Source organism: Lissotriton helveticus, chromosome 2_2 (assembly GCF_964261635.1).
Source record: "Lissotriton helveticus chromosome 2_2, aLisHel1.1, whole genome shotgun sequence".
NCBI classification, from domain to species: domain Eukaryota; kingdom Metazoa; phylum Chordata; class Amphibia; order Caudata; family Salamandridae; genus Lissotriton; species Lissotriton helveticus.
Window position 1 is genome coordinate 431,233,387 of NC_136060.1, and position 144,179 is coordinate 431,377,565.

Below are 144,179 nucleotides of genomic sequence, written 5' to 3' on the forward strand. Positions count from 1 at the left end.
TATTTTCACATTTTTCAATAATGTCACCTGTGTCTGCCCACAGTTTGCATCTCTTAGCTTAAAGAGTACTCTGTGCCTATGTCTCATCTCACTCTGTGCCTGTGTCTCATCTCACACTGTGCCTGTGTCTCATCTCACTCTGTGCCTGTGTCTCATCTCACTCTGTGCCTGTGTCTCATCTCACTCATTTTTGACAAGGATCACACTGAGTGTCTGTGTGAAATAAGGAATTATAGTTTCACATTTTTCAATAATGTCACCTGTGTCTGCTCACAGTTTGCATCTCTTAGCTTAAAGGGTACTCTGTGCCTGTGTCTCATCTCACTCTGTGCCTGTGTCTCATCTCACTCTGTACATGTGTCTCATCTCACTAATTTTTGACAAGGATCACATTGAGTGTCTGTGTGAATTAAGGAATTATATTTTCACCTTTTTCAATAATGTCACCTGTGTCTGCTCACAGTTTGCATCTCTTAGCTTAAAGGGTACTCTGTGCCTGTGTCTCATCTCACTCTGTGTCTGACCCATCTCTCTCTTTGTGTGTGTCATTTCTCTCTTTGCATGTCTCATCTCACTCTGTGCCTGTGTCTCATCTCACTCTATGCCTGTATCTCATCTCACTCTGTGCCTGTGTCTCATCTCACTCTGTGCCTGTGTCTCATCTCACTAATTTTTGACAAGGATCAAACTGAGAGTCTGTGTGAAATAAGGAATTATATTTTCCCATTTTTCAATAATGTCACCTGTGTCTGCTCACAGTTTGCATCTCTTATACTCTGTGCCTGTGTCTCATCTCACTCTGTGCCTATGTCTCATCTCACTCTGTGCCTGTGGCTCATCTCACTCTGTGCCTGTGTCTCATCTCACTCATTTTTGACAAGGATCACACTGAGTGTCTGTGTAAAATAAGGAATTATATTTTCACATTTTTCAATAATGTCACCTGTGTCTGCTCACAGTTTGCATCTCGTAGCTTAAAGGGTACTCTGTGCCTGTGTCTCATCTCACTCTGAGCCTGTGTCTCATCTCACTCTGTGTCTGCCCCGTCTCTCTCTTTGTGTGTGTCATTTCTCTCTTTGTGTGTCTCTTCTCACTCTGTGCCTGTGTCTCATCTCACTCTGTGCCTGTGTCTCATCTCACTCTGTGCCTGTGTCTCATCCCACTCAGTCCCTATGTCTCATCTCACTCATTTTTGACAAGGATCACACTGAGTGTCTGTGTGAAATAAGGAATTATATTTTCAAATTTTTCAATAATGTCACCTGTGTCTGCTCACAGTTTGTATCTCTTAGCTTAAAGAGTACTCTGTGCCTGTGTCTCATCTCACTCTGTGCCTATGTCTCATCTCACCCTGTGCCTGTGTCTCATCTCACTCTGTGCCTGTGTCTCATCTCACTCTGTGCCTGTGTCTCATCTCACTCATTTTTGACAAGGTGCTGCCTGGGATTCCTGACCCGACCTTGTGGAAGTGCTGCTTCCGTTATCTGCTTGCTTGCCGGCGCCTTATCCGGCCACTTCGCCACCACGCCTCGCGGCCCCCGCTCCGCGGGGGCCGCTCGAGGGCGAGAGACTTCTTCTGGGGATCCTTCCCTGGCCTCGGGACGTGCATTGGAGCACCAGTGTTGCACCAGGGACACCACAGCAGGTCATCCAGCACCGAGGCGGGACTGCGAGGACCAGCGTGCCCAGCGGCGCTGATTGGCCGCAGCTGGTCCTCTTCCCGCCCCCTCCACCGTAAAAACAGCGCGGTGTGAGTGTTGCCTGGGTGCTGCCTGGGATTCCTGACCCGACCTTGTGGAAGTGCTGCTTCCGTTATCTGCTTGCTTGCCGGCGCCTTATCCGGCCACTTCGCCACCACGCCTCGCGCCCCCGCTCCGCGGGAGCCGCTCGAGGGCGAGAGACTTCTTCTGGGGATCCTGCCCTGGCCTCGGGACGTGCATTGGAGCACCAGCGTTGCACCAGGGACACCACAGCAGGTCATCCAGCACCGAGGCGGGACTGCGAGGACCAGCGTGCCCAGCGGCGCTGATTGGCCGCAGCTGGTCCTCTTCCCGCCCCTTTCACCTACTCATTTCTCTGATAAGCCGCCATTTGAACGCGGACGCGGGACGCGCGCGGGGCGGAGCTCGGGGCGAAGACCGGGCAAAGAGCGGGCCGTTTAAGGCCGTTCAAGGACGGCAGAGGACGGCCCTGGCCCTGAACCCCTGTCTTATAGCCCTTATTTCATCAACAAGGTAGGCGGAACTGTGTTTTCTATCTCTTTTGCAAAAACTGGTGGCCGCCTTCCAGTTATATCATCATCCTCTACTGCCCTTGCGTCACAGATGTCAACCATGCGCAACAGAACTAGAAGCTGTACTAAAAGAGCCACGGCAGTAGCTCAGGTGACTGGACCTATAGATCTCTTTATTTCACGGGTGAACGAGACCATCGACAAAAGCATTGTTCTGCTGGAAAAAAGAGTTTCCTTGGATCTCGCGAACGCCAAGCGTTCGTCTTTGGGATCTCTTGCTAATGCCAAATCACCCTCCCAGCAGCCCTTGAATAACTGTTCCTTACCCTTATCCTTGCCTACTGCTGGCGCATTCACCGTACCGAATGCTGTCGATCTGTCAGTTACCCAATCTGACTCGGACCCGTCTTATGTCGATCTTGAGGCTACCCCTGACCTAGAAGCCTGTCAGTCTCCCGGCAAAGCGGAGCCGAGTCTAGATGGGCCAACTGATATGGAAACAGCTCCTGTACTTATTGATTCTGGGGGAAGGGTTATTATCCCTCCAAAGGTTACGTCCAAGAGCAAGAATAAGGAAAAACCTAAAGTTAAAGTCAGGAATCATAACCTGATATCACCTACCCCGCAATTGGCGCCAGGTATACCCTGCTGGGTTCAAAATATGGTAACAGATCTTAAACTGGACCTTGAGGCCACAATAGCAGCACAAATTAAGCCTTTGATTTCAAAACTTGACAGACTCACGTCTTTAATGCACTCGAAATGGCCTAATAAGACGATTGGGCCAGGGTCTGTTCAGCCACAAGAGATCAAAGAAGCCAAATGCTTATCTTGTGTCCAGCTTTCCAAAGATGCATCAAATAACGCACAAACAACTATAGCTCCCAGGGGTCCAGCTACACTACATCTGTCCCAAACAGGGAATAACTCTGTCCAACCCTCACCCCTATCTACTCCGAAGGTGGTGGGTTCTACTTTGGCTTATCAACACCCTGTTGACGGTAATAAAACCACTACCTCACAAGCAAAAGATGTCGCAGGAAAGTCTATGAACCCTTCAGTTACTCTTCCTACAAACAAGCCTGAAGGCTTTAAGCCAAAGCAGGCACGCTTTAAGTCAATCAGCCTGCCACCAGAAGTCTCCCCTTTTGTGGTTGTGTTGACAGCTGTTCCCCCACTGAAGGAGGGAGCAAAAGAAACCTTTGTAGAGTTAAGAAATAAATGCGCCCAGTGGCTCCACTTACATAGACCTTTACCTAGTAATATGAGTGGTGAAATTCTTACTGTGCGTAGAGGGGATTGGGTGGGCAGGAGTAAGAAAACAATAGCAGGGGACGTAATTACAGTTAACTTTAGGGATATAGGGGCAGCCAGCTACATATGTAATGCACCCAATAGTGGTCCTGCTACCCAAATTAATCCACTCCCTTTGTCCTATTTCCTTCCCATACCACCAAGACCAAACCCTTCTCGCCCTACTTTCCCAAGTAATAGAGGGTCTGTGTATCCCCCGCAACATACCATCAAACCTTGGCAGCAACCACCACATCTTTCATCTTTTCTTCCACACCATGTTAGTCTGCAGCAACCACCACATCTCTCATCTTTTCTTCCACACCATGTTAGTCTTCAGTGGCAACAACCTCCTCATTATCCACCACCTTTATATCAGTCTGCTCATCAGTGGCAGCAACCTTTTCAGCCCCCACAATCTGTTAAACCCCAGTGGCAACAACCATGGCAGGACATGCATCCTCCGCCTGATCCCTCGTATTCGCAATTCGCTCACCCTAACAGATATGCTGTGTTAGATGAGGTAGACTGACTCAGCCTTATTAAAGTTTCAGATTTAAACCTCTCTACCTCCAAAAATGATATGGAGAGTGTTTTTCCAGCCATACCTTTCTCCATACTTCTTGAATCCCCATTAGTGGCATCGTCAATACCACTTTTGCATACACTAACTAGGGCTAGTCCTGATGCTTGTTCATCTACCGTCATCCCCAGTCCAGGCCCGGATACAAATCTCCAGAAAGATAGTCCTACCTCACCATGTGTAATTCAGCCAGAATCGGCTATTGTCGGCGACATTGGTAAGCCAGCGGGACTTTCTCTTATCTCCTGGAATATTGCTGGCCTTGCCAGTAAAATAGGTTCACCCTTCTGGACCAGGTTTATTGGGGAGGGATTAGATCTAATCCTCCTCCAGGAAACGTGGTGTTTGGACCATATCAATATTGAAGGGTACACATCTCACTGCCTCAAAGCTACTAAATCCAGCTCGGGCAGGGCCAAGGGGGGCCTTTTGATGCTTTTGTCCAACAAGCTGTGTAATTGTACAGTTAAAAGTAGTACGACAGTTGGGACCCACAGTCAGGTAGTAAGGGTGGAGTGCAGTAAGAGTATTGACCTAGTTGTAGTACATTTCTACAACAATATTTTTGATGCCACTAGAGGAGATATTTTACCACCCCTGGAAAAGGAAATTGCCAAGGCCATGGGCATTTCGAAAAGAAAGGCTGAGGTTGTTTGGGCAGGGGATTTTATTCTACAGCCCTGCCATTTGTCCAATGGGAATATCTGTGGTTTTGGAGCGGCTATGAGCAGTCATTGGGGGGGGTTGGGAGCGAGGGAGGATTCTCTCCACTTCCAACACTGCAGTTACGGTTCTACATTAAACAACATGCTAGTTACACTAGACTTGACCCTGTTAAACTGTAATACAAATAACCAGGCAATAACATGCCCTACATTTACAGGAAGGTACACAGGGTCATTTATAGATCATATTCTTTTGTCTAGCAGTGGAGACTTTACTAACTTGTATGTAAATGAAGAAAGTCTCAGTGACCATAACAGCATTTGTGTTACCCTCCTAGGGCATGGTACCCCACCAGTTTCAGGTGAAAAGTGTTCTACTGACCTAGTACCCATCAGACCGAAGGGTTTAAGGATTAGATGGACTGGAACTAACTCCAAGGCCAAGCAGAAGGAGGTTCTTACCAGCTGTAAATACCAAATTAGTTCCTGTTTAGATAACAAAAGTGACCCTAGTTGCTTATTACTACACTTTGTCTCCATTAATAGTATTATTGATGGTATTTTTACTAAGGCCCCGATATCCAATAGTGGTCCGAAGCAGGGGTGGTTCGATAAACCCTGTATACTTGCCTTGCGAGAACTCAAGAACGCTTTAGGTACTAAACCACGTGATAACGAGGGAATAAAACACCTTAGGTCTAGATATAAAGCAGCAATTAATAACAGGAAAAAGGTATTACAGACTGAGGCGTGGGATAAGTTGAAAGAAGCAGCCGAGACCAAAAACTGCAAACTTTACTGGGAAACAATTAATAGTCCTTTTCTCAATAAAGAAGATGTTCCAGAATTAACATCATATGTTGCGTGCAGCGATTGGGTCAGTCACTTTTCTAAAATCTTTAATCCAGAAGGGTTATCCCTTGAGTCACCGCCTCCTGAGTCTACCTCTTGGCTATCTCTCCCTTTGGGAATAACATTAGAAGAAAGTCATGAAGGAATTTCTAACAGCAAAGGAGGCAAGGCCCCTGGCCCTGATGGGGTCCCGCTGGATTTATACAAAGACGAACCAGATTTGTGGGCTCCCATCCTGTTGAGGATATTCAACTGTGCAGCAGAAACCAATTTTCCTTCTACTTGGGGTCAATCGGTCATTATTCCCTTACATAAGAAAGGTAACAAATCAGAGGCTTCCAATTATCGGCCAATTTCCTTGTTGGATGCCTCTGTAAAGGTAATGAGTAGGATTTTGCTCAAAAGGCTAGAAGATTGGGCAACTGATTCAAATATTTTAACTAGAGTCCAATATGGTTTCCGGAAAGGCTTGGGCACATTGGACCAATGTGTAAATTTGGACCTTTTAATTAACAAATATACTGTGGCTAAAAATGGCAACCTCTTTTTATGTTTTGCTGATTTGAGCAGCGCTTTTGATTTGGTTAACCATGCTATTCTCTGGGAGGTTTTGCTTGAAGCAGGGGCACCGAGGGAAATCGTCCATTTCTTAGCTAGACTTTATGAAAAACTTTCCTGTAAGGTCCGCTATGGTACCCTAGGCGAATGCACCCCTTTTTTTAAAGTCTCACGGGGCATACGCCAGGGATGTGTTTTGGCCCCTCTTTTATTTTCCCTCTTCATTAATGGTGTTGACCGTTCTTTGGTTGACATCCCAGCAGACGCTCCCTTGATTGGAGGAAAACCCGTCCCGCTATTACTTTATGCGGATGACGCTGTTCTTTTATCTCGTACACAGATTGGCCTCCAGCGTTTAATTGATAGTTTTATGCAGTTCATTCAAATTAGGAGGCTTCGAGTGAATAAATCTAAGACGTATGTTATGTCATGCGGTCAGGCAGCAAAACAGTCAAAGCATACCTTTTTTCTGGATAAAGATAAATTGACACATGTTAAATCCTTTTGTTATTTGGGAATTACATACAACAACAGTGGGACTTGGACCTCTGAATTTGACTCTATTAGATTAAAAATGCTGCGGTCCACCAGCAGTATTTTTCGATTTGCTTCCAAACTTGGCTCAAGGAGCATTCCAGACATGATGAATATATACAATGTTTGTTGTGTCTCTTCTGCTCTGTATGGGGCAGGGGTATGGGGCCATAGTGAGGGCACATCCTTACAAAAGGATGAAAACAAGTTTTTAAGGAGGTTGTTATGTGTCCCCCCCTCTGCCTCTGTCCAACTGATCCATGAAGAGGTTGGGGTCGAGTTTATTTCTGACTTAGCAGCAGTTCGGCCACTTTTACTGTGGCGTTCTATTTGGGCTAAGCCAGAGACTCGATTCACTCAAGATATTATTCTTGACTGTATAGGTTTGGACCACTCTTCACGCATACAGTGGTTGAGATACATTCACCGCTGGTATCTTCTTCTTTTTAACATCGATGTGTTTCTTGAGCCCGAAGAGGTTGTTTCTATTCCCAAAAAAGAAATTAAGACAACGTTTCTAAACTTTCAAAAGGCAGAGCGAGAAAAAATTCTTGGTAAGTTAACCACCGTGAAATTTTACAAGGACCTGAATTTAACCTCGGGGTTTCAACCTTACCTTGTGTACGTGACTCGTCCCTCTCACCAATATGTATTAACACGTGTCAGATTGGGTATTGTTCACCATCTGGTTGCATTTCCAAACCCGAAATCCAGATCAGAGACACTCTGCCCGTGCGACAGTACATCTCGTCAGAGTTGTTGCCATTTTCTACTTTTTTGTAAATTTTTTCATTTCCTTAGGATAAAATACCTTAAACCGATTTTTATAAAGTATAACATCCGTACCACAAAAACTGCATTGATACTTTTATCCTCACTGGAGAACGAGGATATTTGTTTCTTTTTGGCCACCTACATATTGAAGTGTACAGCTGCCAGGAAAAGTATTGTACTGTAAAATCTTTTATACTTACCTGTCTGTACCCAAGTTATACAGCTGCCAGGAATTGTATTATGCTGCTATTACCTATTACATCCCTGTCTGTATAAGTATGTTTTTAAGTTTTTATTAATCTTTGTAATTAAGGTATAATTCTACCCGTTGATGTCCACAGTATGTACTGTATGGTCTCCCCCTTTCTTTTACTGTTAAATCATTTTTATGCTAGTCTAAAAATTGTCCAGAATCATTTTACCGAAATTATTTTACTGAAATGTACAGCTGCCAGGAGATGGTCTATTAAGTATACCTTATCGATTTCCTGTCTGTACACTTATGAACGTTTTGTACTATCGTAACAGTTTGTTGATTTTAAAAGGAAAGAATAATTTTTAACTGTTGCACACTAGCCTTTTGCACATTTACCTACTCCTTTTTCTTATTTGTGTCCATGTGGTGATTTAGTATTTTAAATTATGTATCTTATTATGCTTGTATGATTTGTATGTACAAATCGAATAAAAGCTTTTGAATTTGAATTTGACAAGGATCCCACTGAGTGTCTGTGTGAAATAAGGAATTATATTTTCACATTTTTCAATAATGTCACCTGTGTCTGCTCACTGTTTGCATCTCTTAGCTTAAAGGGTACTTTGTGCCTGTGTCTCATCTCACTCTGTGCCCGTGTCTCATCTCACTCTGTGCCTGTGTCTCATCTCACTCTGTGCCTGTGTCTCATCTCACTCTGTGTCTGCCCCATCTCTCTCTTTGTGTGTGTCATTTCTCTCTTTGCGTGTCTCATCTCACTTTGTGCCTGTGTCTCATCTCACTCTGTGCCTGTATCTCTTCTCACTCTGTGCCCGGTGTAGAGTCAAAATATTGAGTTTTTTATTTCGACTAGACATAATATTTAGTAAAAAATATAGAATGGACATAATATCGACTAGACATAATATAGACTACCAAAATATCGACTAGAAAATTGTAATATCGAATAGAATGGACATAATATCGAATCAAAAATATAGAATGGACATAATACCGACTAGACATAATATAGACAACAAAAATATCGAATTTTGGGTAAGTTAATATTAATTTTTATTTTTTGTGTAATATAATTCTGTAGTGGGTTGTGGGTTTATAGGGGAATAGAGTGGGAAGTAATTTAATTATAATTAATTAAATATGTTAATGAATTAATTGGTATTTATTTTGAATTAATTGTTAATTAATTATTAATTGGTAATTAATTAAAATGTAATTGGTAATTAATTATAATTGATTAATTGTTAAATATTTTAATTTTAGTAATTTATTTTCTGTAGCGGGTTGTGGGTTTATAGGGGAATAGGGTGGGAAGTAATTTCATTATAATTAACTAAATATGTTAATTAATTAATTGGTATTTATTTTAAATAATGTGTTAATTAATTTTTAATTGGTAATTAATTAATTATTAAGTGGTAATTAAAATGTATTAACTGTTTAAGTTATAAATATGTGATTTATATTAATTTATTTTCACAAGAGTGGGGATATTAAAATTTACCCCTATGTTATCCAACGCTTTCCCTACTGTTGCACTCTCTGGAGTGGGAATAGTAATTTTTACCCCTATTCTATCCAACGCTTTCCCTACTGTTGCACTCGCTGGAGTGGGAATAGTAATTTTTAGCCCTACGCTATCCAACGCTTTCCCTACTATTGCACTCGCTGGAGTGGGAATAGTAATTTTTACCCCTACGCTATCCAACGCTTTCCCTACTGTTGCACTCGCTGGAGTTGGAATAGTAATTTTTACCCCTACGCTACCCAACGCATTCCCTACTGTTGCACTCTGTGTCTCATCTCACTCTGTGCCTGTGTCTCATCTCACTCTGTGCCTGTGTCTCATCTCACTCATTTTTGACAAGGATCACACTGAGGGGCCGATTCCGATCCTGGAAAAGCGCTGTACAAATCGTGGTATGGAGCGTTTTCCCCATACAACTCGTACTTGTAAGGAGGCCTCTACAACCTAGGAAGTACGATCCGTACAAATAGACGCACTCCATACAAATTGTAAAAAAGACCATACAACTCGTATATACAAGCAATTCCGATTCGGATTGCTTTGTACACAACGTTCCCATGTATTCCCGGTAGCAGTTTACAACCCGGCAAGTACAATTCGTACAAACGGCACTCCATACAGCTCTTTTTTTACAAGAGCCAAAAAGTGCCGGAAAAACCTTGTACACCCCGAAAACAGTACGAGACAGACCCCCTCATGTACGCGTCGTACACCCCATGAATACAGGGGTACGGTGCGTATGTACGGTGCGTACGGATGGCACGGAAAGTGGGGTATGGTGCGTACATACGCGATGAAGGGGTACTGGTTGTGTACGCACCGTAAAAGCACCGTACCCCAAAATCGCGTATGTATGCACCGTACCCCAAAATCGCGTACGTACGCAGTGTACCCCAAAATCGTGTACGTACGCACCGTACCCCAAAAACGTGATTTTGGGGTACGGTGCGTACATACGCGATTTTGGGGTACGGTGCGTACACACGCGATTTTGGGGTATGCTGCGTATGTACGCGATTTTGGGGTACGGTGCGTACATACACGATTTTCGGTTACGGTGCTTGTACGGTGCGTACACGACCAGTACCCCAAAATCACGTATGTACTTTGCGTACATGCGCGATGTTGGGGTACGCACCATACACACGCCTCGCATGTGGGGGGACCCCTGTACGTCTCATACCCCTATACGACCCATACCCCGGTATGAGTCGTACCCCCAGAATGAGTCATACCAGGGTACAAGGCGTATAGGGGTTCGCTTCGTTGCCCGGTACAAATCATTCCCGGTATACAGGCCATTTTCCATACAAATCGTATGCTGACAACCCGGTACGAATCGTACTTGACGGGTTGGACAGCCTTTTTACAAATTGTATGGTCTTTTTTACAAGTCCGGGTCGTACAGCTTTTCCCGATCCGATTTGTAAGGATCGGGCCGACATTTATGTATTTTTCCCGTACGAATCGTACTGCACGGGTTGGAAGGGACTTTTACAATTTGTATGGAAAAAAATACAAATCCTATTTGTATGGAAAATAAAAATCCAGGATCAGAATCGGCCCCCGAGTGTCTGTGTGAAATAAGGAATTATATTTTCACATTTTTCAATAATGTCACCTGTGTCTGCTAAATCTACGTCTAACTCTGCAATACAGTTTTAATGTTGTTTTCTCTCTCTTGCTCTCTCTCACAGTCTGTAACAACATTTCTCTTTCTCTCTTAAACTTATAGACACTGCTGTCTGCTTGGACGTGTAGAAGAATTGTTCAAAAGAAGTTTTGAACTCGACTTTCTTATGTGCTTGGCCACTAGGTTTATACAACGGTAAGCACAGAGGCCTAGATCTACAAATTCTTCATAGCAATGCATTAGAAATAAGTCGGCATAACGGGCATCAGTAACGCAGTAGGCACTACCATATAGACACCACTTGAATGCGGCACTATAACAAGTGAAATGTACCAGGTACACTGCACTCGTAAAACTGTAGTGTAACCTTTATTGGTGAAGGGAGAGAGGGCCATATTATCAAGCCTTGGCAACAAAATTATCGCCACTTTATCGGCAGCAAAGTGCCGCTAAAGTGGCGATAATGGGTTTGATAATATGCTCTATGCAATTCCAATCGAAGCTCATGTTAGATGTGAAGGACATCTAACATGAGCTCCGATTGTAATTCCATAGAGCATATTATCAAATCCATTATCACCACTTTAGCGACACTTTCCTTCCGATAAAGTGGCGATAATTTGGTCTCCCAGGCTTGATATTATGGCCCAGAGTGCGTAGTGTACAGCAGCTTCTCTGTAAAATCTATAATTACCTCCGAGCAGTGACAACAGATAGGTTTCAACAGTCTGACAAACAGATCCACAACCTTATTACTCCACTTTTGAGTCACTTTTAAAATGGGCAAAGTGATGCAAGGAGCTAGTAAATCTACGTCTGACTTTTCAAGAAAAAATCTCAAATCCAGACTCTGCGACACAGTTTTAATGTTGTTTTCTTTCTCTTGCTCTCTCTCACTCTCTGTGACATAATTTCTCTTTCTCTCTTAAACTTAGACACTGCTGTCTGCTTGGACGTGGATAAGAATTGTTGAAAACAAGTTGTGACACCAACTGCCTGAAATGTTTAGCCGCAAGGTTTATACAACGGTAAGCACAGAGGCCTAGATCTACAAAGCCTTCATAGCAATGCATTAGAAATAAGTCGGCATAACGTGCGTCAGTAACGCAATAGGCACTTCCATATAGACACCACTTGAACGCGGCACTATAACAGAACTGGAATTTACAAGTCACACTGCAAACGTAAAACCGTAGTTACCAAAACTTATAGGGGCATATTATCAAGAACGGCGATAAAATTATTGCCGTTTCAGCTGCAGGAAACTGCTGCTAAAGCGGCAATAATTGGCTTGATAATATGCCCTTGTGAATTCCCATAGTAGCCCAGGTTAACACCAGAACCTGGCCTGCTATGGGAATTCACAGGAGCATATTATCAAGCCCATTATCGCCGCTTTAGCTGCAGTTTCCTACCCCTAAAACAGCGATAATTTTATCACCGTCCTTGATAATATGCCCCGTAATGCTTCAGCTCATTTACTCACATCTACATAATTCTAAACTCTAATTTTCTTTTTTCTTTTGCAGATTACCTATCGGACACCTTTTGGAATCCATTTCACAATTTGTTTATAACATTGTTTGTTAAAGTTATTTTTCTAGTTCTAATATAGTTATAATTGAGTTTCATTTATATTTATTGTTTAATAAAAGTTAATAAAAAAAACTACATACTTCTTTTATTTTGTGGGGAAGGGGTATGACGGTCCACAATAAAAATAATGTTGAAATACTATAGTAAGATATTCAAGACTAGGATTGAAAACTACTGAGTTCTAACTAACAGATATAATAAAAACAACGGTGAAAAACTACTAAAATGGCGGTGGACGGAGTATCTAATCAACGTTTGACGCCTCGGCACTACCTTTCAAATAAATATAGAAAAAATATGATTATTAATACTGTACAAAAGTACAGCAGCGGATGACACACACGAACCGGGAAAATAAAGCAACATATTTACTACCTGAAATAAAGAAAGGTTTGCTTGTTGAACTTGAAGAAAAAGAAAACGTGGGCTTCGAAACGACGCTGCGCATGCGTAGACAGTACAACTGCTACACAAAAAAGGAAAGCTTTACATACCATCATAAAAATGTAGGAGCATATTATCAACAAAAGGCGATACATTATCGCCGCTTTTTTATCGACAGGAAACTGCCAATAAAGCGGCGATAATGTGCTTGATAATATGGCCTTGTAACTTCTCATAGCAGCCCAGGTTCTGGTGTTAACCTGGGCTGCTATGGTTATTCACAAGGGCATATTATCAAGCCCATTATCGCCGCTTTATCGGCAGTTTCCTGCCGATAAAAGCTACAATAATGTATCGCCTTTTGTTGATAATATGGCCCATTGCTCTTTTTTTGACCAGTAAACTTAGGTGCATATTATCGAGGACCGGTGTTAAAATTATCGCAGTTTTATAGGCAGGAAACTGCCGATAAAACGGCGATAATGAGCTTGATAATACTGCCTTGTTATTTCCCATAGAAGCCCATGTTAACACCAGAACATAGACTGCTATGGGAATTAACAAGGACGTATTATCAAGCCCACCCTCCCAACATTAATAAAAACCATAGGCCCTTGTAAATTCCCATAGGTGTCCAGGTTCTGATGTTAACCTGGGCTGCTATGGTTATTCACAAGGGCATATTATCAAGCCCATTATCGCTGCTTTATCTGCACTTTCCTGCCGATAAAAGCGACGATAATGTGTCGCCTTTTGTTGATAATATGGCCCATTGCTCTTTTTTTGACCAGTAAACTTAGGTGCATATTATCAAGGACCGGTGTTAAAATTATCGCAGTTTTATTGGCAGGAAACTGCAGATAAAACGGCGATAATGAGCTTGATAATACGGCCTTGTTATTTCCCATAGAAGCCCATGTTAACATCAGAACATAGACTGCTATGGGAATTAACAAGGACGTATTATCAAGCCCACCCTCCCAACATTAATAAAAAACTCCAGACAATGCAGGTACCCGGAGCTGGGAGGTCATTTCCCCAGAAAGGTGGCGCTCCCCGCGGCGTGTATGGGGAGAGATAGAGAGAGAGCTCAAAACATTATTTTTTTTAAAAGAGCCGAGGGGTGCCGCTCATCGAGACTGCGGGGAGTAGGACCATAACCCCCCCGCATACTAAAAAAGAAAAACAGAGGATTGCCGTTCCCCAGTGCTCGGGGCACCTTACAAGCCCCCATTATGCAAAATGTAAAAAAATTGCCCCGTAATTTGCCCCCCTGGAACCTAATGAATAAAACGGACTACTAGTTTTTTTTCCACCTTTTCCACCCCGTACAAGTACTGCACGAGTACCCCGCCATTTTTTATTTAAAAAAAAATAAAAATTGAGCCTAAAGATCCATGTACCACGCCCTGACCAAGACTATAGGGTCAGAATGTTTCTACCCTGTGCCCTTTCCTTATTTATCAACTTTGTTTTACTGTGACTCTGCTCTCCCGACAAACAAGATGGTTGCCAACACTTCCTGGTTTGGAGTATTTACAGCCAATCAGCATGCAGCTCTTGCTCGTAATTGTACGTATTTCCATACGCGTACGCCGCGATTTTCCTTTAAAAAAATAAAAATTAAAAATAGAACCTAAACATCCATGTACGACCCCCTGAGCAAGCCTAGAGGGTCAGAATGTTTCTAGCCTACCCCCTTCCCTTATTTCTCAACTTTGTTTTACTGTTTTCTTGTAACTCGGTTCTAGTGAGGCACAAGATGGCCACCAACACTTCCTGGTTTCGAGTGTTGAGAGACAGTTCACAGCCAATCAGCATGCAGCTCCCGCTCGTAATTGAACAGATTTCCGTATGCGTGCTGAACTCCGTCTCTAGATATCGCTATGATTTCACTTGCAATTTTCTCAGAAACTACTGAACAGATTTACACCATTTAACAAAAAGCACAATCTGCGAACAGAACTCTACCTCTCTGCCACATTTTGTGTAATTCCATTCAGCCGTTCGGGCTGTAGCCCTGGCTAAACGCCCCTATGGAAAATTGCATGGGGAAAACATGTTTTGGGACCCCCCTTTTTTCTTGGCCCCCACTTGACGAATCACCCCCAAACTTTCAGGGAAGGAGCGGAACCGAGCAGGTCATTTTCTTGGAGAAATACACGAAGATTCGTCTACCGGCACCAAAGTTATTCCAAATAGAATTTTGTTGATTTCCTATGGAAACTAGGTCCTAACTATAACTACCTACTGGCGACCGCCAGTAGGTAATATATATATACATATATATATATATATATATTCATTGAAAAAACCATAGGTTTCAGGCCTTATATAGTTAGGAATTAGCATTTAAAAAACCTTGCAAATTCACTGAAAAAAACATAGGTTTCAGGCCTTATATAGTTAGGAATTAGCATTTAAAAAACCTTTGAAATTCACTGAAAAAAACATAGGTTTAAGGAGTTATATAGTTAGGAATTAGCTTTTAAAAAACCTTTGAAATTCACTGAAAAAACCATAGGTTTCAGGCCTTATATAGTTAGGAATTAGCATTTAAAAAACCTTTGAAATTCACTGAAAAAACCATAGGTTTCAGGCCTTATATAGTTAGGAATTAGCATTTAAAAAAGCTTGCAAATTCACTGAAAAAACCATAGGTTTCAGGCCTTATATAGTTTCTGTTTTAGAGTGTTGACAGACAGCGGCAGCCAATCAGCATGCAGCTCCTGCACGTAGGGGTACGCGTACGTACGCCTACGGTATGCGTCCAGCTAAGCTTAGGGGTAAGCTTAGGGTGAGCTGCTATAGATATATATGTGTTTTTGAAGTTAATTTTCATAAAAACCACTGGAGCAATTTTCACCAAGCATAGCAAAGGCACATCTGCGTACCAGTCCCTACAATTTTGCCAAGTTTGGCGTAATTCCGTTCAGCGGTTCGGGCTGTAGACTTGTCAGACCGTCCTCTGGAAATTAACATGGGAAAAACACGTTTTGGGACCCCCCTTTTTTCTCAGCCCGCACTTCACGAATCCCCCCGAAACTTTCAGGGAAGGAGCGCAGTGGAGCTGGCCAAATTTTTCAAAAATTTCACACAGATTCCTCAACCGGCGCCAGAGTTATTCCCAATAGAATGTTGCAGATTTCCTATGGAAAACAATCCTAACTATATATACCTACTGGCGACCGCCAGTAGGTAATATATATATATATATATATATATATATATATAAGAGCGCCGTGGCCTGACCGAAATGGAACCATTGTTTTTTGACTGCGCGAGCAACAGGTCAGGCGGGTGCCGCCGGAGACTTCCTCTGGTATTGGTTCCCAGACAATTTTGAAAATGAATTGTCAAGGACACGATGGACTCGGCATGAAGTAAGGTATGAGCTACAAACCCATTGGAGGGTCCAATAACATTAAGAAAATAAGAGACTACATTGACCACAACACCAAGCGAGGGAGCGAAACGCCCACTGAACAATTTACGAATAAAATGAAGTGATGTAGTCTCTGGCCATACCTGATTCAAATGGCAGTAGCGTTAACCCTTTGATAAAGCTCAGGAAGACCGAGCGAAACATGTTAGGAGGACGGGGCTGCCCTTGAATAAATTGATGCAGGCTCCACCGAGGTGTGCGGCTACTTACTTTCCTGTTGTGGGAAGGTGTTGGGGAGAATGTTTAACGGCGTGGTTCAGCCGTATGCGACGCACCGCCACAAGAGCGCCGTGGCCTGACCGAAATGGAACCATTGTTTTTTGACTGCGTGAGCAACAGGTCAGGCAGGTGCCGCCGGAGACTTCCTCTGGTATTGGTTCCCAGACAATTTTGAAAATGAATTGTCAAGGACACGATGGACTCGGCATGAAGTAAGGTATGAGCTACAAACCCATTGGAGGGTCCAAAAACATTAAGAAAATAAGAGACTACATTGACCACAACACCAAGCGAGGGAGCGAAACGCCCACTGAACAATTTACGAATAAAATGAAGTGATGTAGTCTCTGGCCATACCTGATTCGAATGGCAGTAGCGTTAACCCTTTGATAAAGCTCAGGAAGACCGAGCGAAACATGTTAGGAGGACGGGGCTGCCCTTGAATAAATTGATGCAGGCTCCACCGAGGTGTGCGGCTACTTACTTTCCTGTTGTGGGAAGGTGTTGGGGAGAATGTTTAACGGCGTGGTTCAGCCGTATGCGACGCACCGCCACAAGAGCGCCGTGGCCTGACCGAAATGGAACCATTGTTTTTTGACTGCGCGAGCAACAGGTCAGGCGGGTGCCGCCGGAGACTTCCTCTGGTATTGGTTCCCAGACAATTTTGAAAATGAATTGTCAAGGACACGATGGACTCGGCATGAAGTAAGGTATGAGCTACAAACCCATTGGAGGGTCCAAAAACATTAAGAAAATAAGAGACTACATTGACCACAACACCAAGCGAGGGAGCGAAACGCCCACTGAACAATTTACGAATAAAATGAAGTGATGTAGTCTCTGGCCATACCTGATTCGAATGGCAGTAGCGTTAACCCTTTGATAAAGCTCAGGAAGACCGAGCGAAACATGTTAGGAGGACGGGGCTGCCCTTGAATAAATTGATGCAGGCTCCACCGAGGTGTGCGGCTACTTACTTTCCTGTTGTGGGAAGGTGTTGGGGAGAATGTTTAACGGCGTGGTTCAGCCGTATGCGACGGACCGCCACAAGAGCGCCGTGGCCTGACCGAAATGGAACCATTGTTTTTTGATTGCGCGAGCAACAGGTCAGGCGGGTGCCGCCGGAGACTTCCTCTGGTATTGGTTCCCAGACAATTTTGAAAATGAATTGTCAAGGACACGATGGACTCGGCATGAAGTAAGGTATGAGCTACAAACCCATTGGAGGGTCCAAAAACATTAAGAAAATAAGAGACTACATTGACCACAACACCAAGCGAGGGAGCGAAACGCCCACTGAACAATTTACGAATAAAATGAAGTGATGTAGTCTCTGGCCATACCTGATTCGAATGGCAGTAGCGTTAACCCTTTGATAAAGCTCAGGAAGACCGAGCGAAACATGTTAGGAGGACGGGGCTGCCCTTGAATAAATTGATGCAGGCTCCACCGAGGTGTGCGGCTACTTACTTTCCTGTTGTGGGAAGGTGTTGGGGAGAATGTTTAACGGCGTGGTTCAGCCGTATGCGACGCACCGCCACAAGAGCGCCGTGGCCTGACCGAAATGGAACCATTGTTTTTTGACTGCGCGAGCAACAGGTCAGGCGGGTGCCGCCGGAGACCTCCTCTGGTATTGGTTCCCAGACAATTTTGAAAATGAATTGTCAAGGACACGATGGACTCGGCATGAACTAAGGTATGAGCTACAAACCCATTGGAGGGTCCAAAAACATTAAGACAATAAGAGACTACATTGACCACAACACCAAGCGAGGGAGCGAAACGCCCACTGAACAATTTACGAATAAAATGAAGTGATGTAGTCTCTGGCCATACCTGATTCGAATGGCAGTAGCGTTAACTCTTTGATAAAGCTCAGGAAGACCGAGCGAAACATGTTAGGAGGACGGGGCTGCCCTTGAATAAATTGATGCAGGCTCCACCGAGGTGTGCGGCTACTTACTTTCCTGTTGTGGGAAGGTGTTGGGGAGAATATATATATATATATATATATATATATATATATTCACTGAAAAAACCATAGGTTATAGACCATATATAGTTAGGAATTAGCATTTAAAAAACCTTATTTTACTCACACAAAACCATTGAAATTCCATATATAGTTAGTTGCACTAACTATATATCGCGCACCCGCAATCCACTGCTGATCATGTCACATATTACATCATTCATGACATGGTCAGTGACATCACTGATGACATCACTGATGACATCTCAAATGACATCACTGATGATATCACTGATGACAACATCCAGTGACTGTATGTTTCTGTAAAGTTAAAATATGTCTTACATATTGAAGAATGAGTGGATGTATAAGTGTCTGGATGAAGGATTTAGTAGGTGCGTGACTGACTGTATGAGTGAGTGATTAAATGTGTCTCACTGAATGCATGGGTTAGTGACTAAACTGTCTTAATTTGTGCATCATTATGTCTGTTGTTCTGTAAACTGCTGCATGTGTTGATCATTAGCTATACGAGAGGCTATATGTGTTATTAATTGGTTGCCCAAGTATTTCTATGGGAGATTGAGTTTGTGTGGGGGTGGCTGGAAGGTGTGTGACTCTATGCATAGATGTGTGAGCAGTTTATTCACTAGGTGTATGAGTTCAAGAGTGCATGTGGAAACAGCTACATGGGCAGTTGACTGTGTGCATGAGTGTATTGATGAGTGAATGGATATCTCAATGCTACATGTCATAGTAAGTACATATGTAAAACACAGTACATGTGAGAGTTGGCATATATAAATAACTGTGCATGAGAGCCACTGAATGAGTGAGTGGTTGTATCGATCATTGTGAACTTGTATCAGGGATTGTATAAGAGAGTAAATATGTGTTAGTATATGTTTCAATAAGTAAGGTGTTTTTAACTGTATAGTTGAAGAAATGGAGGTGAGATTGTTTCTTTGCATGACTGACTGGGTGTGTGAGTAACTCCATGGATGAGTGGCAGTGTGTGAGTGTCTGTATACACTGAGTGTATCTAAGGTTATATTAGAGTCTGAAGAGGTTTATCGTATTAGCACAAGAATGATGTCAAATGAGATGTCATCAGTGATGTCATCAGTGATGTCATTTGAGATGTCATCAGTGATGTCATCAGTGATGTCACTGACCATGTCATGAATGATGTAATATGTGACATGATCAGCAGTGGATTGCGGGTGCGCGATATATAGTTAGTGCAACTAACTATATATGGAATTTCAATGGTTTTGTGTGAGTAAAATAAGGTTTTTTAAATGCTAATTCCTAACTATATATGGTCTATAACCTATGGTTTTTTCAGTGAATTTTCAAGGTTTTGTAAATGCTAATTCCTAACTATATATGGTCTATAACCTATGGTTTTTTCAGTGAATTTCAATGGTTTTTTAATAGCAAATATCATAAGCTGTCGAATGTCAAGTACGTGGTAAGTGAAAACATTTTCGTGTTTATGCACACTGATCTGCTTTGAATGGTGCCCCCCCCCATCATTTCTATTAGGAGTACTCTCTCTTTGCAGATAGTGAAAGGTAGTTAACGCAGGCCTTTGCCCCCGTTGTAATCCGTCGTGCCTGCTTCTCTCTCCATTTGATTGATTGTTATCCAAGTATTTACTGTTTTAGAATTAGTTCTCTTTGGTTCATTCTCTATTTACAAACAAACACAGAGTCGCAAAACTCTGTTTAGTCTTTGCAGATAACGAAAAATCGTGTAAAAAAAAAGAAAAGGAATCGAGCAAAATCAGTAGGCCACTAATGGGATCTCTTTTTGACCTCGCTAAAATAGAAACATTAGGAACAACCCCTCATGACAAATACAAAACTAGTGAGATGAACTGAACTCCACACAATGATGGCTGCAAAACAGCTCGGCTCCGCCACCCACCCCGCCCAAAATAACGATAAAGAACGGCTGCCATGATTGGTTGCGGAATGACCACGACGGAGCTACGAAATGGTGCTGCTCTCATGCTAACCCCAGCTTCAGTCTGAAACATCCAGAAACACTGTAGACTACCAATTCGATCAGTTCCGGTAGCGCCCCAATGTAACCCGGTAGAGAAGAACTAGCCCTCCCCTCTTTGACTGATGGTTCTTGTTGCCTGTCCCTTCTATTGTCATTTAACAGAACTATTTAGCCTGCTGAAAGGGGTTGTGTTCCGACCGCTGGTTGGTGGAGACATTTTGACTATATTCTGTACCTGCGTTGTCGCGTAATGCGTCATATGACGCGCCGCGTTAGCGCATCCGGAAGTCATCCGGGGCGCGCAGCGCGTAACGTAAGCATAACAAGTCATGTGACTTGTTAATAAAACTTTTCATTGGTTCATTTTACTTTTCTTATTGTAATGATGAAAGGCTTGGTCATATGACCTAAAAATTACGCTTTTCATTACTTCCGAACATTATTTTTTCTTAAATATATGTTATAATGTTCCAGGCTAATGTACTTTCCCGGAAATTTTACAACTGTCCTGCAAGTAAAATATATTCTTTTTTCGAGAAAAAGAGCGTTTCTTCGTCCCATGACGGAGCCGTTGAGCAAAAGATGGTCGACCTGCTGTCTTAGTCGCCGATACGCCTGAATATGAGATTCTTATCGATCACTTTATGTTGCAGGAATAGAAACAGTCACTATTATTAAAAACTTTACCAATGTATATACTACTACCATGTTTTCTTTTAAAAACCTTTATTGTGAAAATTTCATTATACAAATACGAGCCTATAACCACGTGGGCCTGCCACAGAGCAAACTGTAATCGTATATGATGAATAGACATTTACACTGTAGAGGAACGTAACGGGCGGGCCATTAGGTTGCAAGAACTAAGGTGTCTAACAGTTACGGAATCGGTGGACGTACATTTTATAATTAAAATACGACAGGGCCAGTTACAATAAAATTATCTAGATATACATTTGCGGGCAAGTACCATGGGTGACGTTAATTCGAACTTTCAACAGTACAGTAATCAATAACACATCAGAACTTAATATCAATAGGGATGTCGAAATAGTCAATCAATTCTCGTCCCCGCCCGCCATGTGCTTCAAAACTGCATACGTATCTCGTGATTTCAAGGTTCTGCAACCAGTACACAACAAGGAGTTACGAGTCCCATTTATTCCGGCGCCATTTTGGGCGAGGACGGGCAGGTCCAGGATATAGTCAAAATGTCTCTACCAACCATCGACTATGATGATGTTCATATGCTGTATTTATTAGAGTAACACTCATCTGTCCACATGAAATTAATTTGCCACAATCTAAACATGTCATTTTAATCTTTCCAAAGTTCTTCTAAATATTTGGGACCGTTTCCCTTGCCTCTGAAGCTCTCAGTGCCACTTCTTTGATGAATGTACTAGCAGGTCAGGGGTTCTCCTCCAAATCTCTCTTTTATGCAGCACTATAATTAATTGGTGCCACCTCTCCATATGACGATGCATGGTATAGTTACCACAACTATATTTTTTTTCGGTTCCTCTGGAGAGTTCATCGTGGCAGATGAAGCGTGTAACGTACCGGGCATTTACCTTTTTTTGCATGTACAGGAAAGGAAAAAAAAATCGAGCGTCCGAGTTCTAAGGTGTCCCAGGGCCATTTTAGTGGACCAGGCCCAAATCCAAAGAACAGGCCGCCATTTTGAGAGTCCTCTTGCAGCCGCCTGTCGCTGTAGCATCAAGAGCAGCCGAAACTCAGCTGAATGGCAACTGAAACGGTAAAGGGGCGCCCCACTACAGCAGACGAGCCTCCTCCTAGGAAGGCCCATTCACGCCGGCTACCCCCCCCTTCGGGCACCCCACGCCGTTATTCGGAGCAGTATTGTAGGATGGCCACACCAGTGCGGCAACTTGCTAGACATCACCTCGGTGGTAACCGAATCTCAACGCCTTGTGGTGTCTTCTATTCAAAAAACATTGTTATGCTGCCTTCGACCTATTCGCCGCAAGTGCGCACACAACTCAACTGCATAGCTTGCTAGACACCACCTCGGTGCCATCCGGATCTTGGAATGTCAGCACCTTTTGGTGTCTTCTCTTCAGAAAATATTGTTGCGCTGCCTTTGGCCCCATTCGCACATCAGTCCGCTACTGACGCCATCTCACAGGCTAATGGGGCGCCCCACGCCGACTTTCAGCATTGTAGAATGACCACACCAGTACAGCAACTTGCTAGACATCACCTCGGTGCCATCCGGATCTCGGCGCCCCACTGCAGATGAAGTGCCTCTCAACTATGAAACCACCACGGTGACATCCGGATCTTGGCGCGTTGTGCTGCCTTCGGCCTATTCGCACATCGGTCCGCTACTGACGCCATCTCACAGGCTAATGGGGCGACCCACGCCGAGTTTCAGCATTGTAGGATGACCACACCAGTACAGCAACTTGCTAGACATCACCTCGGTGCCATCCGAATCTTGGCATCTCAACGCCTAGTGGTATCTTCCATACAAAAAATATTGTTACGCTGCCTTTGGCCCCATTCGCACATCAGTCCGCAACTTAGACATCACCTCGGTGCCATCCGGATCTTGGCATCTCAGCGCCTTGTGGTGTCAGTCAGAAAATATTGTTGCGCTGCCTTTGGCCCCATTCGCACATCGGTCCGCTACTGACGCCATCTCACAGGCCAACGGGGCGCCCCACGCCGACTTTCAACATTGTAGGATGGCCACAGAAGTGCGACAACTTACTAGACACCACCTCGGTGCCATCCGGATCTTGGCGCGTTGTGCTGCCTTCGGCCTATTCGCACATCGGTCCGCTACTGACGCCATCTCACAGGCCAACGGGGCGCCCCACGCCGACTTTCAGCATTGTTGGATGGCCACACCAGTGCGGCAACTTACTAGACACCACCTCGGTGCCATCCGGATCTTGGCGCGTTGTGCTGCCTTCGGCCTATTCGCACATCGGTCCGCTACTGACGCAAACTCACAGGCCAACGGGGCGCCCCACGCCGACTTTCAGCATTGTAGGATGGCCACACCAGTGCTGCAACTTGCTGGACACCACCTCGGTGCCATCCGGATCTTGGCGCGTTGTATTGCCTTCGGCCTATTCGCACATCGGTCCGCTACTGACGCCGCCTCACGTGCCAACGTATTTTCTCCGCATTTTATACCCTATGCCGCATAACAGGTCATGTGACTTGTTTATAAAACTTTTCATTGGTTCATTTTACTTTTGGTTTCCTAATGATGGAAGGCTTGATCATATGACCTAAAAACAACACTTTTCATTGGATGAAAACTTTTTTTTTTTTCCCAAACGATGAAAGCCCCACCTTGTTTCTGGATGTTTCAGACTAAACTGGCGTCAGCATGAGAGCACCACCATCTCGTAGCTCCGTCGTGGTCATTCCGCGAGCAATCATGGCAGCCGCTCCCCACCAGAAGCCTGCAGGAGTCGGGGCCCCCAAAACTTTTGATGAATTCTCAAGGCGGAGGGGACGCTTTCGAGAATGGGGTCCAAGACCTAGCAGACAAGCGTCCGATTTCCAAGGTGTCCCAGGGCCATTTCAGTGGACCAGGCCCAAAAAGGAAAGAGCCTGCCGCCATTTTGAGAGTCCTGTGACAGCCGCCTATCGCTGCACCGCAAGAGTGGGCGCAACTCAGCTGAATTGCGGCTTTTGACACAGTGGACCAAAAACGGATGGAATGGCAACTGAAATGGTAAAGGGGCGCCCCACTACAACAGATGACACTCCACCTGGAGAGGCCCGTTCACGCCGCCTCCCCCGGGGCGCCCCACGCCGTTATTCGGAGCAGCATTGTAGGATACCAAAACCAGTGCGGCAACTTACTGGACATCACCTTGGTGCCATCGTTCTGCTGCCTTGGAACTATTCGCACAACAGTTTGCTACTGATGACCCACCCCCCGCGACGCCCCACGCCGTTATTTGCTGGGTGGCAACTTACTAGAGATCACTTTCGTGTCATCTAGATTTCGGCGCGTTCTGCTGCCTTGGAACTATTCGCACAACAGTTTGCTACTGATGACCCACCCCCCGCGACGCCCCACGCCGGAAATCTGGACGTTGTGCTGCGTTGGGACTATTCGCACAGCCGACCGCTACTTCGTTGTTTTTCCCTAAAAATGTTTATATGTTATTACTATTTTTGTTTTCTTGTATATATTTATAAATTATTAAAGTTTTATAATCTTACTACTTTGTCGGAGTGCTATATATTTTTAATGTGACACATAATTGTAAAAACTTTGATGTACAAAGAGTCATCCCTGGAATCTTCCGCTTCACGCTCGGTCCCCTCCCCAATCACAATACAGAATGGTTTTCAGATAATAGCAACGCTTCTGCTGTGACGGATCTCATCGAGTGTGGGCCTTGATCTACTATAACTCCTTTGAAGAGGGGTGATTCTTTACAGCTGTGGCCATAAACTACATCTGCAGGGCTAGCTGATAGCCTAGGACCGGCCTGGACAATCGGACACAGAGGAAAAGGAGTGTCAGAGGGTGAGGTAGTGAATAGGGCGAAAGGGAGGTGTCGGGCGGGCACAGGGTGTGATTCTCAGGGAAGAGCAGCGCAGATGGGGGGAGGTTTATTACCCATGCATAAGACAGAGAGCGGGGGTGACCACTGCCTGGGTGAGATGCTTGCGAGGGTGGGGAGCCATGCTAAGGATCGACAGCGTGCACAGAGTGGGTCTGGTCAAGGCATCTAAAATGGCTGCCGTGCACGACAAAAGTGTGGCATTTGAAAAAAGACAAGATGGCGCAGACAATGTTTTTCAACACTTCCTGATTTCCTTCGAATCGAACGTTAACAGACGTTGGGGCATATTACCAAAGTTAAGCGATATTTATCCCTAACGATGCATTGCAAAGATTTTTTTACCGTCAGAAATTATCGCAGATAAACCTTGCTATTATCAAGGTTTATCGCAAATACGATAAAAAACGACCGCAAGGCATTATTATCGCTGAAAACTCAGCGATATTCATGCATTACCGAGCTAATGCTCTTAGCCATGTTATCCACCTCCCATTGGATAACATGGCTAAGAACTGCTCAGGGCAGCTGTTACTTTTTGGAGATATTCGCGCTTATCTCGAATATTTCCAAAAGTTGATAATAGGAGATAGCGATGTTAGCGACTGTTTCCAGTCGCTAACATCTTGGCATGCCCACTTTGCATGTCATTAGTGATAAATATCACTCACATGCAAAGTGGGGCCCAAGATGGTCGCTATCTCCTACTAGCCGTCGCTAACTGGTGTTAGCAACAGCTAGGTAATACAGATATAATTTTATCTCCGCGAAGCGGAGCGCTGTTACAGATATATATCTTGTTTTTGAACGTTAATTTCTCAAAATGCACTGAAGCACATATATTGAGACCTAGCAAAGGCACATCGGGCTACCAGTCCCTAATATTTTACCAAGTTTCGTGCAAATCCATTCAGCCGTTCGATTATTATTATTATTTTTTTTTTTTGCCCCGCGGGGCCCTTTTAAAACCTCCACATCAAACCTAGGGGGTCAGCGAGGATCTACTATGCCCCCTTATGGTCATTTGCCCCTTCGCTTTGGCCTCCTCTTGTCTCTCGATCCTACCGAGAGACAAGATGGCGGCCGCTACGTACTGTTTGGAATGTTTACAGACACCGGAGAGCCAATCAGCTTCGCTTCGCAAAGCTCCGTAACGCGAAAAGTACGCGAAGCGGTGCGCTGTTACAGATATATATCTTTTTTTGAACGTTAATTTCTCAAAATCCACTGAAGCACATATATTGAGACCTAGCAAAGGCACATCGGGCTACCAGTCCCTACAATTTTGCCAAGTTTCGTGCAAATCCATTCAGCCGTTCGATTATTATTATTATTTTTTTTTTTTGCCCCGCGGGTAAGCATGAGCGCAAAATCCGCTCCGATCGCGGATTTTGCGGATTTTCGGTAAATCCGCGATCCGCGAACTCTCGCGAATTTACCGAGAATCCGCAATCCGCGATCGGAGCGGATTTTGCGGTCAAAAGTTCAAGCCTAATGCATTTACGATGGCGCCGGCAAGCTGCCAGCGCCATCCTCAAATGGTTACTTAATTAGCTTCGACAGGAAGCTCTAACAGATAAGATAAAGCAGGGGCTCGAGCGCCTGCTTTATTTTATCAGTTGGAGCTTCCTGTTGAAGCTAATTAAGTAACTTTTGCAGGATGGCGCTGGCAGCTTGCCGGCGCCATCGTAAATTATTTACAGTGTCTTCTTGCATAAATTTGAAGGGCAGGGTTCATTCTGGCACGACGGTCCTGGCACAAAAAATAAACCTCAACAGGAAACACTTGCAGGTGTGCCTTGTTCCCAAATATACCATCGGAAATCCGCTGTGATGCTGGTCTCTGACCTTTTATACACACAAGAGGCATGTGCGCTCGCATTGAAGCCCCGTCCGTTTGGCCCCGCCCACACACTCGAGGTGTGCACCGTCTTCCCGCCATTTACCCACTATGATGGACATTTCACTCAAGGGACCCCTGCGCACTTCGGCGCGATTGCATTAACACACACTTGGTCGCTGGAACTAGTTGAAGCGCAAATGCGGTGACTCATTCATCAGCCCAAAAAAAATCGTGAAATCGTGGCATTTGCATCTTTGACTTTTAAGAGCACAATCCCCGTGCTGTTCCTGTGACCAGGGGCTTCTGTCTCTTAATCTGCTGCTCTGATCGGTCTCTGACGTTTTATACACACAAGAGGCATGTGCGCTCGCATGGAAGCCCCGTCCGTTTGGCCCCGCCCACACACTCGAGGTGTGCACCGTCTTCCCGCCATTTACCCACTATGATGGACATTTCACTCAAGGGACCCCTGCGCACTTCGGCGCGATTGCATTAACACACACTTGGTCGCTGGAACTAGTTGAAGCGCAAATGCGGTGACTCATTCATCAGCCCAAAAAAAATCGTGGCATTTGCATCTTTGACTTCTAAGAGCACAATCCCCGTGCTGTTCCTGTGACCAGGGGCTTCTGTCTCTTAATCTGCTGCTCTGATCGGTCTCTGACCTTTTATACACACAAGAGGCATGTGCGCTCGCATGGAAGCCCCGTCCGTTTGGCCCCGCCCACACACTCGAGGAAGCCCCGCCCCCAAATCCGCAGATCCGCAAAATCCGCGGATTTTGCGGATCCACGATCCGTGAATCCGCAAATTCGTGAATCGTGGATCCGCAAAATCCGCCCATGGCCCTTTTAAAACCTCCACATCAAACCTAGGGGGTCAGCGAGGATCTACTATTCCCCCTTATGGTCATTTGCCCCTTCGCTTTGGCCTCCTCTTGTCTCTCGATCCTACCGAGAGACAAGATGGCGGCCGCTACGGACTGTTTGGAATGTTGACAGACGCCGGAGAACCAATCAGCTTCGCTTCACAAAGCTCCGTTGCGCGAAAAGTACGCGTCCTGGAGCGCTGCCCGGTCCGCTGTTACAGATATATATCTTTTTTTAAACGTTAATTTCTCAAAATCCACTGTAGCACATATATTGAGACCTACAAAAGGCACATCGGGCTACCAGTCCCTACAATTTTGCCAAGTTTCGTGCAAATCCATTCAGCCGTTCGGGCTAAAAGTGAGGCCAACCGCCCTATGGAAAACTCAATGTTAAAAACACGTTTTGGGACCCCCCTTTTTTCTCGACCCCCCCTGGACGAACCCCCCCCCAATTTTCAGGGGCTGCTCAGAAACAAAATGTGCCATTTTCCTGAAAATTTCAGCCAATTCCGTCCACAAACGCCAAAGTTATTAGACATAGAATTTTCAAAAAACCCATAGAGAAAAAATCCTAATTATATATACCTACTGGCGACCGCCAGTAGGTAATATATATATATATATATATATATATATATATATATATATATATATATATACTTAACGCTCCTTTCTGTCCCCTTCTTCGAGCCTCCCAGGGGTGCTGTTGGAGAGAAAATGATTCTAAAGTGTAGGAAGAAAAGAAGGGAAGGAGACCTTAAAAGCTTGTTGTTGCCTTTTGGTTTCCTGAAGATACATTAAACCTTTACCATTATGAAGTACAGTTAACCTCCGCGTCTGTGTATCCGGAATACCTGTTGATGTGGTGTTTCTGTTTTCTGGGTCACTATTAATGCAATGGTAATTCAAACCCTATTTCGTTCTTTAGAATAGGACACTCAAGCACTGCACTAAGAAATGACTCTATATATGTTTAGAAGTGTTTTATTTCAACAGCCTCATCTTGCTGCTTAGTACATAAGTAATAACCACACAGAATATAATTAAAACAGAACTACTACATGTTGCTGTCAGAGATAACGAAATGAATAGTTTTAACATAATTCAAATATTTCTAGCACCCTGATACCCTAAAGACTACTTTTATGTGCTACAGAATGAGAACTTGGAGTAGCTAACATGCCTCTAGAGTACCTTGGAGTACAGCGCACTGCATACATGTTCGCAGTGAATCTGCTGTGGTTATTAGATGTCTGCTGGGATAGAATTTTCCCTTTAAAGTAAAACACGTAGGAGCATATTATCAAGGGCTGGCGATACAATTATCGCTGCTATAGAGTCCGTTTTCGGGCGAAAAGCAGCGGATAATTTTATCGCATTATTAATAAGGACACGCTAGCGTGTGTTTCCTTGATTTAGCTCCTGTTTTTGTTACCACTCGCATCTCTGTGGCTGTCAAAACAACACGGGAAAATATCGCTAAGGCAGCTTCGCTATATTAACAATGAGGCGTAGCGATATTCATAATTGCACTAACTCTGCCTTAACACAGGAGTTTAACATCTACTAAATTCCTGATTAGGGGATACCTAACATGGGAGGTGGATTATGGGGTTACGGCCACAGGGCCTAATCACCAAGCTTATCGCCATTTTAAAAGGGTTGTCACTGGTTTTTCAGCGATGTTTGGCCATTTTCCCGCTATCGCTGGAATATTTATCGCCATAGCACTAAGCGTTGATAATACAGCGCTAGCTTGACGATATATTCCAGCGATTATAAAAAGCGCGCTAAGCGTGCTCAGCGATAATTATTGCTGGGGCTTGGTAATATACCCCATAATTAGCTGGGCTCAGCTCCTCTTATTTCTGTATCGATGCTTGGCATAATTGTGGATTCTGTGGCAGTCTGGCAGGAGCTCTTGGGATAACCTGGAGTAAAGGCCTCTCAATTTCAATGTTTTTTAATACGTTTGGCCACTGACTTTTAGCCTCATTTGTGTGCCTTTCTACTAATCCAAGATGTAATGTTCTGTACCAGCATATTGAAAGTAGGTCAACTCACAATGTGTGTTTATTTTACAGTTTTACTGTCAGACCTTCAGGTGTGAATATTGAGTAGCTTGTAACAGACTTGTGCTGACTTATTCTGTTAACAAAGTCATTGTTTAGATCAATTGACATGCACAAATTCTGTGAAAGATAATGAGATGCTGAATGTGGGCCAAAGGCAGACAGGCTAACTTACCATGCTGGAATCGTCTGGAGTTTTATGACATTCCTTGCTTGTATGTCTGTGTAGGACATCATTGAATACATAAATAATGATGGTATTTTTTGCATTCTGTCATGTATGAATAGACTAGATGAAAACTAGGTAAAGTCCACACTCTTAAAAGAAGGATATATAATTCCTCATCAAAAATAAACAACCAGTAAAAATCAGCATAAACTAATAAATGTATAACAGTATAAAATAATGCATCTACCTTAGCATGAATACTGTTCTTTCAAGCCTTGTATGTTTCAAGTAGTAATATGAAAACTTTGCTTACATATAAAAGACATTTTCATAATGGTACATCAATTTAAGAAGAGATGTGTTTTGATAATTAAGAAGGCCAGGCGTAGTTTAGAAAAGTGGCAAATTAAAAAAAGATGTGGCTTGCTAAAAAGTGAAAATAAAATGAAAAAGAGTTTGGGTGATAGCCCTTTTTTCAAGGGGATCCATAACACTGTATTTTTCACTCAATATTACATTCTGTCAATTTTTTGGGTCGGATTGTGGGACAACCACCTTTTGTCATTGACTAAAGATGTTTCCACAGCAATGGGATCTCAGGTAGCATATGAATAATTGAAGAGTTGAACTGGCACCGTAGACCTGGAGTGCCTCGATCGGTGGTTCAAGTGACATCAGTGGTACACGCTGATGCTCTGGAAGTATTTCAAAGGATGAAGTCACTTCATCATAGGGAGTATAACCTTGATCCGAAAGGAGCACTTTAGCTCCAGAAGAGACTCCAGCGGATCCAGAACGCCTCAGCCAGACTCATCCTCGACATCCCACGAACCAGCCACATCTCCGGACATCTGAGAGACCTTCACTGGCTCCCCGTCAACAAAAGAATCACCTTCCGCCTCCTCACCCACGCACACAAAGCCCTACACGACCGAGGCCCGAGTTACCTCAACAGCCGAGTCAACTTCTACGCTCCCAAACGCCACCTCCGATCAGCCAACCACGCCCTCGCCGCCGTCCCCCGCATCCGAAGAGCGACTACAGGAGGAAGGTCCTTCTCCTACCTGGCCGCCAAGACCAGGAACTCCCTCCCGACCGACCTGCGCCTGACCCAAGACCACCTCTCCTTCAGGAAGAAGCTGAAGACCTGGCTGTTCGAGCAGTAGCGGCACCCCCCCCCCCCCCCCCCCCCAGCGCCTTGAGACCCTACGGGTATGTAGCGCGCTCTACAAGTGTCACTGATTGATTGATTGATTGATTGATAAAAAATTCCAAGTTAATTACTCAGGTTCTAAGGTTCAAAGACACTTTATTTGGATAACGTCTTATCCATAAAAGCACAAATACACAACAGCAAATTAAAAATTTACAAATTAGAAAATGACAATAAAACCATAGCAGCATACAGTGTACAATAATCTTTACATTCATAAAAATTCATTATTAGGTAATGTAAAAGCTCAAGGATTAGATACCATTTGACGTGCTCTAACTACAATTCTCAAGAAAGTGCCTGTGCGAAAGACCAACTCATCATACTCTGAGGTGAGTAATCTTAAATAAGTGTTTTCCAAGCTGATGGGCATGTGCTTTTTAAAATACGAAGTTAAAAGCACTTAATATACTTTAGATAATATTTATAGAAAAACAAGAAGTGCAAAATAGATTGGTCACTCTGGCTGTCACACGGACAAGGAATACAATCAAGGTCAGAGTGGTAACCAATGGGAAAACATAATACAAACTTAATAGTACCTGCCCTTAGATGAAACAAAAGGCTTCTCTCCCAGTGGCAGGGTGATATAATTAGCCAGTGGGTGTGCAGAATTTTCAATAGCTATGAACAAGAAATTTTTAAGTTCCTTTTCAAACCTTTCCCCTCTATATAGCGAATTGAGCACACTCCTGAGCTCACATTTGTTCGCGGCCATTGCTGTGCTAGGATCTGAATACATTCTTCCCCTATTGATGCTACAAAGGCTCCAATGCACCTCCGACAGCCATGGTATGTCTTTCCCTTTTGCACATCCTATACAGTAAACCCAAAGTACCCCTTGCGTTGAAATCTAGTACTGAGCAGGGAAACGTACAGGACCCATATGAGGAGCCTATCACGAGAACCATGGGCTTATGCAGCAGTCAGCCTGAATGTTCAATTACTGACAACAGTTAAATACTCTTTAAGTAGCTCAATTCACAAAAAGTCCTTAGGCAGTTTTATATGTATCCAATTAATGCATTTTATTTCACATTGTGCTCTTCATAACTCCAGTACGCCATTGAATGAAACGTCGTACCAATCGGTTTGTCCTAACAGTGGTGCTCAGAAGTTCTCCCCGAGTGCCCGCATCTACATATCGTCAAAAGGAGACATTGAAAATAAACAAGTCTCCGGCATTATTTAGAGCCCCAGAAGTGTGTGCATGGGTTTGCTTGATTGTTGAGCGTCGGTTTAAAAAAAGCCAGGCTTTCATTATTAAAGCTTTTTGGGTCTTGATGAGAACTCCACAGCAAGTAGGAGTTCGAAACGTGTAGACCATTGTTTGTTGAGCCATAAGAACTTGAAATCTAAAAAATACTGCTCCAAATTTATGTGAATAGACAACCTTATTGTCAAAGTGGTTTCTATGGTTGTTGTAAAATATTGTAAAAAGTATTGATTTGTAAATAACGTGTTGTTGCTGTGATTGTGAGAGTGATGTGTTTGAATGTTTGATAGGTTGAGTGACTGTGTGCATGGAATGATTATGAATATGTAAAGCTGATTGTTTTATTAAAATAATTTTTGTATTTGTGATGTATATGTTAAAAATGCAAATTTGGTGAAATTTAACCAACGCATGGATTGAGAAATAGAAATAAACAAAAAGATTAATTCAGACTGAATTATAAGTCTTGTACCCACATTTTCTTTAATTCCAACGTGCTGTGGCGAAAAGAGAAGTATTTAAGGTAACAGTATTGGCAGTTGTTCAGTTCTATATTGGTCAGTGGCTTGGCCTTACTGTTGGGAGCCCAAACCCAGTGCTGTTATTTGTCTTCATAACTCCGGATCACACCATATTAATCAATGTCAGCCAACGCGTTTCATCCAACAGGGACATCATCAGGGCTGTAAGTTAAAGAAACACTACTACTTATTTTCTGACTCTAGTGGTGCCCCAAGGAGGGGCAGGGGCACCACCACTGAGGTGCCCATGTATTGTGGGGGGCTGCATGATGTGCAGCAGCCTGCACAGCAATGTGTTTGGGATGTACCCTAACTCTCCCAGGCAGAAGCACACATAAGCCTGGGATATGTTTTTAGTAAACTTTACCCACTTCAAGAGCTGAAGCTTTTGTCCTTGGGTTTGAGTGTGGGGACCCCTGGTGGTTAGTCCTATGGCTGGCTACGTGGTGTGGCCTGTAACAAATAATGAAAGACTCAGACACTCATGTTGTTTTTAATTCAAATGCATACATACGCCCTTTACTGAAGAAAACAAACTTGGACCCGTTGAACCCTGACAACTACAGACCCATTACAAATGGACCATTCCTGGGCAAACTGATAGAAAGAGCAGCTTTCACCCAGATGTCACATTTCATTGAAGAGAATGACATACTTTTAGACTTCCAAACAGAATTCCGTCCGAAAAGAGGCACTGATTCTGCCCTCCTTGCCATCTGGGATGACCTAAAAAATACAGTTGACCGCAACGGGGTTGCTGCGCTACAACTCTTGAACCTCTCAGCTGCCTTTGACATGGTTGACCATGACACTCTGAAACAAAGACTCTGTGAAGCCAGCATAGAGGGAACTGCTTTAGACTGGCTAGAGTCCTACCTTCAAAACAGAACTAATGTCATCCATACCCCACCTTTCTCGTCCAAACCATACTCCACAAGAGCAGGGGTCCCTCAAGGTTCTATCATCTCGCCCATGCTTTTCAACATTTACATGAAGTCATTACCAGTACTGATCAATACATTTCACCTCACGTGCTATAACTATGCAAATGACACGCAAATACTCCTTCAACTGGAATGCCCCAAAGACATTGGAAAATCACCAATTTTCAGCTGTCTCAGAGCCTTGGATCAGTGGATGACCTGGAGCCATCTCAAATTGAATGCTTCAAAAACTGAAATACTCACATGTGGCGATTGGAAACATTAAAACCTGCTTGCCACATGGCCTGATGAACTGGGATCACTGCCTAAAGTATAGAAGGAAGTAAGACACCTCGGAATGACCATGGGCTCCAAGCTGTCGATGAATGCCCAAGTGGATAAACTAGCAAGATCAAGCTTTGTTACTATAAAAACGCTGCGACGAATTTTCCCTCATTTGGGATTTCCACACAAGGTCCAAGCTACCATCTCCCTTTTTCTGTCCAAACTTGATTATGCCAATAGCCTCTACAACGGATCACCTTTAACGACCATGAAAAGACTACAACGGATTCAGAACTCGGCTGCCAGACTACTCTTGCATATCAACCCATGAGACCACATCTCCCCTGCCTTGAATGCCCTGCATTGGTTACCGGTTGCCAGAAGATCCACGTTCTAGCTGCTTTGATTCACCCACAAAGCAATACATGGAATGGGACCGCTCTTCATCAGGAATAAAATCACCAAACACATTTAACAGAGGAACCTCTGCTCTAAAGGAGCTTCTTGCCTCAAATCCCACCATACAAGAAAAAAACCATGGGCGGCACATCCTTCTCTGTTCAAGCAGCCAAACTATGGAACTCTTTACCCTCCAACATAAGGTCCACTGACAACCACCTTATCTTCAGAAAACTACTCAAGATTTGGCTCTTCCCCACATAAGCAAAATACGCAAACAGAAATTTACAGCATATCCCTCTGTATACAAGCATTTTTTGTCCACTATAGATATGTACCTATCTTTGTGTATTACTATGTATAAACATGTAAAATGATTATGTTGTTGAGAGAAAAAATAACAATAATGAATAAATAAAAACCATCTTTGGTCTACATGTACATACTTCCATTGTGCATCTATGTACCTTCCATGTACTTGGATCTGTGTGTCTGTTACTTTTCTCCTGAAAAAGTATATCCAATGCACTACCCTATTTCTCATCCTGTGCCTCTATCAATATCTTTAATCTACATATAATTACCTCCTTTATGTATCTATATACTTTCAATGTAATTATGGATCTATTCATTTATCAATTTCTTCTAATTTAGCATTCCCAATGCACTAACTTATTTCTCAGCCTACTTCGCTCAATATATCTTCTAGCCCAACCTTTTGACTCATCTCAAACTTCTTCTACTACTCCTGCCAATGCACTACCCTATCTCTCATCCTATAGATCTATCAATATATCCTCTACATCCACTCTCTCATTTATCCCAAACTCCATGCCACTACTATGATTACCAAAATAACCCTTTCTAGACTCTCTCCTACTCTACCCCTCCTTGCATCATCTGACACCTCTTTTACTATACCGATCCTCTAAAACAACCCTTTTTAACTCTTTCCTGAGTCCTCCCCTCCAAAACTCCTTTTTACTCATCCAAAAGCCTCCTCCTATTGCTAAAACATAAAAAAACAAAAAACAATATTTCACTCTTTTATCCCTCCACTATCCTTTTCAATTGAAATTAACAGACTAACATGTTCACTTCTCAAATTCCATATTAAACTATACTAATATATAGTACCCAAATAACTGAATAACATATCCACTACTCAAATTACTTCATTTTTTTTACTATACTAATTTTCAACAATAATCCTTCATGGGTTCCGGAGTGGTGTGCTACTCGCCAGAAAAGCGATTCAACACCCATCAGAGGTAACAAGTGCTATATGAATGCACATCTTTCTTCCTCTTTTATCCCTCCGCTATCCTTCTCACTCTAAGTAACTGACTAGTATTCACCAGTGAAATTACTTCATATTTCACCATATTAATTCACCACTAATCCTTTGTAGGCTTCCTGAATAGCGTGCGTCAACAAGCGCTATATAACTACAAACCTTTGTCCTCCTCTATCCTTCTGCTATCATTCCAAATCCAAATAACTGACTAACCTATCCACCACTTAAAATGTACTTACATGTTTCACCATACTAATTCAACACTAAACCTCCATGGGTCCCGGAGTAGCGTGCTACTCGCCGAAAAAGTGCTTTGACGCCTCGTCAGGGGTAGTAAGCGCTATATAAATGCAATTACAATACAATACAACATTGACAACTCTTATAATGCGTTATATTAATAAATATGACATGGTTATTATTATTAATGTGGTGGCCATGTAACAAAGCCAATAGGGCGGTCCTATTTGATATGAGACTCCCATGTATATTTTGTGTTACATATGGTATAGATGGGAGGTATTGTGGCTATAGTGTGAAGGGCCCACTAAAAGTGCAATGCAATATTAGGGGAAAACCTTAGTTTCTTCCATCTACCTGAAGTTCATACTTGTAATTTACTTCAAGTGTTTAGTAATATGTGTAATAAAACTACTTTTCCATTTCATATAGCAAATGTATTTTTTGCTTTGCAAATAACTTTGATGCTGTTTAACGAATCTTCACTAAACACTCCATTTAAAAAGTTCCTTAACCTCAGCTCATTCCTGGAGAGTTTCTGGGTGAATCATCAATCAAGGGATGAGAAAAAGAGGGGCCCCAAAACGCCTTTTCCACATAGGAAATCTCAAACAGTGCCACAGCCTCAGAGGCTGAACAGAATTACACCAAATGTGTCAGTAAATAGATCTTCATTCAGAAAGCATGGCTTTTGTTATTTAGTATAAATTTGTTCGGTATTTTTTGAGAAATTAAAGTTCAAAATGTATAGCCATCTAGACCATTGGGCTCAAATTCTAAAATGTCAGCCTTCTGATTGGCTCAGTCACAAATGAGACCACTCTTCCATGGGATCAATGAGATGCTCATTCCAGTTGCCATTGCTCAATATTTTGTTGCAAACTTCAGCTTGCCATTTGCATTCTGGCACGGACCTTTCTCATTGCATTTTCTAGCAATTCTTCAGGTTTGTTCGATTGGCCGAAAATTGCACCATGCAAAATTTGTTTTTTCCATCAGTGCTTGACAGTCCTTTTCCAAAATTTGAACCAGTATCCCTTCTCTTCACAAACTAGGCATTATTCATACTTGTAATGATCATCATAGTTATCGCTTAGAAATGGTCTCTGTGTTAGTAGATAATACATTAATTAGAAAGTTGCTCATTCTTCCTCAATGGCAGTTGTCATAATATCATATAATCTATGCAGAATTACCTCTTTCTAAGCACTAGGTCATATATAACAAGTTTGGTGACCATGGGCCAAATCCAGTTGTGTAGCAAGGGTACTTTGGGGCCTAATGCAAGTCAAGAAAAAAGGTGCAAATCCTGTGCTCTGATGGTAAAAAAAATAGGGTGCTGAGAGCCTCTCAAAGCCATGTTCTCCGGTGCCACTGTATCTGCTGCACGTTTGATAGCTTTGTCTTAAGTAAAATCACATAAAAGACTTGGTCTGAGGTGTTTTTTCAGTAATAAATTGCGCATCACTTAATGTTAGCACCAAAATGTGCCATGTCATTTTCTGTTGGTTGCTTCTGGTGGTATTGAAATCATCATCATCGTTTATTTTGGATACTAGATCCATAAAACAAAAATAACACATATAAACTGTTTAGCCAAGTGACAGCGTGAATGCCATATACAATAAAGACATTTTAAAAAATATGTACTTCCTACATTAAAATATCTAAAAGTGCATTAGTGCAATTCATACAATTCAACATACATAGAACATAAACGTGAGATTAAAATATATCAGTAGTATATCTAATGTGGCTATAATATAAATTACCTAATTATAATCCTGGAAGCACACAATCAAATACCCAGGTCCCTCATATCAAAGTACAAGTGGCCTTTGTGAATAAGCCGGATAACATGGAGAAATTTCCACAGCAATAACAACCTCTTCACTTGTATCAGAACACAGAATTCTTAATGTATGTTCATATTGTCCAAAACCCAGTAGCTGACACACTGGTTTAATCCATTTCCTATGAGGAGATATATACAATTGAAAAAAATCCAAAGCAATGCAGGGTTTCAAGTTGTGATTTACAAGATGAACACAAGTTATTACTGCAGCTCAATGCACCACGTTTTAGACAAAAGCTAAGTACAGGTAAAATATCATACCTACGTTTGAGGTATAGCTGCTTAGCTTAGCGTCTAGCGATCAAGTCAAGACTACTTTGTGTGCAGGAATTATTTTGAGATCTAGAAAGTTACCAGTTAAGTTACCCGATGTAACCCTTTCTAGGTTCTCCTCCCAACCATATGCCTTAAATTGCTCTTTAATTTGTGTTTTAGAGACCTAGGCCCAGATTCACAAAGGTGTCACTCAATGCAGCACAGCATCCAAAGGTGTTAGTGCTGCATGTCATGACAGGGAGAGAGCAGCAGAGTGCCATATAGAGTCTCCCATGGTCTACTATAGGCTTTGTACATGAAGGGTACCCTTCCTGTATAAACTACTATGGCCCCTATTAGAATGTCATTCGGAGTTGCCTCTGAATCACACCGTCTTGGTGTGGGGACTGACCGACCGTAGATTTGCGGTTCCGAGCGCGGTATTTCGATGCGACCGCACATGGTGCGGTTGCAAACTCCCATTTCTCTATGGGAGCTTGCGCGGTGGGAGGAAACTGCCCATAAGCACAAATTCCCATAGAAATGGGTATTTATCTAAATCTCTGCCCCATGTGAGGAACCTTACGGTACCTGCCACATGGTGCAGGGATTTACAGGCCCCTAACCAGAGACCGCAGGAAGAAGGGGACCCTGTTAGAGGCCCTCACAAGTCGCTTTCCCACAGGCTTTGTATGCCAGAAAGCCTGATATGGAAAGCCTGTTGTAAACCAATATAATTATACTGACGGCGGAAAACCCGCACCGGATTATGATGGGTTTCCGCCTGGCCAACAGGCTCCATGAGCCAGTTGGAAGCCATCCGGAATGACCAGACGGTTTGAATTCCGACTGCCATAATCCTAATAAGGCGCTCGGAATTCAAACCAAAGATGTCGATCGGAAAGCCTTCGACCTGTGGTCGGAGGCTTCCGACTGACATCCTAATGAGGGTCTATGGCTATACAAGTTTAAGACCTTTTCCTACTTTGTATCTATGCTGTACATGCAAAGTCCGAAAAGCAAGGAGAAATTAAAACATTTCTCCTTTTAACATCAATTTTTCAGCAGCAATACTTTTTCGCACAAAATCCTGTCTACTAATGTTGATAGGGAACTAGATAGAATTTCGACTGGGAAATTCGAAAATGGTACAACTTCACAAACATCAAAGGCATATATAACAAATGTATTTTCATTGTGCTTCACAGTCCATACATTAACATAGCAATAAGTACTACAATGTAAAGAAAATAGGCGGTGGTAACACTTTCTAGGATTTAAATCGGTGACATATCGAGATTGCATGATGCGTCAAAATATTTACAAAATGCACAATATGTGATCCGGGAATATGATTTTTTTTGCTCGCACACCTTCTTTGAAAATAATAGATATGTTACTTGAAATCAGGTTTTGTTTTTCATCACGGATTTCCACATGCAGAGCGTCTGGTTAATGTCAGTGTTTCCAGAGTAGGCATCCACTCGGATCCGGCATAGGCGCGGGATTATTTTGATCTGTTTAAATATTTGTTGACACGTTCTAAGCCTTACTGTGTGTTTTGTTGACAAACTGAATCCCAAAAATCTTGACACATCTTGCAAACATTCTTTTGACAGGATTTACTGTACCAGAATCTTTCATATGTTGCCATGGAAACTGCACACTTTAGCTCCGTCAGAAGTAACTATTGTAGCAAAAAAAAATACGGCTCCTGAGGAGAGAGGCACGCTGGGTGAATCCGGGGGGCCGTCACTGGTTCAGTTTGACAGAGTGGGGCCCCTCTCAGAGGAAGACGCGGTGTCTGACCCACGAGCAGATGAGGGAAAGGGGGCTGCTGGGAGGCGGGGTCCTGAGATCCGCTGCAAGAAAAATACACACTGGGAGAAACGAGGCAGAGGCAAGGATTGAGAGCGAGGGCGTTAAGAATAAAATTCTGAATAAAATCGAAAAACAATACACCTAAAAAAATGAATGTGGAATTTTAGGACAATTGTTCTGGTTATCAAAAATCGTATTTTCCCGGAGCTTCATTGCAGCTCCTGGTTTCACGCAGAGGTGTGGAATCGGGTCGGATTGTTTGCAAATGGCACAGATTTAAAACTGCACAGAGAGAAGTCTGGCCATAATGTGAAAGGAAACACACTGCTTAAAAGCGGCAAAACATGCATTAAACGCGCCACAAGCTCTGATGGCGCACACCGTGCCTCATTTCAAGCATGAAAGCTGCTAATGAATGACGGATACATTGTGCCCTTGGTGGATACAAAATATTAACTGGATGGAAATTGACTACAAAAGCCACTGGAATTATGGGACAGGGGTGGACCAAATCATGTGGCAATTTGGGGCCATATGTATCATCAACCTGATTTGCGATTCTGAAATAGCGATTTTTTAGAAATCGCTATTTCAGAATCGCAAATTGGGATGTATGTACAAATTCGCAATTTTTTTGCGAAATCTTAGTATTCCTTAATTGCAATTAGCAAATTGTGAATCGCAATTAAGGAATACTTTCCCATTCATTTCTATGGGCCAGGAGGCCCATAGGAATGAATGGGAAGTTATTCTCAATTTGCGATTCGCAATTTGAGAATCGCAAATTGAGAATAATTTCAAGGGTGCCGGGGTGTTTGCACCCCTGAAATAAGCATGGGTGCACATGTGGCACACATACATGCCCTAAGGGCATGTATGTGCATCACATGGCACTTTGAAAAATGCAAAAATGTGCATTTTTCAAGGAATTCGCAAATTACCACCAACTTGAAGTTGATGGTAATTTGCGATTCCTTAAGGACAATTTGCATTATTTTTTTGCTTCATACATTGCATTTAAGGAATCGCAAAATTTGCGATTCCGTAAATGCAATTGCAAAATAAGGAATCTCAAATTTTGTGATTCCTTGTTTTGCACCAGATTTTCATTTATACATACCAATTGGCAAATTTGTATTCGCAAACACCAAAATTCGCAGAATTTGGGCATTAGTGAATGCGAATTTGCTTCATACATATGGCCCATAATTTGAGAAGAAAAATCAAAATATGCAGTGTAATGTGGTACATTTGTCGTCAGTATTACTGCATCATTTTGGCTCTTTTAGATATTTCAACACTGTCTGGGCAAAGGTCTCACCTTATTAGTAATAGTTTGTCATACAAATGCAGTAATAGGCAATTGAAGGGTGACCCATTCGACTTTTCTGAAGGACCTTCCACTATGTGGTAACACAGGTTGCTGAGGTTGAAGTAGTTTTTGACCCACTTGTACTAGAAGCAAAATGTTTTTGGGGTAAAACCTTCAAATTATGCAGAAGACGATGCATTAAGTGGCAAGGGCAGCAAATTCATACTTATGCAGAAAAAGCCACAGCCACAAAATCGCATAATTTGCAGTAGTCATGCATAACCTAACCTGTGCAGCACTATATTTGATTGTGGCATCAATCACTTAGATGTTATTAAAAGAGGAGCGAGCACAGGATTAAGCTTAATGTCTCTATGAATAAAAGACAGGGGTATGTCCTTGCATTGCCCTTGATGTCTATTTTACTATTACGATGCCATTATGTTAGAACTTATCCATGGAAAGATTCAGGAACACCGCAGACTATTATTGCTAGCACTACTTGGAGTGAGTCAATCAATCAAACAAACAAACTTTATTCAGCCAATTATGGCTATACAAGACACAGATTAATACAATACAATCATAGCAGAGAATTTAAAAACAAAATCATGCATAATAGCAAAGCTCAGGTACTCGAAAGGTAACGCTAAAACCACTTTGGAAAACCAGATCGCCCACGCTCTAGGAAAAGAAACAAATGTATTTTGCAACACTCACATAAAGTGCAAAGTGCAGAATAAATGGATATGAATAAACATTTTTGCAATACAAAACAATACTTCAAATACATAAAATGCTAAAAAAATTTGTAATAGAAGCATCACACACCAAAAGGATCACAACGAAACAATAGTTCCTCATGAGTGATTATGCATGGGCAGTTACCCTTCCATGTTTTTCCTGGCTCAGACTATAGATTTGAGGAATGAGGTCACCCTGAAACAAATATTTGGAGTTCTGAGCTGCTGCAGATGACAGAGCTACTCTACATCTGCCATGGCCCAATGATTTTAAAAAAGATTTCAGGAAAACTGCCCAGGAATAATCAAAGAAATTACAAAAAAACATATAATGCAATATGACTGTGCAGAGACCCCATCACAAGGACAACAGACCAATGGTCTCCCCCAGGTGTCGGACTGTTTATCAATGCTCATGAGTAGCAAACCAGCAGAACTCCCAGAAGAGACTCCGAACCCTTGATTTGGCTGCTTTCTTAATACTCATCGCGGGCTTAAAAAATGAAGCCAGCTTGAGCACCTGAAAGGTTTTAGAGATGGAACTTAGCCAGGGAATGGCACATCCTTTATGTAGGCTACGACAATCCATAATCAAATCTCTACAAAGCTGCACAAGTAGGCTGGCCCAGAGCAATAACGGGGCCAATTGAACCCTGTCCTCAATGACGCGCTGGTTTAATTCAGCGTGTACCATATAGCTTGTGGCAGTCGATGGTAGGTGTAAAAGCCTCTGGCATATTTGATTGTCCTCCAACTGAAGAAAGGAAGCATATCCCCAAATCACCGCCCATACAGAGCAGCTGGGACACATTGTGCATTGCATACCTTTAAAGGAGGCAAAACAGTCCCCCTCCCCCTTGGCCTTGGGAGATTAAATATGGCTCCCACTGACTTTCTCAGCTTAAGACATGAGCTGCCAGGAGCCCTTGGCATTAAAGATTACTCCCAGATAACTAAAGTCTCTGACACTGCCCAATGTCTGACCCTTAACGATCAACCTTGCAGTATCAATACTAAATTGCCCACAGGCCATGATTTGAGATTTACCATAATTGGATGTGAGTCACTTTTAGGAGTAAAGGATTGAAAATAGTTGTATATTTACAGCCAATGTGAGGACTAAATAAATTAGTGTGGCCAAATGCTAAATCATTCAAATTTTCAGCTAATTCCTAATTTGAGTATAGCAACATTTTTTAAACCTGGACCCAAATTAACTAAATGTATCAGAGTGCATTTACTTGCATTTTTAGGCATTTTAAAGTAAGACAAAAAACAAGCTGTGGAGGTTGGAGTCATTTTAAAAGCATTCTGAAATTAAGGTGTCCATCCAGGATAGACGCACTACAATGCAGCGTGACCACTCTGTCAATTAGCTCCAGGCTGTGAAGGCTGCATTTGAAACTAGCATCTAAGCTTGCAGAATAGCGTGCTCCTATTATAAATCCAATGATTGCCATATCAGTCGGACCACAGCAGACCCCTTCAGTAATGATTCCACCTCGTTACATGGGCCAGAGATGCTGGCATGAAACCTGACTCAAGGTCCCTTAGACTGGGCCGTCTCATAGACATTCGGTTACAATTTTGTCATTGATACAGAAAGGATAGCTGCTCATGGACAACTGCAATTATTATTTCCCAACCATATTAGCCTCTCAGAAGTGAAGATGCTTCTTCTAGTTTTCATACCTCCACATCTATGTTTGGAATGTGTGCCTCTACTTGCATTGACAGAGAATTCATATTTTGGGGGCATGGGTTCGCACAAGTAGATTTCACACTGTATGGGTTTAATGGAAAGCAATACTCTCCTCACCTCAGTCATTCACACCATCTCACTCACCAGCTCACTCACCAACCCATTCACACACCCACTTACACCCTTAACTCACTCACTTGCTAATTTCCTCTTTACTCGCTTACTCAAGGATTTCTTTGTCCCCTTTAATATATTCTATGTAAACCCTATTGAGAGTGCCAGGAAAACTTTATACAACATTGTATTGCATGCCTCATTTTAAGTGCTGGCAGGTCTAGGTACAGAAATGTATAGGTCAAACCACTCATGTCCAACCTAAGAAGCATTGTGACAGAACTGCACTCCCCTGCTCCATCAGTTTGATTTGATTTTGAAACCTAACAATAGTTTCTGAAGCACTGGATTTGGAAGAACCTACGACTTGTAGAGGACAAATAAATGTACAAGCACTTAATAAAATTGAACTCAGTCCTCTGGAATGAAATTTCAGTCTTAGAGTAAATGAAAGTAACATAAAGGGAGAGAGAGAATATTCGTGTGGATTTGTTCTCCCTGACTTAATATCTATAAACAACAAGAATTCACCAGCAAATGCCAAGTGTTCCCTATAGTAGTGGGGAGCACATAGTGTTTTTAAAATACCCCTCACACACCAAAAGGACTCTTGGTGTCATGCTTCATCATTGGGGTCTTCGCACCCCTCTGCGGGGTGCGGCGTGCTACTACCTACGACTACGCGGGAGCACTTATTTCAATGACTATGCATGGTGCGTGTGAGGGTTGAATGTAAATGTGAGTGGGTAGTGGGGTTATAAGTGAGTGATTAATTAAAAAGTACCTGGCTCATGGGGTGAACTCAACATTTTTTTTAATGGGCCCCCGGGCTGATACTGTTAAAAAGGTGAATTTTGAGGTGTTTATATAACGTTATGTACATCACCTCTTGTGTGCATCAGAGATCAACTCCTTCTTCAGGACGGGGTGCACAAATCCCCACCCTACTCACGTTTCACTATGTAAACATTTGTGGTTTTATTTACAGAAAAGTGAAAATGTAATGCAGGCTAAAATGTACCTACAGCAAAAGTATCAAAGGTTTCTGCTATTTGCACAACTTGTTTCCTCTCTGCTGGGAATGCATTCCCAGCGGAGCCGCGTGTGGGGGAACAAGGAGAAATCCTCTCCTAGGAATCGTAGCAGATTGGCATGAGAACCCCCAACGTTAGGAGTCTCATGAAGCTCATAAGGTTGAAGAAAAAAGTTGTGTGTTGGACCCGGTCCTTTGGGCAGGTCTACCCCGTGACTTTTTTTTCTTTTTTCCTAGCCTGTTTTTGGAACCTGGATTGGTGATTGTAGGCCTCTGCACACTTTTTCACTGTGGTACAGTGTAAAGTGCGTGTGCTTTCTGTGTATGGATGGTGAGTGACCTGCCCTCCCATAGGAATGACTGGGAATATGTATGCCCATGGTAGATTCCTGATGCATGGGGAGTGCAGGGTCGAGTTTGATATGTATAAACTCGTGAGAATGAATGCTGCAGAATGGTATATGCGGCATGGCTGTGTGTAGTCTAGAAGCGCCACTTTTAGAAGTTGGCATAATTGTGTAGTGAGTCTGCTAGCACGTGATTGGCTGATGGGCCTGGCCCAGGCATGCCTGGGCCTGTTGGTAGATGGACTGTCTGGTTTGAGTAGAACAGGGTCTGCAGGGTCCGCAAGGCCCCGAAGGAGGGCGTAGATGAAAGGCCCCCCATCTGCTGTTAGGGAGGAGTGGAGAGAGCTCTGGTGGTGCCAGGCTGTGTCTGTCGGCCCACCCTGGATGACTCTCCCTCCCGATGGCCCCCTGTCACCTCTGACCTGAGGCTGACAGGGGAGGGAAACCAGATACTCCCAGAGCTTAGGGCTCGCCTTGCACGAAAGCTTCAAAGGCTTCAAAGCTTTTTCTGTGGATAAGAAGGGGCTCTGCCCCTTCCAAAAGGTTCTTGTCTTTGCTCTTGTGGCTGACTGGGATCTACCAGGGTTGGGCGCTGCCCAGCCCCTGGACACCTGGATTCCTGGACTCCTGGGGGACCCTTCTGCCTGCCTGGGCTGAAGGGGGGACTTGGCTCTGCCCCTGGGGAAGTTCTGGGACCATGGCAGCATGGAGAAGCTGCCCTTTTCCTGTGGAGAGCGCTGGAGTTGGTTTCTAGCGCCTAGAGGCGCTGGGCTTCGCCTTGAGCGCCTGGGAGCGCTCTGCCTGCTGTCTAGCGCTTTGGAGCGCTTCATTTCCCCCAAGCGCATGAGAGCGCTGTCGCTGGACTTTCTAGTGCTTAGGAGCGCTTTTGGTGCTCGCTTATAGCGCTGGAGGCGCTGAGGATTCCTGGCCGTAGTTACTTAATTAATTACGAGTGCCCACCTCGATCTGCCGCGGTGAAAACAAACCACGAAGGGGCCGCGACCGGATTGGCCGGTGGATAGTCGCGTCATCGGCGAGGCCGCACTGCCATTGGTTGGCGGCCTCGCGTCATGAGAGGCTCGTCGCAGGAGCCGCGACGCGATTGGCTGGGCCGCCCCTGAGTCCGTGGTGGAAGAAAGGGGAAGGCGAGAAAGGTGGCGGCCGGTTAACAGGGCTCCCGTGTGCCGAGGGAGCCCTGCAGCGAGAGGAGAGCGGCCGCGAGCGGCTGAGCGGCCCGGCGGGGCTCCGTGGTGGAAGAGGAGCCCCGCGCTGGCCAGACGAAGAGAGCCGCCGCCCGGAGGAGCCGCCCCTGAGGCCCGGTGAGTTGAAGGGCTGGGGGGCTCCGCGTGGACCGGGTGAGACGGGGGCTCCGTGATGCTGCTGCTCCGTGAGGGAGCAGATGGGTTCTCGTGGTGCCGGTAGAGGCACCAAGGAAGGGCGGCCCCGAATGGCAGTGGGTCGCCCCACCGTGAGCAAAGAGCCCGCGAGGGGCTCTTGAGGGCCCGCATTGCTTCGTGTTGGTGCCGGGTTAGAGGCACTGCTTCAGGGCGGCCCCAGATGGCAGCGGGCCGCCCCAACGGTGTGTAGAGCCCGTTTGGCTCCAGAGAGGGCCATATTCGAGAGGGGGGGGCTTCGGGGCATATTGTCGGTGCTCGTCCCCTCCTGCCCCCGAGTGTGAGGACTAGAGTCCGGTGAGGCTCCTGGGGGCATCATTGTTCTAAGAGTCTGTGTGGCTCCAACGGTTGGCATGGTGCTTTAGAGCCTTTGAGAATCCAACGTCTGGGGCATGTGTGATATGCCCAGAGCCTGTGTGGCTCCAGCAGTGGCGCAGTTGGCGCCTAAGGGCCAGTGAGGGCCCTAGCACAAGTTTGTTGTTCTCCAGGTGCCCAGCACTTTGTGGGCACCTGCCACGTTTAGGCTTTTTATACTTTGAGACTGGCGCTGCATGGCAGCGCACCCTGACACTGAGACTCAGGGCGTCTGAGCCCCAACAAGGCCGTTGGCCTAGGGACTGCCACAGGTAGTGGCTCATGTGATAGTATTTGCCTAATGTGAGTTCTGCGCATTGTGATGTGGTGCTAGGAAATGTAATGCATTTAGTATGATTACGCACCTTGATCTTACACCTCTGAATGTTTTTAGACATCATGTGATTCTTGCGCTATTGCTTTACTCTTGACCCCTCTGAATGTGTAGGTTTATGCAGCATGTGTCTTACTTTTCCTGCGCTGCACCTCTGAATGTTTAGTCATCATGTGTCTTCTTGCGCTGCACCCCTGAATGTATTTTATTGCATCATGTGCTTTATTCTTAACACCTCTGAATGCTTTAGGCATCCTGTGTTTCTCTTTATTACTCCTCTGAATGTAGGTTGCTGCATCATGGGTAATGTGTTCTTTTCTTAGACCCCTAAATGCTGTGTGATACTTAGGGGGTTGTTCTTTTAGTACAGGTGGTCCTAGTGAGGTCCTGGTCCCCTGCGTGACAGTCTCCCAAGGAGTTTAGGGTTGCGTAGGTGGTACTTACCTGTTCCCAGTAGTTACTGGATGTGATCTATAACTGTTACTTTGTGTTACAGTGAAGTTTATATACTTTTATTCTAATTTCTGACAAGTATTTCTATATCTGCAAAGTGTTGATTCAGACAGTGGCCCATGTGGCCCTGTCTTGTAAATAATCCCTTGTGAATATTGCCGTGCCAGTTGGCACAATGTACATGTGTGATTTCTATCTGATATGTTTTGACAATACAAAAGTTATTTTAATATAACCTTGTGTGGAGTCTCTTTTGTGGTGTGCCTAGTATGTTGTTGCTGTCGTGCGCTGATGCAAATGCTTTACACATCGCCTCCGAGTTTAGCCTAGACTGCCCGCGCCATGCTACCTAGAGGGCGAGCAGGGGTTATCTTGGCGTGTGACTTCCTTGCCCTGACTGGAATGGTGGTTTCTGCCTGGCTTTGGCATAAGCCTTAGCCTACCAGAAATAGCCGGTTTCCAACATTGTGCAAATAGCAGAAACCTTTGATACTTTCGCTGTAGGTACATTTCACAGAGCATGTCACCCACACTAGTACATGCTCTACATTTCAAATACACTGCACCCTGCCCAGGGGGGTACCTTGGACCTTCCATAGGGGTATCTAATGTGTACAGAAAGGGAAGGGCTAGGCCTGGCCAGTGGGGACACTGGTCAGGTCAGTATGGCAGTTAGCAACTGCACACAGGCACTGCAGTGGCAGGACTGAGACACCATTTTAGGGCTACTCATTTTGGTGGCACAATCAGTGCTGCAGGCCCACTAGTAGCCCAGGCAGACTCAGTGCACTTTACTAGGGACCTACTGATGAAACAGATCTGTCAGTCATGGATAACCAATCATAATAGCAATTTACCTAGGGAGCACTTGCACTTTGACACTGATCAGCAGTGGCAAAATGCCCAAAGCATCTAAGCCAGCAAAAACAAAATCCGGCACAGCGCCAAAAATACAGGAGGCAGAGGAGTCAGGGGAAACCACGCCAAAGATGCCAGGTCTTTCACGTGTCCCCTCCAGCTGAAAGTGGGGAGAACTACCCACCCTCTTGAGAGTTCTCATCACTAAGGTGGAAAAACCTGGACAGACCATCAGCTTTGGCGTGTTCTGTACCAGGGCGGTGTTCCACCATAAAGTCCATTCCCTGTATGGAGATGGCCCACCTCAATAGTTTTGGGTTCTCACTCCTCATTTGCATTAACCATCTGAGGGGCCTGTGGTATGTCTGAACCCAGAAGTGAATCCCAATCAAGTGGGGTCACAGCTTCTTCAGAGCCCAGACCACAGCAAAAGCTTCCCTTTCAATGACACTCCACATCTGTTCCCTGAAAGCTACAGGTTGGTCCAAACCCTCGTCGTTCAGTTGTGAGAGCACCGCTCCCACACCATGCTCTGAAGCATCTGTCTGCACTACAAGTTCACTGGAGAAATCAGGTGCCTTGAGCTCAGGTGCTGTGCATATGGCAGTCTCAGGGCATCAAAAGCAGTTTGACAGACATCGGTCCAGTTCACTCTCCTGGGCTGCTTCCTTGAAGTCAGCTCTGTCAAGGGGGCCACAATGGTGCCATATCCCTTGATAAATCTTCAGTAATACCTGGTGAGACCTAGGAAGGCTCTCACCTCTGTCTGGGTCTTGGGGCGCTCCCAAGCCAGAATAGTATCAATCTTTGCCTGCAGGGGCTCCACCTGGCCGATCCCTACCTGGTGTCCCAAGGACACCACAGATCCCTGGCACTTGCTGGCCTTGATAGTGAGGACTGCACTTCGCAGAGCCTTCAACACTTTGCAGTTGTGTTGCAAATGTTCCTCCCAAGTGGAGCGGAACACAGCAACATCATCCAGGTAAGCAGAACTGAATTCCTCCAGGCCGGACACTACCTGGTTGACCAGTCTCTGGAACGTGGCAGTGGCGTTCTTCAACCCAAAGGGCATGACATGGAACTGGAAGTGCCCCTCTGGTGTTAAAAACGCAGACCTCTCCTTGGATCCCTCAGTTAAGGCAATCTGCCATTATCCAGATGTTAAGTCAAACGTACTGAGGTACTCGGCAACGCCCAACCCATCCACAAGCTCATCAGCTCTGGGGATGGGGTGTGCGTCCGTTTTGGTGATCGCATTGAGCCCACAGTAGTCCACACAAAACCGGAGTTCTAGAGTGGCACCGGGTGCAGCAGCTTTTGGTACTAAGACCACTGGGCTAGCCCATGGGCTGCTGGAGGGCTTAATTACCCCTAGCGCCAACATCTTGGAAACCCCTTCCTCGATGCTGGCCCTGACCTTGTCAGCTACCCTGTAGAATTTCAGTTTCACAGGTAGGCTATCTCCAATGTCCACATCATGGATGCACCGATTGGTGACTCCTGGGGTCAGGGAGAACAGGGAGGCAAACTGACCAAACACCTGGCGACAATCCCTCTGCTGTTCTGGGGTCAGGGTGGGCGAGAGGACCACTCTATCCACTGACCCATCTTGCTCCTTGGCTGACAGGATGTCAGTAAGAGGGTCACTATCCTCTTCCATCCCAGCACCTGTAGCAAGGAGCATTGTCACATCAGACCCCTCAAAGTGGGGTTTGAGGCGATTCACATGTAGGACCCTCAAGGGGTGTCTGGGAATCTGCAAGTTAACCAGGTAGGTTACATCGCTCTTGCGCTCCACCACCTCGTATGTCCCAGTCCACTTGTCTTGGAGCGCACAACGCTCCACTGGCGCCATCACCCACACCTTCTGCCCAGGTTGAAATTCGACCACAGTGGAATTCTGGTCGTACCATCTTTTAATTTCTTCCTGGCTAGCTTCCAGGTTCCACTGAGCGAGTTTCCGGAAGCATTGTGTCTGGTTGCGGAAGGCCAGGATGTAGCTGAACACATCCCGGGGGTCTTACCAGGGGATTTCTCCCAACCCTCCTTCACTAGACTGAGAGGCCCTCTCATAGGGTGGCCGTACAGGAGTTCAAAGGGACTGAACCCTAAGGTCTTCTGGGGCACGTCCCTGTAGGCAAACAACAGGCATGGTAAAAGGCATCCCACTTCCATCTTATGGGCTCCGCAAGGATCATTATCAAACCTTTCAGAGTTCAGTTGAATTTCTCAACCAACCTGTTTCCTTGAGGATGGTAAGGAGTGGTGAACCTATAAGTTACCCCACAGCCCTCCCACAAAGACTTCATGTACCTAGTGATGACATTGGTACCCCGGTCGGAGACCACCTCTCTGGGAAACCCCACACGGGAAAAGATCTCCGTCAATGCGCAGCCCACCACTGGGGCAGTAATTGTCCGGAGAGGGACAGCTTCCGGGTACCGGGTGGTGTGGTCCACCAAGACCAGGATGAACCTGTTGCCTAAGGCTGTCTTGGGGTCCAGTGGCCCCACAATGTCGATGCCCACCCGCTCAAAAGGGGTGCCCATCACAGGAAAGGGTTGGAGGGGTGCCTTCCACTTCCCGCCACTCTTCTCACTTGCCTGACAAGTCTGGCAATTCCTACAAAATGTACCAATGTGCTGCTTCATCTGGGGCCAGAAAAAGTGGTTGACAAGCCTTTGCAAGGTATTGTCCTGCCCCAGATGTCCTGCGAGAGGCACCTCATGAGCCAGACCCATTAGGAAGGCCCTGAAGCTCTCGGGTGCCCCCAGCACACAGGCTGCATGGTGCTTAGGCACACTATAAAGTAACCCAGTAAATAAGATGATCATTGGACTGTCCACCTGCTGCCTGATCGGCACCCTGCTGCCTCACCCCAATGAGAGAAGGGCATTCCCTCTGGGCCTTTCAGAATTCCTCCCTGGAGGGGCCCCCTTCTTGCTGCCCATGGGTCATCATAGGTAGGTCCCCCAGTTCGGCCACCTGTTCCTCATGTAGGCTCCAGGGCATCCCCCTCAGGTGCCACTCGTTCCTGGACCTTGGGAATGGCTGGGGCTGGTTTCCCACACCAACTGCCCCTTCTCTTCCTGGCAAGCACCTGGGCCACTGTTTCTGGTTCCAGGTCTGCTGAATCACCCCTACTGTCTGCCATGGACCGAGTGATCACACAGACCCACTCAGGCAGACCCAACATCTCCAGATAAGCCTGGTGTACTACCTCCTTCCATGGGCATTGCCTAGCAGACAGTCTACATGCATGTACGGACTTACAACAACCTTCAACAGACTTAAGACCCCCCTCCACTCAAAGGGAATCTGCACCACTTTGCAGGGGTGCACTGAGTTGTCAGCTGACACTACTGGGTGAAGTGCATTGGGAATTACCTGCTCTTTAGACACCCACTGACACCTTACAGATGTCACACTGGCTCCTGTGTCTCTCAGAGCCTCCATCCTCCTCCCATTGATACTCACTCACTGCCCATATTTCTTAGTGTTCTCGGACAGGTAGGTTTCCTGGACCATCTCATAGATTTCAGTGCGTCACTTCTACGAGGTTTACTTGTGTCAGAACGCCCACCCTGCATACATTATACCTGGCGCAGGTATAATGTGGCGCAGGGGTTTACAAAGTGACTCATCTACCTAGATGTGTCACTTTGTAAATATGATGCAATATGGCGCATTTTTTACGCCACTGGTGTCTCACAAAAAGTGACGCACTGGTAGCGCAAAAGTGATGCAAGGACTCATAAAAGAGCCCCAGTGTGTTTTCCTTGGGTACCCGGCCACCGCTCTCCCACTAGGCCTCACATAGTTACACTCAAGTATTTGCTGTGGAAATGAAAGCATCTGTGCAATCTTCATTACTGGCCCATAATGTAGAGAATAAATACCCCTCCCAGCTGCATGGTGGGTTTGTTTAGGAAGCAGGGCAAGGCTCCCCCACTTCTAGATTGCTCATGATAAAAGCTGTTTGGTGGACACACAGCTCTGGAGTGTCTCTGGTGATTACCATGAGCTGGAGTGTCATTTGTGCTTAAAATGAACTGTTTGTGCAGTAATGCACATGGAAAATGCACTCATATCTTTGATCAAGGCTACGTTGCAGTTTATGCAATCCAAGTCTAGAGTCTTAAACGTGTTTTGCAGCACAATCAACATTGTGTGATCCTGGGCAAATCGTGTGTATTTCTCTATCTTGAGCCTACAAATTTCCAATGGGGAGCAGGTATTAAATACGAAGTATGTAAATGTAAATGTATTGCGACTTATATAGCGCACGTATCACCCGAAGGTATCAAGGCGCTTGCTTAGGGAACCCATCCTGGTATTCCCCTGTGAGATAGCCCGGCAGGGTATCCACAAGGTGAAAGCCAGGCATCCCGCCGCGAGGGGCCGTAGTGGAGATTAAGCAAGCCATTGCCCAGAGTCGCAGAGTGTGACTTGTGAGTCGAGTAGGCACCGGAACGAGAATTGTCGAGACTGTGGAATTTTTTGAGCCCGAGACCCGCCGAGGCGGGGAATCGAACCCTGGTCCACAGCCGATCTCAGCTTCCGGGTCTGCCGCCTCTAACCACTGAGCCACGCTTCTCCACTCCAAAAAGTATCCGGCGCTAAATACGAATTGAGTGCATTGCCTAGTTCATTTTTAGATGGACAATTGACTTTATTATGCAATTTTTTTTTAAATGTTTTGCCATTCTTTGAAATTATAATTAATGTGTTAAATGTAGCTATATAATTATTTTAATTGTTTAATTAAAGGGAAAACGCAAAAACAGATGTGAAGCATGCATGTTAAAAAGTAGTTGGTTTAAATGAGAAGTACACAGCTGTGCTATTTTGTTTCTTACATTGTGGAAGCCTATTTACTGGGGCAGCTGTCGCGCTTTACAAACCCATAACACACAAGGACATTTGAATCCAGGTGTTAAATGCTGGTTGCACACTTATGAAGTGTTTTCTCTGAAAGGGTTCTTTGATCCACTTGCTGGAGGAGGCGGATTTCAAGACATGAGGGTCATAAGTACTTGACTATTAGGTATATATATCCACCAAAAATAAAATATGTATTATGTAATGCTGACTAATCAATAATTAATTCATGGACAAAGTTTATGAAGTTTGACCACATCTGTTTCATGGGTGATGAATGGTGAAATGTCTGTGTAAATGGCACAAAATATCTGCCCTTTAAAAAAATATATATATTTTGTGGATTGGTTAGGAGCATTCCCCCTTGTAATTCTGGAACCATAAACACTGAATTGTGGTTTGCCTGTTAGGTTGCTTCCTGTGTTACGTGTAATTTGTAGTGACTGCAGTCAGCACTGCCTATGGGTTTCATGTGATAAGTGTCTGTAAAAATATGGATTGCCAAGCTACTTTGATTGGGTTTAAAGTCCTTAGATTCAACCAAACTATTTCCAAACTGTTTAGGGTTGTTTCTTTTACTGTTCAAGCTCTCATTATAACGTTATTGGTAATAGGGGGTTGTCATTCTGTTTTTGTGTCTCACCTTTTACAAGCTTCCTGGTCGCGCAAGACCTAGTGTGAATTTACCAGGAAACTGAGGTGCTTAACACACCACCCATTGCTTACCATTGATTGATTTACCACATACTTTAATATCCTTAATGGTTAATGTAATGTAATGGGTAATATACTGAATGGCTAAGCACTTATAAGGTCCCAAAGGAGAGTCCTATTGGCTATGCCAGAGCTTGTTCTTTAATGGACATGGGCTGCTCGTAAAAAGAAAATGTTTCATGTTTGATGAAGTCTATGCATGGACAGAGGTCTGCTGACTCGTGCATGCCTCCATCCGCATTAAAAGCCAGACTCAAGGAGGGGGTGGGGACTGAGGTGGGGAAATGGGGAGGCACATAATGCGAATTGTCTAAATAAAATTCTCTTAGGTCCTTTTGTGACTCAGTGGGATTGAACAATTTGCAATGTCATTTACTAGTATTACAATGCTATTGCAAAATGCATTCCCTTTCACAAACAAGTCTGGGGTATATTCTCAAGGACTTATTGCTGAGTTATCAGCACTTTCGTGCCACAAAAGTGGCGGATTATTCATTGTCCCATTCTCAAGCCGGTGCAAACGGCTGAAATCGCCAGTTTTCCAGCAATAGCTTTGGCAAAAAACATTGCCACGGATGAGAGCGACAACTAACGCTAATGGTATGCAGAGTAGGCGTTCCCATGCAAAAACACACAAAAACACCCCTTTGCGATATTCTCAACAATCAGCCTGATCGGCGAAGCAATCCAAAAACAGGTCCTAAGGCGCGTTAGCAGCAGGGAATGAACACCTGCCTTTTACTGGTGTTAAGCAGGACGACAACCTGCAGTTTGAAAGGGAACCTTGCCCAGACCCACATCGGCAGACCAACACGGAGCTGCTGATCCCATCGAGGCAAGATCTATCTACAAGACTGCCTGTATCACCCACAAAGCCTTGCACTCCTCCTCTCCTAGCTACCTGGCGAATAAACTGAAACTCTCTGGATGCTCTAGACCATCACGTAATGCGGAAAATCTACTGCTTGAACCTCCCACCTTCAAGAAGGAAAGATCGATGGCCCAATCCTTTTCAGGCAAAGCGGTGAGAATCTGGAACTCACTTCCACCTCAGCTCCAGACCATCACCTCCTTCCGGGCCTTCAAAACTGACCTCAAGGTTCTCCTCCTTCAAAGACACTTCCAAATATAATACTCGCCCTCTCTATTATCTGAAGGAGGACCTTCCATTATAGGAAATTCCATTCTCCGTGACTATGGAAGATCTTTCCCAGTGTGTTCTTGTGGTTTGAGTGGTGTTGAGTGGTCTGCCATTTATTGAAGTATTATCCTTCTACCTTTGCCTGGTACTCTTTTGTAACATGCACACCTCACTTTTCTCTTGTAACACACTGTTTGCTACCTCCTTCATTTTGTTTGCTTTTGATACTTGCTCAAGTGCCACCATTGCCTACGTAACATTTGTTCTTGTGTTTGAGTGTCTGTCATTTATTGCAGTACTATACCTCTACTTATACTTTGTACGCCTATGTAACTTACACACATGTCACTTTTTTCTCCTCCTGTAATGTACCGTTTGCTACCTCTTGTATTTTGTTTGCTCACAATTGTCACTTTTACCTCATGTAACTTAACTTTTCCTTTTGTAATTTGTTCACTTGTAATTTTCTCCTCATGTATCCTTAACGTTCCTATTGTGAAGCGCTCTGACACCTTTGGGTAAAGTCCGCGCTATATAAAAATGCATAAATAAATAAATCATGCAGCTCGGAGACCCAAGAGGCCCACAACACCCACCGTCACCACCCCCAGGTTCCCCCTGGGCCCCCCTTACTGGACCGCCCCCCCCCCCGGGCCATCCCCCTCCCGGACTACCACTGAGGCAGCGCAGAATAAGACAACGGTCCTTCTGAAAAAGCACCCGCCTCACAGACTTAACGCCAGAGGAAGTCATTGCCCAATGCTCAAAAGGACAATCATCCTCCGCATCCTGACTCACATTGCCCACAGGCTGACGGTACCAACACAGTGGACAACCAACATCCCTCCGCAGACAAAGCTGCTGGCTGTGTTGCACCTGTTTGTCTCTGCTACCTTCCAATCAACAACTGCCAGAGTCAGAGGAGTCTCACAGCCAACCCTATCAAAGTTCCTCACACCTGTCTTGAATTTCATCATCAGCTTGGTACCCCAGCTCCTTCACTTCCCCCACACTGCACGGGAACAGCTGGAGACCAAGCAAGGCTTCTACGCCATAGCTGGCTTCCTGCATGTGTTAGGGGCAATTGACTACTTACATGTCCTACTTGTGCCCCATGCTGACACTGCAGATAATTACCGCAACAGAAAGCACACGCATTCCATCAATGTGCAGGCAATAGTGTGAGGTTCTGTGATTTTCGACTTCGCTTCGTAGTCAGCCGCCATTTTGTGATAGCCACCATTGTGTGTTGCCCTCACTCAGGCGACGTGGCGAACATAGTGTTTTTGCCTTTCCAGCTGCTCGTCTCTCTTGTTATAAAGTAACCCTTTATCCTTGTTTGTGAAACCGATGTCAGGGTCTGGCCGAGCTAGTTAATCCATGTCTAGACTGGATGATCCTTGTCTTAGTTGACTGTTTGGGTCCCACCATTCTTCCTTTACTTTATCTTGTTTCACTGGCCTTCACTATTCTCTCCGTGTATTCTCCTATTACACAATCGTCCTTTGAGGCTCGCAATCATGCCCTGCCACCTGCAAATTGAATTACATGCACTAGCATTGATTAACTTGAGGCAGGAGAGAACACGGGGTCTGAAAGAAGGGCGTATACAAGACACTTGATAGCTTGTTTTCAAACTTTTCTCATTTGTCAGTTTCATATGTTTTGGGAGTGGGCATTGTAAATATGTATGGTATAAAAGACTGTGCACCACGGAATGAAGTGGCAGTCTCCTAAGAATCTACTCTCTGTTACTTCTTGGACAACTGTGCTTAGCTGCAGCTAATAAACCTGATTTTCTACGCCTAACGGAGTGTCTCGTGTCTCTGTTTGATAAGGCAGGTGAACCCGGAGATTTTAGGCGTGCCCTGCGCCGCTCGGCCCATAAGGCCCAGTTCTCCAATTGGCGTCCCAACGTGGGGCAACTTCAGTGGTAGCGGTTCAGCCCGAAAATCGTGAGGAGCCTCGCAAGAAAATTCTGGAGTATTCGCGAACCACGTCAAGCGACCCCTCTATGTCGAAAGTGGACCGAAGGTCTTTTGCAGCGCGGCTACTCCTTTCCGACGGCTGCAGACGGCTGCTGCCCTGACTGTCGCCCTGTCTTGGCCCTCTGGTGATGATTGGTATCGCGAGACGTTAGACGGACACCTGTTGGCGTGAGAAAATATTTAGTTAAGTATTCGTGGGTAGCGCCCACTCTTTTGTTTTGGCTTTTTGTTATTCGACTCATACATTAGTCGAAGCTGAGGGGTAAGTACGTTTGTGATGTGCTAATTGCCTTCAAACCCCTTGAAGTTTGTGAATAGTCCAGTTCGTTACGAAATGCCTGGACTTAGTAAGTTTAAGAAATGTTGCTGTTTTAGTTGTACTAGGGATTCCCGGCTAGAGGATTCTTGTCCAATTCCTCCGGTTGGAACTCCCACTTATGAGCTCTATTTGAAACATGGTCTTGGCCCTATTATTTTTAATAAAACATGGATTCGATATACAAAGAAAGATGGTGTTTTGCAGTGGCCACAAAATGGTAGCTTTGAGCCTGACATATTAGATAATTTTGAAGCAATTTTGTTTAAGAGAACATCCCGGCCGGCAATGTTTGACTCTTTCCGCCTATGGCGTAAGGAAGCCAAACAGAAATAAATTAAACAAGCAAAAAAAGATAAGAAAGCGCAGGATATGACGATTCTACAAGCTACCCAACAGTTTAAAAATAATGAAACTGATCAGATGATTGAAATATCAGAAAGACAGCATCATATGGCACTAGATAGATTCTATCCTGATTTGCCGCCTTCTACAAAGAGTAAAGATCTCGACGAAGATCCCTTAATGTCTCATTTATTGTGATTACCTCCACCTTATGTATTAGGTGCTAATGCACCCCCATTACCACCTGTTGTTCAGCAACCTGTTGCTCAACCAGTTGTTCCGGTTCTTCCACAATTGCATCTTCCAGTAATTCCAGCTCCACCTCCTTTGTCACCGACTTCTGTACCTCAGTCTCCTTCCCCGTCAGTTTCTTTTACTGATAGTTCTTCTCCTGCTGTGCTTAACACGCTGTCTCTTGTTTTACTGTCAAATTCTCCTACAGCTCGTCAACGATTAATTGATACTGTTTCCGGTATTTTGTTACCTTTCTTCGGGTCTCTTAATTTGACTCCTGCTTCGTCCCGAAGACAATCCCGTAGTCAAATTCCAGATACGGACAAGCGAATTAGGTTAGACTCTCTCGCTCACAATTGGATCATGAGTGGTCCACAGTATAACGTGCACGATATTGTGGATACTTTTCTTCAATGGAATGCACCTACACAAAGATATGTTTTCAATACTATGTGTAATATTCTTGTTAAAGGATGGGGTGATATGGATTTGGATTTACCTCCTCAGGGTTTATTTGATATACAGGCTAAATTTGATAAGGGACTTGTTGTGGGTTCTGATGTCGAGAATGCTGTTCGAACACTTATCACTTTTAGGTCTTCCCTTTTCTCTCAAGCTTCTCTTGAACCTGTTCCTGCAGTAAGGCATAAAGTAAAACACTATCCTATGCGAGAAGTACCTCCAGTATGGAGGGGGATCCAGCGGCTAATCCGCCTGTCCCTGCTCATTTTCAGCGTATATGTGTACATGTCCCTTGGAAAAGATCTGAAGTTCTGGCGCTTAAACAGTCTCTACCGGACCCTCGTAAAAATCCTGCTGGATATTACAAGGAGTTGTCCCAGACTGTTGACGCGTGTGTTATGAATTTGGCAGATATCGATTTGCTGATGGGAAATGTAGTCCCTCAAGCATTATGGGCTCGGATTCGTAAGGAGGACCATGATCAAGTTTTGGGTGGTAATTGGGCTGCTTTGCTTGCCGCAGATGCAGCACAAGTAGGTGGTGCTAAACCCGATGATTTGATCACAGAGTTGCCTGGCAGAATAATAGCTCTAATGAAAACGATGATGCCTGCTCTTCGAGTTAATTGGAATAAGTTAGCTGCGTATAAACAGAAGAAAGATGAGAGTGTTTCTGATTTCTTTACTCGTTTCGAAGAGACGTTCATCGACCATAGTGGTCAAGATATGAGTACGGAGGGTGGACAACGAATATTTGTGGATAAATTTGTATTTAATTTGCTTCCCAAATTATCGCATAAATTGAAAGATTCCGAGAGTTTGTGGGCTGTTTCTTCGTCTGCCCACATATTAGCTACTGCTCAGTATTACGAGAATAGGGATAAGGAAGAAAAGGATAAAGTAGAGAAAAAGACTAAAGAGTTGAAAACGAAGGTTCTTTTGCAACAAGCCTATCCCCCTCGTTCTGCTCAGAATCAATCGCAACAGCCTCCACAGTTTCAGAGATTGTTACAGAAACCTGCATCGTTTGTTCCACGAGCTTTGTTAGGTCCTAATCAATGTGCCTATTGTAAAGAGGAAGGTCATTTTAAGATTAATTGTCCGGTTTTACTGCAACGTACTGGTGGACAATCAGGGCCTCGAGGCTGTGGTGGTTTTCATTCGACACCTAGGGGTAGAGGGTGAGGTGCGCCGTCTCAAGGACAGCGTTCCTTACCCCCTCAGAATACTATGAATTATTTTGATCAGCAGAATTCTCAGTCTGCACAATATTACAATGACGATTATTGTATTGAGAACGATAATTCTGATTCTCACACCAGCTAGGACAGCCATCGACAAAGCAAGGGAGTGGTATCAGTTCCAGTGGATCAGGATGGGCCTTATGTTAATGTTGTTGCATTGGGTGTTTCAGAGCCATTTCTTTTGGATACTGGTGCAATAAGAAGTTCTATTATTCATTCCAAACTCCATGGGGCACCTTTGTCTGGCTTAACGAATGTTTCTGTAGGATTCTCTGGCGCCCCAGTTAGCAACCCAGTTTCGTGTCCTTTGCCCATCTCTATTGGTCCTTATGATTTGGAAGCCCCGCTTATTTTAACGACTGGTTGTGGTGAGAATTTGTTGGGTTTGGATTTATTGAAACGTCTACATGCAACATTGTATTGTTTCCCCTCTGGTGTGCATCTTACTTTGGGTGATAAATTGGTTTCCCTATATATTTGTCTAAAGATCAACTACCACTTGAATTGCATTCACTTCCTGCTGTGCTTTGGGCAACGGGTCCGAATGATGTTGGTTTGCTTAAGATTCCGCCTTACATGATTACTATCAAACCTGATGTTCAATTGCCACGTATTCCTCAGTATAAGATTTCTAACGATGGCGAAAGAGCTCTGTTGGCCATTGTTTATGATTTAGTTCAGAAGGGTGTTGTTCAAGAAACGAGAGGAAATGTTTGCAACAGTCCTGTTTTGCCTGTTCTTAAACGTACTGATCCTTCTAAGCCTCCTGTATACCGTTTTGTCATTGATCTTCGAGAGGTCAACAAAATTGTTGTCCCTCAGTTTCCTGTTGTTCCGGATATTACTGCTCTGCTCACAATGATACCTGCTTCAGCTGTTTGGTTCTCAGTTATTGATCTCAAGAATGCTTTCTTTAGCATTCCTATTGCTGAGGAAAGTAGAGATCTCTTTGGTTTCTCTCTTGGAGGCGGAAGTTTTAGATTTCAACGTGCACCTCAAGGCTACTGTGAGAGTCCCTCCATTTATAGCCAAGCTTTGAAGTCCCAGCTGGATACCTCTTCTTTGCCCCAAGGTGCTACTCTTATTCAGTATGTGGATGACTTGTTAGTGGCTGCCGATTCAGAGGATGTTTGTAAAAATGCAACTGTTTTGCTTTTACGTCATCTGTCTGACTTACATCATAAGGTGTCACCTTCTTAGTTACAATATTGCCGCCAAGAGGTTACCTATTTAGGTCATCTCTTGTCGAAGGAGGGAAGGCGATTGACCCCAGAACTTATTCATGCAATTTCACGAATGTCTGTACCATCCACACAAAAGGAAGTGCGTGCCTTTTTGGGCATTACGTCTTATTGTATTGGATTCCAAATTTTTCTCTATTGGCTAAACCCCTGTTGGCACTTACTTTGAAAGACACACCCCAACCTCTTCCCTGGACTGACGAATGTCAGAAGAGTTTTTCTGATTTACGTACTGCTTTGTGTTCTGCTCCTGTGTTGGGTACTCCAGATTATAGTAAGCCTTTCACACTCTATGTGCATGAACGAGAAGGTTGTGCATTGTCGGTTTTAACACAACAATTTGGAGACAAGCAAAGGCCATGTGCCTATTTTTCGGCTACATTGGATCCAGTAGCCAAGGCATTGCCTAGTTGTCTCAGAGCAACAGCAGCAGCGGCGATTTCCATTCGTCAATCTGCTGGATTGGTATTAGATCACACTCTTGTTGTTATGGTACCACATACAGTGGATACTCTCTCGAATAGAACAAAAACGCAACATCTTACGAGTGCTCGCTTGTCTGGGTATGAGTTAACGCTTCTGGCTAGTCACATACATATCAAGCGATGTAACGTTTTAAATCCAGCAACATTGTTACCTAAACCAGAAGAGAAAGATATACAAGATCAGCATGATTGTTTTCTTCGTACAGAGGAGGAAACGAAAGGCAGAATAGATTTAAAAGATACACCACTTGTGGATCCAGATGGGTTCCTATGGGTAGATGGGTCGTGTTTCAAGCTTCCTAATGGTGATACGACAGCCGCCTATGCTGTTACTACTTTGCATACAGTAGTGGAAACTGCACGCATTTCACATAATTCAGCACAAGCAGCTGAGTTGATTGCATTGACGAGAGCGTGTGTGTTGGCAAAGGGAAAGTTAGTGACTGTTTACACCGATAGCCAATACGCCTTTGGCGTGGCTCATAGTTTCAGTCGCTTGTGGAAGGAAAGAGGATTCTTTACTTCCCATGGGACTAAAATACAGCATGGTCAGTTGGTAACTGACCTTCTCGAATCACTTGCCTTGCCTATCCAAATAGCGATTGTGAAGTGCAGTGCACATAAAAAGATTACTGATGATGTGGGCCGTGGGAATGCGTTTGCAGACGAGGTAGCAAAAGAAACAGCGAAAGCTGTTAAGAGTCGTATGTATGTTGCAGGTCCTGCAAGATGGGTTGGAGAAGCAGGTATGTGTGAGGACACAGTGGAAAGTGTGAAGATGATTCAAGGAGAAGCAACTGAGAAGGAATTGAGTAAGTGGAGAGAGAGTACGGGAATGTTGGACACAACAGGGTGTTGGACGGAATTGTCGGAACACCAACGATGGTTGTTACCAGATGCCTATGTACTGCCTGTAGTTACTATGGCTCATGGTCCGGCTCATATCAGTGCGAAAGGAATATGTAAGCTTCTGGCTCCAGTATGGCAGAATGAAGGTATTCCTAAATGTGCGTAGAATGTGGTAAAGCATTGCATTGTTTGTTTGATGCATAATCCAGGAAAGGGAACACCAACTCCGGCAGGTCATTTTTCTCCCCCTACATATCCTTTTGAGGTTTTACAAATAGATTACATTCATATGGAACGTTCCAATAACCTCAAGTATGTCCTCGTGGTGGTTTGTGCCTTTTCCAGATGGATAGAGGCCTACCCCCTAAAGGATAATACTGCCTTGTCCACTGCCAAAGTCCTTTTGAAGGAATTCTTCCCGAGGTTTGGTTTGCCGCGCATTGTCTGGAGTGACAATGGAAGTGAATTTGTGGGTCAAATCATGCAGAAGGTGTGTGCGGGTATTGGAATTAGGCAGAAATTCCATGCGGCAAACCATCCTCAGTCAGCGGGTTTGGTAGAGTGCTATAATGGCACTCTCAAGCTCAAATTAGCGAAGATCCAGGCCAGCACGGGCCTTGCCTGGCCCGACGCCTTACCTTTGGCACTTCTCTCTACGAGAACAACTGTACATTCTCGTTTAGGACTCAGTCCTTATGAGGTCGTTTTTGGACGACCAGCCAATGTTTGGGGAGTCCCGCGACCTAAAAAGTACTCAGATATTTCATACCCATTGTTGGTTGATTACTTACATGACCTCACCACTAAATTACGTGTTATTCATCAACAGGTCCAAAACACTTTGCCGGGGGCTTCCTCAGATCCAGGTCATTCTATTCAATCTGGTGACTACGTCTGCCTCAAGAACTTCCAGAGGAAGAAGAATCTGGAACCTCGTTGGGGGCCGCCGCGACAAGTGCTTTTGACGACACGTACAGCTGTAAAAGTCGTTGGGAAAAAAAACTGGGTCCACGGCGTGCACTGTAAGAGGGTACCCTTGCCTTTACCTTATGATCAGTGGGTCCAAGAAGGCATTGGTGATAGCGAATATGAGAAAGTACCCCGATTTGTACCTTTCAGTAGTGCACGCCTGGACTGGGCAAGTTCTGAGAAAGAAGACGACGACGTGTTGCAAGAAGCTGTACCACCACATTTGAGATTGGACACGACTAACCCAGAGACTTTGTTTCGGGACCAAACGATACCTGGCAAGACGCGGTACAACCTAAGACCCAGGTTTCCGAAAGACAATTGAACTTTGTTTTCTTTTTCCTTGATTACCTTTTTGTTGAAAGACACTTTCCTTTCACTATCCATCAAGTTGCAGGGTCACGGTATGAGTCTTAGGCTGTGACCTGAATAGTGACTAGGTCAACAGGACTTGCAGTGTCATAGAACGGCTAATAATTACAGCTAAGTGATCCAGGAAGATTACCGTGAGCAACGCCTTTAGAGTAATGGATACTAAAGTGGAAGAGAATGATGTTAAGATTGTAAAAAGAAATACGTACAAGAAACTATTGTTTAGTCGATGTGGCGTAGCATTATGTATTCTAGTGTTTATGTAGTTTATTAGCTTGTGTGGGATGGATTGTCCACATTATGCAGCAAGCACCTGCTCCGACTTCTGTTCCTTTGCTTTCCTCTGCTAACTCTCCGCATAAGTTCTATACACTCCAAGACCATGAACAAGTTAGAAGAACGGAATACTTCAACAATTCATTCATTCAGTTGTTACATCAGCATCAATTAGTAGTTAACACTACTGACTGTTGGGTTTGTGGGCTTATGGCTCATAACGCCGAGTAAGGGATGCCATATTTAGTTCTCCCGTTTTCATATGAAGGTTCTGCTTGGGCTTATTTAGCTATGTTTTCTAACGCATATCAGAACCAACTTCGATATCCTCCTTGTGATATATATACTGGTGGATCAGATAATAGTCATAGTCCTTTGATAAAGGGAATAGAGACTATGGCTAAAATTGTCGACATTAGTAAAATTCCCGTTGATGAGAAACGAGCATATGACGGTTGGAATGTGACTCGTTACATTACTAGCCTCACTAACAAAGCTAGAGAAAGAAGATCTTTACCAATTTGGACCGTACCTCATAAAGGTAACTTTACAGATATTTATCTGTTTACAGATAAATGGTCAGACTAACAAGAATAAACAGGAAAAGAGTGTTTGTTCTCATACCTATGTCTATTCTCCCTTGATTTCTTCTCCGTTAGTACCATCTCAAGGTACATATTTTGTCTGTCACGATAGGGCCTATACATGGCTTCCCACCTATTTCTCGGGAACATGTTATATAGCTTTTCTTCTTCCCCCTACATACACTGCTTCTTCAGGATATCACAGCAAAAGATATAGTGGAGGGGTTATTGATTCTGGAGACACAGCTGGACAAGAGGTAGGAGACTTTATTAAAGGGTTTCTTCCCTTTTGGGGCCCAATGGCCAATAGCAGAAACATCAGACAGCTAGTTCGTGTTGTCGAGGCTACAATAAATGTGACTTCTGGAGCCTTGAGTAACTTGACGGCCGAACTTCAGGCGGATCGTCTTATGACTTTACAAAACCAAATGGTTTTAGACATCGTTATTGCTGATAGAGGAGGAGTCTGTAAATTTATTGGGTCTAGTTGCTGCATTTACATTCCTGATAAGGCTCCTACAGTATACCAAGCCATTTCTAAGTTACACGTGATTTCTGAGTCTATTCATCAGGACACAGGAGATTGGTCTGTGATGGGATGGTTTGGGGGACTATTGTCCACATGGTAATGGAAAGTGTTAACGTTCCTTGGAAGGATTTTAGCCATCATTTTCTCTTGTTGTCTCTGTTTGCAGTGTGGTCCCGCCATTTCTGGTCTTTGTGCCACCTTGTGTGTTCCAAAGCCTGCGTCACAGAAAACAGAGAACATTAGAATGATGTTGCAGCAACAGCTCAATGACCTCATGACCATTGACATTGACTCAGATTAACTTGAGTCCTTTGTGTTTTGCCTGAGTAATGGCAAAAGGAGGGTCTGAGGTTCTGTGATTTTCGACTTCGCTTCGTAGCCAGCCGCCATTTTGTGATAGCCGCCATTTTGTGTCGCCCTCACTCAGGCGACGTGGCGAACATAGTGTTTTTGCCTTTCCAGCTGCTCGTCTCTCTTGTTAAAAAGTAACCCTTTGTCCTTGTTTGTGAAACCGATGTCAGGGTCTGGCCGAGCTAGTTAATCCATGTCTAGACTGATTGATCCTTGTCTTAGTTGACTGTTTGGGTCCCACCATTCTTCCTTTACTTTATCTTGTTTGACTGGCCTTCACTATTCTCTCCGTGTATTCTCCTATTACGCAATCGTCCTTTGAGGCTCGCAATCATGTCTTGCCACCTGCAAATTGAATTACATGCACTAGCATTGATTAACTTGAGGGAGGGGTGAACACAGGGTCTGAAAGAAGGGTGTATACAAGACACTTGATAGCTTGTTTTCAAACTTTTCTCACTTGTCAGTTTCGTATGTTTTTGGGAGTGGGCTTTGTAAATATGTATGGTATAAAAGACTGTGCGCCACGGAATGAAGTGGCAGTCTCCTAAGAATCTACTCTCTGTAACTTCTTAGACAACTGTGCTTAGCTGTAGCTAATACACCTGATTTTATACGCCTAACGGAGTGTCTCGTGTCCCTGTTTGATAAGGCAGGTGAACCCGGAGATTTTAGGCGTGCTCTGCGCCGCTCGGCCCATAAGGCCCAGTTCTCCAAGTGGACCACCGGAGACTCTTCACCAATGTTGTCGCCAACTACCCAGGCAGTGTGCATGATTCCTACATCTTACGACAGTCCATCATCAACCCCACAGCTTCGAGGATGGCACCTACAGAAATGCACTGCTCATTGATAAGTACCAAATGAACACACCACACACCTCAACTCCACAATCATGCAACTCACAACTATAGGAATGCACATGTTACAACATGACATAAAACATGCCAAACAACATGCCCACCAACCAGACACGACAATACAAGGAACTGTGGTATCAGGGGCCAGCCATGTAGACAAACCATTCACCTCATTGCACCCCTGCCACACAATAGCGGGATGTGGTGAGAGGTGCAAACCGAGTATGTGCCAAGGATGCAATTGACCCATGAATCAGAATGAACACAATGCCAAGTGAGGCGGTGATGTGCTGAACAGACTCAAGTATGCAGAGCACCAACATGTCCATGTGGACATATACTGCTGGTGTATGTGGTGTCGTAGACAGTGGACGCAACCATGTTACCTCAGGCAGTGGGATAGGCCTTGGATATGTAGCTATGTCATCCCCCCTTTAAGCATAGAGTGGGCTGGGCCAGTGTAAGAGTGGAAATTAATAGCCCGGGGCTCGGGGCGTGGTTCACTTTCAAGATGACCACCAAAGCAACTACTGTGTGTGTCTCTGTGTCCACCTTATCCTTACCATAGGCTTCCACACACATGGCCGACCACCTTCAACAGCAAATATCACAGTGTAGTTGGCAGGCTTGTGGACATGCGCAGACAGTCATGACAATGGTGTGTTTTAGGAGTGCATGTGATGTAACCGCGCAGCACACACAAGTAAATAGGCTCAGGGGACTGAGGAGCAGCTGTGAGGCAACATAATACACATGGATGCTGCTCCTTTGCCACATGCAATACACATCAAACATGAATCCCGAAGTCCCACACATCACACACCAATATACTAATAAGCCTGCCAACACAGAATGCAGAACCACCGATTGATACATCTCTCTCCCCTGTCACAGGTGATCAAGGATATGCACTCTGCCCGTGGATGATGACACCCCTCCGAGCCCCGAACACCCAGGCCCAGAGGCAGTACAATGCGGTCCACAAACGCATCAGGGGCATTGTGGAGCGCTCATTTGGCATGTTGAAGTCATGTTTCATTTGCCTGGCCATCACAGGTGGAAGACTCCCGTACAGCCCGCAAATAGTGTGCAAGATGATCATTGCATGTTGTGTGTTGCACAACATATGTGTACGCACCAATGCCCCATGGATCCATGTGCCCGATGAACCGGACGATGATGATGAGGATGAGGCAGGTGGACCATACCCCAGTGCAGCAGCAGCAGGAATAGCTGGAAGGGACACTCTTATTAACAATTTCTTCACATGAGCACGTCACATTGGGACTGTCCTCAGCAGTCATGGGACAGGACAAAATGACCACAGGCACAGTATGTGCAAATAAATTCATTCCAAGACACATTCCCTGTGTGCATGGCACTCCTCTGCATTAGCACATCACTCTGACAAGTGTAAGTGCAACATTTAGTGCTGACAATTTCCCCAATGGCAATTTGATGGTGGCAGTATCACCTCCGTTATCAGGATACTGTTTTCCTGCAGGCTGAACTGTGTCTTCCCCTTCTTCTTCTCCTTGCCCTTCCCTGACCCCGAGGTCCCAGGCTGGTCCTCCCTGGGGCTTGTGGGGTTCTAGTTGTCCTCTGTACTTGCTCTGGCTAACTCCATGGTGCCTCACAGTTGTTTGTGTTTTTTATTGCTGCTTTTAAACTGATAGTTGCAGCCTGACTTGTGAGACTTGTAGGCCTGGCGCTGCTTATCGCTGACTTTTTTAACGCAGTTGGGCCCAACGCAACATTTTTCGCGTTCGGGTTTGTATTTGTATCGCCGTCCCGGTAATGTTATCGCGGACATTTGACGCCTTATGGGGGACACTATAGCATGTTACCACCGTGTTGAGAATGTGACGTTGACACTGAATTATTTTCCTGCGATTGACTGCAATATGTGTAATTGCATTAACCTATTTTGGCGATGATTATCGCGTGTTCTTGAGAATTTACCCTTCTTTCTGCAAATTGAAATGCCAGGTTTACGATTGGAAATAATACATTGGATCCACAGTTTCCAACCTGTTTGATTGGTCAAAAACCAAAGAAAAGCAGGCATCATTCGTACAGATGTAATCATGTTTTTGATTTCACAAATGAACCCACTTAAACTGGGCAACTTTACTCAGTCGTTCTGAACTACATTCGAATATTACATTTAGTGAATTTGTCTTTTTTGGTTGCCTCGCTTGTTGCAACAATGGCTGTACAAAAGTGCTGCAGAGAACAGGAACCGCAGAGACGAAAGAAATCTTACAGTCTAAATTACAGATAATTTTGAATTTAGCAAGTACATTACTATTGAATTGCATTGATACAAATACACTTTTGAAGCCAGGGCCTGTGGCAATTCAGGAGAAGGCCACATTTGGAGATAGAAAATTATAATCGACTGTAAAAAAGCCGAATATGTCAAGTCGAAATAAGAAAATAAATACTTTGGCTCTAGGAAAAACATTTACGTGGTTCAAAATTAGATTTTGCTTCCATTGTTTAAAATTCTATAATATAATTATCTCATTCTCTACTTACAATTGCATTTTCATTCCTATAGTGAAAGAAATTGCCTATATACAATGAAACAACACACACGATTCTGAGACAAATTAAAGAACATATGAATGGTGTATCACTTCTTGACATAAACAGCACTCTCTTTCTTATCACACAGTCATTTAAAATTAATGTCTGTTAGAAATGGTTAGAAATACATTATTGTTTCATAGAAAACTAATAAACTCACAAGCAAGACGTTTGGACGGAGGTGCCATTACGGAAGCTTTATTTAAAATTGCTGTTCCGGTGCCGGTAGCCTTGAATTAATCAGGACATTTCCATATCAAAGCACATGTTGGAGATAGCAGAAGGTGGGCAGTAACATTATCTGAAATGCAGAAGTATGCGAAAATTAACTGCAGCTGACTCTGTAACAGGACATGCATCGACACCAGGAACAACTACTACATCAACGCAGCATTCTAAAATTGGAATATAAATGATATACGTGGAATAACCTAAATACTTTTCAGTATTTAAGCAAACATTTTTTTACAGATTCTGATAAGCGTTAATTTTTATTATGGACATTTTCTCCTCAATTAGTATGCCTTTGTTAAATTGTACGCCTTTATTATTTGAATTGATTTGGGATTTTGTTTCTTATTTATTTTGACCGTGTGATAAATGTAAATTTGATTAGTCCAATGCTTTTTCACTGTAAAATAATGTAATTACAGGGTACCCAAATTAGACTAGGGCTAATTACAATATCACACTCCAAAAGGGACTGAGGCATTTTATTTAACTTTAAGGGGGCGCTGATAGACACAGTGGTCATGCAAAGTTTATTAAATACAAACCATGCTGTGCAAGGTTGGGCGTTTGTTTTAGGATTTCTGTACTTATTCAAGTATCAGGAGTGACTTCACAGCTAAAACTCAGTCTCTTCTGCAATGATTGGCAGGCACATGATTCCGTGCATTGATACATGGGACGGTTACTTGTCAGCAGCCGCGGCCGGTAGTGGGAGTACTGGCCGGGCGGTGACGTGGGGAGGGGGAGGGGCATGGTGGGGGGGAGTAATGTATGGATTACGGACTTTAAAAGGTAAGTAAACATAAAAATAAATAAAACTAATTTTGTTGCACGCACTGCATCACAAAATGCGATGCAGTTCGCGCAACAAAATTCGGCTTGTCAGTATTCTTTGACAATTTCTCCTACTGTGTAGGTATGCCTGCATAGGCATTTATATAATGCCAATTAACTGTGTTTGCAAAAGATTACTGTAACAAACGGGATATTAGTTGATGGGGTTAAGTACCAACCTCGAAAAAATAACCATAAGTCTTGTTAGGGCAAATCCTTAAAGTCACCAATTTAATCTGAGCTAAATATCTGGTAGCTTGACACATAGCAGGCGGGCTTAATTTAGAAGCAATAAGTTAAGTATTTTTGCAGATCTGAAACAATATTAAAAGTTAAAATACAACACAAGAAAAATCCCAAACTGTTTTAGAACATATAGTAAATCTTAATACATAAAATAACACCAAAATGCCAAAAATCCAATAAAGGAAACTGGAGTTTAAGGTTCAAAATAGTGACAAAAAGGATTAAGCTGCAATTACAGTCACTGGTTGCACTTGATCAGTACCTAGGTGCAAGGTAATGCTGGCCGTGATGGAGCACGGGTCGGATACAGAAACCATGTTCCACACGGTCCGAATTTTACCGTCAACCAAGTCTCTGGAATGGAAGTTAAAAATCATCAGCAGTGCAAAGCAGCAGACTGTGAAAAAATATGGCTCTACTCCATAAGATAGCCATTGGACACGTTCTTGATAAAGACATTGACTTTTGGCAAGAAAGGCCCCCTCGCCAGCTGGATAGTTTTTGTTGCCTTTGCCCACTGAAAATTTCTACCTTCGGACTTAGGGGCTAATTTAGAGTTGGGAGTATGAGCTGCCATTCCTCCATTACAAAGTAGTTTATCCACATGCCATGCTCACAGTATATCGACTTCTGTATTTAGAGTTTGAAAATAATTTCCATCAACCATCAACCTTCTTCTTTAATACATATAAGTCAACCCTAAGGTAGGCCCTAAAAGCTTATCAGGAAGGCTGCATTGAATTTAAAAGGTAAGACTTGTGGATTTAGGTTTTACATGTCCTGGTTGTGAAAAACTCCTAAAGTTGTTTTCATTACTGAAAGGACTATCTGGGTTCCCTTATTACATTTAATGAGTGCTAGCTTCGAATTGAGAGTAGGTAGAGATGGCATGTTTACACTCCAACACATTTTTAAGATTTTAGGTCACTGTTCTGAAAATTCAACTTCTCAAAAGTTGGCATTTTCCTGTTTGGGCCATTTCATGCCAGTGTCTTGTGTTACATGACTGTGAATGACTCTTCTGTTGGGCTTTGTATATTCCTCCTATACAGTGTCACGAAAGAGGGCTATGTGTGGGCAGGATGGGTGATCCTGCCTGAAAGGCTTAGGCAGCATTGGAAATGGAGTCCTTTAAAACCTATGGACTGGGATGAAAAGTTACCCCTGCATGGCTCTCTAGATTTCGCCTTACAACATGTCTGTGGATTTTGTATTTTGTTTCCGCCTCAGCACACGTCAGTCATGCATGTAACCAAGGAGATTACGGCGGCCTTCTGTGAAATGCCATGAGCCCCCCAGCTAGTCTCTGCAGTCTGAAAGTACACAGCCTTTCTGAGAGTGAATGTTTTATCTCCCAGGCTCTCCACACCACTGGAGTCAAGCTATCCAGGCTGATGAAGGCTGATAGCCAGAAACCGGTCCTTGGATGCTTGATTCCGGTCTGGGAAAGACATGGCTTGGTAGTTCGGACTGGACTGTTCCCATGAGGCACAGGGTCAGAGCTGATTTGCATATAGCCAGTGTCTAACCCAGGGTGGTGTGGAGTGCAAAGAAACGATGGATTTAGGCCCAGATCCTTGTACTGGGGTGAATGTATGACATTGTTTTACATTCTGTCCATCAACTGTGTTGTTTGAAATTTTCACCCCGAGTGGGCTGGGTATGCTCAGACGTGAGTCCAAGGCTCTCCACACCACTGGAGTCAAACTATCCATGCTGATGAAGGCTGATAGCCAGAAACCGGTCCTTGGATGCTTGATTCCGGTCTGGGAAAGACATGGCTTGGTAGTTCAGACTGGACTGTTCCCATGAGGCACAGGGTCAGAGCTGATTTGCATATAGCCAGTGTCTAACCAAGGGTGGTGTGGAGTGCAAAAAAAACGATGGATTTAGGCCCAGATCCTTGTACTGGGGTGAATGTATGACATTGTTCTACATTCTGTCCATCAACTGTGTTTTTTGCAATTTTCACCCCGAGTGGGCTGGGTATGCTCAGACGTGAGTCCCAGGCTCTCCACACCACTGGAGTCAAGCTGTCCAGGCTGATGAAGGCTGATAGCCAGAAACCGGTCCTTGGATGCTTGATTCCGGTCTGGGAAAGACATGGCTTGGTAGTTCGGACTGGACTGTTCCCATGAGGCACAGGGTCAGAGCTGATTTGCATATAGCCAGTGTCTAACCCAGGGTGGTGTGGAGTGCAAAAAAACGATGGATTTAGGCCCAGATCCTTGTACTGGGGTGAATGTATGACATTGTTCTACATTCTGTCCATCAACTGTGTTTTTTGCAGTTTTCACCCCAAGTGGGCTGGGTATGCTCAGACGTGAGTCCCAGGCTCTCCACACCACTGGAGTCAAGCTATCCAGGCTGATGAAGGCTGATAGCCAGATACCGGTCCTTGGATGCTTGATTCCGGTCTGGGAAAGACATGGTTTGGTAGTTCGGACTGGACTGTTCCCATGAGGCACAGGGTCAGAGCTGATTTGCATATAGCCAGTGTCTAACCCAGGGTGGTGTGGAGTGCAAAAAAACAATGGATTTAGGCCCAGATCCTTGTACTGGGGTGAATGTATGACATTGTTCTACATTCTGTCCATCAACTGTGTTTTTTGCAATTAGGCTCAGCCATTCCCTGCCCCACTAACACTTGTAACGGCTTGTCTTCCGCACACAAAGAAATATCAACCACCCTTTTTTCACCCCAGACTTCTTAGAGCCTTGACAGGGAAGGAGGGGAACTTTCCAGAATCAGATAAGGGGGTATACAAAGGCTGGCACCAGGTATACATATTGGACCCTCTGAGAAACTCTTTGATTCCCTCCTGGGCCTATGGAGGACTTCAGAAGTACCGTTCTACCACCAGAGGACTGCCCTGCACCTACCAGATGAATGCCCTTCTTCTTGAAGGACTACTTTTCTACTTGAGAGAGACCTGGACCATTGCCATGAAACCGGGAACACAATAAATGACTCCTACGTTAGTTGGCTGCTCCCCTGTGTTAGCTACAGTGACATAACAAGCTCTTGAGACATTGAACACTGCTGCTGTCCTCCAGTGGAAGTGAGCCTTAAATCCCAGTGGTGCCTCCCAGGTTCTGGACCCATGGTAGTGTTGCTGGTACTTTTCTAAAAGCTGGGACTTAGAACATTTTTCAACAAAAACTTTCTGGAGTTCTGGTTGAAGACTGGAACCTACCTACCAGCCAATCTAACAAAGGTGCATTGCCAGTTGCTCCTTCTACGTGCTTCTCCGCAGCAGTACATTCTGTAAGCAGGACCTCTCGGCAAATCAATCAGGCTCGAAGAGCTCACTTCGGCTACAGCCTGCACCTTTGTCCCCTGAAGATTTGCGACTTCAAAAAGTTGTGTAAGTCTGGGCTTCACTGCGATCAGCTACTACAACGACCACCTCTGCCTGGAAAACTAGCTTCTGCCGCTCTGTGTGATTTTTCCCACCATTGTCGTTGGCTTCACCAACACTTCATCCAGTGGCTCCCCGGTGTAGACGGCTCATTTTCACTCACAGCCTGCAGCCTTCACCTGCTTAACTCTACCTTCTCAGGAACTTTTCTTCAAGATTTATTTTTTTATTCAATGGTAAACTGAGACCTGGCTCAATTTACTCTGTATGTCCCACCCGCTCCATCGCCAATAAGTTCAACCTGATTGCTTTTGTGCCAAGCTACCAGAGGGTTAAGCACATGTTAATAATTGAGTGACTTTTGTGGTTGACATGGATTGTGGTAGTTGCTTGAATAGGGGTTTCAACCCCCCAAAATTAATAACCCAATTTCTTACAGATGGTTTGAATTCACACAACACTAAATATAAGAATGTCAAGAAGTTTCAAGTTTTTTCATAGCATATATTAAAATATATTCCACTTATTGTATCCCAGTGTACTTAGATCATAAAATATCCTTCATTATAGGAATGCATAAGGCAAGACAGACAAGAAGATATACTTATTATAAGAAAACTTTTTTTTCATGTGTCTCCCTGACTTTTTGCCCCCGTTTGAAATACTAACTACTGATGTACAACTTTGCAAGTACACTGGAGCCTGCTAACCAGTTCTCAATGCCAGTGCTCTCTCCCTAAAACTAATACATGCAAATTGACATCCTCAATTGCCAAGGACTTTAACCCCCTTATAAGTCCCTGGTAAATGGTACCGCGGTACCGAGGGCATGGGAGTTAAGGGGTTCACCAAGGCCTGAGGCACTAATTGTGTCCCACCTGAGTGACCCAGGTAAACATATAACAGCAGTCATACCATTGCAGAGTTCAAGAGTAGTGCAAACTTCTCAAATTCGACTTTGGAAATGTATATAGTCAGGAGGTGTATATCCCCAGAAGGGTAGCCACCCCCTATGGTGGTAGACCTGGTCAGTACAGCCAAGGAAGGTTTCTGCCATTTTTGAAAGTGATAGAATAGAGGTTTCTGGATGGCAAAGGTGGCACACACCCCCAGATGTTGTCACCTCAGGGATTTATTAACCGCTGGAGTTTTTGGCCCTATTCGCTACTTGCACTCACACCCTTACACCCCTAAATCTAGGAGTTAAGGTGCATCCTTGGCACCAGGACCTCAGTTCTGACAGGAATTTCAACAGACGAAGAAGAGACCAGACGCTGCAAATTCAGGACTTGCACAAAACACAGACAAGGTATTCTAAGCCTATGGCAACCACATGCAACTGCACAACTGAGACTCCTTCTGAACCAAAGACCAGCTCCCCCAGACAGAGGGACCCCTTTGAAAGCCAAATGCAGCTCCATACTCGCTTGGACTACTGGCACTAGTGCCCTGCAGCCTGCAGGTAAAAATAGTGTCCTAGACCCAAAGAATGAGGGGTCGCCAAAAAGTAGATGATCCAGTGAATTGTCAGAAATGTAGTCATGACCTCCAGCAGGTTTCAGGTGGCTACAGTTTCGTCCAGACCTCCGGGAATCAAAGTATCTTCAAGCTTACTTTACCATTGCCAAAGCTTGTGGGTGACCAGTCTGGCTACCACTACCTTCACACGATGCTGCACTTCAAGGGTACTCTGCAGCACTGTCAACTGACCACCTCAGTGGCTCTGTTGACTTTTTGTATCCGTTTCCTCACCAGCACCACCTGAGCGGTAAAACAAGCTTCCCCCCCGGCTCCCACTTCGTCACCAAGGACAGCCAGAGCAACTCTGCCACCTGGGCCCTACGAGCCAGGTAAAGTTCAACTGACTGTCATGGCCTGGTCCTGGGACATACATCACCTTAACCCCCAGTGGGTTCCACGCAACTCGACTTGCGATTGTCACTAGTGCTTTTTACCATTGACCACAGTGTTAAAATGCTGCAGTATTGAAATGCATTGATTTTACATTCTAAAATCCACAACTCCAGTTATACTAATCTGATTGTCTTCATTTTGGTGTCCAAATGAATATACAAATCTTCTTTATTTTTATAAATTGGTTGTGTCGATTACTTATCATCCATGTTAGTACTTTGAAATGTTTAACACGTTCTTCTTGTAAAGCCTGATTGCTCTGTGCCACACTACCAGGACTGAGCTAGGGATTTATTAGTGTAAACTCAAATTACTTTTTTGGAGTATTGTGAAAGTATTACATAGTGAAGCCTAAGCAGCCTCACTGCATAATACTCCACTTTCCTGCACTTACCAATTTGGCTATCATGTATATAACACATGCAAATACAGCATACATTAAGCTAACATTCCACTATATTTCATAACTATTCTCCTATTATTCAAAACAGAGAATTTCTATACCTCTGTAACTCGGAAATCCTTACAATAGGATTCCAAACACGTGTCAGATATATTTTATATTTCTTCATAAAATTAATACCAAGCCATGAATTCAAGGAATGTCAAGGATGACATGGCTTTTCACAGATTTTTAGGTGGTTATTTACAAGATGTAGATCAGATCAAGGGGCAGTAGTCTTCAATGTATCAACCAATGCCGTGCCAGTACTTTAACAGATGACTGGATGACATAACCTTAAAAAAATACAACTATATATTAGAGTTTTTTTTATAGAATATAGCCATACATATACATCTGATTGCTATATTTTCTCACCTGTGCATTCCTGATATATGCAACTAAGTGGTTGGTCAGAGCCTGGAATTCAAATGTCACTATTTTTATGGACCACCCATTGTGCCACATACTGCAGTTACCCAACAAACCTGTCTACATTCCTAGCATTGTACAGCGTCTGTGCATTTATACACGGAAATATGAACGTGTGAAAATGATCCCTTCTTGACAGGTATGTATGCTCATTTAAGATTCAGATTATTGGCTGCAATAAATCTGTCTAAATGGTAGTCACACAATTAATGGAGCTGTGCAACAATGTTAGGCATACAGAACCTGTTGTCTGTGACCTGTGGAAAAGCCAATAAGAAATGCACTGGTTAGCCCTGTAAATTTGGTAAACAAGTGATCATTTTATTGACCACCTGTTCTATGCTACAGGGACAGTAGATACAACTAATGTGTTTTCCTGTAACTGCACAGCTGCTGTTTACACACTGTATCTATGGGAAGCCTCTTAGTTAGGGGACTGAGCTCAGGTGAGTTGGTGAATTTACCCGCTCCAGGAATACTCCAATTGTGTACCTTTACAATATTATACATACATATGCATACTGATTCTGTTAATATTTAGAATAGTGACAAACAGTATTATCTAACTAGACATCATAAAGGCAATTTCTGAAAAAATAAAATGCATCTTATCACAAGCTGCATACCTTCAATGAAGACTGGAGTTAATATTTGTTGACATAAAAACTATCTAACATCTTTCATGTCTCCAAAAATAGATTAAAAAACATTCATCTCTTACATACCTACCATTAGGCAAACATGTTTTCAATTAGTTTGCATTGGAATGCACTGCCATCATCATCACTGTCATTCTGCTGATGAATGCCCACAGCATCACCATTTGATTTGGTATAAATGGAATTTGCCTATGCAGGGTATTGTTGTGCAACATTAATACCACAATTTTGCAGACCTTCTCTGGAGGACGGCCCCACCAGATTCACTAAAATAATGGAACTGTGCCTTCAGGAGCCCAAATGTCTGCTAGACTAATCCCCCAGTTTTGACGCATGTCTCCTTGAAGCAGACGTCGCGTTGTATTGTTGAGTTCTGAACAGGTATTAGCGTTGTACGGATTCTGCTGGAAAGGCAGAACTTTGTATTAGGATGACAGGATGTCAGAGTGTAGGGATTGAGGGCCTTATTATGAGTTTGGCGGTCCGACTGCCGTAGGACCACATTTGCCCTCATCAGCAGGCCATGTCGCTGACGGTCCTAAGACCGCCGTATTACGAGTTGACCATGGGGCTGGTGGTGTGGAGGCGGGGATATTACATAGGTGGCGAGTATTTGTCACAAGTATATTGATGCCTGTGTGTGCATTTCGACTGCAGATATGTCAGATGCACACATATGCATGATATATGTAGAAAAATACCATATACCCATCACCAGGGTTCGGCCCATATATGAGCAGTATAGACAATTGGTATATGGTTTGAAAAGGACTCACCAGAAGATCACCGCACAAAGGGTCATAATCCTCAAGGTGAAGATCCTACTGTGAATGGGGGAACTGATGAAAATGACTCACATCAGAATCTGCCTGGAAGAAGAAAGGGGTGAGTATGCAACCCAAATCTTTTGTCACCTCCACCTTGACACAGGCGGTCAGACCGCCACGGTCCGCTCATGGAACAAGCAACTCCTAATACAGATGGCAATGCAGATCCTCTCTACTGCCCTATGGAGGCTGCCTTTCCTCAACGGTGAACCTGGCAGTCGGTGGTCTGCTGGTGGTTCCAGAGGTCCAGCAGTGGTCTTTGCAAAGCCAATCCACCGAACTTTTAATACACCGGTTAGACCGTTGATCTCACCATACTCTGATTGCTGATACTGAGGTCAAAGACACCACCAAACTTGTAATAATACCCTGAATCTCTCTATAACATCATTACCTGTTGGCCCAAGCTGGCTAGCTCACAGTGCCTCACCTAAACTCCTAACCTTCCCAGAGTAACAGGGAATTTTGGCAACATCAAGCATGACCCCTAATCCCCAAGGGAACTGTTGAATCAGATCCTCCCCTTTCGTTACTTACAGACTCACTCCGCAATGCCCATAGTAAACATAAGAAGGACACAGAGGAAGTTTACAATACATTTGTTGAATCTATTGTAGTGTATTATGAAGTAAATGTGCTGTGGTCATTAGTCAGATGCAGCTAAGCTGAGAATTAAGAACTACTAACAAACTGTATAAGACAAACATCCCAACCATGGCAAATTATATATCTGTCTCATTCTATTCTTACTATATAACATATGTATTTGTTCAGTGCCAGTTCATCCAAGGGTATCTTGGCGCTGAATAAAAGCATTATATGAGTACAGGGATATATTTGCGTTCTCCTTTGCGATCTCTGGTTTTGGCCTAGGCCCTCATACCTGGTGTATTCACTTAGGTGGTCCGCATCATGAGCTTGGTTCATGCAGGGATGCATGTCAGGCACTGATGTCCTTCCAGAACAGGCACCTCTGCCAGAATTCTCCCCTCTGGCCCCCAAGGGTACAGGACATAGTTTATATGATAAAATTATTGTGCTAGAGATGCAGCTGTGTGACCGTGTTATGTCTAAACATTAGGAACTGTTGCTGTAAAAGCAAAGCAAACATAACACTATTTTATGTATTCCTGGCAACCTGTACAAAATGTGTAGAACAAATCCCAAGAAGAGTTCCTGAATAACAAACAACATGTACTGCGTTTTCTAAAACAACTCCAGCAAAACAAATGTGTTCTATGTTGCTATGAAAAGTGAGCAGAGGCAGCCCAAAAAGCTAAACTAAGGGAGAACTAAAGTGGGTCCGGAAGGGAAACCACTATTTCGGAAGCCATGCATGATTTGGATATGCAGAATCAACTGTAAAAGATTTATGAAAGAAGGTAAACGACCTAACTGTAATGTACACCTTTTTCATGCATGTTAACTGAAGTAGAGATATAGATTCACAATCGTACAAATAAATTAAACAATGGCATCATATGCCTGTAGACTGCTTCTGTAGTATAAGGAGAGTTACATTGTACAACAACCTACCTTTGGATGTTCCTATTAATATGACATTATTATTGTATTAAAACACGTTTCACCAAATATGAGAAGGTATCATACACACACACTCTCATATATACACTGTGTGTACATTTCTAGATAATTATGTTTTATAGTGATATTCATTAAACCACAATATTTAAAATTGCATACACTTTCACTACATTTTGTGCAAGTCTAGTGGTCTGGTTTGCATAAAGTAATGGCTACATTATGATTGATACTCTATTTCATCAATTTTGTCTGTCATACTGTCAGGCAGAATTTTGAGGCTAATGCAACACATTTATTACCTGCAGAATACCTGAAGTGTTCATAGTTGAAGATTAGCTATTAATCTCATTATAGTGTTAATGTTTAGTCCGTCAATAAGAACTTGTGTTCAACGTCCATGATGGAGGGTTTACACTGTGCATTTTTACTTTTACCTTGACATAACCATCAGTCATAAAGTCATAGAAGCCTCCTTGCAGCCATTTTATCCCTTGTCACCTAGACTTCAATGGCACCACATTTCCTCAAATGTTGCTGCTTTTGTGATACAGTAGGATCCTAAAATAGTAGAGTCATCTGGGGATAGTGCTCCCAGCTTCAAAGACGAAGAGATAAACAGAGTGCCCTGAAAAACTAGGGTTCTGAAAAAATATAAAGTAAAAAATATTGAGAGGCAGAAATATTGAATTTTTAATATCATGATCCACAAATATCTTGATGCAGGAATATCATTCACAAGAATATCTATTTTCTACGGTAAGTAATATAAATGTCAAGCATATCTCTTTTATTAAAATAGTTTACAAATATGTTGTTAATACCAATGTAATAAATATCTATGTGGCTAACATTGTTTGCAAACATATTGTTGTTAATTATATCGTTTTTAATTTATTTTTCTGTATTTTAGTACATGTTTTAATTGTATGTGTTATACATTTTTTGTATAATTATTGTTAATATTTTACAATATAGTTTGTGAAGTTTTAGTTGTTTTTAAATTTAATTCAATTGTTATTGTAATTGTATTTTGTAGCCAGTTGTGGCTTTATTTATAATACATGAATTTTTTGTTATTATTAATTATTTAATTGATAATTAATAATGCAAATGGTAGAATCAATTTAGTTTTTAAGTTATTTGTTAGGTGCTCGTAGTGGGGTTTCTAGGGGTACATGATGGGAAGTAAATTAATTGTATATAATGAATATTTAATTTGTAATTATTCATTATTTAATTGATAATTAATTATGCAAATGGTGTAAATAATTTAGTTTTTAAGTTATCGTTTAGGTGCAGGTAGTGGGATTTGTAGTGGTTCATGGTGGGAAGTAAATTAATTATGATTATTTATTAATGAATGTTAAATAATACTAATTATTTAATTGATAATTAATAATGTAAATTATGTAGGAAAGTTTATTTAAAGTTATATTTCAGATGCAGGTTGGCAGGTTGTTGTGTTTGTAGGACTAATGGGTTTGAAAGTTAATTAAAATAAACATTTATTAGGTAATTATTGTTAATTGTTTAATTTATATTTACCTAAATTGTTTAATTATTATAATTTTAAAAATATATTTTAGGTGTGGGTTGTTAGGTTTTTACAGGTAAAGGTGGTCAATTAATTAAGAAGTAATTTGTTGTTAATTATTTAATTGGTAATTATGTAAACTGTGAAATTACTGTATTTGTTAAGTTATATTCTAGGTATGTGTTTAGTTTGCAGAGGTATAGTGTGGAAAGTCATTTGAGTAATAACACATTTAAAATTATTTTTTAATAATTAAACATTGTGTTATTTATATTAAATGTGTTATGCTTTTTAATTTCAATTACATTTTAATTGTTGGTTGGTATGACTGTGATAATATAGTGTGGTATTATAATGAAATAAATTGTATTTGTTTTAATTGATACTAATTAATAAAAATGTAATAATTATACAATTTGTTAACATTTTGTTAAAATGTAGACAATTTTACAATGCAAATATAAATATTTTTTGTTATTTGATAGAGTTGTTAAAATATGTTATTTCATCTAAGTAAATGGCTCTCTCTCTACTGTTGCATGGTTGCTACAGGATTTGGAATAGTATATTTTACCCCTCCTTAGTCCAACGCTTTTCCTACTGTTGCACCAACTGGGGTGGGAATAGTAAATTTTACCCCCCTGTTTCAGCCAAAGAGTTGGAATAGTAACTGTAACCCCTCCTGAGTTTAACAATTTCTCCGTGTTGTTGTAAAAACTAGAGTGGGAATAAAAATGTTACCACTTCTGAATCTAGTGCTTTTCATACTGTTGCAGCGACTTAAGTGGGAATAGTAAATGTAACCCCTCCTAAGTTTAATGCTTTCTCTGTTGTTGCAAAGACTGGAGTGGGAATAGTAAATGTTACCCCTTCTGAGTCCAGCTCTTTCCCTACTGTTGCAGTAACTTGAGTGGAAATAGTAAATTGAACCCCTCCTCAGTTTATTGTTTTCCCTGTGGTTGCACAGACTGGAGTGGGAATAATAAATGTTACCCTTTCTGAGTCTAACGCTTTCCCTGCTCAGGGCTCGAAAAGTATTTTCACCTGCTCATATTTGCGAGCCAAATTTAATTAGGACAAGCTTTTTTAGGTGTTACACGCCCTTTCTGGCGAGTACGAAGACAAATTGACTTTTGACCCCTATCTCTGACAGCAGAACAAATGTGACAAAATAACAAGATTTGAAGGCGTCTTTATTGCTCATAAGTGAATGAGCAATAAAAATGTCCAATGCTGTCCGTGCTGTTGCACACATTGGAGTGCGAATAGTAACCCCTCCTGAGTTCAGTGCTGTCCCTACTGTTACACGACTGGAGTGGGAACAGTAAATGTAATTTCTAAGTTTAATGATTTCCCTGTTGTTGGACAGCCTGGAGAGGGACTAGTACATTTTACCCTTTTTAAGTCCAACACTTTCTCAACTGTTGCACAGACTGGAGTTGGAATAGTAAATGTAACCCCTCCTGAGTGCAACGCTTATACGACTGTTGCACAGACTGGAGTGGGAATAGTACATTTCCCCCTCCTGTGTCCAAAACTTTCCCTACTGTTGCACAAACTAGAGTGGGAATAGTAAATGTCATCCCTTGCGAGTCCAACGCTTTCCCTGCTGTTGCACAGACTGGAGTGGTAACAGTCAAATTAACCCCTCCTGCGTCCAGTGCTTTCCCCACTGTTCCATAGATTGGACTGGGAATAGTACATTTAACACCCTCCTGAGTTAAATGCTTTCTCTACTGTTGTATAAATTGGAGTGGGAATTGTATATTTATTATTTATATAGTTTGTTTTATTAATATTGTTTAAATATATGTTATTGTGTGTTTGTGTATTTAAATTTATATTTGTTATATAGAAATGGAGGTACATTTTATGATTTTTTGGTGAAACTTATTTTTATATATTGTATACATTTTAAGTAGAAATAAAATGTAAAACGTGTAAACAAAATTGCAGTTTCTTGTACTTTTTACCTTGCACCAGTCCAAACGACCCTTATTGATGGTAGGTTAAACCTTTATAGAAAGCAATCCTAGTGGTAGCTGTGGAGAGCAGCCTTCAGGCTAAGTCTTGGAAGAATGTAAAGCATAATTGTTTTACCAGTCTATAATCTGGTGAATGACCAAATAAAAGGAGAACCACACCATGTATTATATCTAAAATATATGTATTTTTTCTAGACACATCCCACTAGTCTCTTTATGAGGCTAGAGGCAAAAGTACGTACAGAAAACTCAATAGCACACAGTAAATTAGCAAAATATATGTTGAGCCCTAGGGGCGTACCAAACCATATTAAGAAAGTGGTATAAGAACCACGACTTGACCAGACACAAGGCCTAGAGCCTGTAGAAGTGCTGGGGTCACAAGGAACCACACAAGGTAGTGTCACAGGGGAACCACAGAGGATGCATGTAGTGTCTAAACACAACCGGAATCACCATTAAATTCAATGGGGAACGTCGTGGTTGGACATTTAAAGATAAAGGACACTTAGGAGAGGACTGTGAGCACACCCATTTAGACTTAAGCATTTCTAGGGCCAACACCCATGGGAGCACCGGAGTACTCAAGTTACCTCACCCAGGGAAGCCGGGTGCATAGATGTCTTTTGGTGTCGGGAATCGCTGTCGTTTCCAATGGCGATCTGCTGCAAAGTGCTGCTGCTGAAGAAGTGGAAAGTGTCCGGTGTGATCCAAGCCTGGATCTAAGATGAGAAGAACCTGAAAGAAGAGGGGACTGAGTCTGGGTCACTAGCCAGTGACCAGGGGCACAATATTCAAATGCCCACAGATGTCGGGTGATTTCAGGTGAAAGTCGTGAAGCTTGACTCTTCTGCAAGGAGGACCAGGAGGCATTGACGATGACCAGGAGCTGAATTCAAGCTGTCCCACAAAGGATGTTGAGTGCTGCAATGTCGGTACCCGGATTGGACCCAACAAGCCTTGGCAACAGCCACCCACACAGGCATCAAAGAAATACTTATGTGCAGACCAGAAAGGTCTGAGGGACTCACCACTTGGTGGGGAGTCAGGGCACGTCTGGAGAAACCATGGAGGCCCAAGGAAATCAGAGTTGCCTTTACTGGGACCCACCAGTTGACGGACCAGGGATCGCAAAGGAGACTCAAGCGGAAATGCAAGAAGCGGGCAAACGGAACACTCGCGGAGTGTAGGCCCACAATCTTCAGTGGAGATGGTGCTCGGGGATTGGGCTACAAGTAACTCAAAGCACAACTTCAGGAGACGTTGAGTAGTCAATGCACTAGCAAATGTGCACGGTTTCTAGGAGTTCCGGTTCCACGTCACTCACGAGGACTGCGGGTCTCAGCTTTGCTGGGGATACAAGTGGGCCTCTGAGAAGTCTGGAAATCCTCTTCTTCTGTTGCAAAAACTTCAGAGTCTGCAGGACCTTCGGAAATGCAGAAAGGCAAGATGCTTCATTGGTATCTGCCAAGCAGGAGAGTCACTCCTTGACTCCAAGGGAGATTCTGTCCTCTAGTCTTTGGTAGAGTGTCAAAGTTCCAGGATTCAGTTTCAGAGTTTCTTTCAGGTGTAATCTAAAGTCCTTTTGTCAGGGGTTCCTTACTTATGGAATGAACTCCCAGAGGAACTTAGGTAAACTACCAACTACAACATCTTTAGGAAAGAACTCAAAACACATCTCTTCCCCAAAGACTGATGCACGACATACGGCCAATCCAGCTCCCATCTGCTAATACAGTCCTTAGCGCCGTGACATCCCTCGGGATAAATGTTGCGCTCAATAAATAAATAAATAAATAAATAAATAAAATTTTACTAAAGAAAGGGGTTGGACATACTCTGGGGACTCACCTATGGGAGGGTCTGGAAAGAGGGGTGGCTACACCCATTTCCTTTGTCCAGTTTAGCACCAGAGCAGGGGCTGGTAGCCCCTGCAACCGGCTTGAACTGGATTATGCACAGGGACACCAAATGTGCCCCTAATGCTGACTTCAAAGCACTCTTTGAGTGCACCCACCCAGCCCCAATACACTAAAGCCTGTCTGGGAGGTTGTTACACCTCCCTGTGGCAGGAAACCTATTGTCCAGGCCTCCCCTGCTGGGGTTTCAGTCAGCAGCAGGAGGCGAGACTCGTGTCTGTGGCTGCTGCATCCATTTTGTGATGCCAGAGCTCTTTTAAACTATTACCGGTTAGACCAGTGTGTACATGTCTCTCCCTCTAGAAGGGTGGAATTCTATCCCTGCCACCAGGACTGGCGGGAGGGGGGGGGTAGGATTCCAAAGTGTCTGACACCAAACACAACGTGTTTCCATGCAGCCATTCCAAAGTTAGCATTTACCTCAAGGTTATAATGCACTTAAGAGTATATGGTCTGGCTGCATCATTGAACAGCCCCAGAGAATAGATTCTGAAGGCTACAGAGAGGTCCAGCACATGCATGGGCGCCCTCTCACATGAAACCAAGCACCCTGCCTTAACGATTGATAAGGCCTGCCACAGGGGTGACTGATAGGTTTCTATGTGCGGTGATTTAAAGGTTGATATAGGTAACCTATATCTTAGTAAGGGGTGCATGCACCACCTTACCCAGGCTGCTGTAGCAGTCCTGTTGTGTCATATTGGAAGGCTTCCCAGGGGTGGCATAATACATGGTGCAGCCCCTGGTAGGCCTCCGGGTAACCTATGCCCTGGGTACCTGGTGTACCATATACTAGGGACACACAAGGGTTCCCCAGTAACCAAACTGGAGTGTATCTAATGTACATGCAATCAATTTAGAGAGGAATCAGCTAGGCTGGGGCCCTGGATAGCAGGGCCCCAGCCAGACTAAAGTCGAAAAACTGAAATACCAGCAAAAAGTGGGGGTAACCATAGTAAGCAGATCCTACTCTCCTACACATACCCTGTGTGATTCTTAGACTAAGGTCAAGTGGAGTGGAGGCGACAATAGGGTTGTGCTTTTCGGAGGGATTTTGCCCTTTAGCTATCCACACAAGCCTCCTTTGGAGGAGCCTTACTGATCATTATCTCTGTGGACGCGGTGCCCTGAGGGTGTCAAGCAGGATCAGCCTTGCCCGTCTGGATTGGACGCTGTCTGTGGGGGTCATTCTGATTGGTGGACTTACCGCTGTTGAGCATTCTGCCAGCATGACGAGGGACAGGCCCGCGGGGGGTTCGGCCAAGCAGAGCATGCTGGATAGTTATATGGGGCCTAGCATGTCAGTAGTGGACCTGGGAGCTTGCAGGGTGGGCTCCCAGACAACGCTGCCCTTATGGCTGAGATCACGCAGTCTCGAACTGCACTGGAAACTAAATTGGAGAGGTGGGCTCCGAGGTCCTACTCCTTCGGCAAGACCAGCGGAATGCAACGGAATGCATCACAGTGGCCGATTCCAGGGTCTCAGAAGTAGAGGACTCTGTTACAACATTGTAGAAGAAGATGGCAACGTTGGAAACTATCACTAGGGGTCTGGCCTCTCGTGCTGAAGATGCTGAGTGAAGGGCCCGAAGGAGCAATCAACGTTTTGTGGGGTTCCTGGAGGGCTGGACATGGAACAGTTCCTGACCAAATGGCTGGTTAGTTGGTTTCCCCCGGAATCTATGTCCTGCTGCTTGTTATCGAACGGGCGCACAGAGCTCTGATGCAGAAGCCGCCTCCGGGAACTAGGCCACGACCGATTATTGGGGACATTTTAAATTACCATGATCGGGACACTATCCTGAAACAGGCTCAGCTTAAGGAACCCCAGCACTTTGATAATGCTCGCATCCTTGTGTTTCCGGACTATACCCGACTTGTGCAGCAGAAGCGGCAGTCTTTCATGGCAGCGAAGGCTCGTCTTCATGAATTGAAGCTACCATATGCTCTCTTGTACCCCACGAGCCTGCGGGTAGTCTACCAATCCCACACACTGATTTTTGAGTCACTTGAAGAAGTCTTCAACTCTACAGATGAGACGGTACGGGTGCGTCTGCATACGCCCAAGCTTGAATCAGACTCCTCGACCAGTGAAGCTGCTTTCAAACTGCCTAAGCCAAAATGTAAGGGTGCCTTTCGATCACGGTCCAAACGCAGCTCGCAATCTCACAGCGATGCCAGTAGATCTGCCTCGGAACGGCGGCAGGGGGAATTAGCCTCATGATTTACAAGGAACTCTATCAGTTGGCGAACTTTCGTACAAATCCGGTCTGCAGGACAAAGCAAATATAGGGGTTAACACCCCCTGTTGAGCCTTGTGGTCTGGGCGAAATTCCGTGGACAATGTGTGGCTTTCAGGAGATCCATTGGTGGAGGTGGGCGGGTGGCCCCCGTTGGGGTCTCCGTGCCGCCTTCGCCACAACAGATACTTCAGCTGTTTTGAGGTATTGGCGGGTAGGGGCTTTCAGTTTTTACTGTGTTACTACTAAGTGGGTTGCTTAGGTGCTCCTTCCATGCAATTTGTTTCAAGTACCACGATTTGGGATGCTGTCATCATTTCACTGTTCTGTCATACCGCTGCTGTATACGTCTGCCTCCCTTTGGGTTGTTACATGCCCTGCTAATTGATATTGCTGTATATGTAGATGCCAGGCCCCATGGCTAGTTTGCGGCTCCCTGGTGGCTCTCCAGATCGTGAGCTGGAATGTCAGGGGGGCACTAGACAAGGTAAATAGGGGGGCCAAACACTATGGGGCTGATGTTCTGATGTTGCAGAGGACGCATTTGTTGGGGACAAAGGCACTCTGTTTTTTGAGATATGGCTTCTCACGGGTCTTTCATTCTGGCTTTACGAGGAGATCACGGGGAGCTGCTATTCTGACCATCTGAGGATCCCGTATACACATTCCAAGGCATGGGTCGACAAGCAAGGGAGGTACGTCTTTATTGAGGTGTCCATCTATGGGGAACACAAAGTGCTAGGTAGTGTATGTGCCCTGCCCCCTCTGGTGGTTGGGGGAGATTGGAATGATGTAATGGATGTGGCACGGGACAGATGGTGATGGGGTGGACCACCCGTGGCCAGCCAACCCACTAAGTTATCGTCCTCGGTTTCGGGTCTGAGTTGGGTGGACTCTTGGTGACAGTTGCATGGAAAAGAACAGGGCTATACATATTTTTCAACTGTGCACGACACATTCTCAAGGCTTGACTATATATTTGGGCCTTCCGGTATGACGGGCAGAGTGCGAGATGCCGAAATTCTTCCGAGGGACCTCTCGGATCATTCCCCGGTTGCTATCCTATTGCTGCTAGGGCCCACAAGGCCGCCCTTTTGTTGGCACCTCTCCCCTTGGCACTTGCAAGATGAACAAAATAGGGACCACATAGGCCAGGCCATTGATCAGTATCTAGCTTTCAATGTCGGTTCTGTGACGGCCGCAGAGCCCTTATGGAAGGCTATGAAGTCGACCATAAGTGGTGTGGACATCTCCTATTGCTCCGCCGCACATCGGGCAAAGAAGGAGTCACTGTTGCATTCGGAGGCCCCTATTTTAGATCTGGTAGGGATGAGGGGGTTGCCCTGGCGTGTCAGCAGTTGGTGGTGGCGCGACAAGCAAATGCAGATTTGCTAATGGATGAGGCCCAATTGGCGTGGCTAGCATCCCTTAGCAGGATCTATCAATGGGGGGACAAGCCACAGCAAAATACTCCATCATCTGTGTCAGGGTGTCATGCGCCCCCATGTCCTCCCTGGGATTCTGGGGCCCAATGGAGGGACTCTTGCGGATCCCTCTGCCATAGCGGAGAGCTTTGCACTGCACTATGCAGATCTATATGCCCGGGGGAAGTCCTGTCGGAGGACTTGGTCTGCCGTTTTGTAGGGGATCTCCCACCCCGGATACTTTCAGGTGAGGCTTGTGCAGAGCTGGGTCTTCCGTTCACGGAGGAGGAGCTGGGCTCAGCTCTTGGTGATCTTAATTCAGGGAAGGACCCGGGTCCTAATGGATACCCATGCAAATTTTTCAAGAGGTACCTAACGACATTGTGACCTCATCTCCTGCGGGTGGTGGAGGAGGCTCGGGTAAGTGGATGCCTCCTGCGGTATTGGAGACATGCTAAGGTGGTTGTATTTCATAAGCCGGGCCGTCCCCGGAACATCACGCATCATTTTGCCTTATCTCCTTATTGAATGGGGAGGCTAAGATTTTGGGCAAGGCTTTGGCCAACCGCCTCAATTCCCATTTCGCCTCATTGGTCCACTTAGACCAAGCTGGCTTTATGCCTCAGAGGGTGACGTGACACAACACCAGACTGGCACACATCGCCATAGACACTATTCGGCCGCTGGGGGTGCCAGCCGCACTCCCTTAGCTGGACGTATCGCTTTGCTCTTCTGGATCACCTGAATATGGGTCCACGCTTTTTGTCCTACTTAAAACTGGTATATATGCACATTATGACTGCGGTCCCGGTTGTGGGGTCAGTTTCGCTTACTTTCCCGGTGGGACGGGGTCCCCGGCAAGGGTGCCACCTGTCGCCATTTCTCATTCGTCATTGTAATGGAGCCTTTGGCAGCATGGGTGCGAATGGATGCACAGGTGGCCGGCTTTGAATAGGCCCAGGGACTATCATATCGTATTGCTTTGTCCGCAGCGAAAAATTTATTCCTCTTGCGGAATTTGCGAATTTTTGGCAATTTCGCAATCCGTGAATCACGCGAATTTGCCCAAAAATCCGCAATTCGCGAGTTGGCGGATTTTTTTTTCTTGTTCAAGCTTCAAAAATACAATCTCGCGCGCACGTCATTGACTTACCATGATTATGCGTTAGCTGATGAGTTTTCCTCCCTGTTCGCATGCGCTGCGAGATTTTGGTAGCTGGCCAAGTGACGCCGCGATCGCGAACACGTCATTGCGATCCGAAACAGGAAATTGCAAACGCGAACACATCATTGCAACCCGAAACAGGAAATTGCGAATGCGTACACATCATTGCGACCCGAAACAGGAAAAAGGCAAACAACATGTTCGCGACCGTTGCGACCGCATGCGTAAGTTCTCGTTCCCGAACTGGTAAAAAAATCTCGCGAACTCGCAAAAAACAAATTCGCAAGCTCGCAGAATTTGGCGGACTTTTGCGAATTGCGATGACGAATTTGCGCAAATTTACGTATCGCGAATTCGCAAATTCCGCCCATGCTTAGTTTTTTTACGGATATTAATAGAACGGGACCACATCTGCTTCGCATTATGGAAATCTTTAGTGAGTCATCAGGCTTGTTTATGAACCCATCTTATGGACGCTGAGGAGTCGGGTGGTACTTGGAGCCTGGGCCTCAGCGGTGCAGGTTACTACAGTAGGTGTAAAGTATTTGGGTGTTTTTTTGTCGTACTCCTCGGATGCGTTCTGGGAACGTAACATTCTGCTGGTGTGGGCGCAGATGCAAGACAAGTTGACGGTCTGGTCAGATATGCCTCTTTCTCGCCCTGATCGGTCGGCCATTTTTAAGATGGTTTCGCTGCCGCGGCTCCTCTACCAATTAAGGAACTATCCCTTCCCCATCCCCTTTCCTTGTTTTGCCTGGTTAATTTGGCCCTGGGTTAATTTCTCTGGGTGGGTAGGGCACATAGGGTAGCGCTGTGGGCATGTTTTCAGTCCACCTATTGTGGAGGGTTGGCCACCTCAGATGTCCGCTCCTACTATATGGCCTCGCAGTTATTGATACTAAGCGACTGGTGAACGGGGATAGATCCGACCCAGCTTATGCGGTGAAGCTCTGGCACATGGGTACACACACTCTTCATACCATCCTATATTCGGGCCTCTACACATAAGGCCTTGCCATCTGCCCCCAGGGTGGTTGTTTAAGTGTGGAGACAGGCTCTGCAGGGGATGGGGTGGTGGGGCAGGCTGACAAGGAAGACTCCCCTTTGGTCCAATGGTAGACTGCCGCAACTTGCCAGCCTGCGGGCTTTCGAGACTGGGACAATATTGGGATTTCTACCCTTGGGGACTTTATGCGTGGCATAGTCCTTAAATATTTCCAGGATCTTCAGCGTGATTTTCAGATGCCAAAAACACTATTTTACAAACATGTGTAGTTCAGGACTTGGAGTCCCTTCCAGAATTTAGTTCCATTGAGGTTAAATTGCTTATGGTTGACCTACAGGACCATAAGATATCTAAGATCTATCAGTCCTTGTTGACAAACTGCCCCACTACACGGGATAAACTCAGGGAGACTTGGGAGGAAGATTTGGGTCCACTGGAAGGCGATGACTGTTCAGAGGCACTGACTTCCCCCCCTGGGGAGGGGCGGCAATAGCAATGCGCCTCCGACTGATCCAATTCAATTATCTGCACTGGGAATACTACATCCGGGTCAGACTGTGGATGGCGGTTATGATAGCGTCCCCACTTTGCTTGAGATGCGGTCAGGAGGATGGTACTCTGTTTCATACAGTCTAGCAATGCGTGCAACTAGCAAAGTTCTGGCGGGGGTGCGGTCATGCCTGGCTGAGGTTTTGGCGTGGGAGCTTCCATCTTCGCCTAAACTGGTATTGCTACATATAATGGAGGGGGTAGAGGGAAATATTTATAAGCGCCTTCTGATGTTATTGGGTTTTACACTTGCCAAATTGACATAGCACTGTACCGGAGGGCAGAGGCCCTGCCCTAGTTATCATCATGGAAAAATTGCCTTAATTTCAATATGGACCTGAAGGCACCTATTTTTAAACCCCGGGGGTGTCCAACAAAGCATTTTAAGATCTGGAAGAGATGGGCAGACTATAGAGAACTCTACATTGAGCCCATGTCTATGGGAGATGCAGTTATGGGTTTCAGTGGGATTAGTCAGTGGTGAAGTGAGTGGGTACTTAGTATATGGTGCATAGACAGTGGACTGGGGTGAGTTTTGTTTATCTCTTTAATGCGTTTTGCAAAATATGTATATTAAATGTCAAAAGATGTATTTTTTGTATTGTAAAGGGTGGCAATTAGACTCTGGGGTACAGAGCTCTGCATTGTATTTGTAATTTGAGGCAATAAAAATTGTTTTAAAAAAACTACATTCGAAGTAAAAAACAAAATGTTTGCATATATTTCTTGATAGTGTAAAATAATATTTTTTTTATATTTTGTACTGACCATTATATGTTTAAGAAAAATGATATTTTAGTGATTGTTATTTGTGACATAATATATTGGGATCACAATATTTGTGGTTTCAATATTGTGTCAGTGAACCAAAAAAATACGCACTGACGGGGCACTGAAAAACAACAGCCAGTCATGTGGTCAAGCCAGTTATGTGGTAAGTGAAAAATACTAAAATGTGTATTTGCTTGTTAATTTCTGAAAATGAAAGTGCTATGTTGTTTAGAAAGAGATTATATTAATTAATGTCAATGGACATGACTTCAAACTAACAAACGTTTGTTGACTTTGTCACGCATGCCACAAACAACAGGCCTCGAATTTCAGGAAATCATTCTGATACTCAATGGCAATGACTTACGCCAAGCAACTTAGAGAGCCTAAGTATCATTGTGTCGCTCTCCGCAAACAGTTTTGAACATTAATCCACAGTCCATCAGTAGCCTGAAAATGCAAAATGACCAAGGCAACAACATTTTTCTGGTGAATACTGCAATCCATGAACTCTACCTCAGACTCCAGTAAGCCCAAATTGTCACAAATATGCAAACAAATATATGTAAAGACCTCAGTGAAATACATGCAGAGTAGGATTGTGTATGAAATTGGTTTATGTTGGCGGAGGTGTAAACCCGTCTCATGCAATAACCATAATCCTTGTCAGAGTGAAACATAAAAGTCACTAAATTAACCTTTGCTTAAACCCTCTGGAAGCTTGGCACAAATCATTCAGGCTTAACTGAGCAGAACACAAACGGTAATAAAGTGGAAATATAGTGATTAGGTTAGTCAGGTAAAATAGCTACATTATCAAAGTCTGATGCAAAGAGCTCAGTTAGCGGTGCAGGAGGCTGTGAGGAGCAGGGAAAGCTTTGTGGATGGTCATCACAGTAGCACGGAGAGCAGCCTGGCCTTCGCAGATGGTTGTCTGTGTAGTTCAGTTGACATCGGGGATGATCATTGCTGGAGCTTCATGTTGGGGATCGCTATGGGCTGTCATCAATATAGTACAAAGTGCAAATCTCACGTTGCAAGTCATCACATGCAGCAAGACCTCAGAATGTACTGACCCATTCTAGGTCGCAAACAGCCCTTCACAATGTCTCCTTTCTTCACAGACAAGTGCACTCTGATGCCAGCCATTGGTCCTGGACCTGAGGAAGCACCTCTGGGGGTGAGGGACTCACTCTGTCAGAGGACAGTAGGGTTCGGGTAGGTCCAGTTGCAGGTCCAGGCGTAGTAGCGTGCGTAGATAGATGAAAGAGGGTGAGTGGGAATACAGGCCACAATTGGTACATCCACAAAGATCACTAGCTGAAATAAGTGCATTGTATAGACACTAAGCAAAGATTCTGTGCTAGTCAAGGAATTATAGTGGTGAATTGCTGAGTAATAATATCAAATTATTTATTTATTTATTTATTTATTATTTATTATGAAATTTTATATATCGCTTGCCAGACCCGCGGGTAGCAGAGCACTTTGCAACAGTCATATAGCAAAAGACCAAACATACAAGAACAGTAAATACAGTGAAATTATCAATACCAGTGACAAAAATAACGTGACAGTATCTGGCATGGACGGTGCGTTTCAGCAGGTTAAGGAGCCAGGGTCAATGAAGACTAGTAATGCCTTCGCTGGGTGTCATAGTCTAGGGTCATACACCTATCCAGGGAGTAATGTCATTGGCGCTTCTGCGTCTCATGTCCCTTCGCTAGGAACTGATCTAGGAAAAGATTTTTGAGTTGTCCTTTGAATTTTGTGAAGGAGGGGATAGTTCTTATCTGGAGGGGGGGGTAGTGTTCCGGATTTTGGGCGCATTGACCGCAAAGGACCAGGCTGCAGTTTTTTGTTTGCGTGCTTTCAGCGGGATGAATAGTAGAGTGTTTGAGCTCTGGAGGGTCCTGGTCTGACCAGCTTTTTTGAGTTTGGAGGCAAGGTATTCAGGTTTGCCTGTGTGAAGAGCCTTGTGGGTGAGGAAGGCTGTTCTGAAAGTGGCCCACAGTTCAACTGCAAGCTATTTTAGTTCTCTGAGTGTGGGTGAGATATGGTCAAATTTCTTCACTCCTTTGACCATTCTAGCTGCTGCGTTTAGCGCTGTTTTAAGGGGGCAAGGTGCCTGAGAGGGCTGCGATCTCATAGTCTAATCTAGATAACACCAGTGATTGGGTAGCTTGTTTAAGGTCCTTGGATGGGATGAAAGGCCTTATTTTGTTCAGTAGCCGCAGGTTGAGAAAGGTGCTCTTGGCGGAGTTCTTAATGGGATTGGTCATATTGAGCTTCGGGTCTAAAGTGATGCCTAATGATTTTACAGAATCTGCCAGGGTGATGTTTCCCATTCCATAATTTGTGGATTCTCTTCTTTGTTTGAGATGAGGATTATTTTAGTCTTGTCTTGATTACGTTTTAGGTGGTTACTTGACAGCCACTGTTGGACTTCTCTGAGCATGTCGTTGAGTCTCTGAATCTCATCAATGGAGGTGCTTTCCAGATTAAACCTGTGTGTCGTTGGCACACAGGTGGAAGGGGATGTTGGCTTTTCTGAGTAGGGTTGTGAGTGGTTCCATGTTAATATTGAAAAGTTGTGGGGAGAGCACTGACCCTTGGGGGACTCCCCCGCTGACATGGTTTTGATTTTTAGTCTTTGGGTGCGGTTGTGAGGGAAGGGGAACCAATGTAAGACTACCTCATCTAGACCTGCCCTTTCTTGAAGCACCTTAATGAAGAGGTTGTGATAAACTGTGTCGAAAGCTGCCAATAGATCTAGGAGAATGAAAAGGTAGCAATTGTTTGCATCCAGTGATTTGTGGATGCCGTCAATGACGTTGAGGATCGCAGTTTCTGTGCTGCAGCCCTTTCTAAAGCCTGATTGGTGGGCATCGAGGAGGTTGATGCAATCCTGGTGTTGAGTTAGTTGCAGGAGCACACATCTTTCTATGGTTTTGGATAAAAGAGGTAAGTTTGAGACTGGTCTGTAATTATTCAGATCTTTTTTCTCTAGGCCTGTTGTTTTTTAGCAATGTCATGACTTGCCTGACTTTGAGGCTGTCAGGGACGACTCTGGATCTCAGGGAACTGTTTATGATCTTGCACCAGAGCGGGGCAAGGGAGAGTTTAAGCTTTTTGGTCAGTTGTAGCGGAAGAGGATCTAGAGCATGTGAGGCGGGCTTGGATGTGGAGATCAGGTTGACTATCTCATCTTCATGTATACGGATGAAGGATTTCCAGGATTTTGAACGGTGCTTAGATATGGGGTACTTGGTCCCAGGCAAGAATATCTTGCTAAGGGGATTGATGTTGATGTCCAATGAGAGCTCGATCTTGTTGATCTTGTCCTCAAAGAAGTTTGCATAGTTATCACGAAGCTCTTTGGAGGCTTGCACTGAGGAGGTAGTGGGCTTGGAGACTTGTTGTCTTATGATGTTAAAGAGCACCCTAGGCCTGTTTTTTGTGTTGTCCAGCGCAGTGCAGAAAAATTAGGTTTTTTCATTCTGGATATGTTTTTTATACTAGCGAGCTGCTTTGAGTTGCTCGTAGCGAATGTCAGAAGGGTTGCTTCTCCATAGTCTCTCTGTGGCTCTTAGATGTCTCCTTTTGGAGTTAATGTCAGAGTTAAACCATGATCTTGATGGAGTTTTTTTAATTTCAGGGGGGATATTTGATCCAGAATGGATCTCATATTTGATATGTAATGCGAGGTGAGTTCCGTTGCGGAGAGGTGATCAGAGGAGCTGGGGGGAGCGAGCGTATCCTTTCCTCTAGGTCCGTTAGGGGAATATGTGTTATATTTCTAGACCATTTGGCGGGGTCTTGCGGGGGGGGGGGGGCTGGAGAAGAGCCTTTTCGTTGATATGGAATAGGATGTTGTGGTGGTTGTCCAGTCCACGGGGAGGACGTGGTCGATCGTAACAGTGTCATTTTGAGCGATAATGGCATCTAAGGTTTCTCCTTTATTGTGCATTTCTGCAAAGCAGAATTGGGTCAGATTGTTGTCCTGAAGAAGATTGTTAAGGGTCAGTATTAGTGGATTGTGTGCCTCATTCCAACGTAGGCTGAGGTCAACGAGAATTAGGTTATTTGAGTCACTGTGTGAGCAGTGGGCAATCAGACCCGACAGGTGTTCCCCGAATGTGGAAGTGTTGGCTGGGGGATGGTATAGGAGATGGCAGAGAATTGCTCTGTTGTCGTTTGTCCTGAAGTTGGCAGTGAGACATTCAATGGTGTGGTAATTGAAGGTGTCCATTTCTATAATGGCAATAGTGTTCTTATGTATGATTGCTATGTCTCCACCTCTTTGGTCTTTTCTGTCCTTGTTGATGATAGTGAAGCATGGGGGCATCAACAAATCTAGGCTTGGTGCGGAGAACTCATTTAGCCAAGTCTCAGTTATGAACGCAATGTCTATGTCATGGGAGAGGATGGTTTCTGCTAGTTCTGTTGCATATTTAGAGGCTGTTCTACAGTTTATGAGAATGCAGTTGGTAGTGGACTCCTCTTTGGTGTGTTTCTTTATGGGGGAGGCTCTGGGAATGGTAGTGAGGAGGGCCGGGGGTCTTGGTGAATTCAAAGAGCGGTGGTCCCTTCCGAAACCGGTGATCACTTGTATCTTGGCTTTAGGGGAGGCTAGGAGAGTCGTAGGTTAGAGATAGCTCTGTCGCCTCCTTAGAGAACATGGCTGCTTTGGTTCTTCTGGGTCTCTGATTTTGATTCTCTGTACCGGTTTCTCTGGGTCTTTGTGTCGAGGTCGCAGGGGTGGACAGGGGCTCACTGGGTCTTTGAGTTCGATACTCTGTGTCTGCTTCTCTGGATCTTTGTGTTTATAATTATTGATTTTAGGTATTGTGCATTGCTATTGTAAAGATTTATTATGCAATGTTGAATATCAGGGGAAATATGAATGAATTGTGTTGGGAATGTAGTTATTAGTAGAGGACGAACATGTATGTCTACGTTTATTTTTGTAGTAAGGCCTGATGAACAGCAGGAAAATAATGATATTCCATTTATATGCATGTTTTAAAAAAAAATTGGGATTGTCTGTAAAAATTTGAATTTGCACTAGATTTATGTTCTTTGAGCTTAGAATTCAGATAGGAAACTTTTTAGAAAGTATGATGTTGCTGAGGTACTGGTAAAGCTAGTGACATTGGCTTGAAAGCTTAGAGCGGGTAACTTTTGGATTTTGTGCTCAGAGAAGACCCCTCACCTGGTGAAGATTTCTGTCTTCGGACCTAATCACATTTTTGGTGATTGCATTCTTTCAATGGAGCAAGGCTGCATGCTGTGGCTGTAGAGGGATCCAGGAGGTCATATAATCCTGCATAACCAGATTTGCTGATGTGGAGAAGAATGGAGACGGAGCAACATGAATCTTTGGCTCAGCAACTCAGCATGGCTGGTGGGTCCCAGTCCCTTTCCCCCAGTTCTCAGAGCACAAAATGGGCAAAATGTTTCTAAGTCCCAAGTTTTAAGATTTATTTAGCTTCTGTCTGACAGCTGCAAGCTCCTGAACATTAAGAGATTGGCGCTTTAGGCAGGTCACATGCAATGATCTCAAAGTACCTGTTCTAACATATTCATTACAAATTTGACTTTACCAATGAAATGTGCATGAAAGCAATTCTTTACTTGTATGACTTCTGTAGCAAATCCAAATCTCTGATCTTGTAAAGCCTCTCAAAAAACAGGAATGAAGTTTCGCATAGGCAAGCTAAATACATGTCCATCTAGGCCTGATCTGCTTCTACTGATTTCCATCTAGGCAAATGCAGATTCTTCTGTCACCCGGACCTTCTGCACTCTTTCATTTCAGTGTAAATGTACCCACAGGCAAGTAAGCTTCACACGGTAGGACCTGACCCCTATCTTTTCGGGGGGGGGGTGTCTGAAAAACAGTATGTTCCTTAGTCTTAAAATACGTTTTCCAGTCTGAGAGATTCAGGATAGGGTTTTAGGACAGAAGTCTCTTCACAGTTGTCTGTTAAGCAAATAGGGAGTCTTCCTGCAGCACCTAAAAGTAGTCATACAGGATTATCTATGCAACTAAAATAGTCTGTGACTGGAAACAACCTCTAACCAAATCATACACATTTTCTCACTGGTTCTCACTGTTTATCCACCCAATATTTTCAATAGTGTAGGTTTTGACAGAAATATTCTTCACAGCAGCACCTAGCACTTTGCACAACAGAAATCTAAGATACTAGAAGGGGGAAACACTTCTGGTATTTTCTGTCTCTCCAAACCTCCCTGAAAACCTGCTTTAAGACCTGTCTGCCTGAGGGTGGTCTTCCCTCAAAACATTTGTATACTTACTTCAATATTTGTGTGGAAATGAATTGTTGCTGGCATTGATACTCTGTGTACTTTGCCTCTGCTAACCAGTGCTAAAGTGCGTGTGCTCACTCCCCTAAACATGGTTTGGTTGGCTAACAACTGATTGGCATATTTAATTCACTTGTAAGTCCCTTGTAGAAAGGAATCCTAATATACACAGGGACTGTAAGTTCAATGCTACTAGTGGGCCTGCAGCACTTATTGGGCCAACCACTTAAGTAATGCTTAAAAACAAGTCCCTGGCCTGCCATTGCATCCTGAATACAGTTTTAAACTACCAATTCGACTTGGCAATATATCCTCATTGCCAAGCCTTAAACTTCCATATACATCGCTCCAAAAATAGGCCCTTGGGAGCCCGTACGGCAGGGTGCATTGTAGTTAAAAGGTTGTACATATACTTTTAAGTTTTACATGTGCTGGTAGCGAAAAACTCCTAAATTTGTTTTCCACTACTGTAAAGCTTGCCTGTCCCTTTGATAACATGTGTGCTCATTTTTTACTCAGACCAGGCATCCAGTTAATGTTTATGTAATAAAGCTTCTCTGCCCTGTCCAAACCGTAACACCGCCTTCCCTCTGGCCACCCACACCCCATTACCCTTAGTGCTTTCCTTTTCCCTCCCCTCCTGATGCTGTGCTCCCTGCTCTCATCAGCATAGAGAGCCTGTGCTGCTCTGACAGGCTTTCAGTGCTCTCAGTGAATGAAATGGATTATGGGTTAATGGTCAATACAGCAATAGGTCTGGAAGCACAATATTGTTGAGCACAGTTTTGAAAACATTGCCCAGTGTACATGGATTTCTTTTGTGAGCTGGATGTGTTCATAGTATAACATGCAAACTAATCCAAAAAGGTAAAACAATTCTGGGAAGAATCCTTATCTCAACTTTGAAAGCTAGACACAAAGGTGCCGACTACGATCTCACTAGGAAAGCCCTCTGTACGATTCGGATCCGGAGGGCTTTCCTAGCAAGTTGTGCTTAGACCGAGCGACTGATTCGATGTACCCGTATGGTGACGGACTCGGTTTGCTTGAACTCCCATTGAACTCTATGGGAGCCTTATACCTAACTTGTACACAGGCTCCAATAGCAAAGAGGGGTGAGTGGGGAAAAGAGTACACCCCATGGTGCCTGACACACTGTGCATGCATGGAAAGGGGGGGCCCATGAACACCCCCTCAGGACTGATTCGGAAGTTCCTGGGTTAAGGGGGACCTGCTACAGCCCCCCGATGACCGATCCCCACAGCTGTTTCATCTTGCTGAATCGTGCATCGTACTCGCTTGGAAGCTGGCTCCATTGCGCGGCTCGATTTGACTGCGAATGAGTCGGACTGACAGGATCGGGTTCAGAAATGATTTGGTCAACACGGACAAGATCTTCGCATCGTATGTGGTCGTTCGGAACAGGGGAAAAGTCTGTTGCAAAGATAGGGTCTGAATCCGATTTGCTCATTCCAGAACCCATCTAGAGGCCTTCCTAATGAGATCATAGTCATCCCCAAAGAAGTAAGACTTTCTCCGAAAAAAATATGTATTTATGCAACAACTAGTCAACAATAGTACATGTAGGAATTAAAGAGCATATAATGTCTACAGTTAGTTTTAAAACAATAAGAATTAAAATATTAGAATGTCACTAAATTTAAGTCAATCAATTGTGTAGATTAAAAAAGCAAGAATGACCTTTTAGAAAAGCATTGTAAAAGGGCAGCCAATTTCATCTTGTAGGAAATGTGAACAAATTGCAGTGTCACCGTTGTAGGTGACCGGTGCCTAAACACTTCTGTTGACTGACTCATGTGTGAAGATGATTGGGTGCAAGATAGCGGTTGATCAAACTGAATGGAACATTGAAAGGTTTTACAAGAAAACAATATCTTCATAGGGGCAATTTGAAACCTGTGTTTGGGACAAGCACACAATTTTAGATCTCTTGATCAGATTATCCGGCTGTAACCTCAAAGTTTGTGCTGAAAATTCAAGAGGGTAAAAAACATCAAAGCTAAACATGCTAGGTTAACAACTATTTGATGAAGTTTTTCCCAGTCCCCAGTAGAAGATGCTCAGTAAATTTTAGGAGATACAATGAAAGTGGTTAGTGTTTGACTTAGACCGCACTCTTGATATTGAAGGTAAAAGTAATTTGAGGGAGAAGGGGATATCAAGGAAATACAGCAGGATTATCAGTTGGACACTGTGTCCCCTAAAACACGAGGGGACTAGGAAATTCTATACTTAATTCCCATGGTTACTTCCTATTTTTTCATTAAATTTCATTCATAAGTTGAATGTTTGATTTTGTTCGGATTTGCATCCCCAAATAATGAATCTATAACAGCAAATTGAAATTAGTCACAAAAAGAGAATGGCTAATTGTAAACTGCATTTGATGACCTCATAACCAGGAAGTGAATTACCTGCCTCACATTCCTTGTGTAGAACCTAGAAGACATGCATCTCTGAGGAGCAGAAGACGATTGGAGAGTGGTGAAAAAATCCAGCCTAGATAAAGGCAATGATGATAGCGGGCTCAAAAGAAAACAGTTTTTAGATATTGTGATAGAGATTTTGGTTGAAGAATGTGTCTCTAATAATGACATTTTGGAAAAATATCTTTGTGCCATGTTCCTACCCAAAATAATCTAGGTGACAATACAGGAACGAATAAATGCTGTTGGTGTCACCAAATGCATCATTGATGAAAAATGTAAGAGGTAGCATTACCTAGAGTCTTGCACAAAGGGTAAATTGGCACAAAGAATGTCTGATGCTCTGTGTACTGGAGGGAGCTCTTCCTTTCCCTCCCCTTGCACATCCAGAGGAAATTATAGAAATCACCTTTGCTCCAAAAGCAGTATCCGGAGTTACAGATGTTGAAACTTCAAATGTTCCTCCTTCGAACATAGGTAAGAAAGCAATTTAAAAAAACATATTTTATGACAGTTACATCTTAATAATGTTTGTTTAAATTAGCTAAACAGACAAGATGATGGATGGAATGTTGCACAATGGCAAAACACTCACCCCAGTCAAAGATCTGGGTTTAATCCATCATTATTTTGCTCATCAAGCCACCGCAGTTCAGAAATGGCCGTATGCAAATCAGTCTTGACCCTGTGCCTCATGGGAACAGTCCAGCCTGAACTGCCAAGCCATGTCTTCCATGAACCGGAATCAAGCATCCTAGGACCGGTTTCTGGCTATCAGCCATCTTCAGCCAGGATAGCTTGACTCCAGTAGCTTAGTGACCACGAGACCCACGTCTGGGCATACCCTTCCCATATGGGGTGAACAGCAAAACACACAAGATGATGGATGGAATGTTGCACAATGGCAAAACACTCACCCCCAGTCACAGATCTGGGTTTAATCCATTGTTATTTTGCTCACCAAGCCACCCCAGTTCAGACATGGCCATATGCAAATCAGTCTTGACCCCTGTGCCTCATGGGAACAGTCCAGCTCGAACTGCCAAGCCATGTCTTCCCTGAACGGCTGGCGGGGAGGGACATCTCAATTTCACGGTGGGCCAGGCAGGCACCATTGTAGAGATTATGGCTGCCTCCGAAGCAATGGCAAGCTCAAGGCGCCCGGCAGATGCGTGGTGTTTGGTCTTTCCAACCGCATACTAACCACCGCCTTTCCGCCCAGCTCATCCTCTCCCTCACTAGCAACCCCGAAGATACCAGAATGAGCTTCCAGAGGGAATGAGTGGAGTAGCCACCTGGATGAAGGACAGTTGCCTCAAACTCAACCCCGAAAAGACCAAGGTTCTCATCTTTGGACCCAGCCCCTCAGCCTGGGACGACTCCTGGTGGCCTCCCGCCCTCTGCCCCCCTCCGACCACAACAGACCACGCTCAGAACCTCGGCATAATCCTCGACTCCTCACACTCCATGAACCGACAAATCAACGCTATTGCTGCTAACAGTTTCAACTGCCTCTGAACCCTATGAAAGACGGATCACTGACATAATATCGACGACACAAATATCGAGATACACAAATATCGAGTCAAAAATATCGATTGACAAAATATCGACTCCCTATCTTCAAACAGGTAAGTACCAAAATATCGACTCCAAAATATCGACTTACAAAAATATAGACTGTCAAAATATCGATTTTTTAAAATGTCTTAAAAGTAAGTTAAAACTAATATAGTAATAAATATATTTAATATAAACTTAGAAATAATTATTAAAAAAATATAATTTTAATAAATAATTTATATAATTAAAAAAATTATATCACCAAAAATTACACACACACATATATATATATATATATATATATATATATATATATATATATATATATATATATATATATATATATATATTAAACATATTATTAAATAAACATATATAACATTTTAGAAAATGTTTAAAATTTATTGTTACAACTATAGTGAGTTCAACATTAGCAAAAGTGTTGGATAGCGTAGAGGTAAAATTTACTACTCCCACTCCAGTGGGTGCAACAGTAGGGAAAGCGCTGGATAGCGTAGAGGTTAAAATTACTATTCCCACTCCAGGGATGTATGACGTTACAACGCATACTTTTACAACGCCTACCATTACAACAAAACTTTTACAACGCAAAAACTTTTACAACGCATACATTTACAACGCAAGATTTTACAACGCATATACCTTTACAACGCATACCATTACAACATAAGTATTGGTAAGTATATAATAATTTTTTGAATATAAATTAATAAAAAATATTATAATATAATTTAATATAATTTAATTTTATTAAATAAATGTAATTTAAATGTAATTTTACTTTATTTTTACAAAGTACCCCTGTACCCCAAAAACCCAAAACTGACCCTGAACCCTAAAAATACCCCTTTACCCATAAACTGAAAACTGACCCTGAACCCTAAAAATACCCCTTTACCCGAAAACTGAAAACTGACCCTGAACCCTAAAAATACCCCTTTACCCAAAAACTGAAAACTGACCCTGAACCCTAAAAATACCCCTTTACCTACAAACTGAAAACTGACCCTGAACCCTAAAAATACCCCTTTACCCCAAAAACTGAAAACTGACCCTGAACCCTAAAAATACCCCTTTACCCAAAAACTGAAAACTGACCCTGAACCCTAAAAATACCCCTTTACCTACAAACTGAAAACTGACCCTGAACCCTAAAAATACCCCTTTACCCCAAAAACTGAAAACTGACCCTGAACCCTAAAAATACCCCTTTACCGAAAAACTGAAAACTGACCCTGAACCCTAAAAATACCCCTTTACCTACAAACTGAAAACTGACCCTGAACCCTAAAAATACCCCTTTACCCCAAAAACTGAAAACTGACCCTGAACCCTAAAAATACCCCTTTACCCAAAAACTGAAAACTGACCCTGAACCCTAAAAATACCCCTTTACCCAAAAACTGAAAACTGACCCTGAACCCTAAAAATACCCCTTTACCTACAAACTGAAAACTGACCCTGAACCCTAAAAATACCCCTTTACCCCAAAAACTGAAAACTGACCCTGAACCCTAAAAATACCCCTTTACCCAAAAACTGAAAACTGACCCTGAACCCTAAAAATACCCCTTTACCCAAAAACTGACAACTGACCCTGAACCCTAAAATTAAAATATTTATCAATTAATCAATTATAATTAATTACCAATAATATTTTAATTAATTACCAATTAATAATTAATTAACAATTAATTTTTTAAAAATATCAATAAATAAATTAACATATTTAATTAATTATAATTAAATTACTTCCCACCCTATTCCCCTATAAACCCACAACCCGCTACAGAAAATAAATTACTAAAATTAAAATATTTATCAATTAATCAATTATAATTAATTACCAATTATATTTTAATTAATTACCAATTAATAATTAATTAACAATTAATTCTAAATTATTATCAATAAATAAATTAACATATTTAATTAATTATAATTAAATTACTTCCCACCCTATTCCCCTATAAACCCACAACCCGCTACAGAAAATAAATTACTAAAATTAAAATATTTATCAATTAATCAATTATAATTAATTACCAATTATATTTTAATTAATTACCAATTAATAATTAATTAACAATTAATTCTAAATATATATCAATAAATAAATTAACATATTTAATTAATTAGAATTAAATTACTTCCCACCCTATTCCCCTATAAACCCACAACCCGCTACAGACTTATATTACACAAAAAATAAAAATTATTATTAACTTACCTTAAATTCGATATTTTTGTTGTCTATATTATGTCTAGTCGATATTATGTCCATTCTATATTTTTGATTCGATATTATGTCCATTCTATTCGATATTAATTTTCTCTAGTCGATATTTTTGTTGTCTATATTATGTCTAGTCGATATTATGTCCATTCTATATTTTTTACTCGATATTCTGTCCAGTCGAAATAATTGACTCGATATTATGACTGTACACCATGAAAGACTTTCAAATGGATCCCCTCAGACTGCCAAAAGAACGTCATACACACACTCACCACTTGCAGGCTCAACTATGGCAACTCGCTCTACGCCGGAATCAACAAATCACTACTTCCCAAACTTCAAACCATCCAAAACACCACCGCCAGGCTCGTCCTAGGACTACCACGCCGGGAACACATGATGCTGCACCTACGAGAACTCCACTGGCTCCCCATTGAGAAGAGGGTCACCTACAAACTACTGAGGCACGCATACAAATCCGTGAACAACATCGTACCCAAATACCTCAACGACCGAATAAGTTTCCACAAACCCAAGAGGAACCTTAGCCCTTCCGATCTCGCACTAGCAGAGGTCCCCCGCATCCACCGAAGCAGAGCCGAAGAGAGAGCTTTCTCCTACACCGCTGCCACAGCATGGACCACTCTCCCAGTTGAAATAAGACGCTCGACTACCCTACTCACCTTCAGACGGGCACTTAAGACCTGGTTTTTCAACTGATCGGAGCTGCTAGACCTACCCCTCCCTCAGCGCCTTGAGACCCTCGCGTGTGAGTAGCGCACTTCACCAACCCCATGTTGATTGATTGATTGGTTTCTAATATGGAAGGTGGGAAACTTGCCAACCATGAAAGTGAGACTTTCACCAATGGGCTGTATGTGGCAGTCTCAGCGCCATCGTAATCTGCCCTCAAGTCATTTTAGCAGGGAAATTACCAAAGGGCTATACAAAACAACAATGTGTTAGATGAGATAGAAAATACAAATGCAGAATGCTAAGGGAAGTAGTGTAGAAGTGAGTGAAGAAACATCAGTGCCACCGCTGGTTGTCTGTGCAAGAGCAGTGTATTTCAAGACACAGTACTAGACAAACTCCAGATGTGCATGCACCTTCTACACCTACATGTAGTGACAGAGTGACTGGAATAAAAGGTGAAACATGATTTTGAACATAAAGCCAACAATTTTGTTGTATTATTTAAAGGTTGATTGTTATTTCAATTGTAAGAATGACATATTTAACTCATATATGCATATTTACATTGTGATTTAAACAACATATTTGTAAAAAATAACAAATGTTTTCTTCTATGTTCTATGGATAAAGAGAAAAAATATATTGTTTACCATTATCTTACCACCTTTGAGCAAGTCAAACATGCTAAAAAAATAATAAAGGTCACATTACAAATGGTTGTTGGTAATTAGTGTTCTAACAGCCCTTATATCAAGGGCTCTGTTTGCGTCCTTATCTTCTTGTTGTAGGCATGGTGGAGGTATGTTTTTGTCATCACCGTTGTCCTCTAATATCATGGAAGGCCTCTTTGTGTAGCTGTATTAAGCAGCATAGCACAGCATGCCACTATTTTGCCTGTCACAGCTGAACTGATCTTTGTCAAAATATTTCCATGGGTGTGTTATGGCTATAATAGTGAATGAATGGGTGTGTTAGCAACCTTATGTGTGAGTGTGTGGCTGTTTGTGTGGCTGTATGAAGTGCGTGGTTGTGTGGGTGACTGCCTGTGTTAGTGGCTCTATGGGTGAGTGACTGGGTGTGTAAGTGGATGTATGGATGAGTTAGTGGTTGTTTTAGTTGATGTATACTTGCATGAGTGGGCTTGTGAGTGGCTGTATGGATGTGTGAATGGGCATGCAAGTGGTTTTGTGGATTAGTCAATGGATGTGTGAGTGCCTGCATAGGTGAGTCAGTAGGTTTGTTAGTATCTGTATGGGTGAGTGAGTGGCTATGTGAGTGGCTGTATGGGTGAGCGAGTGATTATGTGAGTGATTGTATGAGTGAGTGGGTATGTGGAAGTAGTTGAATGGGTCTGTGGATGGGTATGTAAGTGGTTGTGTGGATGTGTGAGTAGATGTGTGAGTAGATGCTTGAGAGGTTGTTTAAGTGGGTGTGTTCTATAGATGTTGATCTGTCTAATTACCGATGGATTCTCTGATGCGGACATTCTCTTTGTTCTGTGTATGTTATTAGGCTCCAATGATAGGATAGCCCTACTACTACGAATATTGGAACGAGCGCTGTCATATGGCCAACACGGTCTCGTTTAGGACTACAATTTGAGGTAATTGTCCCTTTATTTTGACCAGGAATGTCTGTTGGCACGGTGTGAACCGTTACACATTTGAATATCTTTTGCTTATTCAGGTTATACCTTAGATTGGGCGGGATACCACAATATGTATGTCATTACTATGACAGATCAGCATTACTTTTATAGCAGGTGCGTTCTTATCTTGAAGGCACAGGTTGCTTCATATTTTAATCCTTATATCAATTTTTCTGCTTGCAGATACGATTTACTATTATTGAGGCACTATATCTATGAACCTCATTTGAATTCGAACTCGGAGCCTACAACTAGGTGAGAGAATATGGGATTTGGATTTGCACTCCCCTATTTTCCTGTCTGATTCTAGATGCATACTTGCCCTATTTGGGACATGATAACCTGGTGCCCCTTTTTCATTATGCTATCCTTTTTAATTTGTAACCATGCTTAAAATTTGATTTATAGGAGGCCTACCTCTGTATGAAGAAATTATCCATTTATGAGCATCTTACAGTTGGATTATTCGCCGTTGACGACTTTGTGATTTGTTCAAGGTATACACATTTGGACTTTTTCTGATTCTCATTTTGATTCAATGTGGGTCCACGCCATTTGCAGGTCTTAAACAGACTTCAAAACCCTACTTTGGTTTTGGTTTTAATTTACACCTGATAGCTTTTGACTCCACCTTTTGATGATATGTTTGGCAGATAATGCCTTGATATTTCTTCATTATTAGAATGGGTACCTTCTGGACTTTTCTAATCCAGTGTTGCATTACAGCAAAGACACAGATCTATCTAAATCAGACCACCTCTAATAAGGTGCTCTTTACTTGAGGTGAGATGGCATTGGACATTCATTTTATACAAACATCAGGAAGTGGTCCCTATCTCCTCGCACTTTTCTTCTGCATTTCTTTCCCCTTCTTTCCCTTATTCTGTCGCTTTTTCTAATGTATCTATCTGTCCTTGAGGTATGATGTATTTACCTTTGGCTAGCAATCATTTTTATAGAAATAATATACCTTCCAAAGTAAATGTTATCTCAGGACTTTGTAAAAATTGATTAAATTCATGTGCTCCTTTTTGATATTCTTTGATAAAATCTGCTATTTTTACCATTATTTCCATGTAGAATCTTTTTTTCACAAGGATTTAATAATCCAAAATGCACTTTAAATGTACGGGTCTTGTATATGTGTATATATTTTCTCTTCTTTTGCTTTGGGTCTAAATATATGTAGTGTTAAGCTTAGTGCTAATTTTCTTTTGGTATTGTGAATTTATGTCTTTTATATGTATATTTATGTTTTTTGTATGTTATGATTATTACAGCCCTGACGAAGTTCCCATGGCACAAAGGGAACGAAACTGCGCCACTTTTATGAAATGAATGAATAAAGAGAAGATCTTTCAAAAAATCCTTCCACGCAAATGACTTTATTGGAGTGCACTGTCCTTTTTTCTATGAACATGTAAGTGGTTGTGTGGATGTGTGAGTAGATGTGTGAGTACATGTTTGAGAGGTTGTTTGAGTGGGTGTGTTCTATGGATGATGCTATAAATGATATCATCAGTGATGTCACTGACCATGTCATGAGTGATGCACTTAGTGAGGTCATAAGCAGTGTATTGTGGGGGTGCGAGTTATAGTTAGCTCAGTTAACTATAACTGCTGGATTTCTCTGGTTTTGTACGAGCGAAATATGAGACTAAGTATAATGTCTCTGTAACCCTTGTTTTTTTCATTGAATTTCTACTTTTTTTAATACTATTTCCTAACTATTCCGTCTCTAAAGCCTTTGTTTTTTCAGTGAATTTCTACGTTTTTTTTAAAGCTAATTTCTAACTTTAACATCCCTGAAACCATTGTTATTTTTCTACCAATTTCTATGTTTTTTTCACTAGTAGTCCTGTTTGCAGAGTGGTGGAGAATGGCGGCTGGGCTTTCGACCAGCTCTCTGGAATCGCGCTGTGTATGATTTACAGGAGATACCAGGAGGGTTTCTTGGCCCCCAAGGTCATTCAGCAGTAAAGTGGACTTCCCCCAACCAGTAGTGCACCACAAGCCACATTTGGAGAGTGGTGGATAAAGGAGGCGCCTCCTCCATAGACCACTGAGAAATTCCTCTGTGTGAGACTTATTGGAAATAACAGGAGGGGTAGTTGGCCAAAAGGACGTCCTTGGGGGCCAATTATCCCCCCTATTGCCACCAGTAAGCCATACACAGCAGGATTGTTGAGGCCGAATAGGAGGCCACGCCTCCTATCTCCACTACTCTGCAAACGTGCCTCCTGGTGCACTAGGGGCCAACAACCCCTCCTGTTACCTCCAGAACGTCCCACACAGTGGGTTTGCTGAGAGGTCGTCAGAGGACATGCCTTTTTCTCCACCACTCTGCAAATGCACCTCCTGGTGTACTGCTGGTTGGGGTAAGAAGTCCATTTTAGTCCTGAGGCCCACAGGAGAACAGGGTACCTCATTTCCCAACCAGCAGTGCACTGAGAGGCCTGTTTGCAGATGATAAATGAAATCACTAATGACATCACCAATTACGTCATCCAGTGATTATGAGTGTTTTTAAAAAGTGTATTAGTGTTAAACATATATACCAAGGTGCATTGGTGAATCAGTGGGTGTATGAGTGCCTGTATGAATAATTCAATGGGTGCTTCACTGTATAAGTAAGTGATTTGGTGTTTCATTAAATGTATGGGTGAGTGACTGTTTGTGTGATTGTCTCTATCAGTCTGTCAGTTGGTGTCTAAGTGGCTGTATGGGTGTCTGAGTGGGTATATTAGTGGATGTGGAGAAGTGTGGCTCAGGGGTTAGAGGCAGCAGACCCGGAAGCTGAGATCGGTCCTGGACCAGGGTTCAATTCCCCGCCTCGGCGGGGTCTTGGTCTAAAAATTCCACGGACTCGATAACATCGCTGACATTTGCCCAGCTTACATTTTGCGCCAGATTTTTTCAGATTGTCCTTCCCCTCCTCTTACCCTCTTGAACGATTCCCTCACTACGGGTGTTGTCCCTGTCCTCTTCAAAACCGCCACCATCATCCCCATCTTAAAAAAACCCGGGGCTGACCCAGCTTCCCCGGCAAACTATCGTCCCATCCCCCTTCTTCCTTTTTTGGGAAAGGTCCTTGAGTCGTACATCACTCAGGGACTCAGCTCCTTTGTGGAGGATAGCGGTTACCTTGCACCTTGCCAAGCGGGCTTTCGCCCTCGGCATTCCACCGAGAAGGTGGAGATTTCGGTCATGGATCCGCTTAGGGAGGGGCTGGATACCAACATTCCTCAGGCTCTTGTCCTCCTTGACTTGTCCGCGGCCTTTGACACGGTTGATCATTCTATTCTTCTTTCCCGTGTCAAGGCGGCGGGCATGGGAGGCCCAATATTGGCCTGGCTCAGCTCCTTCCTGAGTAACCGTACCCAGGCCGTCCATTTGGCCGACTTCTCTGCCCTCCCCCGCTAGGTGCAGTGTGGCGTCCCCCAGGGGTACTCCCTTTCCCCTTTATTGTTTAACCTTTATATTTTCCCTTTGGTTTTTGCCTTGCAGCAGATGGAGGTCATGGTGTATAACTACACCGATGACCTCCAACTCATTTTTAATTTGTCCCCTTCCACAGCAGGCATTCACAGCTTCCAATCGTTCATGCTGTTTATCCGGGATTGGATGAATTCCAACCAGAGTTGGTCCTGATTGGTGGCAGTCGCAACCCCTGGTCCCCTTCCTTTTGGCCCCCCTCCCTAGGCCCATCTCCCTCTCCTTCACACTCAGTCAAAACCTTGGGGATCACTCTTAACCAACATCTTACACTTCACTCCCACATTAGTTCTGTTGTCTCTTCTTGTTTTTTTACTTTGCGTATTGTCCGGAAAATCTCCCGTTTCTTTTCCCTCTCTGCACTTAAGCTGATTTTAAGGGCGATGGTCCTGTCTCGGATCGATTATGGGAACATCATATACAACGGGGTTCCCGCCTACGCCCTCCAGCTAGTGCAGAACCAGTCCGCCCGCCTTGTGGTGTTGGGTTCAAATCAGGCCTACATACTCTGCTAAACTTTCGAACACCTTAGTATAGAAGTTGGCACGGACACTGGAAAAGGCAAAAGACAAGTTTATTAAGACCCCATGGGATGGTGATACATTCCTACAGCACCCTTCGGCAATGTAAGAAGTAGCACACCGAACATCGGTGCGCGACCTCTTTTATACAGTTTAATAGCAATAAAAAGATAGGCGGTTACAAGTTACACATTTTAGGTACATATAAGGTCATTTTTGGAACACAGCCAGCATGTGGGAGGAGTTCAATAGCACTGGTCAGTTAGTGCTAACATTCCTAAAGAGTGACCAGTTGATGCATAGTGCGCATGTACGCTTGACCAGTACTAAAAATAGCCTGTTGCCGAGCAGAATAGGTGACCATGGGTATCGAGGAAGGACGAAAGGGCACACTGACCACGAGGCAGTGTGTTCATAGAAAATGGAAGCCAGAAGGATTCAAAATGGCCCCCGTTCGTTTTGGTCAAGTTAACGAAAAGACCGTGTAGCTGTGCTAAACGCTAACTCAGGAGCTGCCAAAACACGACAGACGGCCCTTTTAGCGTTTAGCAAAAGCTACCTCATAGTGAACGTAATCAGAATGTTCATCATCAATGTTAATAGCCATTATTTTCAATACTTCATCATTGATCAGTTTCTCTTGCTTAACAATAGCTCGTTTAGACGGAATACAGGCTGTGATGCATACAGAACATAATGTAGGGCCACATTGAATACATAGACAAAGGGAAAATAGTACTCCAATAAAAACACAGAGAATCGTTAATAATTTCCAACCCCAAGTACTAAGCAGGGTCCAGAACCAACCAGAAAAGGTCCATGTTCCATTTTCTGGGTGGATCTCAGCAGCTATCTTATGTAATTTCGTAATCGAATCATACACGGAAGGTGAGTTATCTGGCACGTACACGCAACAACTACTTCCGATGACGCGGCATGCTCCGCCCCTGTCAGCTAGTATCACATCTAGAACCATTCGGTTCTGGAGCGCTACAATTCTGGTAATTTGCAATTCCTCAGTAATATTCCCTAAAGCAGAGGCAGTTTCATTAGCGACAGCTTCCACCACACGTGTAAGCCGCCTTATCTTCCTGCTATTCAGTGCAGCTCCTACAAATGAAAATAAACCCAAGTTGAAATCTACATATTGTTGTAAAGTGGTATCAGTTTGGTCGATTTCATCAAGATCTAATGTTCGTTTAACTCTGTTCAGTACGAAATCATGGTACAGCACGTAATCATTGTGGTACATAGGAGGAGCAATAAATACAGGTGGTAATACAAAAGCTATGTAACATGTTCCCAACCATCCCAATGGTAGACGATGATATCCCTTATTTCCACAAATAAAATATGTGTTACGTGAAGCTACAAATGCAATTCCAGTTGGCGTATCAAAGGTAAGTGTAATATTACATTCACTGCGGCCTACAGGGATTGTACCTTTATTTCTAATACACAGATCTGCTTTTGTATCAATAACTGTTATCATATGCAAGCTCGTCACATTTATAAGTTTTTTGATTCGTATATACACGAGGCGCAGAGACATTGTCCGGACGGTACTCTTCCCATTCAAATTTAGTTCCTTCAGCGTGTGGATAACCATCTTTGTCGTTGTAGCATATTTTATTCAATCGAAAAAGTAGTCCACCTTTCGTTGGCCATTGCAGGGTGAAAAGAAGAGTGTACCAAGCATGACAAGAACCATTATGAGAAAACGGGAGAGGAATGAGTGGAGTTCCTCCCCTCTTCTGATGCCCGGGCAACATTCCACATACCCAACAATTGGACGTATTGGTCATATTATGAGTATAATGCAAAATCTGAATAAAACTGTTATTCAAATAAGTCTGCCTATGTCTTTCTTCGTGAAAAGGCAAAGTAAAATGAAAATGTTCAGATGGGCTTGGAGTGGTGGGCAGCAAATGTTCTCGTGCAGGAAACAATTGTTCTATAGTCCAAGCTAATACTGCGATCACCACTATGGTCAAGACAAACAAAACAACACCGAGAATTCTCCCTGTTCGTGTCGAAGGAGATGCCATAGTTCACAAAACAATACTCTTCAAAAACAACACTAAGCGAAAAAATAAAACGATGGTTCTGGACATAGGCTGCCGTTGATTTGTTCTCCGGGATTCAAGACGGGTGTCGCTACACTGGGCAGAACTGATCCCCCCCCCTTGATATTCCCGGCTTCCGTTTCACAAACCTCAGAGCGGTTACCAACCAGTTCAAAAATACAAAAAGGAATCTTATTTCCTGGGACGTAGATTGTACTTCACTTTATCAGAAACAACGTGGTCCGGGAAGGCTCCCTCCAATTCATCAGGCGTGACAGCGGGGCTCTTTTTTGCATCCAAAATCTTTCTGTAGTCGGATAGCACCACAGGGCTCACCAGATCCGGAGAGACACGTCGGCAGTGCGTTGAATGTATCCACCGCTTCTTATTGGTGACTCTCACAGCAGTCCGCATCGCCAGCAGCACTTGCTCAGGGCCATGCCATCTAGGTTCCAAGCTGCTGGAGCGCTCGAACACCCGGATCATAACATGGTCACCAGGACGAAGATCGTGAGCCTCACCAGTGGAGTTATCAGGGAGCTCTTCTCGAACCTGTTGATGAATAGAAAGCAAATCATTTGTTAATCGTGCCAAATAATCGTTCATCATTATACAAGGCACATCATGTATTAAACGAGGTTTTGGAACTCCCCAAATATTCATCGGCCTTCCAAACACCACTTCATAGGGTGTGAGGCCAGATCGAGAATGTGGCACTGATCGAATGGATAGCAATGCCAGAGGCAAAGCATCCGGCCATTTCAGAGATGTGGATGCCACTATCTTTGCTAGCTTCAGCTTCAGAGTTGCATTGTATCTTTCTACCAAACCTGCTGATTGCGGATGAAAGACAGCGTGGAATCGTTGCTTGATTCCCAATCCTTTCAGGACGTACTCCACTACTTTCCCGATGAAATGAGGACCATTATCACTCCACATAAATTTACAAACACCATAGCGCGGGAAGTACTCTTTGAGTAACACCTTAGCTGTTGTCAATGCTGTATTGTCTTTCGTAGGGTAAGCCTCAATCCATTTGCTGAAGGCACACACCACCACTAGGACATACTTGAGATTATTACAGCGTTCCAGCTGGATGTAATCCATTTGCAGTACTTCGAATGGTGCAGTAGGTGGAACAAACCCTCCTTTAGGAGTATGAGTCCCTTGTCCAGGATTGTGCTGTAAACATATCAGACAGGTCTGCACTACTCTCCTAGCCGTGCTAGCAATTTCAAGATTCTCCCAAACTCGTGTAAGCAATTTAGTAATTGCGAAAGCTCCAATGTGTGCCAGCCCATGTGTCATTTGCACCATTGTTTGTAAATAGGCCGTGGGTAGTTTCCATCTCTCCATATCTTTACTACGCCAGCAACCCTCATCATCCAATACTCCTTCAGTGGCCCATTTCGTAAGTTCTGCTTCAGATGCTGACTTCTGTATATCTAGTATTTCTTCTCTAGCATCATGCCACCGCTCGGCTTGTGATTTCACCACGTACATGGGGAAATTATTTTGTAGCATAGCGGTCTCTCTCGCAATGTGATCTGTGAAAGCATTGCCTTGTCCTATTTTGTCCGTCACCTTTTTGTGTGCACTACATTTGACTATTGCTACTTTCTTTGGACATAATAGTGCATTCAGGAGATCGCGTACCAATTCTCCATGCATGATGTGTACTCCGTGTGAAGTCAAGAATCCTCGTTCCTTCCAGAGTAGGCCAAAATCATGCACTACTCCAAAAGCGTAACGACTATCCGTGTAAATGTTCACACATAGTCCAGCACTTAACTCACATGCTTTCGTTAAGGCTATCAATTCAGCTGCTTGAGCCGATTTCTGGGGTATTCGTGCTGCTTCTACCACTGTCTTAAGTGTCGTGATCGCGTAGGCTGCAGAAGTCGTACCATCTGGTAACCTCACGCACGATCCGTCAACCCACAGTTCCCCATCTACATCTGGAAATGGTGTATCCTGTAAATCGATACGACCCTTTGTCTGTTCCTCAGTCAGAAAAACACAATCATGTTGTTCTTCCTTCTGGGTCTCAGCAACAGGATCCGGCAGTAAAGTAGCAGGATTCAGTGTCGCACATCGTTTTAGTGTGATGTGCGGCGCCAACAACGTTAGCTCATATCCTGTCAGACGGGCACTGGTTAGATGCTGTGTTTTCGTTTGATTCAATAACGCATCTACCGCATGGGGAACTAACACCAACAATTTGTGTGACAAAACTATTCCCTCACTTTGTCGTATCGCTACTGCTGTTGCTGCAACTGCTCGAAAACATCCAGGTAATCCTCGAGCCACAGGGTCGAGTACCGCCGAGAAGTATGCACAAGGCCTCTGTTTGTCTCCGTGTGTCTGCACTAACACTGACAATGCGCACCCATCCTTCTCGTGTACATACAATGTGAAAATCTTCATGTAATCAGGTGTACCTAACACTGGTGCAGAACAAAGAGCTTGTCTCAATTGTTCAAAAGCATTCTGACATTCGTCCGTCCATTCAATGGGGATCGGTGTATCTTTAGACAACAATGCCAACAATGGTTTAACAATGTGTGAAAACCCCAATATCCATTGCCTACAAAAAGACGTCAAACTTATAAAGGCACGAACATCCTTCTGAGTGCGAGGAACGGGTGTGTCTAAAACTGTTTGAATTCGATCTGGTGTCAATGCACGGCCCTCCTTAGACAAAAGATGACCAAGGTAGGTCACCTTGGGTCTACAATATTGCAGCTTTTTCTTCGAAACCTTATGATTATGCTTGGCTAGGAAGGAAAGCAAGGAAAAGGTACTCTTCTCACATTGTTCTGGTGTGTCTGCAGCAAGTAAGATATCATCTACATATTGAATAAGAGCCACTCCATCTTGTAATTCAAAGGAATCAAGCTGTCTTTTTAATGCCTGACTATAAATGCTAGGACTTTCGGTATAGCCTTGAGGAACTCGACAAAATCTGTACGATTTATTATTTAATGTAAAGCCGAATAGATATCGACTGTCAGGATGTACAGGGATCGAAAAGAAGGCATTCTTCAAATCGATGACTGTAAAAGTAGTTGCCGTCGATGGGACCAATGTAAGCAACGTGGTGATGTCAGACACCACCGGATACTGAGGCACTACTATCTTGTTTATTTCCCTCAAATCAATAATGAAACGGTAGACCTTAGCATCTGAATCTCTTTTAAGGATCGGTAAAATTGGGCTATTGCAAACATTGTAGGGGACTTCCTCAACTACTCCTGCCAAAATCAAATCGTTCACAATGTGTATCAAAGCAAGTTCACCTTCTCTCGAAATCTTATATTGTGGGACACGTGGTAGAGATACTCCCTCCTTTACAGTGATACGTACTGGAGGAATTATCATCTGCCCTACATCCGTGTCAGAAGTGGCCCACAATGTTTTTGGTAAGGAGGCCAATACTTCAGATTCATGGAGAAAACACACTCGCTCAAATTCCGGGTAATTCTCATTCAATACAACTCGCACTCCTTCTGGGGCACAGCGAATAGTAGCTCGAAAGTGTTTTAACATATCGAGTCCCATAATATTATCTGGTGTATTTGGAGACAACAAAAAGGGACAAGGGGCAGCAAATTTATCAACATGAAATGCAACTGGTTGAGACAGTGGGCTAGAAGTGGGTGTTCCATCGAACCCTATAGCTGTAATTACCTCGCCAGACAGGGGAGCCCTTGGAACCAAGTATTTGGACAAAGCGCTACGAGTAGCTCCTGTATCGACCAGAAATTGATCAGTAGAACCCAAAACATGTGCTTCTATATATGGACCCCTTTGATCAACTGGTACCTCAACCGATTCCACACCCCATCCTACGCAATCCTATGCATAGTGCTCATCCCGTGGCTCAGCAGAACCACCCTCATTTATCTGATATTGATTGCGATTATCAAACGTATTATAATCTGTTTGACCACGACCCCTTGCTCCATATCCTCCACGATCATTCGTGCCATAACCTCCTCGATCATGCGTTCCCCATCCTCTTGGCCCTCCATAATTATTCCTAGACCTTCCACTTCCTCGCCCCCTCAAATTACACTGCTCTCGAAACACCGGACAGTCTGCAATCCAATGCCCAAACTGTTTGCAGTATGCACATTGATTCACAGAAATGTCAGAACGAGGGGGAGGAGCATTATTGTACGATCCTCCCCCTCCTCTGTTGCTTCCTCTCGTAGCCTGAACCTGAGCTAACATTACCTTCGTCTTCAAATCCTTCGCTTTCTTTTCACTACTTTCTTTTGCCTCCAATTCCTGTCGTTCATAATATTGAGCCATAGTCAATAAAGAAGCAGGGGTTGCTGTGGTCCATGAACTTTCACTCGCTTTTAATCGTTTCGCAATCTCCGGTAGGAGATTAGCCACATACTTATCAACGAATAAATGCCTGCCTGTATCTTCTGTCAATGATTGACCACTGTAATCATGGAACGCTTCCTCAAAGCGAGAGAAAAAATCGGAAACCGATTCATCCGTCTTCTGCTTACAAGAGGCTAATATAGTCCAATCAATCTTTTTAGCGGGAGCAAGAGTCTTCAATTTTGTTAGTATGGCCCCTGGGAGGTCTAATATTAATTGACACGGCTTACATGCTGGTTCCCTATCCAAATCAGCTTGAACAAGATCTTTCCAAGTGGCCCCGAGAGTCGTGTGGTCATCAAACTTACGAATCGCTCTCCACATATCAGGGGGCAATATCAACCCGAAAAACAGATCAATATCAACTAACGTCATAATACACGAAGAAATTGCACTTTCAACACTTTCATAAAAAGCCGCAGGGTTTTTACGGGGATCAGGCAAAGCATTCTTCAGCGCCATAACATCTGCTCTATTCCAAGGCGTATAAACCCAGTTATATACAAAATACCCTTTCGCATCTTTAGAGCGTTTATCATCATCTGTGCCATCCCCTTTGTGGGGAACATATAAAGGCGCAGCTTCTCGCATAGGTCTAACATTAATCGCAGCAATCTTATCTGTTCCAAAGATAGGGCATTCTTTGGATATCCCCGTCGCTCCGGACGCAGGCGGATTCTTCGACTTTTCCAACTCCCGTAGTCGTGTCGCCTCATTTCGTAGATGAATCAAACGTTTGAAGAATTCATCCGCATCTGAAAGAACAAAAAGACCTTTACGAAAATTCTCACGACCCTTGGATATATCCTTGGGTTCTAACTCTAGAGAATATTTTCTGAACCGGTCAACACCTCATCTCCAAAATGATCTAAGAAATACAGTCGCTCCTGATCAGACCACTGTTCCATTTGTGCAGTAATTTCAGAAACAGTAACAGTATTAATATTTAGCTTTCGTGCAAACGAACGTAATTCCGCAGTTCGTTCCGCATGTAACCTTGTACGCTGTGTACGATCACTATCCTCATCTGATTCCTCGTTCGGAGCCGTAGGTGCGGCGTACGGAGGCGGACAGCGATCTAATAATGAAAAATCATCTGTTTCATTAGTAAGGACCGGATAAAGAGGACGCCTGATAGGGAATTGACCATTAACCTGTAAATTGTGTTCTCGCGTCTCTCTCTCTTTCTTTTCCTGTAATTCCTTCTCCTGTAGCTGTAAAGCTTTATCATGTGCAGCCTTCCGCTGTACCTTCTCCGCCAAGGCTTCCTCACGCTTCACTCGTTCACGCGCCTCTTTCTCCCACATACGTACGCAATCAAACATATCTTGTCTAGACCTTCGCTGAAACAAACACTGCTCCACATACTGAATCTTTCGAAGGCTAAATGACCCATGTAGTGGCCACTGTAATTCACGATCAGTTTTAGTATACTTATGCCATAACGTACTATACATTATTGGTGGAATACCGAATTTGACATACATCTCACGATTTGGAGTCCCCTCTGGGGGAGCCGTCTGTGATTCATTTAATCGATAATTGGTACCATTTTCAAAACAGCACATCCTTCGGAGCGTGCTAAAAACAGGCATGTTCAAAAAGTACCACGAAAACGCGATACTACACAAAAATGGCACTTAATGTGCTTCATACACGGTGTGCCGTTCAAATCAAATAAATCTGAGAAATATCCCTACATGCCTGCCTATGTGAGGTGCACTTCACATATTCAAATTCAAATTCAAAGATTCAAACGTTAGCTAACTTAAAACAAATTCAAATTCAAATTCAAAATTCAAAAAGCCACAGTAAGTGTCAGTAGACTACCTCACCAATCAAAGCTTACCAAATATTTTCAAACGTCCAAGGTCCAACTGTCAAGTTATGTGGTCGAATCAGCCAAAACGGCACATCACGACAATCCAAGATCAGAATCTCAGTCGAAGACCGGCGCCACCTGGAAGGTCAGATCGGAAGGAAGGAAAAACACACCGTGGGTGCCAAGACTCGGGTCACTCAGTGGCAGCGTACGCGTCCATGGCGAGTTTCCTGACCTTCGTCACGACCTCTCCTTCGGGCATCCGAGTCGCCGATGAGTCCCTTCGTGGTCGCCAATTGTGGTGTTGGGTTCAAATCAGGCCTACATACTCTGCTAAACTTTCGAACACCTTAGTATAGAAGTTGGCACGGACACTGGAAAAGGCAAAAGACAAGTTTATTAAGACCCCTCTCCATATCTTTACTACGCCAGCAACCCTCATCATCCAATACTCCTTCAGTGGCCCATTTCGTAAGTTCTGCTTCAGATGCTGACTTCTGTATATCTAGTATTTCTTCTCTAGCATCATGCCACCGCTCGGCTTGTGATTTCACCACGTACATGGGGAAATTATTTTGTAGCATAGCGGTCTCTCTCGCAATGTGATCTGCGAAAGCATTGCCTTGTCCTATTTTGTCCGTCACCTTTTTGTGTGCACTACATTTGACTATTGCTACTTTCTTTGGACATAATAGTGCATTCAGGAGATCGCGTACCAATTCTCCATGCATGATGTGTACTCCGTGTGAAGTCAAGAATCCTCGTTCCTTCCAGAGTAGGCCAAAATCATGCACTACTCCAAAAGCGTAACGACTATCCGTGTAAATGTTCACACATAGTCCAGCACTTAACTCACATGCTTTCGTTAAGGCTATCAATTCAGCTGCTTGAGCCGATTTATCTGGGGTATTCGTGCTGCTTCTACCACTGTCTTAAGTGTCGTGATCGCGTAGGCTGCGGAAGTCGTACCATCTGGTAACCTCACGCACGATCCGTCAACCCACAGTTCCCCATCTACATCTGGAAATGGTGTATCCTGTAAATCGATACGACCCTTTGTCTGTTCCTCAGTCAGAAAAACACAATCATGTTGTTCTTCCTTCTGGGTCTCAGCAACAGGATCCGGCAGTAAAGTAGCAGGATTCAGTGTCGCACATCGTTTTAGTGTGATGTGCGGCGCCAACAACGTTAGCTCATATCCTGTCAGACGGGCACTGGTTAGATGCTGTGTTTTCGTTTGATTCAATAACGCATCTACCGCATGGGGAACTAACACCAACAATTTGTGTGACAAAACTATTCCCTCACTTTGTCGTATCGCTACTGCTGTTGCTGCAACTGCTCGAAAACATCCAGGTAATCCTCGAGCCACAGGGTCGAGTACCGCCGAGAAGTATGCACAAGGCCTCTGTTTGTCTCCGTGTGTCTGCACTAACACTGACAATGCGCACCCATCCTTCTCGTGTACATACAATGTGAAAATCTTCGTGTAATCAGGTGTACCTAACACTGGTGCAGAACAAAGAGCTTGTCTCAATTGTTCAAAAGCATTCTGACATTCGTCCGTCCATTCAATGGGGATCGGTGTATCTTTAGACAACAATGCCAACAATGGTTTAACAATGTGTGAAAAACCCAATATCCATTGCCTACAAAAAGACGTCAAACCTATAAAGGCACGAACATCCTTCTGAGTGCGAGGAACGGGTGTGTCTAAAACTGTTTGAATTCGATCTGGTGTCAATGCACGGCCCTCCTTAGACAAAAGATGACCGAGGTAGGTCACCTTGGGTCTACAATATTGCAGCTTTTTCTTCGAAACCTTATGATTATGCTTGGCTAGGAAGGAAAGCAAGGAAAAGGTACTCTTCTCACATTGTTCTGGTGTGTCTGCAGCAAGTAAGATATCATCTACATATTGAATAAGAGCCACTCCATCTTGTAATTCAAAGGAATCAAGCTGTCTTTTTAATGCCTGACTATAAATGCTAGGACTTTCGGTATAGCCTTGAGGAACTCGACAAAATCTGTACGATTTATTATTTAATGTAAAGCCGAATAGATATCGACTGTCAGGATGTACAGGGATCGAAAAGAAGGCATTCTTCAAATCGATGACTGTAAAAGTAGTTGCCGTCGATGGGACCAACGTAAGCAACGTGGTGATGTCAGACACCACCGGATACTGAGGCACTACTATCTTGTTTATTTCCCTCAAATCAATAATGAAACGGTAGACCTTAGCATCTGAATCTCTTTTAAGGATCGGTAAAATTGGGCTATTGCAAACATTGTAGGGGACTTCCTCAACTACTCCTGCCAAAATCAAATCGTTCACAATGTGTATCAAAGCAAGTTCACCTTCTCTCGAAATCTTATATTGTGGGACACGTGGTAGAGATACTCCCTCCTTTACAGTGATACGTACTGGAGGAATTATCATCTGCCCTACATCCGTGTCAGAAGTGGCCCACAATGTTTTTGGTAAGGAGGCCAATACTTCAGATTCATGGAGAAAACACACTCGCTCAAATTCCGGGTAATTCTCATTCAATACAACTCGCACTCCTTCTGGGGCACAGCGAATAGTAGCTCGAAAGTGTTTTAACATATCGAGTCCCATAATATTATCTGGTGTATTTGGAGACAACAAAAAGGGACAAGGGGCAGCAAATTTATCAACATGAAATGCAACTGGTTGAGACAGTGGGCTAGAAGTGGGTGTTCCATCGAACCCTATAGCTGTAATTACCTCGCCAGACAGGGGAGCCCTTGGAACCAAGTATTTGGACAAAGCGCTACGAGTAGCTCCTGTATCGACTAGAAATTGATCAGTAGAACCCAAAACATGTGCTTCTATATATGGACCCCTTTGATCAACTGGTACCTCAACCGATTCCACACCCCATCCTACACAATCCTATGCATAGTGCTCATCCCGTGGCTCAGCAGAACCACCCTCATTTATCTGATATTGATTGCGATTATCAAACGTATTATAATCTGTTTGACCACAACCCCTTGCTCCATATCCTCCACGATCATTCGTGCCATAACCTCCTCGATCATGCGTTCCCCATCCTCTTGGCCCTCCATAATTATTCCTAGACCTTCCACTTCCTCGCCCCCTCAAATTACACTGCTCTCGAAACACCGGACAGTCTGCAATCCAATGCCCAAACTGTTTGCAGTATGCACATTGATTCACAGAAATGTCAGAACGAGGGGGAGGAGCATTATTGTACGATCCTCGCCCTCCTCTGTTGCTTCCTCTCGTAGCCTGAACCTGAGCTAACATTACCTTCGTCTTCAAATCCTTCGCTTTCTTTTCACTACTTTCTTTTGCCTCCAATTCCTGTCGTTCATAATATTGAGCCATAGTCAATAAAGAAGCAGGGGTTGCTGTGGTCCATGAACTTTCACTCGCTTTTAATCGTTTCGCAATCTCCGGTAGGAGATTAGCCACATACTTATCAACGAATAAATGCCTGCCTGTATCTTCTGTCAATGATTGACCACTGTAATCATGGAACGCTTCCTCAAAGCGAGAGAAAAAATCGGAAACCGATTCATCCGTCTTCTGCTTACAAGAGGCTAATATAGTCCAATCAATCCTTTTAGCGGGAGCAAGAGTCTTCAATTTTGTTAGTATGGCCCCTGGGAGGTCTAATATTAATTGACACGGCTTACATGCTGGTTCCCTATCCAAATCAGCTTGAACAAGATCTTTCCAAGTGGCCCCGAGAGTCGTGTGGTCATCAAACTTACGAATCGCTCTCCACATATCAGGGGGCAATATCAACCTGAAAAACAGATCAATATCAACTAACGTCATAATACACGAAGAAATTGCACTTTCAACACTTTCATAAAAAGCCGCAGGGTTTTTACGGGGATCAGGCAAAGCATTCTTCAGCGCCATGACATCTGCTCTATTCCAAGGCGTATAAACCCAGTTATATACAAAATACCCTTTCGCATCTTTAGAGCGTTTATCATCATCTGTGCCATCCCCTTTGTGGGGAACATATAAAGGCGCAGCTTCTCGCATAGGTCTAACATTAATCGCAGCAATCTTATCTGTTCCAAAGATAGGGCATTCTTTGGATATCCCCGTCGCTCCGGACGCAGGCGGATTCTTCGACTTTTCCAACTCCCGTAGTCGTGTCGCCTCATTTCGTAGATGAATCAAACGTTTGAAGAATTCATCCGCATCTGAAAGAACAAAAAGACCTTTACGAAAATTCTCACGACCCTTGGATATATCCTTGGGTTCTAACTCTAGAGAATATTTTCTGAACCGGTCAACAACCTCATCTCCAAAATGATCTAAGAAATACAGTCGCTCCTGATCAGACCACTGTTCCATTTGTGCAGTAATTTCAGAAACAGTAACAGTATTAATATTTAGCTTTCGTGCAAACGAACGTAATTCCGCAGTTCGTTCCGCATGTAACCTTGTACGCTGTGTACGATCACTATCCTCATCTGATTCCTCGTTCGGAGCCGTAGGTGCGGCGTACGGAGGCGGACAGCGATCTAATAATGAAAAATCATCTGTTTCATTAGTAAGGACCAGATAAAGAGGACGCCTGATAGGGAATTGACCATTAACCTGTAAATTGTGTTCTCGCGTCTCTCTCTCTTTCTTTTCCTGTAATTCCTTCTCCTGTAGCTGTAAAGCTTTATCATGTGCAGCCTTCCGCTGTACCTTCTCCGCCAAGGCTTCCTCACGCTTCACTCGTTCACGCGCCTCTTTCTCCCACATACGTACGCAATCAAACATATCTTGTCTAGACCTTCGCTGAAACAAACACTGCTCCACATACTGAATCTTTCGAAGGCTAAATGACCCATGTAGTGGCCACTGTAATTCACGATCAGTTTTAGTATACTTATGCCATAACGTACTATACATTATTGGTGGAATACCAAATTTGACATACATCTCACGATTTGGAGTCCCCTCTGGGGGAGCCGGCTGTGATTCATTTAATCGATAATTGGTACCATTTTCAAAACAGCACATCCTTCGGAGCGTGCTAAAAACAGGCATGTTCAAAAAGTACCACGAAAACGCGATACTACACAAAAATGGCACTTAATGTGCTTCATACACGGTGTGCCGTTCAAATCAAATAAATCAGAGAAATATCCCTACATGCCTGCCTATGTGAGGTGCACTTCACATATTCAAATTCAAATTCAAAGATTCAAACGTTAGCTAACTTAAAACAAATTCAAATTCAAATTCAAAATTCAAAAAGCCACAGTAAGTGTCAGTAGACTACCTCACCAATCAAAGCTTACCAAATATTTTCAAACGTCCAAGGTCCAACTGTCAAGTTCTGTGGTCGAATCAGCCAAAACGGCACATCACGACAATCCAAGATCAGAATCTCAGTCGAAGACCGGCGCCACCTGGAAGGTCAGATCGGAAGGAAGGAAAAACACACCGTGGGTGCCAAGACTCGGGTCACTCAGTGGCAGCGTACGCGTCCATGGCGAGTTTCCTGACCTTCGTCACGACCTCTCCTTCGGGCATCCGAGTCGCCGATGAGTCCCTTCGTGGTCGCCAATTGTGGTGTTGGGTTCAAATCAGGCCTACATACTCTGCTAAACTTTCGAACACCTTAGTATAGAAGTTGGCACGGACACTGGAAAAGGCAAAAGACAAGTTTATTAAGACCCCATGGGGTGGTGATACATTCCTACAGCACCCTTCGGCAATGTAAGAAGTAGCACACCGAACATCGGTGCGCGACCTCTTTTATACAGTTTAATAGCAATAAAAAGATAGGCGGTTACAAGTTACACATTTTAGGTACATATAAGGTCATTTTTGGAACACAGCCAGCATGTGGGAGGAGTTCAATAGCACTGGTCAGTTAGTGCTAACATTCCTAAAGAGTGACCAGTTGATGCATAGTGCGCATGTGCGCTTGACCAGTACTAAAAATAGCGTGTTGCCGAGCAGAATAGGTGACCATGGGTATCGAGGAAGGACGAAAGGGCACACTGACCACGAGGCAGTGTGTTCATAGAAAATGGAAGCCAGAAGGATTCAAAATGGCCCCCGTTCGTTTTGGTCAAGTTAACGAAAAGACCGTGTAGCTGTGCTAAACGCTAACTCAGGAGCTGCCAAAACACGACAGCCTGATATACAGCCTTCCCAAATTCCACCACTTCTCCCCCCTACTCAAATCACTACACTGGTTACCCATCAAAGAGCGGGCTCTTTTTAAGCTGGGTTGCCTGACTTTTCAGGCTCTTGCAGGCACGGCCCCTGTTTTTATCTCTTCTGCTATTAAAGCCTACTGCCCCACTAGAGACCTGCGTTCTTCCTCCAAATCCCTTCTTTCAATCCCCCGCTTCAAGAAAAGCAGATCCGGTGGTTTGAAATTTTCTGTTCTCGCCCCCACCTTCTGGAACACACTTCCGTCTCTTATTAGATCTTCCGACTCCTATATGGAGTTCCGTAGGGCTCTTAAAACCTTTCTGTTCCAGCAAGCCTTTTTTCCCTAGCACTCTGTACTCCCGGCACTAGCATCCCCCAGCGCCAAGAAACCGCCTGGTGAATGCGCGCTTTACACATTCTTTTAAATTCAAAATTTAAATTCAATTCAAATTTTAAATTCTTTTACAAATTCTTTTAAATTCAAATTATGAGATTCTATGGGGGTATGAGTGGGTATGTCAGTGATTCTGGGGATGATGTCATCAGTGATGTCATTTGGGATGTCATAAGTGATGTCACTGATCATATCATGAGTGATGTAATATGTGAGGTCATAAACTGTGCAATGCTGAATTTCACTGGTTTTGTTTAAGTCAAACCTGAGCCTAACTATAACATACCTGTAAACTTTGTTTTTTTTCAAATGAAGTATTAAGGCCTTTTTTATTTCATTTCCAAACTATAACATCCCTGTAACCTTTGATTTTTCAGTGAAAGTCTATGGTTTTTTAACTAGTAGTAACATTTGCAGTGTACCAGGGGGCACGTTTGCAGAGTGGTGGAAAAACGGGGCAAGGCCTCTACCAACCTCTGAGCAATCCTGCTGTCTGGGAGTTACTGGAGGTCACATGAGAGGTAGTTGGCCCCCAAGGACCCTCTGGAGCCAAGGGGACTCCTTTCCCTAACCAGCTGTGCTCCAGGAGGTGCGTTTGCAGAGAGGTGGAGAAAGAGCGTATGACGTTTGAAGTCCGCTCAGCACTTCAGCTGTCTGGGACTTCCTTGAGGTAACAGAAGGGGTTTCTGGCCTCCAAGTGCCTTCAGCATCCACAGTGACTTTATCTCCCAGCCATCAGTGCGCCAGGAGGTGCGTTTGCAGAGTAGTGGAGAAAGGAGGCTTAGCCTCCGGCAACTTTCTGGGCTGCATTTTTTTTAACAGGAGGGTGGCTCTGTGGCTCCCCTTCCCTGGGTCAATCAGGCCCGGGTACCCCATTCCCCAGGGCCAGGCATTTTTTTAATGGGTGAAAACCATAGAAATTCGGCAGTTATAGTTGTACTTTGTTAAGAGACTAATACTAAAACTCACGGTCTAAAGTTACATTAAAGGCATGAATATAGTTTCTTCAGATGTGTATAACTATATCTGCTGAATTTCTATGGTTTTGTGTGGGTATAACGTGAACCTAAATATAACGTCCCAGAGATCTTTTTTTTCCAGGGAATTTCTATTTTTTTTACGTAATGTAATATAGAATAACTGTACATTAATACAACCACTGCCATGCAGGGCCTTCAGCTTTGTTTGAGGGGTTGACCAGAGGACCTAACTTGTGTCCAGGCCCTGTGGCTAACCCCCCCCTGCATTCACCCAACCTTACTCTACGTATGGCCTTTGGGTATGTGTGGGAGGGATATGGAGTGGGTGACGTTTTTTTTCCATTGGGTGAGTACCCATGAATCCACGCTTCCTATTTTGTTTTTTTTTCAATAATGGCTCCAAAACTACTGAACACATGTAATCCAATTGTAATAAACTCTGTGTCTTGACCAAGATCTAGCTTTCTGCTGAATCGAGTGTAATTCCTTTTAGCGGTTAGGGCTGTGGTCATGTTCCAGAACTGCAAAATACCCATCGACATTGCATGGGGAAAAAGCATTTAGTGGTCCTCCATTTTTCTAGACTCCCACTTAATGAATCACATCAAAACTTTCCACACAACAGCTGAACGAACTTGTGACCTAGTTGTGAACCTTTTGCAAAGGTTTGTAGAATGGTGCCGAAGTTATTAGCATAGACATACAGACAGACAGACAGACAGACAGACGGATAGATAGATAGATAGATAGATAGATAGATAGATAGATAGATAGATAGATAGATAGATAGATAGATAGATAGATAGATAGATAGATAGATAGATAGATAGATAGATAGATAGATAGATAGATAGATAGATAGATAGATAGATAGATAGATAGATAGATAGATAGATAGATAGATAGATAGATAGATAGATAGATAGGTAGATAGATAGGTAGATAGATAGAGAGGTAGAGAGAAGAGATAGATAGATAGATAGATAGATAGATAGATAGATAGATAGATAGATAGATAGATAGATAGATAGATAGATAGATAGATAGATAGAAACATAGATAGATAGATAGATAGATAGATAGATAGACAGACAGACAGACAGACAGACAGACAGACAGACAGACAGACAGACAGACAGACAGACAGACAGATAGATAGATAGATAGATAGATAGACAGACAGACAGACAGACAGACAGACAGACAGACAGACAGACAGACAGACAGACAGACAGACAGACAGATAGATAGATAGATAGATAGATAGATAGATAGATAGATAGATAGATAGATAGATAGATAGATAGATAGATAGATAGATAGATAGATAGATAGATAGATAGATAGATAGATAGATAGATAGATAGATAGATAGATAGATAGGTAGATAGATAGGTAGATAGATAGAGAGATAGAGAGAAGAGATAGATAGATAGATAGATAGATAGATAGATAGATAGATAGATAGATAGATAGATAGATAGATAGATAGATAGAAACATAGATAGATAGATAGATAGATAGATAGATAGATAGATAGACAGACAGACAGACAGACAGACAGACAGACAGACAGACAGACAGACAGACAGACAGATAGATAGATAGATAGACAGACAGACAGACAGACAGACAGACAGACAGACAGACAGACAGACAGACAGACAGACAGACAGACAGACAGATAGATAGATAGATAGATAGATAGATAGAGAGAGAGATAGATAGATAGATAGATAGATAGATAGATAGATAGATAGATAGATAGATACCCACTCACATACCCACAACGCTACTCTACACAGCCACTGACATACCTACTCACACGCTTGCACAGCTATTCCCACTTACACACCCACACAACTATTCACACACCCACATAGCCACTCACACACCTGCATAGTCACTCACACAGCCAATGACACACCTAGACACAGACAGTGATACCCTTATAGAAATTGTAATAGCATATATTTGTATTAAATATGTTATTGTTTTAGTATTAAATGTGTGCTTTAGGTTGGGAATAGATAAGCAGATCTATAAAATGAATTTAAAAAATGACTTAGTGCACTGCATTTATAGAAAAACTTCATAAGTTAGCTTTCCTTCAATTTAAAAATTCAGTTTCAAAGTATAACATCAGAGCAGCACAAAGCACCTCTTGCAGTCATATGGTTGTGCAAGACTGAATGAAGGTCACAAAACCAGTCTGACTACAATGGAGCGCAGACAGTCTAAAGTCTAACGATGCCTCTGGTCTGATTCTCAAAATCTATTTATGAAAGAGCAATATAAATTATCTCCTTCAGCATGCCTTTAATCATTTCCAAGAAACTGAATTTTGCCTCATTTATATACCCATACCCAGTTCCAACGCAAAACACCAATTTCCAACTTATGCTTTATTTTTTGTATGATTTGAAAAATTTGAACAATTATGTACCACAATGACTTATTAATTTTCCAAACAATATTTAGGTACAATCACAATGGAGCGCAGGCCAGACACAGGGACCAGGGTAGCACCACCGAAAAAGTTGCCTACTCAAAGTCTTCCTGAAGTGTCTCATTTTGTGGTGGAGGATGCCGTGAGGAGCAGGGAGAGTGTTGCAAATATTCGTCGCTGTAGCACAAAGAGCAGGATGTGCATCATGGATGGTCATCTCTGTAGTGCAAAGATCCTGTCGGGCTGCATGGACAGTGATTGCTGGAGTTTTGTGTTGGAGGTCACTATCGGCTGTCAATGCTGTAGCAAAAAGTGCAGATCTTGTGTTGCCAGTAGTTGCTGGTGGCTGATGTAGCAGGGAGAGTAAGTTTTACCAGAGCTTCACATTGGCGGTAAGCACAGGAGGCAAGATCTTGGAACAAGCAGGCCCATTCATGGTCACAGTGAGCTCAAAACTTCTGTATTTCTCCTTTTCCTCCAGAAGGAACTCAACCGATGCCACACCAAGGGGCCAGGACCGGGAAGGTATCTCTTTGGGATCTGACACTCAATCAAGCAGAGGACAGCAGGACTCAGGCAGATCCAGTTGCAGGTCCAGTCCAGTGCAGCACATCAGCTGGGCAGTTGCAGAGAGGCCACTGGAGCTTGTGGTGTCCCTGTGGCTCATAACTAGTCCTTGAAGTCCCTCTGCGTAGCCTGTGATGCTTTGAAGTGGATCAGAATTCTGTGGATTCCCTCCACAGAAGTATCTGGAACTCCCTACCCTTCTACTTGAATGCCAGGGGGCACAATACTCAAGTGTACATTTCTTTGTATGTTGTCATGAGGCCTTTGAAGTGCACGTGTGACTGGTCACAGCTTTGCCCCACATATTAAGTCAGGATGGGCCATCCTGCCAACACCTAGAGCTTCTATTGTGTGGCTGTCTGGAAAGAATACACAACAGCAACCTGCCCACTACTCATAGTCAATTGACTCAGTAACAGGTAGTAGGACAAGAAAATGTAATCTTTCTAAAAGTAGTATTTTCAGAATTGTGCCTTAGAATCCAACTTTACCATTAAAGAGGATTATAAATTACAATTTCCTAGACACCAAACATGACCTTTCTACCTGCTTCAAGGTTATCACATATTAACTGTAGAATGGCAACCAAATGTTATCCCATGGAAGAGGTAGGTCTTAGAGTAGTGAAAATGAATTTATGAGTTTTTCAATACTAGGACAGGTAAGACCTAAAGGTACATGTCCAACTGTTTAAATACATTGCACCCTGCCCTGTGGGCTGTTTAGGACATACCCTAGGGGTGACATTTGTAATAAAAAGGGAGTTTAGGCCTGGCAATGAATTTATTTAGCTAGGTCAAAGTTGCAGTTCAAGAATGCATACAGGATTGCAATGGCAGAGCTGAGACATGTTTAAAAGGGCAACTTAAGAGGGTGGCACAATAAATGCTGCAGTTCCACTTGTAGCATTTAAATTACAGGGACTTGGTGCATGTAGTACTATCTTTACTAGGCCCTTATAAGGAAATTAAATGTGTCAATTAAGCAGAAGCCAACTTTAGCATGTTTAGGGGAGTGAGCACAAGTACTTTAGCACTGGTTAGCAGTGGCAAAGTGCAGAGTTTCAAGTCAAAAACAAAACTGCAAAACAGAATGAGTGAAGGCAAAACATTTGGGAGAAAACTACACCAAGGATGTCATGTCTAATAGTACTTAATGCCAAAAGATGCAAAGAGCACAACACTTGAATGTGTGAGGCCAGGTAAAACCTGTGTTATTTCTCTTTGTTTTTGCTTTTTCCATGTGTGCCCCCTTGTGCAGTAGACATTGAAAAAGCAACCTGCCATGGATTGTTGATGTACAGGAAGGTCCCCCTTCCTGTACATAAACAGTCCTCAAAAAAATTGCCAGTTTGTGACTTTCATGTATGCTGCATGAAGCAGCACACTTAAAAGTGACAATATGGCATTTTAGGATTCTTTAAGTGCTGGAAGGGACACATTCCTACACATAAACAATCCTATTATGCACGCAGACACCCTTGCACTATTGTGCAAGGGTGCCTGCGTTGGCCCTACACTGCTAAGTGTAGCACCAGCGCAGGGGAAAACGCAAGGCTGCACCATATCCATATCCATGTAAATATGGTGCAGCCTTGCGTTTCTGAAGTGTCTGAGTGAGGCATTAAGCCAAGATGGGCAAGACCTAACTCTGACACATATCCCCCTGGGTGTTTTGAAGGACATGCAAGTCAGTCATAGTGAATTCTAGAAATTCCAGAGCATCCAACTCATATTTTGTTAGCATAGTGATTCACCTTTGTCCTTGTTTAATGCTTTGTGGAATCAAACATATGCAATTCCAAACATCAACATTACAAATGGCTAATTTCTTGCCACAACTGTGCAAAGCTCTTAGTTGCCTTTCAACTCTTTGCTAAATCCTCTCAGGACATTGGAAATGTAAGAAAGTCTCCTCCCTTCTGCCAATATTGTGCCTCACTTTCTCCAAGGCATGGATCTATATTTGATAAGGAAGGGTACCAGGAAACCCCTTCCTCCCACATGTGCCATTGTGTGGACAATCATCTCAAGTAAGTAGCTGAGTTGGAGGGTCACCCCAAGATGAGCAGTGAGGATGAGTCCAGCAAAAAATAAATGTTATTGGGTTTCACTAGAATGCCCTATTACTTACCAGTAATCTTCATTACTCCTGGTCCCGTTGTCCTCGTCCCATTCATAAAACAATGTGAGATAGGACTATCTCATCAACAGAAAAAAAGAACAAAAGAACGCTGGCGCTACACCAAACCCATCCCCCTGGGAGTACAAATATGTACCTATCCCAGCATTTATCCTGAAATACCAAGCCAAGATTAAGTATGGTAGGTTCGAGAGGTTAGTAATGAATGGGACAAGGACAACAGGACCAGAAGTAATGAAGATTATCGGTAAGTAATAGGGCATTACCCCCAGGTCCCTCCTGTCCATGTCCCATTCATGAAAACTTGAGAATACCCAAGCAACTACCGACATTCATCAACAAACCACCAGGACCCAAAATTGACTGCTAAACCCAGTCATTTAATGAAACAGCAGACAGGAAATTCAGGAGCACACAGCCAACATTACCCCCAAACCAAAGATAGCATCATCCCCCAGCAGATTCTGGATCCGATAATTCCTTACAAACGTATCAGAGGAAGCCCAAGTAGCAGCACTACAGATCTCGGACAGGGCCTACCACCGAACCTCAGCCTGGGCAGCCGCCACCCCCTGGGTAGAATGCCCCTGAACACCTGCCGGAAGAAGGGCACCTGAAAGAGATTAGGCCAACATAATAACTTGTTTCAGAGTCAGTGACCAATGGAAGAAGAAAAAGAAGCATTCCGCCCACGAGAGGCCACCCCAAAGGAAACAAACAGGGAATTTGATTTGCTAAAGGAACTTGTACGATCAAGATATACACTCAAAGCCCGACGGATGAATGACGTTACAACGCATGCTTTTACCACGCATGCTGTTACAACGCAGTTTTTACAACGCAAACCTTTACAACGCATAGCGCTTTGGGGTGCTGGATAGTGAATAGTTTAATTTACTATTCCACCTCCAGTCCCCGTGGACACTAGGGAAGGTGTTGGATAGTAAATCAAATCTATTCCCTATCCTAGAGCGCCCCCCAGCGCAATGCATTGTAATGGTTTTCGTTGTAAAACCTGTGTTGTAAAAGCACTACGTTGTAAAAGTTTCATTGTAAAGGATGTTTCCCAAGCCGGACAGACATCAAGCAAATGCCAAGGAAGATCATCTGTAGACACCGGATCAGCGAACAAGGCAGGTAAAACAAACTCCTGGGAACATGGAACTGCGAAGAAACCTTGGGAACAAAGGCTGAATCCAACCTGAGGACCTCCCCATCGCCTGAAAAAGACAAAAACGGTTCCCGAGCCATCAGAGCACCCAACTCTCCAAGGCGCCTAGCCGAAGTAATGTCTAACCAACACACAATTGCCAATTCTGATGTACATTCAATCCATCATTCAAACTAGATTATCACACACCGCAGTTGTTATGATCATTGCATGATTTATGTCCAGCAAATATTTGTAATTTTTTCTTTGTTTTTTTGTTTTGAAAAAAATTATTCATTAATATTTTAAGGATCCACGTTATTTAGAAATGAAATAATTAAAACTATTTTACATAACACAGGGATAACACACTTACAATTTACACCACATGGAACAAAACACACAGACTCTATACATTACATATACAAACTCTTGCTTCTGTAGAATTTAAACAATTTGGAAATAAAAAAAAAATCACCCCTGCTTTAGTCAATACACATTATACACTTGTATTTAGCACGGGCAGTGACCAAACAGTGGTCTTATTAGGCTCTTCTAGACATACTTTTTAATCTAAGAATGTATGTTTTAGTGAGCCACTGTGCAACAGCATAGTAGAACACAAAGTAAAAAATTACCAATATTTGCTGGAATATATTGAGCAATGATCATAACTGTGTTGTGTGATCATCTAGTTTGAATGATGGATCGAATGTACATGAGTATTGGCAATTGTGTGTTGGTTAATGATTATATAGGGTCTTGCCTTACTGATTGAGGGCGGAACTCTATATTTTTTAGACCACCTTTAAAGTCACAAATTTGATGTCAATCTCAGACAAAGGCTCAAGCGGAGAGGCCACAAGCGGAGAGGCCACAAGAACCCGCAACACCAGTGGAAAATCCCAAAAAGGCAAAGACAGTCGCACCACAGGGCAGGATAAAGAGAAACTCGGAAAAAAGCAAGAGCCCAAATCCTCCACATCAGACAAATCCCCCCAAGGGGAACGAAAGCCTTAATCGCGGTCCAGTGAGCCGACAAAGTAAAAACAGACAACCGTTTGTCAAAGCCCTCCCAGAGAAAATGAAGCACCACTGGTAAAGAGTACTCCAGAGATGACAAATCCAGAGCCTGACACCAGTGCTGGAAATTCCTGCAATGACGCTTATAGGATTTTAAAGTAGAAGGCTGACAAGATTGCCAAGGCCAAATGTTCAAGGAACCCTCTATGCCGCCACTCCTGCCTCTCAACTTCCACAGCGACAGTCACAGCTGTGGGAGAGACAACACTGGGGACGACCGCAGAGGAAACAGAAAGCAAGGGAGAAACCAGGGACCCTGCACAGCCAACAGCTTCAGAATGGGGAACCAAGACCGTCAAGGCCAAAATGGAACCACCACCACCTGAGACTACTGACGCAGGCGAGCCAAAAACTGGGAGATCAGCGCCAGTGGAGGAAAAGCAGGCGTGATGGCCAAGTAATGGACAGAACATCCACCCCCCATGATCCTTCCTGCCAAACCGGGGAGCATAACCAGGGCAGCTGGGTATTGTGCCAAGAAGCAAAGAGGTCAAGATAGGGAATACCAAACCTCTTGCACACAAGCCAAAAAGCCACTGGAGTAAGAGACAACTCTTGGGAGGTGGGCAAATATCGACTGAGGGCATGTACCACACTGCTGTCCACACCCCGAATGGGAACCACGAGAGAGACAACAGATGCCGCTCCACCCAACAAAACAATGAAATCACGACAGCATTCAGAGACTTGGACCTGAATCTTCCTTGATGGCTCAGGTAGGCTACCGACAGCATGTTGTCCGACCAGACCACCACATTGTGCCCCAACAACTGCCAGCAGAAACCCATCACAGCACAAGACACTGCAGTCAACTCCCTCCAATTCGATTGAAGCTTCCCCTGTTGAAGGGACCAATGACCCTGAAGAGACCCGGACTCCAAAGTCACCCTGTACCCAAATGCACTGGCATCTGTCGTAAGAAATGCCAGAGAAGAGGGCTGCAATGGCAGAACCAGAGAAAAGATGTTCCAACATTGTCCACCAGAACAGGGCAGGGAGGAGGGATGGAGACAACGGAACCCGAAAAAACTGATTCCAGGACAATGGATTCTGATGAGCCAACAGATACAACAAGAGGGGCCTGAGATGAAACTGAGCCCACACCACCATAAACATTGTTGCAGCCATGAAACCCAGAAGCTGCAACCTGAAACAGACCAGAAAAGAGCCCCCTGCATGAACCTCCTAGCAAGAGAAACAGGCAGGAAAACTCTGTTCATATCGGTGCGAAAGGAGATCGAGGGTGCAAATGAAATGGCCCAAGAGTACGAACAGAACCACTCGCTGAAGAGTCTCCATCCTGAATAGCAGATGAACCACAAACTTCTTTTGAGCCTTCAAGTCGTGGTCCAAGCGGACATCCCCAGTCACCTTGGGAACCAGAAAAATCAGAGCGAAACAGCCTGAATTCCCCCCTCCTTCAAGAGAATCTCGACCCCTACGGAGAATTTAAACTGCCTGGCCAGACAGGACAGCCAAGGAGTTGGACAAATCCCTGAATCCAGAGGATGCTCCGAAAATTCAATTTGATACCCCTGACAAACAATGTCCAGAACCCACACTTCGGAACAGGCCTGCCCCCATGCTGGGAAAGAACTGCAGTCGCCCTCCTACCAGGAACTCGAGAGCCCTGGACATAGAGTCAGGAATTAGGCTCTTTGGGGGGATTTGGACTTTCAATCCAACCCCAACCAGAAAACAACCTCCCGTGGCCCCTGGAAAACTGCAGACGAGAAGGAGGGTAAAAAAAAGGCTTAGGTTTGGAAGAAGGAGTCACAGCGGAGGGCTGCTTAAAGGAAGAAGAGTACTTTTTCTCTAGAAACAATGTATGCAATTTGCCCTCTAATTCCTCCTCAAACATCATAATCCCCTGAAAAGGCAAGCCTCAAGGTGCAAGCCTTCTGAGCGGAATCAGTTTTCCAGTCTTTCAGCACAAGATTGCGGCGGGCAGCCACACTTGTACCACTGGAAAGGGACGAAACCCTTACCACATCGAAGGACACATCCGAAAAGAACTCCACCTGCCGTTTGATATGTTCCGAAAGCCCCGATCAGTCCAACTGATATAGAGCCTTAATATCAGAGATCAGTGACTGAGCCACATAAGTCCCATAAATACCAGCCCTTAAGGCCAGATGAAACCCAGAGAACACCTTCCAGAGTGAAGCATCCACCTTTTTATCCACCAGATTTTGTTTTTTTTATAATTCTTTTTAATTGCAAAAAGCAACTCGTTGTTCATTACACATATATAATCACAGTTCTTACAGTGTTGCATTCGCAGATTCTTATACAAAACATATATCTTTAGATGTCATATTACTCAAGCTGTTGGCAGTACATAATTAGTTACGGCGTTAATGGTTCGTTAAGGGAGGGGATCAAGGGAGGTTCACACAAGTTTCCACGATATTCATTCCATTTTAACCAAACTGCCACCCATTTCCAGGGACAACCCTGGGCCACTTAGACTGTCTTCTCTTGCAGCATACACCAGTCCATGTCTTTCTTCCACTCACTGAGCGTTGGAGGTGTTCCCGCTCTCCATAGGCGGGCTGTATTGCATTTTGCGATTACCTGTCCAAGCGTCGCCCACATTTTGCCCTTTGCGGATAGGTCCGTGGGCTCCCAGATGTTTCAGAGGCACCTTTTAATTTCGGGTCGCAAGTCTCCCTCCCAGACTGTACGCATACAGTCATGCACCCGCTTCCATAAGGCTTGTATTATAGGGCACTCCCAAATTATGTGAGGATACGTCCCCACCTCCCCACACTGTCTCCTACAGAGCCTGTCTTCACTCCTCCCCATCAGTACTAGTTGTGTACCCGAGATATAAACTCGGTGCAGTATTTTTAGTGTTTTTATTTTGCCGATATCGCTACTTCTTTGGAGGAGAAAAGTGCCTCTCTCCATTCCTCGTCATTAATCTGTAGACCGTTGGCCTCCCATTTTCTTCTGAGTGCCAACAAGGGGTCAGGGGTGTGGTGTATGAGTTTTTTGTATGTGAGAGAGATAGGCTTTTCCGGTAAATGGCCGTCAAGCAGTCTGTCCTCAAGGGGAGAGGACTCCGGGAGCGTTGTACCAGGTGGAATGTTAGACTGGAGTGAGTGCCTGATCTGCATGTATTGAAAGTACTCTGTTTGAGCTAAATCGTAGGCTTGCTGTAATGAGGCAAAAGTCACCATCCCAGTGGGCCCCCATAGATCTTTTATATGGGAGATCCCTATCAGATCCCAATTACAAAACCCTTTTGTATGCCCCAACGTACTCAGCCTTTCTAGGACCCAGAGCGGAGTAGCCAATGTGAGTTTGTCAGCCCATTCCAGTATGCGGCTCACAATATGCCAAAGTTGGACCGAGTGTCTTGTAGATACTGTGAGTGGGTACTTGTTAGGTTTAGAGTAGAGCGCCACCTCAAAGCTCCCCCCAGGAAGCGCCACCTGTCCATGCCATACCTGGGATCATCTCCACCACTGTACGTGCCCTGGTTTATGGCTGAGAGGTGTGTTGCCCAGTAATATTTCCAAATGCCCAGAAGCTCTATACCCCATCATACCACCCCAGTGTGAGTTTTTGGAGCGATATGCGTGGCGTTCCAGCCCATAGTAGGTCCCTCTGAGTGGCATCGATGTCCGCAAAGTACTTTTGTGGGACCAAATCTGGGTAGTTTTGCAAGGCATATAAAAGATGCAGCAGTGCCATCATCTTAAATATAGATGCCCGACCCAGCAGAGACAGTGGGAGCCTCTTCCAAATGGCGGTGTCCCTTTTGAACCTCTGCAGAGGTGGTAGGAGATTCTTCTCGTAGCGTGTCGTCACATTCATGGAGATAAGGTACTTGAACCCCTCCGTGGCCATCTTAATCGGGCAGTCATGTGGTATTAAAGGGGGAGCACCATGGAGGAAGTAGAAAAGTGATTTCCCCCAGTTGATGCTATAACCTGAGTTTCTCCCAAAACTGGTGAAAATATCTAGTGCAACTTTGAGGGATTTGGAGGGGGAGGCGAGGTATAAGAGGATGTCATCCGCATAGAGCAAAATCCGGTTGTGTGACAGGCTCCAGGGAGAGGGCACAAAGCAGGGGTGAGAGGGGGCAGCCCTGTCGCATCCTTCTCTCCAGAGTAAAAACCTCTGAGATCTTGTTATTTACCACCCACCTGAGCTAGTGGCTCAGCGTAGAGGAGGCGCACCCACCCAATAAAATTAGGACCAAAGCCCATTTCTTTGAGAACCGTCATCATGTAGTGCTACTCGAGCGTGTCAAATGCCATAGCGGCAGCCAACGATACCACAACCGCGTCTTCCTGGATCATGTGGCTGCGTCTGTGGAATCGTCGCAAGTTGAGCACTGTGTTTCGGTGCGGCATTAAGCCCGACTGGTCAGGGTGGATCAGTTTGGTAATGATCGGCTTGATCCTATTTGCCAGGAGCTTCGCAAGGATTTTGGGTTCAGCGTTTAATAACGATATTGGCCTATAAGAGGCGCACAGCTCCCTGGGTTCCCTTCTTAAGGGATGGCCATCAGTGTGGAGATGCTTTGGTCCCTCTGCAGTTTCCCCAGAGCTCTACTGTCCTCGAACATATTCTTAAGGTGTTTACCCAGGCAGTTGGATTTGAGCTTGTACAGCTCGATAGGGAGACCGTTGGGTCCTAGAGCTTTCCCAGGCCGGAGGTCATTGATTGCCTTGGCCAGCTCTTCTGAGGTAAGTGCATCTTCCAAAGCCTCCCGGTCGTCATCCGAAAGGGAGTGCAGCTCAATGTCTTTGAAAAGCTCGGAGGAGTCCTCCTCCGGCCGCATAGACCCCTTACTATATACTCTTTTGAAATGTGCTGCAAACTTGCTAATTATCTCCTGAGACTCAGTAAGGAGGGCGCCTGCCTCAGTCCTAAGCTCAGATACCACCCTCTGCCTACTTTCTGTTCCCCAATAGTGAGGTGTGCCCATATAGGGGAGTCGTCACTTATACCCCGTGCCAGATGTTTAATCTCTCAAATAGTAGTGCTGTGCTGCAGCAGTGTAAGGATATAATCTATCCCAGAAAAAGTGTGGTGTCGTCCCGAGAAGAATGTGTACTGTTGTAGTTGAGGGTGGCGCATACGCCAAAGATCCACTAGTCCGAATGACTCCAGGAGGTTGGAGAGCTACATATGTCCTGTTGCCATGTCTCGGGGTGGGTGCCTATCCAGTCCTCCCAACACTACTACATTGAAGTCCTCACCATTTAAAAGCTGCCCCTCTGGAAGGGAAAGGAGAAGTTTACCGAGATCGTGGTTTGACAGGGTGTGGAGACCTGGTGGAATATAGACCGTCACCAAGTTGTGTATGCATCCCTCCCACCTCCCCGAGAGCAATGCATAGCACCCCAGCGGGTCAGTCTCTGAACGTTTGTTGACAAATGGAAAGTTACGGCGCAGCAGAATGCACACCCCACGGGATCCTGATGTGAAGCCGGCATGTATCGCCAATGTATATCCCCATCTGTTGAGTGCGTGACAAGTGTTACCGATGAGGTGCGTCTCTTGCAAGCATAGGCCAAAAATCCGCTCCGCTCGCGAAATTTTCAGATTGTTGGCAATTTCGCGATCCGCGAATCTCGCTCGTGGGCGGATCTTTTTTTTTTTTTGATGGCCAGCTCACTCAAGGGACCATAGTTACAGGCACACACGGTCACTGAAGGCAAATCTTCTGGCCCTTAACGCAGCTGCAGTGTAGGAAAAGCACTATACATTTACAAAATGAGGTAGCACTTACTGATTAGCCAGTAGAAAGTGCTCCAGTTGAGTAGGGGTATCGCACAAATCGGTGGCCTCTTCTTGGGGAAATATGCAGGGCAGGATTCATTCTGTCACAAAATTAAACCTCAACAGGAAGCACTTGCAGATATAAATAAAGCAGACGTGTTACTGTCAACCCTTTTCAACGCATTCCTGTGTCTCTGTACGTTTTATCCCTTCTCTCTCTCTGTCTCTCTCTCCCTCTGTCCTTCCCTCCTCTCTCATACCTTGCTGGTTGAATATCTCCTCTCTCCACCTTGTCCCTCCCTCCCCTACCCCATGTGCCTCGCCTCTCACTTTCGGTTTCTATTATTTTTGCTCTCCTTTGTGACAGGCTGTTTCTCCACACGCTCTCTGTCTCCTCATGTCTCTCTCTCTTAGGTGTCTGTCACTTTCTCTCTTTCTCTTCTGTATTTTCCTCTGCCTGCGCTGGTTCTTCCCTGTTCTGTCCATAAATCTCTACCCCCCACCCCCCACACCGGGACGCCTCTCTCATCTCTGCTCGCACATACACCCTGTCCTCTCTTTGTCCCTCTGTCTCTCTTGCCTGTCGGCCCGGCTCTCTCTTCCCTGTTGTTGCTGTATTTGTCATCCATGTGGGTACCACAGCCTCTCCTGGTCTGTCTCTCCCACTCACCGAGCCCCCTGACCTTCTTTTCGCTTCTGACTCACCCGGGTTGTTCCTCTGCGCTCTTCTGTCCTTCCTTCATCTCTCTCGTCTCTGACACCCCGGCCCTCTCCTCTGCCCCGTCTGCTCTGGCCAGTCTGTGACCTTTTATAAACACAACAGGCATGTGAACTCGCATAGAAGCCCCGCCCCACACACTTGGAGGTGTGCACCATCTTCCCGCCCTTTACACATTATGATGGACAGCTCACTCAAGGGACCCCGGCGCCCATCGTCGCACGTGGCAAAGTTACACACACATGGTCACTGGAGACAACTATTCTGGCCCCTTACACAGCTGCAGTGTAGGAAAAGCACTATACATTTACCCAATGAGCTAGCACTTACTGATTGGCCAGAAACAGTCTATTTCTGCAAATCCGCGAGTTCGCAATTTTTTTGCCTTTCACACCAAACAGGGGAGAACCCCCCCTTACCCCTCCCCCCGAGAAACTATTAAGTGGTGTAATGCACCGGCACCAACTCCAGCCACTGAACGCCCTTCCCCATACCATTAGTAACTTGTCAAGCATAAGCATGCATATTTCAAATGGATTCCAACGGTACCTACAGTTAATTCTGACCCCACACTAAATGTCAATGTCCTCGGACAGGCCGGGCATTCTGCCTGTGATGTGCAGATAATTAAAGTCAGGGAGTGCCTTCGCCCCCCCGCTCAGATCAAGCCCGTTTCGGGCATTGAGAGTACACCGCCCTCCCAGTTGGCACCATCCTGGGCTGTCCAGATACCCACTATCATAGCAAAGATTTATACATTACAGTACAACTTGCAGATGTCTGAATACGTAGTCCCTCCCATCCACGAGAGTCCACTAGCATCCCTGAGTGTCACCCATATCAGGACTGTGAGATCTCGATCGCCATGAGCGCTGACTCATTCTTTCAGTATCAGATCTGCCATCCGGTGAGCCTGGCGACTTGGCCCCGGTGTCTCTCCAATCGCCACCCGTGGTAGTGGCTGATGTCTGCGATGCGCCTCTATCTAGCCAGTCTTGTACCTCCGAAGGCGTAGTGAAGAAGTGGGATTTGCCACCGGCAATTATTTTGAGCTTTTTCAGGAAAGAACATCATATATTTTATATCTTTTCCCCGAAGCGCGCTTTTACCCCATCAAAGGATCGCAGCTCCCGCTGCACCTTGAGAGAGGGGTCTGTCAGTCCCAGGGCGGCAGGGCACAGGGAGGCGGCCACTTGCTGGCGAGGCCCGCCTCACATCAGTTTTCCCAAAAGGTGGAATGCCGCTGAGCCCACGTGCAGCCACCAACACGACCCTCACTTCACAGCAATCCTCAGGCCTCTCAGGTCTTCACAATCCCATTTTACTGCAGTCAGGGCCAGGGTGCACCTCGTGGCCCCCTTACGCTGTTGTGGTCTGTTTGGTGGGGGCGCAGAGGTCAGGCCCCCTTCCTGAGAGCAGGCACCCCCACTGGGTCCAATGTCCAACTGTCCTCTGGGCGGCAACAAGGGATTCCTTGTACTGGCTTACCGGTCTACATAACCACCACCGCGGGCCCTGGGCAGCACGCAACAGCAGAGGCGTCACCAAGCCTCCGCGCTCCAGAATAGTTCGCCGACACCATTCTTCACAGGGGCCGCCTCCCGCTGTACGGCCCCTCGTGGTGCCGCAAATGGAGTCAGTGGGGGGTTCCAAGGCTCTGCGGCACCCGCGAGGATAGGCGCCGCCGCAGCCCCAAACACCGGGGTGTCATGTAGGCAGCCGGCGGAAGCCTCACCCTCTGCCTCTCAGCGTCTCCCACCCGCCGCCGCCAGCACCAGGCACAGCGCAAGAATGGAGGCGTCCCCGAGCCTCCGCGTTGCAGAAGTCAGCACCGCTCACACTACTAGGCAGCCATCTTCGCTGGCTCCAAGCCACGTCCCCCATCCACCGGATTTTTAATCACTGCATCCTCAGCAAAGGGAGTCCGACCTACAAGACTAGCCACAAAGGAATCAATTGGCATAGAATCAGGTAATTCCTTAGACATATCCTGAAGCGGATAAAGTGTTGCCAAAAGCCGTGGAAGCATAATATAATCCAGAACCTTCAATTCCCTCCTCAGGAACCTCCCAGAGGTCCTGCACATCACCTGCAGCAATGAACTACCAAATATGCTGGAAGCGTCATTATCTGGAAAACTCATGTTGGTTTTGACATGTCTAACCAAATCAGGTAACATATCCTTATCAATATATTAGGCCTTATGTTCAGCACCTTCTATCCATTCTTCCTCCGAATCAGAAGACTGAGAGTAATGAATAGGAAGGGGACTTTTGGAACGAGGTACCCCATCTCCTTAATTAATTGCTTGATCCAAGTATCATCCCCTCCCTGAGGTGTTTAGACTGAGCCAGAGAAGGGGAGGAAGAAGAGGAGGAAGGTGAAGAAGAGGAGTGGGCCACATGCTTGCACTTCCTGGCCTGCTTCCTCATGCCAGCACTAGGATGCTGAAGATAGAACCACCAACTGACCATCAACCCAGCAAAGTCACGAAAGTGCTGTGACCACAAGCAGTTCAAGCAACACCAAAACACCTAAACAGGTAACTGCAGGACCACCCCTGTCAAGTGTAAAAATCATCACAAGATGACTTCAGGCAGCCATCAGGACCGGTCCGCGGGGGCACCAATCCAGCCCCAGCAAACAGTCCACCAACAGCTGAAATGTCCACATCAAAATCGTTACGCTTCCAGAATATGTTTCAAAACCGATTTGCAGTACTCACATTTATGCGGGTGACAACTCAGCCTCGCTACTGACCAGCAGACCAATGCCTGACTTCCTGGCTTGCCATCCTGCCGGTTGTCAGGCAGCGAGACCCGGAAGAAGAATACAGTGAACAGCTGGGTTTTACCAGAATCTCCACACCTCTCAGCAAGCCCTGCAACCTTGGAGGCACGGATCTGAATTCCTCCACAGTCCATCAACAGAGCACCTTGGGGGAGGGAATCCACCATCACCTCCCAAGCTCGGCAGGGAAGAAGACAGGGATACTTTGCAACGCCCCCCCCCCCCCCAACCGCCCGGCACTGGATCTTGTAAGTATCTAGGAGCTCTCCAGCTCCTGCTCATTGTCCGATTCTGTTGGAAGACAGAAAAAAACTATTGGATGAATTATGGGATAGGTACATATTTGTACTCAGAGGGATTGGGGTAGGGCCAGCATTCCTTTGTTCTTTTTTCTGTTGGTGAGATAGTTCCATCTCACTTTTCTATAAATGGGACGGGGACAGGAGGGACCTGGGGTAATTTAGCTTTAAATCTTGTCTTTTCAGTCCAAGAAGCATATCTGGCAGCAGAGTAGTGACTAATCAACAGTTATGTTTTG